Here is a 116,964-nt window from a genome sequence, read left to right on the forward strand (position 1 = left end):
AAAAGTGGTAAAAAAAAAAAAAACAACAACAAAAACCATACTCACCTCCTTTCAGCTGCCGGGGCACAGCCGCTTCTTCTCCCCGCTCGGCAATGCAGTTCTTTCAGCAGGCGGGGATTTTATCCCCGCTTGCTGAAAGAGCTGCTTGTTATTGGCTGAGGCCGGCAATTCATTCGGCAAGAGCTGCCTGTGATTGTAATTGGCTGGGGTGCTCAGCCAATCAGCTTTTTCAGCAGGCGGGGATTTTAAATCCCCGGCTGCTGATAGATCAGTACCACAGAGCCGGGGACAGCGCAGTGTCCCCGTTCTGTAGTACTGCTGATAGTGGAGGCTGCAGAAGACAAGCTGGGTGTCCCCGCTTGTCTTCTGCATACAGATGTTCCCCGCTCTAGTGCCTAGCTGTTATACAGCCGAGCGCTGTGAGCGGAGTATGCAGAAGACAAGCGGGGTGTCCCCGCTTGTCTTCTGCATACAGATGTTTGCTGAGCCTATCAGCAGTACTAAATCCCCGTCTGCTGAAAGATCTGCATTGCTGAGACGGGGACAGCGCGGAGAAAACGCGGCTGTGCCCCGGCAGCTGAAGGGAGGTGAGTATGTATTTTTTTTTTTTTACCAGTTTTCTTTGTTTTTGAGGGAACGGCTTATATTTAAAGCCCTTCCCTGAAAAACAATTACAGGGTGCCAGCAGCTGGATTGCCTACCGCAGCTGTCATGTGTGACAGCTGTGGTAGGGAATCCTTTATTCCCCGCAAGGATTTAGAATTCCTCTGCTGAATCTGTCACAGATGTGGCAGGTGCAGCAGGGAATTATTTTTCCTCACAGGGATGAAGGAAACATCTGCCGCATGTTTTTCATCCCCGGCGGGACACAGCAGCGGCGGAGGGTAAAACATGTGGGGAGGAGAGGGTGACATTTTTTCGAGCACCCAAGCAGCCCGTGGTACTCGTCTTGAGTAACGAGAATCTCAAGTAGGCTAATGCTCGAACGAGCTTCAAGCTCAGACGAGCATGCTCGCTCATCTCTACAACTTACCACACAGCAAAAAATGTGATGAATGATTTTAATAAATCTGGATGTGAACTGCTTCCATGGCCGGACAATAGCCTAGACATGTACACATTAGAGAATGTTTGGTGCACCCCTTTAAACAAAGTTAATGCATAAGGGCCTGTAACCAAAGTTTAACTATTTAAGAGATGACAAAGTCTGGTTCCATGGTCCCGGAATAAAGGACAGGATTGTAAAATCCATTAGAGTAATACAATACAGGGTGAAAGCACTACTAAAAGCCAAAGTGGGGCACACAAAGCATTAAAATGTCATTTGATGTTGCTTGTATACAGCATTTTGCTAAATAAAACTTTTTTTTCTTCTTATAATTCAATTCCAACTAAATGTTAATAAAATTACAGCAAAAAATGTACTTGTGTTATTAGTTTGGCCAATACTGTAATTCTCAGTCTTCCCTGAGCTGATTGGTGTATACTAGCTGCTACAATGGCTCCACACATTACACATAGCAAAGCAGGATATAATAATAATAATCTTTATTTGTATAGCGCCAACTTATTCCGCAGCGCCTATTATTTCTCTCACCCTCATAAGCAAGGGTCCTTTTACATGGGCCAATTCCCAGACTGATGAACGAGTGTGGATTGACAAAGCATGTTGATTGGTGTCTGTTTAGATTTCCTTTACACAGGCTGAAAATTGCTAGTATCGGGATGAACAATGGTTACTACTGTACAATGTTTCATCCCCATGGAGCAGTCATTGGTCAGCTGTCTCCTCAATCATATGAAGAGATGTAGATTGGACCAGCAAGTATTTATGCTTGCCAAAAAGCCACAATGAGCAACTACCTGATGATTGCCAATGGTCATTCCCCGATAATCAAGTCATGTAAATGGGCCTTAACAGAATCATGGAGGATGTTATACTATAGTACTGAGCAATGTAGATGTGATTACAGCAGCTGTGAGATAGTAAACTTTTACTATTACCTGCAGCAGTGTCTGTAGGTGTCTCTATCCTTCTGCCTCTCTCCAGGAGCTCCCCCTTCATAGACTTCTATGGGCAGCATTAGACACCAGCAGTAACATTTAATCAGTCTTGGTGTCTATTTACTATTGATGCAGTTCACATGACAACAAGCAGTGGTCAGCAAATTAAAAAGAAATTTAGGGAGATATGACATGGGCGTGCGCAGCTGAATTAAAGCATGTGGGTTTGTTTTGTGGACCTTTTGGTAGGGAAACAAAATTGCAGTATGCTCCATTTTGCTGCCGTCCTGGCACGGAGGCTTCAGTTGAAGTCAATGGAAGCCTTCCAATCCGCGGCCCATCCGCAGTTGAATTGCGGACAGGCCGCGGATTCCGCGGGAAATCAGATTTTAAAAAATCGTGCCAGCCGGTCCTTCCGCACACATCCGCAGTGAAGATCCAAAACAGGTAAGCATTGTTCTCGGCTGCCGGCGGGGTCGGATTTCGCTGCGGCCTCCCGCATGTGGAATCTGACCTGCCCGTGGACATGAGGCCTTAGTAGTCAGCACTGATATTTCAGCCCAAGAATGTCATTTTAAGTACAAGTTTGTTGAAAACGAAAAAGTTAGTTACCATTTAACTATGGATGACCTATCCGTAAGATAGTTGCAATTTGAAAAAAACCCGGCACTCATCAATATTGCAGAAGTGTTTTTATTTTATGTATGCAATCCACAAAAAATTATTTGATACTTCATTCAATTCAAGACCTTCATCAGGTATCTGTCAAAGTATAAAAAAGGGGAAAAAAAGATCATACACAAAGTCCAACATAGCAAAGAAAGAAGAACTAATAGGCTATCCAGTACCTCATAAATAGTCAAAAAGTACATATATTAGTGCTATAATCTAAAACGTAGATATGTCCCACAGATACTAAATATATGCTAGAAAGCCGGCATGATACTGTTAACTGCACCAGTAAATTTGCTACTGCTGCAATGTGTAGACTTCTGAGAATTTATGGGCAATGCAGACACGTGGTACGCCAAGCGGAGACTGCCCTCCGTCTGACTGCGGTCTCATCACCTGAAAAAACACAAGGAGAGCTCCATAATGCAGAGGGGCTTCTATTTCTGGATAGGGAAAAAATTAAAATTTGGTACCTTCACGTTTGTTGGTAAATAAACAATACACTTACTTGAGTCGGGATGGGGGAAATATGGAAACCAATATTACCCCCTAAATCCAGGTTACTATAATATAGCAATGATCTAGTGAGGAATTCCACCAACCAAGAAGTCGGCTATAAACCACAGGATTGATAACTCCAAGACAAAACAGACAATACGTGCAGCACCAGAAGAACAAGGCAACGCATTTCGGTTCAGGGCTTGCACTTTCGAGCCGTAACAACCTGAAAAACAATGACATGGATCATGACATAAGGCAAAACATTTTACAAGGGTGGTTAATGGTTTAGTAGGGAAGACCTGGAGGGAATCTTTTTTCAAGAGAATGTATAATGCAATCTATGGTTTTACCCTACCGGCCACAAGTGCCTTCCCAGAACGTATTGCCCATTGCCCAAAGTGTAAAACCCCAGCAACAGACCTTGCACATGGGCTATGGTTCTGTAATCACTTACAAAAGTTTTTGGGACTCCAGAGGAACACCCAGACTCTGACATACCATTATGCTCCTGCAGAAGCTTTGGCATCCCAAAATACAAACATACCCCCATTTATACACATAGTGCTATATATAGCAAAAAGGGCACTTCTATTACACTGGATAAAAGATACAACCCCGGTAATGGGGGAATGATTACACATCTCAAAGGTTTGATGGGATTTGATCGCATAGAGGCAAAAAGACAAAGGAGGAGGAGCGAAAAAATTCTTCAGGAAATGGAAACCTTTCTTGATCTCCCACTTCACGGATTCAGATATAGCAAATATTGTGACGCCTTTCCAATACACGGCGTGGTATCTCAGGAAGGACTTGAGGGGGTCCCTGGGCAGGTTAAGACTCCCTACAATGGGCAATAGAGAAAGTAGTGGCAATGAGTAAAGAGTTAGGGTCTCCTGAAGGGATATCCTTTTCCTCTCCTTTCACTTTTTTCTTCCTTTCCCTCTATTACTTACATTTTCCAACTTTTGCACAAAAGATGAAGGAGGTTTCGTTCTGGTTAAGGAAGCTACAAGCATAAAGAAATTGTTCTTTTGTTTTCATAACTACCATATGACTATCGGTCCTGCGAGACTTGAATTCACATATGTTAGCAAAATACTGGCCCTGCCAGGCTTTCACCGAACTTCTAGTATCTCATTCAAATTTTGATATGCTGACAAAAAACTGTGAAGTAATAAAAAGAGGTTTTAAAAAAAAAATCTATGACATTACCCAAAAGCATGCGACACTCTAAAAGTTAGGGTAATAATGTAGAACACGTAATAAACTTGATTTGATGCATTTTAAAGCCTTGGCAGCATTCTTGCAATTCTCCCTCCCCCCGTTCTTCACTAGAATAAGGTTGTACTCCAACCAGTTCCCGCCTTTCTACCCAAAGTGGTATCGGCTTTCCATCTGAATAAGAACATTGTCTTGCTTTATTTCTGCCCATCTCCGTTCCACCCTTGAGAATGGCGTCTCCACAAGCTTGTCGTCGGCAGGGCACCGCAAATATATCTTACTCAGACATCCACATTTTGATCCCTCTTTTAGGTTTCAGGGAGTCATTGGCATGGCTTGGTGGCCTCCAAGTCCACCATTGCCCTCTGAATCAGATCCACTATTGGACAGGCCTACCATTTTAAGGGCTGGGACATGCCCTTTCAAGTTACAGCTCATTCCACGCAAACGGTTTGCACCTCATGGGCAATATACCCTAAGGCTTCTGCTTTGCAGGTATGTGAGGCTGTTACCTGGTCCTCTCTGCATATCTTCACAGGGTTCACACATTCAAATCCTGCTTTAATAGAATTTGGCAGGTGGCAGTACTGATTTGTTCTCCTACCCATGGGGACTGTTTTAGAACATCCCACGGTCTTGCTGGGTTGCCCAATGCAGCTGACAAGAAAATAAGATTTGTTACTTACCGTAAAATCCCTTACTCGTCTCGTTCACTGGGGGAGACCGCACCCGCCCATGTTTTGGTTTTCTTGTGTAGGGAGCATACATGGTTGCTGTTTTTGTCCATCTCCTCTAATTCTCATGCACTTAAACTTGTTATACATTCCCTTTTTTTTTAGTTCTATGGCTCCATGCCTCCTCTACTGCTAACATACAAACTGCTTTCACTTAGTGCCTACTGGAGGTATAGTTGGTAGGAAGAGCTACCCTAAAACTTATTTGCTTAGGGTTTGCCCCCTAGTGGCAGCAGTTATAACCAATGTTCTGCTGTGTCCCCTAATGAACAAGTTGAGTGAGTTTTTACAGTAAGTAGCAAATCTTATTATTCCACCTTTTTTTGTCAGTAGGGCATTTTTAATGAGCAGGTGTAAAGACTGCAGCTTAGATTAGTTGTTCAGTCGTTTCAGTCACACATGCACTGACCACTGTGTTGTCTTTGAATGGGAGGAATATACATTTTCAGGCAAGTACAAAATTCATCCATTTTTGTGTGTATCAGTTTTTCCTTTGAATGTGATTAGTTAGGCCCCATTTCAGGCGGCAGTATTTGGTCAGTATCTTATATGGGTATTTGGAAGCTAAAATCAGGAGTGGAACCTACAGAGAATATTATAGTAAAAAGATTCGCATCTCTTCTGTATTTTGGCCACATTCCTGCTTTTGACTTACAAATACTGATGCAAAATATTGAGCAAATACCGCCATCTGAATGGGACCTCAAGGCTGCATGCACACGGGCATATTTGCATAGCGGAATCCAGAGTGGGCATCCGCCAATGGGTTCTGCAGCACATACCTTCCATAGCATGCTATGGAACAGTGCTTTTTCCAGCACACGAGTGGAATCAATTGAAATTTTCCACTTGCAGAGGAAAAACATTGCAGCATGCCCTATTTTAGTACAGTGTTCGCACGGACGGCATCCACTGAAGCCAATGGACGTCGTCCAGCCCGCCTGCAATTAACGTTGCGGACAGGTCGCGGATTCTGCGTAATCGCCTAGCAACGGTGCGGGAAAATCTGTACTGCGCATTTCCAACAGCGAGCCATCCGGACCATACGCAGCATAGATGATGAAGACGGCTGACAGGTACGCAGGGTCACCAGCCGGACACAGGGTCAGATTCGGCTGCGGGATCCTGCATCCTGAACCAGACCCGGTCGTGTGCAGCCGAAATCCACAAAATAAAAAAAATTTATATTTATATAAAAACGGCACAAAACATTCAGGATAGAACTGTGAAATAAGCTTCATTCAAAAATCACTAGTAGTTTATTAAAAATGAACAGACTGTTCCAAAACAAAAAAACACATCACTTCTGTAATTCATTATCATCTTTGGACAAGATTTTTCTACAGCAGCAGTCCGATATTTTGTAATAACGTGAATTGGATTTCTTTAAATCCCTCACGACTAGAGATGAGCGAACGCACTCGTTTAGGGCGATTTCGCATTCGAGCACCGCTTTTTTCGAGTAACTGACTACTTGGGCGAAAAGATTCGGGGGGCGGCATGGTGGAGCGAGGGGTAGCAGTGGGGAGCTCTCTCTCTTCCCCCCCACTCCCCTCTGCAACCCCCCGGCGCCCCCCGAATGTTTTTGCCCGAGTAGTCAGTTACTCGGAAAAAGTGGTGCTCGAGTGCGAAATCGCCCTAAACGAGTACGTTCGCTCATCTCTACAGGCATACTTCTGTTTAAACCGCAGCATGTCCTCTGAGGCTATGCCATTTATAGGGAGGGAAAAAAAACAAAACAATGACAGTTACTATATACAATACAATTCCGGGATCCAAAGAAACAGCTTCAGGGTACATTCACACGTCGCTGATTTGCTGAGGATTTTGTAGCAGATTTTGCCCTTGCATTTGAATTTAAGGGGTGAAATCTGCTGCAGATCTGCATTAAAAGTCTTTCCTTTATACTTTTTCTCCTTTTAGGCATCCACTCCTAGCTTTGGCTATTGAAACCGTAATGCAAACTACACATATGTATCATTGTAATGTGCTTTGCTGCCCCACTTTTTTTTCATGTAGGCCATAGCTACACATTGACTTCTGACCACAACCAGGGTCGCCATGTAGCGCTATGACCGCGCACTCACATTGAGGTTAATGGAGTCATAGTGCCAATCCTAGTTTGCCTTGACCATGGATTGCAGAAATTTTAACCTTAGTGGATTTTTTGCAACCTGCGACCCTGCAGAAGTGTCAAGCTGCAACTCACAATGTGACCTCATTGACCTCAATGTTAGTGTAAGGTCACAAAGCTACACAGCAATCTTTGATTGCGCAATTCCTGCTCTATGCTTTTTCATAATCCGGAACCAGTGGACTTTGTGGGTATTATTGTATCTTGACGCCACCAGGAAGCCCTGGTGGTGTCAAGATTGATGGGGGGGGGCGCCCCCTGTACGTGATTGGCTGCACAGCGGACGTCCTGGCAGCCCAGTAACCTACTGCTGCAGCTGCAAGTCCTTCTAATGCATGGCGGGCTGCAGCTACGGTCTTCACGGCCTATGCTCCAGGCGAGGATTGGGCCAGGCGAAAAAAACCCTTCCCTGTCAGCGGACCAGAGGGCGGCACCCCGCTCTGTGTTGAAGCGCAAAGCGTGGTAGGCATGAGTGAGGATAGAGTGCAGTGAAGCGCCCCCCCCTCTAACTTATCTGTAACATTCCGTTCAACAGCAGCGAGGACACGGCGGCGGTCCTCCCGTAAGTGACAAACGCCGTCCACACACACAGTACCACAGATGCAGGGAGCCGCCAGCGTCGCGCTACACTCCTTTACATGCGTCCCCCCGCACACTGCATGAGGAGAGCAGGGAGGCTACAGCAGCGGCCAGCTGTCAGTTACAGGCTGAGGGCGCATAGAGCAGCAGGGGGAGGACAGCTGGGAGCCTACAGCGGCGGGGGAATGAGAGTTACAGCCTGCAGACGCATACAGCTGCAGGGGGAGCACAGCTGGGAGGCCACAGCAGCGGGGCCGGGGGACAGGCGTTTCTCTGCAGAGGGCTGCTCAGTCACATATCACATACTATGCCTCACATTTCAGCCGTTTACCACCTTCCAGGACCTTCAGCTCTTGACCCAATCAGGAGCTAGGGCCGTGGGAGGGGCGTTCCTCCTGTCAAACCCGTAGCTTCCGGTGGCGTCAAGATACAATAATACCCACTTTGTGTATAACACAACTGTTGTGTAACAGTCTATTTACAAGCATAACTTATTGTTATAGAAGTCTAGCACACATATACACACACACACACACGAGAAAAAGATTGCAGATTTATTAATACGGGTGCAGTGTGTATCACATTCATTATCAGGGTACATGCCCAGTTAGCAAATTTTCCTTAACCATAAAACAATGTCAAGCTGAACCAGGAATTGTTTTGTCACTTTTCTACTTTTAAAAATAGTGGAAAATGCTACTGAATGAGTCATGCCCAGCGCAACTCAAAGCTGTGCTTATTTGCAACATATTCATATGTGCACAAAAATAGTAGCACCGGGGCGTCATAAATATGGCATTTGTCCAGACAAAACACATTTAATTGCCCATTGTTTTGCTCCTTTCCTCTGCATTTTCTGTCAGTATGCCACAGAATTAGTAAAAAAAAGTCAGACATTGACTTATAGGGATGCTATAGGGGGTGGACAAAAATATGGAAACACCATCCGAAATGCATGTCCAAAATAGAGTGAAAAACACTCTTGCGCTCCAGAGAAGTTATTGATATCCTCAATGTTTAATAAACCCATCCATGGGGAATGAAACAAACAGACTGACACTGACAAAAATGAAATGCAATGCGTTTGTGCCTAAAGCGCCCTTATCATGGAGCGCAAGAGAGTTTTTTCACTCCATTTTGGACATCCAGTTTTAACCCCTTCACCTGTGAGTGTTGGGGAACACTCCCTGCTGCCGCCCTGGACCGCCGGTAAGGAGGACCTGGGATAACAAGTTTTTAATATCTACGAGCCCACTTGGACTTCAGGTGCCAAGCGGTGAGTCCCCCTAGGCACAAAGGGGCCACCGCTCGGTGCCAGGTGAGTCATCATTTAAGGAATTTCCTTTGTGCCCATTAACATCCATTTGGCGCTTTTCCACATCCATTGATTCATTCATACGAAATGCATGGGATTTTAATAATTAGCACTGAGTTGCCCTTTTGATCCTTGCTTGGCTGACAGCTTTCCCACCAAATTTGAGTTTACTGCACCTCTTGCCCTGCTCTGGGTGGTTTTGGGAGCCAGCTGCTAACAGCAGCTGAGTGGCTCAAGCCCCTGATCAATGGAACCTTGTTGCTCAGACAGATGTTCACTTCTTCATGACAGCATTTGTGGCATATTACTTCCACTTAAAATTGGTCTTTACATGTCTAATTGAAATAGGATTTGTAATCCCATGTAATTTAAGGCATGCATTTCGTACGGCGTTTCCATATTTTTGTCCACCCCCTGTACCTTCTTATACGTAGTACTACAAAGGCATTTTACCATCTTCCATTTTCATACAGAATTATTCACCAACACCAATAAGTTATGTACTGAGCAACAAACACAAAAGAAAAATGCCAGACAGACAGATTTCACAGTTAAAAATACTTTACAACCCAAGTAATCCAAAACAGACCAAGAACTTTGCAAAGAACTTCTGTATGCAGCAGTCTTAAGTGCTTCCTACGATTTAGTAGTTAAGATTTGTCCAGAGATTAGACAGCGCAGGTATCTGGAAGTGGTCCAGTTTAGTCTACTCATGCTCCAGCCGTCCGTCTGAAATGATGTAGAAGCCAATAAATTGTATTGGCAATGAAGGAGGCGTCCAGTGTGGTTACGCAACCAAATTCTCAATCATCATCAGTAATACAGCTTCAGACTCTACAAAGCAAAAAAGTACATGATGTCAAACTCTGCACAAGTTGTTCAAACCCAATCAACTCATACAATGGGTACAACCAGATATCAATATGTGTCTAACAAACAGATTGAGGCCTCATACTTAATAGTGTGTGTGTTGCTCTTAAAAAGGGATTTTCCCGATGTCACACTTCTCCAGGGGTTGTTTGTGGTATTTAAAAGGGAACTTGTCAGGGCTGGAAAACAGAAGCTCCTGTGCTCCAAACAGTAGCTCTCCCTGCTGAGCTATCCACCCTTATGGACAGCTCCCCTCCTGAACCTTAGCCTAGTCCTTGCTCCTGTTATTTTCAGTTCCTGACTTCCTACTTGGCTCCGCCCTACTCCCTTGATTGGACACTATATATAAACCTGGCCTCCCACTTCCTCCCCGCGAGTTTGAGCTCCCAACCTCTAATCAAGCTCCTCTTCTTGCTCCTCCATCTACTAATAGCTGCTCAGTGTACTGACCTCTGGCTTCCCCCAACTCCGCCTGCTTCTTTTGTACTGCGAACCGATACTACCCGTGGACCGACCTCTAGCTTCTACTGACTACGCTACCCGCCTGCTCCTCTTGTACTGTGAACAGATACTACCCGTGTACCAACCTCTGGCTTCCACTGACTATACTACCTACTTGCTCCTCTCGCACTACAACCGATATTACCCTTGTACTGACCTATGGCTTTTCCTGATCATGCTACCGATCAGCACCGCTTACAACAAAGAGACTCCAATCCTGAACCGGATCGTTACAGAGCTAATCACCTCCTTACAGCACCGTAAATGAGGTTATGACGCTGTTAGGGAAAGTGACAGAGTTGGGCGAAGGATTTTTTTTATACTCACCTGCCCCTTTGTTCCAGCGCTGTTCCCTCCTAAAGATCTTATGGCGCATCGGAAATCCGACTCTCTTTGTATTGCCGTGCACACACACTCCCATACAACCATCGTCAATCTGAAGAGTCAGATTTCTGTTCATTGCACAATCTTCGGGGGGGGGGGACAGCATTGGAACCAGGGACCGGTTGAGTATAAAAAAAATTCCATCACCTGGCTCCCTGTCACCAAAACTTACTTTATGGTGCTGTAGAGAGGCAACCAGTTCCCTTTAAGCTCTAATAGCTAGGATAGATGTAAGTGGAAATATTCTGGGTATACCGTGGACCATGACTATATAAATTGTTCCACACAGATTTAACACAACGTTCATATTTCCCTAGTAAACTTCTGAGCTCCAGGCACTAAGGCCCAATGTCCACTTGCACGCACGGATACCACTGCTGAATCCCGCAACGGAATCCCTACATGCTTGCGGACATTGGAAGGAAAATAGGTTTTCTTACCATTCCTGCTCCCTCTTGTCTGTGCTGGCCGGATGTTCTTTTTTCAGCACGGCGGATGCGTCCTGATGTGCCGGACGCATGCGCAGTGCTTTTTCTTTTTTAATCTCCTGCTCTCCTGTGGCATCCGCGCACAGCCAAAATGGCAGCTGTGGCTGTGCCGCGGATATGACGGCTTCCATTGACTTCAATTGATGCCGTCCCGCGGAATCTGCGGCCAAAATGGAGCATGCTGCGATTATCTCCCGCAGCGTGCAACGCTGCACACCGGGAGAAAATTGCATCCACATGCTTTTAAATAGTTTGCGGATGCTAATGCATCCCTATGAGCGGCTTTGATTTGTGGATCTCTCGCGTGGGTTCCGTAAATCAAAGACACAAGTGGACATTCAGCCTAGGAAGGATGAGCACCCTGATGATGTGCAGGGGGATGCACAGAGTCCGGAGCCCTCCAAGTAAGTGAAGCACTCACCTACCTGCCCCTTGACTGTACAGAATGCAAAGAGGTCAAAAGGGAAAGGGTTGTGGAGGCGTGATAAAAACTTAAAATCAACATTAAAAATATATAGCAAAACATAGTGTATATGGTGTTTTTCCATAGGTGAAGGGGTGCGACACATGTTTGTATGCTTAAAGTTGATTTGTAAAGCACTGCGACATATGATGGCAATATTTAAATAATACTAATTATTGATTTTGTATTTTGGTTGTGGATTGTACTTGTCATGGTGGGTGTGTAGATGGCCTTGGGAGAGATAGTTAAAGGGGATGTGGGACCTGAGCGTGTATGTCCACTCTGGCTCAAAAGCTGGGATGGGATAGGACAGCAACCTGTACCATAGCAAGTTAATCATTAGGGCTGTCTATTAGTACTGATTGAATTATGCTAATAAAACCCACCTCGTCCTTTCCCGCAATTAATATGGTATTGGGTGTTATTGTGGAGGGATGGGCATTTGTTTTTGGGACCATAGGAGCTATAAGAATCGTGTCTGCAACCATCATAATTTACCCTTTCCAATCCAGTGTCTGACCTCGTCTGACATTCAGATTTCCCTGCAAAGCTCTGACATCGGGCAAGGTTCAAAACCCATCTATAACACTATGCAGGAGAGCTCTCCGATGTCGGAGGACGTTTTGTATATGTATGTTACAGTATGCAGGACAGCTCTCCGATGGAGCATAATATACTGTAACCTACATATGGAGAACAGCCTCTGACATCAAAGCGCTGTCCTGCATACTGTAACATACATACAGAACAGCCTCCGACATCGGAGAGCTGTTCTGCATAGTGTTAGAAACATGTACTATACACACTGTATGCAGTTATAGGATGGCTTTGTATGGCACTATATTACAGAGATAGAGAAATTGATAGATGTTATATGAATATATGTATATTTACAGGATTATTAAAAAGAATCTTCCTGATGTGAAACTCTCAGAGCTAATTTTTAATTTGCAAAAAATTGCTAATAAAATCATCATGACGTCATTTTTATGTCTCTTGAGTAATTTCAAGGAATCCACATATTTGCTTTCCTAGTCACGGTGGCAGAAAGAGGCCTTCTAGAATTATGCAATATCACTGAAAAGAACTAAAGTTATTTTCAGTGATATTGCATAATTTGCTTTTCCATCCAAAATATATAAGAGCTGGATGGTGTGCGGTGGCAGGGAAATGGGATTGGAAAGGGTTAATTTTAAATGTAAAGTCTATTTAATTTTCTGATGTTTGGAACCATGATACTTTGTAGCAACCGATTTCAGTCTTCTGGTCTGCACACATTTTCTACTCCATGCCCGTGATTATGTTAACCCTTTCCAATCCAATTCATATTCTGGTTTTCCTTGGGGGCTTACTCTTTCTGCCATTATACAACGGCGCTATCTGCTGGCTAAAGCCAGTACTGCATGAGGTGACACATTAGATAGGCTCTGACAGCAGAGAGGCTGGCAATATACAGTAAGAGAACCCCTGACGGACTTCTTTCAACTTCGGAGCTATTCAGCCTTAAATCATAATGTCTTTAGAGGTCAGACAGTGGATTGGAAAGGGTTAAAGGGTTTTTTTTTAACTTAAAATATTTTTATGGCCTTGGAACTGTGTAAAATAAAGAAATAAGCAATGCTGGACAGGAAGCCGCTGAAGGAAGAGAGTAATGCTTATTTCTTTATTTTACATGGTTCCACAGTCTTAGGGTATGTTTACACGGCAGAATTTACCATGGAAAAATCCCACCTCTAAAATTTGTGTCAAAAATCTGTGTTTTTCTGACACAGATTTTCACACAGATGTGCATGCAGAATTTGCCCCATCAATGGGCGAAATCTGCAAATGGAAATCTGATGCGGATAATCACCTTTCCATGCGTTTCTGCATCAAGAAATGTAAATAAGCAAGATGGAACAATACCTCTGCAGCACCATCTATTGGATGACAGCATTCCTGCAAATCAATGTACGACTTTTTAAGAAGTCTGCAAAACAATGATTGGAAATAGGAAACCAAGCCAGAAATCCATGCACAGACAGCTGTTTCGGGGTGTTTGCCCCTCATCAGTGTGCAGTAGGTTTCTGGCTTGGCTGGTGAGAGGCTGAGCCGACACCCCTCTTGACCCATCTGCATCAAGAAGTGACGTTATTTCCTGATTCAGAAACATGATTTTCCGTGTATGAATTCCGCATGTGGATCTGCGTGGAAATCAAAAAGATGCGGATTTTGGTGATAATTTTTCCACCGTGTGAACATGCCCTTAGAATTCTTTTTCCTCAAGTCAGAAAACCCATTTATAAAAGGAGGAGATTACCGCTCGGAGCTCCATTTTGAATTGGTATTTATTTTTTTTCGATTGACTTTTATGGTTGTTTGCTCATGAGATCATTCACTATGACAAAGCCTGATTGCAGAAGATGTCATTATACGAGAAGCCAAGTAGATTACGTCGGGTACAATATAGTTTGCACATATTTTCCCATTATGTCTTTCAGCAAAAGTGAAAGAACACCTAGTTGTGCAAAAGCAAGAATTGTGTTGTTTGTATCATGCAAGTCATAATGCCATAGAATATTATATCATACCTTCTTCTTCCCTTGTTCTGGAGCATGCTCTGAAAGAAAAAAAATATTTAGAAAAGAAACCAATGGATCCCCATGCATTAAGTACTATGGGAACACCTAGAAGGGTTTCCTAGTACCCAAGAAACAACAAGTTAAAGGCCCATTCTTTCTGACACATCAAATGAAAGCTAAGTTCTGTTTACGAGTTCAATATGTAAGTTAACAGGCCCTATAGTGGCATCTATCGCATCATAACTGTGTAAAGGGAATTTGGAGCTCAATAGAGGAAACCACAGTTCCAACATCTATGAAGTTGGGCCTATTAAGGTTAACCGCTTAAGGATGCAACTCTTGTGCCTTAAAAGGGGTGTTCCCATCTTTTCACGGCTGAGATAGAAAAACCAGCGCAATATCCTGACCACCTATCGAAAAAAGGAGAGGGCTTCAGCCAAGTGCTGCTTCCGTAGTTCTCATTGACGCGTGCTACACAGTTTCCGTAACTCCCATTCATTTCATTGAGAGCTACAGAAACAGAACTCAGATGAAGTCCTCTGCTTTTTTCTGTAGGCTCCGGCTGGGTGGCCAGTAATCATAGCTTCAGTTTCTCATCACAGTTCTGAAAAGCAGATAGGTACACCCCTTTAAGGACATAGCAAATTTTTTGTCTGTTTCTTCATCGTCTCATTCCAAAGTTTATTTATAAGTCAATGTATACATATGGGGCCTTTTTTTTTCTTCAAAGCGGGATGAGTTGTACTTTTCAATCCCACCATTTTGGTAGCTTTTAATTAATTATTCTGGTAGCAAAAGCGGGATAAAAGAAAAAAAAAACAAACGAATTTTTCTCAATTTTAAAATTTGGATGGAAGAGCCAGGAGCAGGAACTGAGCCCCCGCCCCCCACTAAGTGCCCCCCCCCCCGCCGCTTAGCTCCACCCCAGTTCCTCCCCTCCCATTTCAAATTGTGGCGAGGGGCGGGAGCTCAGTTCCTGCTCCTGGCTCTTCCATCCCCCCCCCCCCCCTTCAGACAAGGACATCGTATATCGGCTCAGCGTGAAAACGCAGCCGATATACGGTCATCTGAATAAGCCCTTAAAGTGAGCTTCAGTCTCAAAACCATTTGCAAACTGCAATATGGATCCTATCTATGGTGAAGGGACGCCACAGATAAGATCCAGATTGCAGAATTTCCTGTCTAACTCCTAATAACATTTGTTAAAATAAAAAAAAAAAATTATCACAGTGCTCACTAACAGATAAAAATTTGACGAGAGAAAAAAAAAACCCAAATAGCTGGTGGATATCTGGGCAGTGTGACATTGTTTCCACTATCTAATAGTTCCAAAACAGAAGCAAGGAGCAGAAGTGTTTTAGTTATCTGAAACCAATCAAAATGTTTAGGCTTTTTTCAATATGGCATCATTGTAGCGTCTGCTACCACATGCGGATAAAGTTATAAACACATGGGGACTGTTAACAGCACAAAACCCAACAAACAGATAGTGGAAAACGAGAAACTAAAGTAAACGGGAAATCTCCCTATAGGACTGTAAAAGGTGAAATAACCCCTGCCTTAATAATGAGTGGATCGCCCTGATAAGGACGCACTCCTGCCGGAATCTGGGGTACTCGCTCACCCTGACCTGGCGATACCAAAAACCGTATCCCAATGCACATGATCTACCATAAAACAAAACATAGAAGTTATCTTAAATGCTTGTAGAAAACCCAGGAAGCAAAAGCAGCGTATGAGTGACAGCACACCGCTATGCTCTCCAGCAAGTCCAGAAGGAGACTGAGTAGAACAATTGATTAACACAGCTCTAAGTGTGAGGATGGATTAAGAACCACTTAACCAGCAACCTAGACAAAACCCATTCCATCAGTAATCCAGAACACAAGTGCACAGAGAACTCAGACCCCTAGCAAAGTAGCTCACACTGACCTAACAACAATTTTGCAGTGTATTCAGTGCTGAAATCTGTACAATTTTATCATTCTGTTGGATGTAATGGAAGTCTGGACTGTAATCTCTGAAACGCACTACCAAACGTTATACGGGGAATCCCTGACACACTAAACTTCAGGCGTGCTCTAAAAACGCACCTCTTCAGGGAGTCATACTGTATCCCCTCAACCAAAGGCCTCTGTTCTCTGCATAACAACATGCTCCCTGTCCCACCGATTGAAATCTCTGCGAGCCGAAATCAACCGGCACCTGCAGTCATACCGATTCCGCCACTATACGGCCTGACCATTGTCTGTGTATAGCATCCCACACTCCCCACCTCACCATACCGTGCACATCTCCAGCCCTTTACCTTCTGTATCACCCCACCATTTGTAGTATGTAAGCTCGTTGGAGCAGGACCCTTACTGTTTCCATCAATTGATTACTACATGTAACCGTGGTTTTGTTTTTATTTGCGTAATTTATTTATGTAAGCGCTGCGGAATATGTTGGCGCTATATAAATAAAGATGATTATTTTTAAGTCTGCACCGTAGTTCATACAATGCAGATTTTAAAGTCTTTGTCGCACAAGAAAATAATTGACATGTGAAATTTTCTTTACGCAGAATCCCTGTTAGAAGGCCGCACAAGGATCTTCCCCCATTGACGGAAGCAGAACACACACTAAACTATGGATTAATGCAGCAGATTAAGTGTCAGCCCCACATCAAAAAATCCGTTGCGGATCTGATACTGACTGTTATGTGAACAAGACCTTAGGCTTTACTTGTAGCATGTTCGTCTCTCTGGGATGCATTAGTATTTCATCAGTATTCGGAAATAATACCAATAAATTCAAATTGGCAAAAACTAACCACATTTTTTGCCCAACGGAAAATTTAAACCAATGGATCCAAATACTGAATACTATACTGATGCATCCATATTCACCCTTTATATACTTCAATGGGCGACTTACATTTGTAAAACCGATGAAACTAGCGCATGCTGCGCTTTTCAAATGCCTATGTATTTTATACACTCATAAGAAAGGATTTTCATTAGTTCTGTATTACTTATTGCAAAATACAGACATGAAATATGCTTGTCTGAAAGGGGCCTTAGGCTTATCCTACCCCCCAAAAAAGCCAACATTTTTACAATGTTACATGTGTTCGTAAGGCCTCTTTCACACAGGCAACAGCATTATGGATGCGAGAAAATGCAATGGCTATGATTGGTTCATCGAGCGGCGGGTGATTGGCTGAGCCGCTGAGCTAGAAAACCAATCAGAGCCGCTGAACTAGAGAACCAATCAGAGCCAGCGCTACCCGGAGGCGGGATTTTTGACCCCCCTCACCTGGAAACGCTGGCTGAAGACTACAGACAAGTGTGCTGGAGCTTCGGGAGGAGAAGTGTGCTGGAGCGGACAGCGCCCGTTAGGTAGTGAGTGCTTATTTTAGGGACAAATAGTTGGACTTCCTACAGTAAAAGTTGCACCACACGAAAACTACATTTTCATGTGATGCAACAGAAAAGAAAACTCCATAGGGAAACATGGGCTACAAAACATTGCATATCGCGGCTGTAAAGAGCAGGCCGGGATTTTTTCTTCTCGCAATGTTGCAGCCTACAAAACATCACTAATATGAAGGAACCCATTGGAAAGCGTGGGCTTCACATACATGCGATTTGTAGCACTGTCGCATCGCAAGAAAATCGTGTGATTTTGTTGCCCGTGTGAAAGCGGCCTTATACGTGTTTTTGGTTGGCATTTTTTTTAAATTTACACATTAACATGCATTTTTTTCTAGTAGCTCTTTTGTCCTATGTAGAACCTATGTAAAGATACCAGAAACAAACAAACAAAAAAAAAAAAAACACAAAAAAAACTGACAGCCTGCTGCAATTGCAAAAGAAGAACACTGACCCAGAAAAGTGTAACAAGTGAAAAAACAGCCACAAAAACCCCGCGCTGTTGGTGTAGCGTTTAATAATTCCCCGCTGACTTTCAGATAAAACATCTGGCCGCTGTGCTTTTCGCCAAAACCAACATAAGAAAAACACCACTAATATAATTAATTATAGTGTGTGATTTCTTGAGCAGTAAGTAAAACCCGGAGCCAGAAATACTTCTTCAAGCTTCACATATGAGGGTGGCAAGCACCGACCCATCTACAAGGAGAATATCCGTCATGCAGCAACACAATGTTTAAAGAAAATGTAACAAAAGTTAGATATAAGGCCACGCTTATCCACAGCACTTTTTAGGCCCAATGTCCACGTGCACGTACGGATTGCCCTGCTGAATCCCGCAGCAGAATTTGTCCGTGCCCGCGGGCATAAAAAAGGTTTCTAACTAGAGATGAGCGAACGTACTCGGTAAGGGCGATTTCGCAATCGAGCACCGCGATTTTCGAGTACTTCACTACTCGGGTGAAAAGTACTCGGGTGCGCTGTGGGAGTGGGGGGGGGGGGGGAGGGAGAGAGAGAGGGCTCCCCGCTGTTCCTCGCTGCTACCCCCCACTCCCCTCTGCAACCCCCCGCCCCACAGCGCACCCGAGTACTTTTCACCCGAGTAGTGAAGTACTTGAAAATCGCGGTGCTCGATTGCGAAATCGCCCTTACCGAGTACATTCGCTCATCTCTATTTCTAACCTCACCGAATCCAGTCAGGGACTTCTCTGTCGCGCCCGAACGTTCTTTCTTCAGCCCGGCGAATGCCCTGTGTTTTTTTTTTTTTTGTATATCCTGCTTTCCCACGAATCCGCGGCATGTCCACAGTGTCAGCTGTGGCTGTGCCACTGATCGGACGGCTTCCATTGACTTCAATGGAAACTGTCCCTGCGAGATCCGCAGGAAAATGGAGCATGCTGCGATTTCTTCCCACGCGTGCGATCCTCACGCCGGGGGAAAAAAATGAAACCACATCCACGTGCTTTTAGCTGCTTTGCGGACGCTGATGCATCCCTATGTCCGGTTTGATTTGAGGATCTTCCGCAAATCAAATCCGCCTGTGGACATTGGGCCTTACAGCGTTTACCGCAGCGTTTCAAACACCTCTGTTAGGCTGGGGTCACACGGACTTTCCACCTGCTTTATATACCAGGATAGCCAGCAAAATGGCCGAGATTTGCAAAAATCTCGTTCACATGCTGCGTTGTGGCCAAGCCGTGTTGAAATTGACATGCATATGGAATTTAAAGCCGCAGCATGTCAATTCTTTCCCCGTTTCTGTGTGGCTTCTCTCCTCTCTATGGGAAGAGACGGCTGTAGCGTAGTGCAGGCGGCGAAGCCGCTCCAAAATCCGTGAAGAAAGGCCGCAGGTTTTGAAGCTGATTTCTCCAGCGGAAAGCTCGCTGTATTTCCGTGCGGTCATTCTGCAAGATTTCGGTCCTGTGTGATCCCAGCCTAAAACTTGTACAGTGCCTCCATTGATTTCAATGAGGCTTCACAAAATACCGTTCTAACGCCATGATTTTGGAGCGCAGTCTGCTATATTTTCTTGCATTTAAGCACTTCATCGCCCGTTACAATGATGGAGTGCGGTAAAAAATGCTGTTGAATGCTGTACAATGCATTTGAAAACGTTGGCGAAATGCGGAGCTATACAGACTGTGTGTGTGAGAGCGACCGTAGACTGCTTTCACACCTGTGTTAGGGCTCGTTTCAGGGTTTCCATCTCAGTTTTTGGAGGAGAGAAACTAAAGGGAAAAAAAACACCATTTTTTTTTCTCCCATTGGGAGTTTCAAAAAAACAAACAAACAAAAAAAAACAGACATGCTTCCATTTGCTTCCACTCAGTCAGGTTTCCGTTTCTTTGGACAGAAAAATAGCGCAGTCTGCAGCATTAGCTTTCCAAACAAAAAAAAAAAAAAAAAACTAAGCGTGGAAGCCTTGCGTTTTTTTGTTTTTTTAAACCTTATTGAAATCAATGGTAAGGAAAAAAAAAAAAGTTTTTTATTTTTCATTTTTCTCCCCAGTTTCTCTCCTCCAAAAAAAGAGCAGAGAGACAGAAACCCTGAACGGATCTCTAACTCAGGTGTGGAAGCAGCTTAAGGCCGCTTTCACATCTATGTTGGGGGTTTTGCTTCTTTACTCTTCTAGAAGCAGGAAAGGGGGATCCCCTGGCCGAATGAATCCGTCTTATGACAGAACCGAACAGCACTGAACGGACCCGTTGACTATAATGGGGTCCATTTGGTTTCCACTCAACTGTTTGGCATTTTGTGGCGGATTCTGATTGGTATTTTGTGCCGGATCCGCTACGGAACCTCCAAACTGAGGATCCAGCGCAGATGTGAAAGCAGCCTAACACACCCAATTATATATCTCATCACATTCCTTCCACCCTACTTACCTCTGCACGAAAAATGCCCAAATTATGTGAACAAGAGCCAGAACATCTGCTACTATCCAGATGATTAAATAGCTGTCAGGATCCTATAAAGGAAGGTAAAGATGCAAGTTGTTCTAGAGTGATAGAGTTTAAACAGTCAACAAAACGGGATCACAAACACTTCCTAACATGTTTAGGATACCGACTAGAGATGAGCGAACGTACTCGGATAAGCACTACTCGCTCGAGTAATTGGCTTTATCCGAGTATCGCTGTGCTCGGGTCTAAAGATTCGGGTGCCAGCACGGAGCGGGGAGCTGCAGGGGAGAGCGGGGAGGAACGGACGGAAGATCTTTCTCTCCTTCTCTCCCGCCCGCTCTCCCCTGCTCCCCGCTGCGACTCACCTGTCAGCCGCAGCGGCACCCGAATCATTAGACCCGAGCACAGCGATACTCGGATAAAGCCAATTACTCGAGCGAGTAGTGCTTATCCGAGTACGCTCGCTCATCTCTAATACCGACACCTGCAGCAGAGTTTACCGCACAGCAAAAGACATACGTGGTTACAGCAAAGTGCTGCGGCCCGACAATGCAAGCTCTGCTTGGACAAGTGATGCATTGCAGAACCAAGATAGGACCTTTTTACGGTACAACAAAGTGTCAAGAAAATGTTTCCGTCTTTACAATTCACCCCACTTAGAAATTCTTTAATGTTTTTCAATACCTTACATGGTATATGACACCATTACACAATGTAGCTGGTCCCACTAAGAACAAGCCCTTATATGGCTCTGTCAACAGAATAGTAAAAAAAAAAAAAAAAGTTATAGCGCTTGGAACATAGGAGTGAGAAAATCAGAACGAAACCCCAAAAGTGGCTGGTCTTTAAAGGGTTAATTAGTGCTCCCTCTATGTGAGCGCCGGTCGCAACGGAAAAGTGTGCAGCCAAGCCACTCCAAAACCTGCGGCTAAGTGACGCAGGTTTTGAAGCAGCGGTTTCCCGGCGAAAATCTTGCGGTCTTTTGCTGCGGCCAAACCGCTAGATTTCCACCGGGAATACGCTGTGTGGGAACCCAGCCTTATGGTGCCGTTAGGAGACGTGACATGGAGTTGGGTGAGGTATTTAATTTATACTTACCAGATCCAGCGCCATCATCCTCTGAAAAAGACGAGTGGCAAGAAATCTGACTCTTTTAAAAGCCCCCTGGGTGCACCATACGTCACCCGGCTCCCTGTCACCTCCCCTAACAGCGCCATAACTTATTTTATGGTGCTTTGGGGACATGACAGGTTCCCTAAATAAAAAACAAATGACCCCTTTAAAGTCTGATGCCAATAGGAATAAGTCAGCTTAGCGGATGGATATCTTATAAGGTTGTGACAGCGGTACATGGACTCACCATCAGCCATATTGGTTGCGTCAGATCCTTGAGGAGATGGCATGCATTAGTGGTGACAGACGTGGCTCCGGCACACCAGACGTATGAGAACAACCAGGGCTTGTTAACCACAAATAGATTCACCGATATATTATCTCCACGATACCACCTGGGTGAGAGGAGAAAAGTACAGACAGCTTACAATTACATGTGAATGGTTTCACAAGCAAAAGCCAGAAAATGCATCTCCTTCCATGAGTGCCAATACTGGGTCGAGAGGAACCCAAAACAAAAAGGCACGGAAGGAATCTGCGAAAAACAGACAGATTTTACTTGAGCGCTTTACGTTTCTTACCTGATTTCGCTCAAACTTATATTTGTATACGATAGATTCACATCATACAAAATGTTAGTGTCATTTTTTTCCCTCCGTCTACCATAAATCTGTTTGAAACCTGGCGCAGTTTTAATAACGTCCTCCCGCTCATCATCTGGTAGCCAGAGTATCTGGAGAAAGCAAATGACAAGACAATTAATTTAATAAAATCTGAATCTAGATTTTAATTAATGCTGGCAAAATGGCAACTAGGAACTGTAAGGCCTCAGGTCCATGGGTAATCCCGCACGGAATCCGCCCGTGCCCACGGCCTGCGACCCTACGTACCTGTCCTCTTTTTTCTGTACTGCGGATGTGCCCGCTGGCGCACATGTGCAGTATAGACTGTTTTTGCTGCTCTTCCTGCGGAATCCGCAGCTCGTCCGCAATGTCAATTGCGGACTGGCTGTGGGTCAGATGGCCTCCATTGACTTCAACGGAAGCAGTCCATGAAGGAACCGCAGTGAAATGGAGCATGCTGTGATTTTTCATCCACAAGCAGGAGCCACAATTGGTTTCCACTCGTGTCCATGAAGAATCGTTTTTCCATAGCATGCTGTGGAGGTTTATTGCTGCGGTATCCGGAGGTGGACGCCCGCTCCCGATTCCACAGCAAAAATCCACCCGTGGACATAAAGCCCTAAGCAGGATTCAATTTAAACGCGGACTAATATCCTTATCATTCCCAATACATTACACAAAGCAACTCACCAGATCATGGCGGATAGAAGTGTTCAGAATTGTATTAACAGTGACATTCACAAAGCTCTCATAATATGGGTGACCCGGAGGTGGCTGACGCAGGTCAAACATTATAGAGATGTTGTGCTTCTCGCACGCAATCAAAACTTCCTCAAGTGAAGGAATTTTCTGCTGCATAGCCTCCTTTAACTGATCTTCTGTCAGTGAACCGGCTGTTCCAAAAGGGTTTTTCTAAAAACAAGCAACAATAGGTTAACAAAAGAGAAAAGTAATGTACATTAAAGACGCAAAAATGTAACCATCAGCAAAATCTTTGATTACCTGCAGAAACCATTCACTAGTGTTCAGCTCCTGCAGTTCAGACCAGGTGAAGTTTGAGCAACTTTTTCTTGAATGGTCCGGAAAAACTTCCTTCACATTGGTGGTCCTCAGTAGAGTTTCATCGTGCATTAGGAAGGGGATTCCATCCCAACTAAATGTTTGGGAAAAAAAAGATGACTATTGCATCTGCAGCTCTTGGTTTGTTTTTTTCTTCCCTTTAAAAACCACATGTTCTCCTACCTCACCATGACATCCGTCTCAAACACCTTTCCTCCAGAATTCACCATCTTGTCAAATGAGGACATTGTATTTTCTGGAGCAAGCTGGAAAAGAAAATCAGATCATTGATTTATGATTGGAGCGCTTGCGGATAGCAATCTTATACCAAACCACCCAGAGAGTGTACCATTGGTGCCCCACGATGACCCATGAACCATGGTTTTGGAGGAAGTTCTGATGCCTTTATGATACAGGGTGAGGAAATGAAGACAGGACTCACAAACAGAGCACAAACCAGAATGATGTATACCAATGGAAGAAGATATTTTAACACTGCAGAGATAAAAAAAAAGATGATAATTACACACCTATCTACATAAACAGGGTAATACAGAAACCTCTCTCAGGACCTCATATCTGAACTTAAATGTTTTTAATATGGAAATGGTGAAGGAAAGACAACTGGTCACCTTTATTCTTCGTTTCCCAAAAATAACCAGCAAGCACCCAGGCCAGAGCAGACACACCGATCACAGCACCAATATGCAGAAAGGGACTGGTTGCCTGAAATAAAAGAATACAAATATATTAAAAAACTAAAAATAAGCAGGACTCGTTCAAGGCTTCATGTGGAGAAATGCGGCCTGGACGTCCATGCAAGCGGACATACAAGCAGACTAGTTCTGTGGCTTGCATGGATGTCCAGGCACATGCCTCATTTCTCCATATTTAATGCATCTTTGTCACTAATTAATAGGTCTCGACCCTCGTTCTAATCGGGACCAGACGCAAAAACAGACTCCAAAAACACCCCGATGCTCCTACACCGGCTCGGTGACATACAATCGGGTCATACAGTGCCCATAAGGAGGCCTCCAATATGGCTTGTTCGTGCCCTGCAAGACCAGTCTGCTCTTGACCTCGAGGATGCCTCTCCTCTGCCAGCGCACACAAGCCGTCCCGTGCGGCTCCAACCTCCTCCTGACAAGTCAGCTCTGCAAGGGAGTTCCCCAAAATTTACTAAAATACTGTCACTTAATTTCATTTTGGGGACTGCATCTTTTAAGCGATTACTTTACCATTGGACATGTGCTAGGTCGGCTTCACGCGGGCAAGAAGATGTGCGAGACGCACAAATCTTGCACGCATATGAACCCTATTCTTCTGAATGGGGTCATACACATGAGCAATTTCTTTTTCACATTGCATCGCACTGTGATGCGGGAAAAAAAATCTCGGCATGTTCTAACTTTGGGTGTGCCCTTGCATCACATCGCCCATCGTTGAGTGATGCAAGGTCTCCCCACTAACAATGGGAGACACTCCGTAATACTCCACCACGGCAGAGGATCGCTACTTCCCTGAAGTGATGCGAGGCGGTTTTGAGATAACACAAAATCACATCCATGGGGAAATCGCATGTTGGCAAGCACAATTTTGGACCGTGATTCACAGCCAGATATCGCGCTCGCCCCTGAGAAGTTAGCCTTATTTACATAGTGCACTTTTGTTTATTGAATAGATTCCCGGCGCTAACACCCACCCCCGACTTTAGCAGTGCATGGCCCTACAAACTAACAATTTTGCGCTGCACCGTACCTCTTAAATTACAGACTGCGGGGGTGGGATGAGATTGTGGGGAAGCTGCATCACAATGGACAGATCCGATGCAAGCAAAGGTGAAAAAAAAGTAAGAAATGAACAAAACTTTCGGATCTAGAGAGCTGAAGGGTGAAGCAAAGTACCGGCCAGAAAGACAAGTCTGCATTCAGCTATAGCAAGACTTTAAAAAGTCAGATATAGCATGTAGTAACATCAACATGTACTCCAGAGCTTGTGAAATAACCCCTTTATAAGCTGCTCTCCAGGCTGTAAGGTTTGTGTTGAGCACTCAGTCTGGTCCCGTATGATGGAACAGAGCACCGCTGTTTTGGGAGAGGTGAACAGGAAAAGGCTGCAGGGATTTCCCATACACTGCTAGATAAACGGCCCTTGTATATCAGGCAGAGGAGGGCGTGAGGCGTCCATCTACACATATAGGTGTAAAACCCCTCAGCATGGCAGAAAAAGCCAGTAACACGACATATATACACACTGAATAACTGGCTTATAAGGCTAATTTCACACAGCCAATCGAGTTATTGCGGTGAGAAAATTGCGGCCAAACCGCAACTTTTTTTCCCGTGATATTTGAGCGTCAGCGGTTTTTCTCTTACAAAAACATCGCTGCCGCTTATGATTTCCTAACGCATTTTTTTAGTGCGAAAGTCAATAGGACTTTCTAATGTTAAAAAGGTATCGCATGAAAATCGCAAGTTCGTGCTTTGCGTTGCGATAAAAAGGAGGCTCCATAGGGGAACATGGGAGATGTCGCAATTTTTTCCCCTCGCAACATCGCATGAGTAAAAACATCGCGAATGTGAAGGAAACCACTGAAAATCATTGGTTTCATAATTCTGCGTTTTTCCTCATTCTCGCATTGCGCAATTTTATTGCCCATGTGAAACCACCTTAACAGATGCCGGTCCTTCCATATGAGCTTTCCTATATGGGAATTAGACCTGTGACCCCCGGAGTGCAGCATAAAAATCAAGGGACAAGTTTTCAGTGGATCAGTTTTAGGCCTTAGTCAGACGGGCGTTTTTTCGCGCGATTTGCGGATCGCATGACGGATGCGCATCCGCAAATCGCGTGACCGGTGCCCGAAAATCGCCCGAAAATCTGCTCTTAGCCGCGTTTCATTAGAAACGGGCCGGAGCTGTCCAGCGCATTGCATTCAATGGAGCCGGCAATACAGCCCGCTCCATTGAAAGCAATGCGCTGCAGGCGAGTGTGGGATGAATTGTCGGGTGCGATCTGCGATTTCTGTTCTATAATTTATCGGACGAGCGCATAAAAAGCGCTCATGTGTCCGATACCATTGCAAAGCAATGGTTTTAAAAAAATCGCCGGACGCATGCGCATGCGCAAATCGCGCAAAAAAACGCCCGTCTGACTAAGGCCTTAGAGTAAATCCACATTAGAATGGGAAGATCAAGTGACTTCAAACAAGGTCTGGCCCTGGGTGCTAGACTAGCCAGGGATAGGTTCTCAAAAACTACCAACCTTCTGGAGTTTTCTCATCCAGCATTATGGAGAATACAGAAAATGGTGTGATCGGATAAAAAAAACATCCAGAAAAGGGGATTCTATAGATGTAAAAAAACGCATTAGCAAAGGGGGTCAGAGGAGAAGCTCAAGAATCACTCTAGCGAACAGGCAGTGCAGGGTCATCATTGCTTAGCATGGATGGGCTGTAACATATAACTCTCTATAGAGAGATCATCTAGGTAGCCTGTAGGACAACACACTCCTAATACCAGTGTCAGATATTTTTTCCGATATTTACTGCATTAGATTATCTTTCCTGTAGGCAAAACCAGATAGAAGTGACTACAATTTCATATTCTCAAGGCCTGAAAGGTGCTGTCAGCATCAGAGGCTGCAAAACCTACCTGCAAAGAGATGGCAACTGCGGTCCACTCGATATCCCACTTCAAATCAAGGCCAATAATTCCAAGGGAAACCAAAACAATACAGAAACAGACGAAGATCTAATGTGTGCGAGAAAAGTAATGGTCATGTTAGGGAAGGGATGTGAGGATGCAAGACAGGTAAATGAGTAGAGAGCGAGAGCTCACCTGATGCAGCCAGTGTAGGTCCAGGGGTTGGCCACTGACTACCAGGCACATGGAGATTAACTGCAGGAACACAAAAGGAGACATGGATAAATACTCAGTACAACCTTCCAATCTCCAGTATGACCAGCAGATCACAGTGGGACGGCATAGATGTCAGGGATGGCAGGAGAGTTGTTACTTATAGGATAAGTTTTAGATGTCAGATTCACTTTTATAGAGGCAGGATTTATGAATTGGCCAATCAATGCCACGGCTCAGCCAATTCATAAATCCCACCTTCACAACATGATTGGTTCTTCAAACTCTATTCAGCGAATCAATGTAGAGCTGGATGAACCAATCACAGTCCTCACATTGGTTCGTCGAGTGCTGCATTGATTCGCTGAGTAGCAGTGGATGAACCAATCAGAGCCATTGCTTCCTGAAGGTGGGGATTTTTAAATGAGCTATTGTGGGTGAACGAGGACTGCAGGATGTCTGACGGAGTTCCGGAGAGCAGCGGGAGGACCTGGACTGAGCCTGCTGGGTAAGTATTCCTTTTTCTTTTTCGCCTTCTCGTGATAAAATCGTGCGATTTTATTGGTGCCAACAGCGAAGCGATGCACAATTTTTCACAGGAAAAACGCATCACTGACGCTAGAAAATCGCGGGAACACAGCTGCAATATGGCCACGATTTTGTAGCGGCGATATCGCTGTCGCCCGTGTGAAAGAGGCGTGAACATTTTTTCTGCTCAATACTTTGCAGGGAGTTTGATAGTCTTGAGATACTTTTTGAGCACCTTTCTGAAGCATTCAACACTCCATGCTGGAATTGCTGATAGGGAAATTATTAATGACTGCAGTACTGCCCTCTCCTAAATAGGCACTGTACCTTAAACAAATGTTACATATATCAAGCAATTATAATAAAAACCTTGTAATACATCTTTTAGAGAAAAATGTCTCTTTCTTAAATTGTATTGAGATACTTCTCTTTGCCTCCTGCATGGGTTATTCACTTTAAATTTACTGCAATACCAAGATGATTTAGTATGATCAGCTCACTGAGGGATCAGCTCACAAGCTACTCATAGAAGAGTAGGAAGCAGCTGCAAAGTGAAAAAGAGGCAGTGACACACAGAGGTTACTGAAGGCTCTGGTAAGAGCTTCATCTCACCCCAGTGCTGAATTCACAACTACACTGCTCAGTACTGCTAACGTCCAAAATGCTGTTGCTTCTAAAGGTGTGCTACATAGAAACAGAGCAGCAGTGTCTCAGAAATTGCCAAGTCCTTTGACTCTACTATTTCTCTAACTCCTTTGCATGGTCGGCTCTCTCCTGGCAAACAGAACTAAAAAGCATCCGTGTGACAATGTCTTCCTCCCGAGTGCTCTGCAAGCTGATGATCACCACCTGAATACCCATTTTGCAGTAATCGATGCTGGCTATTATTGACTTTATACTGATCTGGTGAATATACTATATTGCATTTGAAGTAGATACTGACTTCTGAAGATTTGCCACACTATACCATCGATGTCCTGATATATGCAATGTGGATATTGTGCTTATATGGATCCACAAACCAATGTTGAAGGTCCATGCCAATTGATCCCATTATAGGAAAGCCAGTCCCAGCCTGTGTTTCAGTTTCTTATACACTTACACGGTGAGCACTGGTAGGGGACACCATAATTTGCACAGAATTGGGTGGACTAAACCTGTTGCGCCTTTACATATTAAAAACCTTTGTGGTGAGAAATGAACTTGTGTATGCCTCGGTGACATACAAGCGGTTGTACTCGTGTTAGAAATAACAAATCTTACGTACGAGGAGGACAACGCTGTATGAGGCCAGCACAGCAGCCACTGTAATCAAGACGACAGACCAATCTTGCCATATACCTTTGAGCCGAAAGATTTCCCTATAGAAAAAAAAAATGGTCAAAAGTTTTGTATAGACAAAAAAAACAAAACACTAACACAACTTTTTTGTGTGCATAATTGAAGTCTATGAAATAAAGAGAATGCTACTTACTCATTGAGGTTGTGTATATCATTTTTCAAGATCAAGGTGACATACAACCATATCAAGGTAAACAGGAACACGCAGAGAACCAGGAGAGCCCAGACACAACCACACTGTGAAGCAAAAGCCAAAACTTCAGCCATAGTCATCATTACCTACAGAAAAAAATAACTAGCAGATGGGGTAAGACCCAATAGACCCAAACTGTGTATATTGAAAGAAGAAAAAAAAAACTCCTTTTTGGAATGTGAAGGTGAAATATACAGTACTTTGTATGCTACAGCCCAGAACATAAACAATGGATCTAAACATAACTAATACTTTATCAATTCAGGCCAGATATGAGTTCCTCAAATCATAGAAGCCTATGGAGAGGAAGAAGCAGCTGCAAAGTGAGAAAGAGGCAGAGACACACACAGAAACTATTGAAGGCTCTGGTAAGTGTTTCATCTCGCCCCAGTGCTGAATTCACAACTACACTGCTCAGTGTTGCTGAATTATGTCAGACATGCTGTTGCTTCTGAAGGTGTGCTACAGAGAGGCAGGGTAGCTTTCAAGAAGCTACCCATGTCCACGGGGAAAATCAGGCCCGCTACGGATTCTCCATGGAGAATCTGCAGCGGGTCCCTCCTGCCCCGCGGACATGAGCACTTAAAATAGGAATTTAAAAGAATTAACTCACCAGCAGCGGGCCGGGAGGGTCTTCTCTTCCTCACGGCCGGATCTTCTTTTTCGGCCGGCGGATGAACTCGGCAGGCCGGCGGCACGTCGCCGGGCACATCCGCCGAGCCGAAGCAAGAAAGATCTGGCCGTGAGGAAGAGAAGACCCTCCCGGCCCGCTGCGGGTGAGTTAATTCTTATTTTAGGTCTCCCACGGATCTGGACGGCTTCCATAGGCTTCAATAGAAGCCTGCGGGAGCCGTCCCCGCGGGAGACCCGCACGAAAATGGAGCATGGTCCAGATTTTTTCATGCTCCATTTTTTTTTAAATCACTTTTATTGACCATCCACGGGTATTTATCTACCCACGGGTGGTCAATGCATCCCTATGGGATGCGGATCCGCGTGCGGGAGAAGAGTTAAAATCCGCTACGGATTTTAATTCTTCTTTTGCCCGTGGACATGAGGCCTAAGGTTTCCTCTGTCAGGTGATCGGTACCTTTTTTTAGGCTTTAGAGAAAAAACAAATTGTGAATCTCACAGCAGTTTTCATTTGAAATGCAATTCAGTGAATCTGGTCAATCTGCCAACTTTATGTAACAGTAGGGATTAAAGTAAATATGCCAGTAAAATTAATTCTGATCCCCTCATTTGAAGTTATTAAGATTACGCAGTCACTTTTTCCATTTGGAAAAGCAGCACAGGTCAAGAACCGCACGGGTTCGTAAATGGAATAGGTTTGATTTGTATCCTTTAGTATACAGGCTGCTAAATGTCCATTTAGCCCCCCAGTCACCACCTTAAAGGGGTTGTCCCGCGCCGAAACGGTTTTTTAAAAAAATTCAATAGGCCCCCCGTTCGGCGCGAGACAAACCCAATGCATGGGTTAAAAAAAAACAACCGTTTAGTACTTACCCGAATCCCCGCGCTGCAGCGACTTCTTACTTACCTTACCAAGATGGCCGCCGGGATCTTCACCCACGATGCACTGCGGGTCTTCTCCCATGGTGCACCGTGGGCTCTGTGCGGTCCATTGCCGATTCCAGCCTCCTGATTGGAGAAGACCGGACTGCGCAAGCGCGTCTAATCGGGCGATTAGACGCTGAAATTAGACGGCACCATGGAGACGAGGACGCCAGCAACGGAACAGGTAAGTGAATAACTTCTGTATGGCTCATATTTAATGCACGATGTACATTACAAAGTGCATTAATATGGCCATACAGAAGTGCTGAACCCCACTTGCTATCGCGGGACAACCCCTTTAAGGGTCACTCCATGACAAATCATCGCCAAAAAAAGGACCACTTTTCGACCCAACCGTCTCAGATGTTCATGACGTTTGGTAGAATTGTAGAGGGCATTAAGTACCTTTCCTGTGTAAAACTTTACCCCTCACCGTTAGTGATACACGGTGATCATACAGCAGGGTTGCAAACATGCGGAAAATGTGTGAAGTTCATGTTTTCAAATTCAGCAAAAAAACGATAAAACTTTGCTTCGTAATATGGCAGAATTTTCATCCTGTTTTATTCTAAAATGTTTAGTTCTTAATTACAAGGTCCCATGATGTGAATTTGGTCCTTGTATATACAATTTTTTGGAAGTATGTTATTATAGATAAATGCAATCTTTCCTCGGTATAACTGTTGCTTTGGGAAGATGTTGGAAACAGAAGTAAAAAAAGGGGTTGTCCAACCACTTAAAATTGCTTCATAACTATAGACATTCTGTGGCACTCTGGTTGAAGCTCTAAATTAAGAAACAGTGCATACTATTAAAATTGGCCACAAGAGGGAGCTCCAACATTGCTAATAGAATTCAATTGATCTATTACAAACTTTATTGGTGAATTCAGGGAAGGGGGGGGGGGGGTGTATGGCCGTGTAGGGAAGCAGAAGGACAGAGCTCTGAGTCCACACACCAGAAAACCAGGCAGGACACACAAAAGGAAAACTACAGAGGCATGGCTAAAGGTGGGAGAAAGAAGGGGAGCGTTCCACCGGCCGCTCCGATGTACCGCTACCTCTGCAGCACAGCTGCCCCATCTTCTCACCGCTCACCTAACATGGTGCTGGGGGACAACGAGGCTTCACCCACTGAGAGGGTATTGCATCCTCCCTCTCAGCACTCACAGTGGGGAGCTTGGTAGTCACTCCTGTCTTACAAGAGGAACGATCTGTACTTACCGCCGAAGATACGAGTTGGACCAGGGGCGTAGCTATAGGGAATGCAGAGGTAGCAGTTGCTACTGGGCCCTGGAGCCTTAGGGGGTCCAAAGGCCCCTCCATCATTTAAGAAGACACCAGTATTATAAACAGTACATGGTAGGTAGGGTGACCTGTTACAGATTTTGCATCGGGACCCTAGAGCTTAGAGTTACGCCTCTGGCGAGTCCCTTCCAGGTGCCGGCAGAAGAGCCGATGCAGCGTCCGGCGCTCTCCTTGGCCAAGGGGTGAGCAATTCCCCTGCTCCGGCGGCACAGCGTAGTACCATCAAGCCATTACCTTCCCCAGCATCCAGCCCTCTGGAAGCGCCGAGAAGTGAAGGGACAATGGAGAGGGCCATAATTGAAACGGCTTCCTCGTCACCACCTCAGCCAGATGGCAGGGAGATTTCCCCACCACGTTCTTCTTCCATCATGGCGTCAGAGGACCATGTGCTCTCTACCCCAGTGGGTCTTCTCCATGCTGCTATACCTCCTTCACAGCAAAGTAATACCAAACCCACATCACTGAACATGGGAATGCCTGAAGCTGTGGGACCACAGGTCCCAGCAACTCCTCTCTCCATACAGCTGTGCTTCCCCGCCAGGCAGGAGTTTTGTGTCGAACAGCAGACAAGACCGCGTAACTCCCTCACCCAGCTACTCATCTCGGAGCGCACTCTCCAAAGACAGGAGCGCTTTTACCCCAGTCATAAACCTCTCACAGAGAACGGAGATCACGTCTCTCTGCAGAACAGCTTCCCTCCTCCAGCCCGGGCTACAGATTTCAGACAGTCCATCTCCCAGCATCCCATCAGGCTTAACCCATACTTTCCAGGAGCTCTGGAAGATGGTCAACGCCTCGCCAACTTGGACAGATTTGGAGCACCAGATTCGGCGTATCCAAGAAAAAAGCCACAGCGATTCAAGCAGTGAACCACTCTGTCCAATCCCTTACAGCCCGCGACCTGACTGTGGAGCGAACATCTACTCATTCATCAGTGGGTACTGGGGGCCTCTCATTACCTAGTAGCTGATTAGGTGGACCCAGTCTTTGTTGTTATTATTCAGCTTCTGATACTGCTTTCTTGGGAAGTGTCCTGCCGTTCTACGTGACCTACTTAAGGCACTTGGTTCATGCCTCCGACCTTCGTTAGGCAGAGTCACGCACCTCGTTCAAGAATTTACAAAATTAAGAAAATTTAACTTGCACCTATTACCCAGGATGGACAGTTTGTGTTTCAGTGCTGGCCAACAGGCAGTGCTTGTCACCTGCTGCTCTTCGGTGTTTTCTCCCCTTCCTCTATTCACCTGAACCCCCGTCTGTCCCTCCCCCTCACATTCTGTCGTGTACTCTTTCCCTCCCCCTCCCACTATAAATATTTTTTTTTCTTCTCCTCCTTCTTTCTTGTTGGAGCATGCCCCTTTCCCCCTCTCTCCATCAGACTTGATTTTTTTGTCCAGTATAGATACTCAGTCCTTCCAAATTATGTCATCTGGCAGATCTAATCTTAACATTGTTCCCATTAACACACAGGGCCTAAACATACCTGAGAAAAGGTCATCTCTCCTCCACCTCTGTGACAAAAAGAGCTCATGTCGCCTTTGTTCAAGAAACCCATTTCAGAGCGGTCGCTATTCCCAGGGTGAGTGATGCTCATTTCTCAGATGTCTACGACAGAGCTTGCCCTGTCTCCAAAACCAAAAGGAGTCTCCATTATTGTCGCCGGCTCCATCCCCTGAGAGCACCTGGGCACACGGAAGGACGGTGCAGGTAGATACTTTTTCATCAAGGTTAAGTTGGAAGACACCTCAGTCACCCTGGCATCACTATATCTTCCCAACTCCTCCAGTTCTCCTTCCTAGAAGGGGCCTTGGAGTATCTGGAGGAACTCCAAGAGGGCAACCTGATACAAGAGGGCAACCTTAACATCCCATTTAACCTATCCACAGATACTTCCAGAGGGGTTTGTAGTTTGCCTGGGTCCACACACCATAGGTTCTGCAAGACATTGTATGATTACCAACTGGTGGACGCTTGGAGAATCATTCACCCCTCCACTAAAGATTATACTTTCTTTTCTCGCCCTCACAACTCCTTCTGTAGAATAGACTTCCTGTTCCGGCAGGAGAGTCTTCCTCTCATCACATCGGCACACAGACAACATATCCTTCTCAGACCCTGCTCTTATATCTCTCACTCACCCATGCTGTTTCCCCTCGCTACACTGTAGGACTTGGCAGCGTCGCCTTAACAAATCCCTCATACAAGACCCATTGATTAGAAATGAGATTCAAAAACGCCATAGAGGACAACTTTACAATAACTCATCCCCAGAGATTTCCCCGTTTTCAGTGTGGGAGGCCCATAAATGTGTTATTTGTGGTACCTCATCAGTATTGGTTCTAAAATTAAAAAAGAATGTAGCTCCCAACTCAGGAACCTTTAGAATTAGCGCATAAACAAACTCTAGACGCTGAGGCTGGATGCGAGCTAGCACAATTAAGAGATCGGGTACGCTCAATGTACAGGTCGTGCACCAAGGGCTTTCTAACAAAATGCAGGAGACACTTCTACGAGTTCAGCAGTAAACCCAGCCGAACTCTGGCCTGCGCTTTACGGAAGAGCAGTGAGACTGTGGAACTCTGCCTGAGGACGTGGTAATGGCAAAAAATCCATAGAGGAGTTAGAGGGGACTAGGTGTCTTTCTAGAACGCTATGATATTACAGGATATAGACATTAGGTGACCCGCGGGGTTGATGGTCTCAAATGTTGATCCAGGGATTACTCTGGATGCCATTATGGAGTCAGGAAGGAATTTTTTTCCGCTAAATGGCTGCTTGGGGTTGTTGCCTTCCTCTGGATCAACCAGGCGGGGGGGTTGGAAACAGGCTAAATTAGATGGACATTGTCTTCATTCAACCTAACATACTATGTTACTATGTAGAGGACTTGCTCTTATATCCCACACATTTCTTCCCCATCAGGACGCAGCCTCCATCTGCCACAACAGATCGCTGAGACATTCTGTGATTACCATCAGTCCCTATACAACCTGTCCCCACCTGATTGCACCTCTCACAAATCATTAATCCATTCGTATTTCCTAAAGTCGGGCATGCCCCATCTTTCACAACAGGCAATTCAATCTGTAGAATCCCCTATTTCACAAGAAGAACTCACAACAGGCAATTCAGTCTTTAGAATCCCCTATTTCACAAGAACTCGCTCTCACACTAAAAGAATCCTGCACAGGAAAAGCACCCGGCCCCAATGGATTCACTCTTGCATTCTATAAGACATTTTCAGATATCATGCCCCTTCATTTCTTTAAAGGGGTTTTGTCATTAGAAAAAAAAAATCAATTCTTACCGATTCCTCCCCAGGCAGACTCCTTACCACATCTTCTCTTGGCTCCTCCAGTTCCCCGGGTCACTTCACCTCCAGCCGTCCGGATCCTCTTCTTGTTTTGTAGCATACATTCACAGGCAATCTGCTTCCTGCTAGTGTTCACTGCCTAGCAGGGAATGCCAAACCCTATGCAGGGCTACCGCTGAAACTGCGCATGCGCGCTGTCTCGTGGCAATACTATATATGAACATTCCCAGTGAGACAATCTCAGCAATAGCCCAGCATCAAATTTGGCATAAACTGACCTGCAGGAACGCCATAGGAAGAAGAGGATCCGGCTGGGTGTAGGTGAGGTGAAGTGGGGGGACTGGAGTAGCCAAGCTGAGAAGATGCGGTAAGAAGACTTCCTGGGGAGGAATCGGTAGGTATGGATTTTTTTTTTCTAGTGACAGAACCCCTTTAAAGGCTTTCAAATCCCTCAATTCAGGTGCCAGCCCACCAAAAAATACCCTGAAAGTGTTCATGACAGTAATCCTGAAAGAGGGGAAAGATCCTTCCGAGTGCCAGAGTTACCATTCCAGATCCCTCCTAAATGTAGATTTAAAACGCTTTTCTAAAATCCTTGCCAAATTTAGTTCACTGGTTCTAATTTTTTCTCAACTTCTGCAACAATACGACTTATAACCTGGCCCAGTTCTCGGCTGGTGTCGGGGACAAGCATATGAAAATATGTAAACATGGATTTGTTGTTGCATTTGGACAATGTTAAATAGTATATTTTACTTTGAAAGACAAAAATAAAGAATTTGAAAAAAAAAAAAAAAACTATACCGAGAAGCTTCCAGAAAAGGGCTCAAGCTCATTAAGAAGGATAGCAAACACAAGTTCATCTTCAGGGAGAAAGAGAGCAGCACTGGAGCCCGACAGTAGAAGTGGCCAAGGCAGTTTGTAAAGTGCGGAAAAGCAGTGCGGGCCTCAAGTGTAGACATATCCACATACTAGGGCATGAGACTGTTTAAGAGCTTGAGGGTGGCACCAGCTGCGAGTGCGAATGGACCCCAGTGACCAGAGGCTTAGGGAGAACCATACAGCCCTGATTACCTGGTGGCCAAAGATAATCCACTGTGTGGAAGGGGGGGGCTCCTTTCCCCCACGGGACTCGGTCATAGAATATGCCGACGACGCTATGGACCCGGGGTGACAACAGGGCTGCTAGACATGAGAGACTGGTCCAACAAGATGCTAGTGTGCGCACACTGTAGGGACTAAACAAATACGTGGCATGCCCCATTTTGGTCAGTATTGTGCACTGCAATAGGCCATTAAAGTAAATGGTTCGGCGCAAATACGCAGCCAATACGGAGGAAACCTGAACGACTTCAAATGCTGTATGAATATAGTGCATCATTGAGGGCTAAAGACGTGGGCTGAAAGTAAGGCCCCATTCACACCTGCTTTTGGGCTCTGTTAGGGTTTTTGAAACAGAGAAACTGAAGCGAAACCGAATTTAAATGGATGGAAAAAAAAAAACTCAAAAACTTTTTGTTTGAATCCGTTCAACTTCATTTTTTTACAGGATCAATAACGCAGCAGACTTCTCTTTTAGGTCCTGTAGAAAAGTAACGGATTCAAACGGAAACGTTTCAGGTTCCCGGCCATGACCCTGCGTATGGCTGCGTTATGTATGGCGTATGATCACGTATTCACGGAGACGGTCAGGTCGTGGATTCTGTGTCATCGCCTAGCGACGGCACAGAAAAAGTAAACTTTTTTTTTTTTTATATCTGTACTGTGCATACCCGACAGCGAGCCATCCGGATAATTGGAAATACAGATTTAAACATTTCTGTGCGGACGGCGGCTGCAGTCGGAGCCGGATTCCGCTGCGGGCTCCCGCATGTGGAATCTGACCTGTTCACGTGCCGCTGGCCTTGATAGCTGTCTACAAATATCTGAAGGGCTGTCACACTGCAGAGGGATCAGCCCTATTCTCATTTGTACAAGGAAAGACTAGAAGCAATGGGATGAAATAGAAAGGGAGAAGACACAGGTTAGATATTACAAAACACTTTCTGACAGAGTGATCAATAAGTGGAACATGTTGCCACGGAAGGTGGTGAGTTCTCCTTCAATGGAACTGTTCAAACAGAGGCTGGACAAATATCTGTCCGGGATGACTTAGTGAATCCTGCACTGAGCAGGGGGTTGGACCCGATGACCCTGGAGGTCACTTCCAACTCTACCATTCTAAATTCTTAATACCGGGTTTCCCCACAAATTACAGGTAATCTCTAGAAACTCCCACAGTTTATTTACAGGATCCTTATAACAAAAAAAGTCCAAAGTGAACAAACTCCTTGAATCCTACTACTACAGTAGTATTCAAATACTTCAAAGTCACCAAAGTCAGTTCAAGTTCCACATTTGTGAATCCTTAAAAGAATGACTTGTATAAAGATACTTTAAAGTTGTGAAGTTAGGAAATATTCCAAATAGTTTAGTATTGCTCAACACTAAGCATGCACAGGACATGATTCAGTTCTTTGTCCTCCACACTGCATCTATAGCAGTCCTTCACTGCAGCAGCTATTCTATCATTATCAAGAATATGAAAATGCCTAGTTTGCATTCAGCAATGGGCATTATCACCTCAACTGTCCGTCCCAGTCATGTGCCATTCATCGTTCTTGTGACCACTGGAGTTAATCACTGGCAAGACATGTGGCAATGCACAGGAGTAGCATAGGATATTAGTATTAGAGCATTTAACAATACTTAAAGGGGTTGTCCCGCGGCAGCAAGTGGGTCTATACACTTCTGTATGGCCATATTAATGCACTTTGTAATGTACATTGTGCATTAATTATGAGCCATACAGAAGTTATAAAAAGTTTTTTACTTACCTGCTCCGTTGCTGGCGTCCTCGTCTCCATGGTGCCGACTAATTTTCGCCCTCCGATGGCCAAATTAGCCGCGCTTGCGCAGTCCGGGTCTTCTGCAGTCTTCTATGGGGCCGCTCGTGTAGAATGGCGGCTCCGTGTAGCTCCGCCCCGTCACGTGCCGATTCCAGCCAATCAGGAGGCTGGAATCGGCAATGGACCGCACAGAAGCCCTGCGGTCCACGGAGACAGAGGATCCCGGCGGCCATCTTCAGCAGGTAAGTATGAAGACGCCGGACCGCCGGGATTCAGGTAAGCGCTGTGCGGGTTGTTTTTTTAACCCCTGCATCGGGGTTGTCTCGTGCCGAACCGGGGGGGGGGGGGGGGTTAAAAAAAAAAAAATTCGTTTCGGCGCGGGACAACCCCTTTAAGGCCCATTTAGACAACGAATATTGCTCAAAAGCCGTGTTTTAAGCGATAATCGTGTGTAACTGCACTGACCTTGTGCAGTTTTCGTTATGCCGTCGCTCATTGTTGTCTTTCAGCATGCTGAAAACGACAATGAGCCTTATCAGAGATTCACAACGGGATACAGCTGATACAATTGTTTCAGCTGTATCCTGCTCCCTGATGACAGGCTAGGTATGAAGAACAGAGCGGTCCAGCTCTATTCTCCATACCCCGCTCGGAGCGCTCGGCTGTTGAGAGCCGGGCGCTTCCAGCGGGGAAAAGCTGGATGCAGTTAACAAGTGCCCCCCCCCCGCTTGTCTTTTGTATCCTCCGGAGTGCAAGGCGATTGCTCAAAGTTTGAGCGATTATCTTGCGCTGTAAATGACAACGATTACTGCTCAAAAGACATCTTTAGAGCGATAATCGTTGTGTCTAAATGGACCTTTATTCAGAAAAGGAAGTAACAAATTGACACTGAATTGTGCAAAGAGTTAAAAGGAAATTCTGTTAAGTTGTATAGCGGTTTAAATCTAGCGGTGGGTATTTAGAGGAAGAAAATGGAGATGGGTGGAACATAAGTAATGGAACCCACATGCATTCCAAAAGCAGAATTGCAGCCCCAGAGGGGGCGTATATTAGGGGATAAAGGACAAAAATTGATTGCGGTTTTTAAAAATCTTTTATCATTTACATTGTGTCTTCTACTTTACTTTGTGCTCGGTTCTGTCACTTTCAGTGTATTGCAGTACCAGTACTGTTGTACCTTGTCTCCACCGGAACTATGGGTGGAGACAAGGGTTTGTCTTGGTGGAGTTCAAGGGAATGTCCGCAGCTGCCGATGGGTTAACTTGCCAACAGTGGCCTACACGTGGAGAGCAAGAGCTGGGCTGTTAACGTTGACAGCTGCAGAAGACGGGCTGACAGCTGTCGAGAGACGGGGACACAGACAGCAGGGCTAGCGGGCTAGCTGCAGCGGCTGGCCACCCGGATAGAAGCTAATATAGCAGAACTGATGATAACAGCGCAGCCGGCAAGATTCACAGCGGGGTACGAACAGCTCCGGAACAGGGAGGGAAGAATGCAGAGCGTCGGGTAAAGTCACAGCTAACTGGCTAATAGAACGCCAAAGATGGGGGAAAGTGACAGCCCCAGAGACACTTCATCACTGATGGGAGGCCAGCGGGAGAATCATAGTGGGGGACAGACAGCGCTGGAGCAGGGAGGGGAGAAGGCAGAGCGCAGGGGAATGTGACAGCTGACGAGCTGTTACACCGCTGGTGATGGTGGGAGACTGACAGGACCGGAGAGAGTGCATCGCTAACTGGAAGCTGGCATGGAGAGTGCCGGAGGGGAAGGCAGCGCCCGAGGCAGGATGCCAATCCCGCCAGAAGGCAGAGTGGCAGGAACACTGACAGAAGGCGGGAGGGGATATTATGTTAGACCAGGGAAGGAATGTGAGTTTGCCAATCGGCAGCTGTGGGCATTCCATTACACTCCCCCTGGACAAATCCTTGTCTCCACCCATAGTTTTGGTGGAGACAAGATACAAAAGTACCTGCAGTACCTACCCTAGTGCGACTGATAAAAAGCCTCACCCCAAAACGCGTTTTATTGCTGTTTTTTAACTGAATAAAACAGAAGCTGGATTTCATTGTGACCTTGGAGGTTTGTGCCGTGTCACTAGCGCTTTCAGTTACATTCTGTCATGCTACGCTCACATAGTCAAGTGGTTTCCTGTACCTCCAACAATAGTTTTATCCCCACATTAACCCTTTCCAATCCAATTTGCATCCTGGTTTTCCTGGGGGCTTACTCTTTTTCTGCCATTATAAAACAGCGCTGTATGCTGGCTAAAGCCAGTACTGCATGAGGTGAAACGTTGGATAGGCTCTGACAGCAGAGAGGCTCGCAATATACAATAAGAGAACCCTGACGGACATCTTACAACATCGGAGCTGTACAGCCTTAGGCCTTAGTCACACGGGCGTTTTTTCACGCGATTTGCGCATCGCATGACGGATGCGCATGCGCAAATCGCGTGACCGGCGCCGAAAAATCGGCCCAAAAATCGCCCGAAAATCTGCTCCTAGCCGCGTTTCATTAGAAACGGGCCGGAGCTGTCCAGCGCATTGCATTCAATGGAGCCGGCAATACAGCGGCTCCATTGAATGCAAGCGCTGCGGGCGTGCGCGGGGTTAATTGTCGGGAAGGGGTTAAATATATAACCCCTTACCTGCAATGCATCCTTAAATGTGAAAAAATAAAAAAAAAAGGATGTACTCACCTGCTCCCGGCAGCTGGAGATCCCGGCGGTCGGCCTGCAGTGGGTGTGAAGGAGGTGTGACTCAGGCTTGCCCCTGATTGACTCAGCGCTGAGCCAATCAGAAGCAAGTCTCAGTCACACCCATTCATGAATTCATGAATGGGTGTGACTGAGCTCAGCCTCTGATTGGCTCAGGCTGAGCCAATCAGGGGCAAGCCTGAGTCACACCTCCTTCACACCCACTGCAGGCCGACCGCCGGGATCTCCAGCTGCCGGGAGCAGGTGAGAACATCCTTTTTTTTTATTTTTTCACATTTAAGGATGCATTGCAGGTAAGGGGTTATATATTTAACCCCTTCCCGACAATTAACCCCGCGCACGCCGGCAGCCCATTGCTTTCAATGGAGCGGCTGTATTGCCGCTCCATTGAATTCAATGGGCAAACATCGTTCTTCTCTGCCACAGCTGTTCCAGCTGTGGCAGAGAAGAATGATTTGTCTTCTATATGTTCTCAATGGGGTCGGCGCTGCTGCCGCCGGCCCCGTTGAGCGCATATAGAGAAGAGAACAGGAATCGCAGATCGCAGATAGGTGCGATCTGCGATTTCTGTTCTCTAATTTATCGGACGAGCGCATAAAAAGCGCTCATGTGTCCGATACCATTGCAAAGCAATGGTTTTAAAAAGTCGCCGGACGCATGCGCATGCGCAAATCGCGGCAATAAACGCCCGTGTGACTAAGCCCTTAAGTCATAATGTCTTAAGACGTCAGACAGTGGATTGGAAAGGGTTAAGGTCTTTACCCTTGGCTAATGCCCGATACCTAAGTCATTCTGAATTTTGGCTTTTCTCCACCGCCCTTTTTTCTGCCTATCCACGTCTATTGTAAAAATATATGGCATGGGCTTAGGAGCTGCTTCACATTGGCGAGGGTGATATGGGGCCGTGATTCACAGCCCGATATTGCCCTCGCAATCCATTTTTCATGTGAAACAGCCTTGCATTACTTCAGGAAATCCCTTCACCCCCACCAAAGCTGAAGGGATTTCCCCACGGGGCTGAAGGAATCCCCTGCCGCAGCTGTCACAGCCGTGGCAGAGGATTGCGGAGTTCTCCCATTTATTTTAAATGGGGCCGGCGCTGCTGCTGACAGCCCCATTGAAAACAATGGGCGATATCGCAAAAAGATACAACATGCCACTATTTTTTTTTTTTCACGCAACATCGCAGGAGTGAAGACATCGCAAATGGGAATGAAACCATTGATAATTAAAAAAACAAAACAAAAACAACAAATTAGGAAAAACACACATAATTCACAAAACTCGATAAGACTTTAACGACCCAAACAATCTCACAAAGTGAACAACATATAAATCAAGGTCAGAATTATGTCTGTTTTCCTTATTAACCCCTTAGTGACCAAGCCTGTTTGCGCCTTAATGACCAGGCCAAATTTTGGAAATCTGACATGTGTCACTTTAACATAGAATAGCTCCGTAAAGGTTTTGCATATCCAAGTGATTCTGACATTGTTTTTTCGCCACGTTGTACTTCATTTAGGTGGTAAAAATAGTCAGATATAATTTGTGTATATTTATTAAAAGTACCAATATTGGGAAAATTTTGAAAAAATTATCGTTTTTTTCACATTTTCAATTGTAATATATCAAATATGTGCAAACATACCGTACAAACTTTTGCTAAGATATATATTTCCATCAGTTTACTTTATTCTGGATGCACATTTGAAAAACTTTTATGTTTTTTTTAACCATTTAAGAGACGTACAAATTTAACATTACTTTCCAGCATTTTGAAGAACACTTTGTTTTCCTACACCAAGCCAAGATTGCAAAGGCTCATAGGTGTCAGAATGATAGATACCCCTACAAATGACCCCATTTTAAAAACTACACCCCTTAATGTATTCACTGAGAGGGGTCAGGAGTATTTTGACCCCACAGTTTTTTTTCAGGAATTAATTCAATTTAGAGGAGAAAAAGTAAAATTTCATATTTTTGCAAATATGTAATTTTAAAGACATATTTTTTTCCTATAGTTTACATGAAAATGAGGATTTACACCTCAAAATGGATCCCCGTTTGTCCTGTGTTCAGAAATATACCCATTGTGGCCCTAATCTTATATCTGGATGCACAACGGGGCCCAAAATGAAAGGAGTAGTCGGTGGCTTTCAGAACAGAAATTTTGCTTGAAGGCGTTTTAGGCCCCATTGCACACTTGTAGAGTTTTTGAGCGCCCAAAACCATAGAAAACCCCCACAAATGACCCCATTTTAAAGCTAGACCCCTTAACGAATTTATCTAGGGGTGTACTGTGTATTTTGACGCCCCAGTTTTTGAATGAATTCAAGCAAAGCAAAAGGAAAAAATTGTGATTTTCATTTTTTTGGCAATTGTCATTTTAAAAACAGTTTTTTTGTACAGCGTGCATAGGAATGAAGACGTTCACCCCAAAATGGATACCCCTGTTTGTCCCGTGTACAGAAACATTCCCATTGTGGCCCTAATCTACTTACAGGACCCATGGCAAGGCCTATAATGGACGGAACACCCGTTGGATTGCAGGGCACAACTGAATAAATTCCAGGCCCCATTGCTCACTTGTATGGTGTAAAAACTGAATCCCTAAAAATATCCCCCCCCCCCCCCCCAGGCCCTTTTTGGCGTTCCCCAAATCTTAAATAAAAGTAATAATGTGAACTGTGTGGCATTTCCGAAGACAGGGGTAATTACAGAGGCTGGTTGGGATGAGTACATGGGGCAATAAAACCGGGTATCCCCCCTCCTCTCATCCTTTTTGGGGAGTATTTTTTGACCTCAGTGGCGGGTATGGGGTGTAAAAAGTGGTGCTCTGTGAGTCTTCGTAAGATTGCTGAGGTGCGGCGGTCTCACACAGAAGGCGCTCAACAAACGGCTCCTGGAACTGCAGGAAGGCGAGCGTTCCCGGGGCTTCTTGTAAATTACGTATTACAGGTAGCGGTCTAAATAACGCCAGGCTCACGCAGCCATAGGTGAAATCCGCTTGTGGAGGCCCGCAGCAGATCCCAGCTGTGAGCCCGGCAGTGACACTGCGTACTGCCGCATAATGTTCTGCGCATAACTGCCTACTCACACAGGCGGTCATGCACAGTACACCTTTGTTTGTATGTCCCGCACAGTCGCTTAGCGATGACGCGGGTACCCGCAGCCCGTAATGTAGTTGCGTATGGGCTATGGGTATATCCGCGACCACGGAGCACAATGGGCTCTATGTTGCCGATATCCGCGGTAAAATAGAACCTGCTGCGTTCTCTTTTCTGCGAGTGGATTATGTCATTCTGACCCGCCAATGTGAGCGGAATTGTGTAATCCAATGCGATTGATTACCGCGGATCAGACGCATGCGGAATTTGTAATTCCTATCCAGTCATGTGAGACCGGCCTAAGGTAGATCGTTACCTTTTTATCACGTGACTGGGGACCACTCAATGAGGTCACTGCTCCAGGCTCACGGCGACCGTTGGTCACTGGGAGCAAGGAGATTTTAAGTTTCCTAGGCTCCCCGACTCCTGTGCATGTGTCCAGCATTTTGCCGGCGGCTGCATGTGCAGAATCCGGAAAGGCTCTCAGAGGAGGATCGTGTCGGGGGTTCAAATACAGAGGCCTTCGGTAGAAAGTTTCATCTCCTCTCACCGATCGCATCGCTAAGGGGAGATGAACTTTTTGAAAGAATTCTTTTACTTTTACGTGATCGCCATTATCCATTGGATAACGGCGAACACGTGACCAGGAACCGTTCACCGCGGCCACCGCGGCCCCCCCCCCCCCGTGAAATCTCCAGGCTCTTGGCTCTGTTTTGTAGTTAGGAGCAGGGAGAATTTAAATTATGCTGGCAATCCACAGCTTTTGCGCATGCGTCCGCCATTGTGGCGACGGGCATATGCGCAGAAGCTGGGGTAAGGTCCGCGGATAAATCCGGGGGCCTTATGTACGTACGATATGATCCGTGAGGGGAGATGAAACGTAAGCTTTTTAAACCTTTTTTTTTTTTAACTTTTTTACACTCTTTTTTTACTTTAAATGATCACTGTTCTCCATTGGATAACAGTGATCAACTCTGCAGTGACATCTCTCTGCTCCTGGGTACACATGGTAGCCAGGAGCAGAGGGATTTTGAATTTCCCGGGTCCTGAGCTCCTCTGTGAATCATCCGGTGCGTGCACATCGGGCGCGATGCGCAGAAGGGGACTTCAGGTCCCGGAACACCGGGACATCGCAGAGGACCCGAGGTGAGTATTTTCACCTCCCCTCAATGATCCGATCCATGAGGGGAGGTGAAACTTGTACTTTTTTTCACTTTTTAAAACTTTTTCGTGATTGCTGCTATCAATTGGATAGCGGTGATCACGGGCCCGGGGACCGCTCACCGTGGTCACCGGTGACATCTCCTGGTTCCCGGCTACCTTCAGGAGCCAGAAGCCAGGAGATTTTAAATTTGCAGGAGCTCCCGGCCTTCTGTGCATGCGCGTTACGTCATTCGTCCGGCGCGCATGCGCAGAAGAGCGGCAGCGGGTCCGGGAGGACCAGATCAGCGGGGGACACCTCGGTGAAGGCGGGTGAGTAATTTCAGCTGCCCTGATGGATCAGATCCATCAGGGCAGCTGAATCTAACTTTTTTAAACTTATTTTTCAATTTATTGCGATCGGCGCTATCCATTGGATAGCGCCGATCGCATTGCTGGGGGGGGGAATGCCTGCATCCCAGGATGATAGCTCTATGCTGTCGGCTACCTGCGGGCACCGACAGCATGAAGCTGTCACGTCCAGAGCCCACGTGGCTTTATTACCTGCAGGACACATGTTTTTACGTCCTCAGTAACACTATGGGCTGGTCACTAAGGGGTTAAAAAAAAAAAAAGAAAATATGATAAAAAGCTTGCATGCGTAATTGGGAATCCTTTGTTTGCAAACTGTAATATATCACTTCATAAATTTATATTGTTTTTAGAAACATCTGTTTGCATTTAATGTTTAGAATAGAGCATTGAAGCTGCACTTGTTTGTACAAGTTAAATGCTATTCTTCAATAAAACAAGTATAAAAAACCTTGCATGTACCCAAAAATGGTATCAATGAAAACTACAACTCTTCCCACAAAAAACAAAGCCTCGCATAGCTCACATGGTGGAAAATTAGAAAAAAACGTTATGGGTCTTGGAATGTGGAAAAGAAAATTCAATTTCTTTTTTTTAAAGAAGTGTTTTCATAAATTTGGTATCCCTGTAATAGCATTGTCTCACAGAATTGGGACCCAATTCTTGTCCCTCAAAAAAATAAGTCCTTATACACCTGAAAAAATAAAAATGTTCTGGGTCTTATAATGCAGAGACAGAGCAACTTTGATTATAGCAATAAAATCAGAGGTGACAGAAACAAATGTACAAAGACACAACTCACAGAAAAAGAAGCCAAATATGCATCACCTGATACTGCAGGGCAGCTCAATAACCCCATCCCCTGGTAGCATGCAGACAGCCAGATTACAATATGAGGGAGCTAAATGTTCATGTGTAGACTAATATGTAACCCAGATTGGGGGAAGAGGCGACTGCAGACAACATAGTCTGCACATGTGAACAGATACCAAGGATACCAGCCATAGATAAATGCGCCAAACCATACAGGAATACAACCGCTACTGGCAAGGCAGTGGATTGCACTGTATCACCACAGTGCACACTTATTTATGGCTGGCATCCTCGGTAACAGTTTATATATGCTGACTATCTTGTTGGCAGTGACTCTTCCCCCAATCCTGGGTTGAGGTGAGTGGCTTTATATTAGTCAGCACATAAACATTTAGCTCCCTCATATTGCAATCTGGCTTTCTGCATGCTACTAGGGGATGTGGTAATTAAACCTGCCTTCAGTATCAGGTGATGCATATTTGGCTTATTTTTCTGTGAGCTTTATTATAGCAATACTTTTATCATGTTAATCCAAAGAATAATGTCTTTTTACCACCACATGGTGAACACCAATAAAACAACCCCCCCCCCCCCCCCTACCCACCCCAAGAAGAAAAAAAAAATTATCAATGGTGGAATTTCTGTTTATTTTTACATTTTAACATCCTACCTGAAAATAAATTAGAAATTTAAAGACACATTATACATATCCCAAAGGGGGGGGGGGGGGGGTGTCATTAAAACATGCAACTTGACCTGCAAAAATCCATGCCCTCATTTGGCCATGTCGACAGAAAAATAAAAACAATGGCACTTTCAGCACGACGATGAAAAAACTAAGAAAATAGCTTGGAAGGGCTTGTATCAGAATTTCAAGTTATCCCCCATCCAACTTTTCAGGTTAAGCGCTAGTGTGTGTACATGAAGAATAACACTATTTTAGGCCAAGATGCGACTTACAGCCCGCATTTTTCCCCATTTTAACTGTAGGGTGTACGTTTAATTCCCAGTTCTCTCAGAACAAAGAACTTCAGCCACTTGGATTCTGCTCGCTGGCTAAAGACCCTTCCGACTCTCCAGCAGCCAAAACTACAACACTTATCTACGGGGTTCTAAGGGGTCTGTATAGAGCTCAAGGACTCAAAATTTCACAGATTGGCTGTCTCTCTCTCCGCTTCCAGTGGCAGCACCTAGGTCACAGTGGCACACGGTCCCTCGGAAACAACAAAGGGAACAACGAGGCCCGCGCAGTCAGTAGTCCTAATTGATAGCATCCGTGGCAGCGTTTGTTCCTATGCCACTGATACTGGATTAAATTTTCTGAATGGAAGATTACAAGTTATTTGTTTGATGCTACAAGCCATTCATCGGAATGATTTAGAGTCTAATAATGTGCGTTGCCTACTTTATATTTTCATATTTTCTACTTAATGTTTTCAATGCCCATTCTAGGTGTTTGATCAGTTAATTTCACCAACTGAAATTGCCTGGTAATCATAGTCTAACCCTTAAGGGTTTCAGTTACTTTTCTGCAAGCCGGTTATGGAGGTCCTCCGTTATCCCCCCCCCACCACCACCACACTTAGGGTTCTCTTAACACCGACTGTAAGCTAGTGTATTTTCTAGCTTTGTTGGGCATCTTCCCAACTGTATATAACCTGCACTCTCTTTCTTCCCTCCCCTGTTCTCCTTCCCCACCCCCTTGACTTGCCCAGCGGCAGGGAATCCAGCTGCGACCCCGATATCATGATTAACATAACATTCTGCTCTGCCACCACCAAGGGATTAAACAGACCAACGAAATGGGGTCAGATTATGACCCATCTTCACAAAAAAGGGGTGAGGGTGGCTGTCTCATAAGAGACACATTTCCAACTGCCCAAGGTTTCCAGGTGTGCTACACAACTTGGCACCATAGCCCTCACCCAACTAAAGCCATGCAGTATCTCCATAGCAATCCACAAACATTTTTCTTACCAACTCCTTGCTTTTGAAATAAACCTTGAGGGACGTTACTTGTTTATTAAAATTGCTGTAGGTACTAACTTAATAACTCTAGCTAACATTTACCTTGCTAATCAAGTACAGGTTCTCTTTGGTTCGCGGATGCTGGAGGCGCCTCACACGATTTGCTGCAGGCACAAGCATAATCCTTGGGGGGAGACTTCAATCTGGGCTTTGATCTGCAACTGGAATCATCTGGGGATAAAGGCCTATTTACACAAGACGAATGTTGGGCAAACGATGCCCGACACTCGTCCGTGTGTGTCCTCGCTCCCGTGCTATTGCACGGGAGCTAGTAGGGCTGGCTCGCTTACAGAGCAGCCAGCAGAGGGAGGGAGGCTGCAGGAGATTTCTCTCCTCACACTCCCCCGCACCTCTCCATTTACTTAACATAGCAGCCATTCAGTACTGAACGGCTGCTATGTACGCTGAGCGATAAGCGATCAGCTCATCGCCCAAACGATGGAGAATGAGCTGATCGCTTATCGTTTAGTGTAAATAGCAGCCATTCAGTACTGAACAGCTGCTATGTTAAGTCAATGGAGAGGGGCGGGGGAGTGCGAGGAGAGAAATCTCCTCCAGCCTCCCTGCTGTGAGCCAGCGATACTAGCTCCTGTGCAGCAGTACGGGAGCTAGTTATGCGGGGACGAGTATCAGGCATCGTTTGCCCGACATTCGTCCCGTTTAAAGGGGCGTTAAGTGTGGCGTTTCCTCTGCTGCCCTACATAAACTGAAGAGAGATTTAGCTGCCCTAAAACTCCTAGATCTTTGGAGAAGGTTATACCCCAGAGTCAAGGATTTTAGCTACCACTCTCTAGCCCACAACAGTTATGGCCGCTTAGACTAGTCTACCCATTCATATACCACAACCTCCTAGACCTTTTCCCTAGATGCTCCATAGAGGTTTTCTTATTGTCAGGCCATGTTCCAATTTGCGGAGCCCTCCAACATTTCTCAGAAGGGAGAACAAAGCATATCTGGCGTCTATATGACAACCTTCTAAATGATGCAATATGCCTACAAGACGTACGAACTGCAACCCAAAAATCTCCACACTGATCATAAGGCGGACCCCACACCAGCTCCCATTCAATGGGAAGCTCTAAAATGTGTAATCAGGAGTATCTTTATTTCAGACAACTCCAGATTAAAGAAAGAGCAGTCCCACAAATTAGAGGCTCTTCTTAAGAGCCTACATTTTCTAGAAACCCGTAATAGGTCCACCTCCTCAGACCAGTTAAGAGCTGAGATATTCGCCCTTCGTCAGCAGGTCCTTTCGATACTAGACCAAGCCTCATTATGCTACAGGAATAGAGCGCGTAGAGGGTTTCATAAATACGGAAACAAGTGTGGTCAGTGGTTGGCTATGGCCATTCATCCTAAAATATCCCCATGTTATGTATTGCTATTAATTCCCATAACAAGGGTTGTGTTCATTCAACATCTGACATCTTAGAGAACTTCCAGTCTTATTAGTAATCCTTTTACAAACTTTAAAAGCAATATAGGGCCACCCCTTACTCTACCTGGCAGTAATGTTGAAGCATATCTGCATATTTATGCCCCTGACCCTATCTAGAATGAAGAGTCAAATGCACTATATTGTGACTTCAGAGTCTGCAATTCCTGAGGTAATCCAAAACCTAAAGATAGAAAAAAGTCCTGGCCCGGATGGCTATACACCTCGATTCTTTAAAATGTGTGGTGATCTGCTGACTTCCCTACTACTCAAATCCTTTAATGCCATTTACAAAACCTGCCCTTTTTCCCCTCAGGTTCTACAAGCCATAATAAGAGTATTACCTAAGGCGGGAAAAGACCCATTGGCCTGCAGTAACTACCATCCCATTTTCCTTCTCAACATAGATACAAAATTGTTCCCTAGGATCTTAGCCTCCCGTCTTCAGCCACTTATTCCTTCCCTAAAAAAAGGAATTCATAAAGAACAGGTTGGGTTTGTCTCTGGATGAGAAGCAAGGGACAATACTATAAGAACGTTGTCTCTTCTATCGTGGGTGCACAACTCAAGGAGTCCCTTTGGTCTCCGGTCAGTTGACATAGATAAAGCGTTCAATAGGGTCCACTGGGGGTTCCTGGAGGAGATTCTGCAGAGAGTGGGCCATGGCCCCTGGCTCCGAAATTGGATCATGGCTCTATACACTCACGCAATGGCTTGGGTATGAGTGAATGGGACAAACCCTAGGATAACCTTGCCAACTACACTAAGGGAATTTGGCAGAATTAGCAACTTTAAAATTAACGTCCATAAATCCAAGATTCTTAACATAACCCTCCAGGCAGAAGAGGTAACTCACTTAAAATGCACATTCCCACTCCAATGGCAGGATTATTTTATTAAATATCTGGGAATCTCTTTAAGAGCTGGCCCATATCAGCTTTTTGCCCTAAACTAGAAGCCCATGCTTTCTTCCTTGGAGGTGGACTTAGGTGGTGTCCTCTTACACTTTTATGGTTTGGTAGGATTAACATTCTTAAAATGGATTCTATCCCCAAGGTCCTCTATTTATTTCAAACCCTACCCATCAGTCTACCCAGGACATATGTGAATCATATTCACAAGAAATTCGGATGGGGAGGCACCAGACCACGCATGAAATCTGAGACACTTAAACATCGCAAAGAGACGGGAGGAGTGGGTTTACCTAATTTTTCTATTCCTCATATAGCTGCTATATGTAAGTGTACATTAGATATCTTTCACAAATGCTCCTCTAAATCATGGTTAGAATTGCAGGACTCCATTCCCCATCGGGCTCAGCGTGTTTTCTGGCTCCCCCACCGTACACAGAGACAAATTCCTGAATTACTGCCATTTATCTGACAGTTCCTTGACATCTGGAATAACTTTGTGACACGTTTAAACTTGGTATCTATCCCGGGTCCACTTACTCCCCTTACAGGCATTGTTCAAAGGTTCTCCCTTACTTACCAGATTACAATCTTCCCTACCTCAAATATGAGATTTGGTGTCAAGAGCAGGTGTGAAGCCTCTACACGAGTTGTTGGGTTGGGCAAGGTTCTAATACCTGCAACTTCATAATCATATACATTCCCTAGGCCCAATTTCATGACTACTAGTTCCATTGTCACAATTTGAAAAACTTTATCATCCATAACACAAACAGTTGAAATCTCTTTTGTCGAATTTTGATGGCAGAGGAAACGCAAGATAATGTAATGTAGTGGTCTTTAGACGGGGATGGGGGAAGGAATTTGGTAGATCCTTCAGTGAAGAGTTTTGGCCCAAGTCTTTTGTATTGATACATAAATTCTCTATCGCCTGTAAATTCCAAGAGCTTAACTACAAGCTTTTATCCCAGTGGTAGAGAACTCCAACTCGGGTGGCCAAGATGTTTCCCCAGACTTCAGATAAGTGCTTGAAGTGTTCCCTGGACAGAGGTACCTTTAGTCATATTTGGTGGACCTTTCCATTAATTTCCCCCTTATGGCATGGGCTCAGGAATACTTCCACAATCATTGTCTGTGAACACAATTTACCATACAATCCACAAATGCAAGTCAAAGCAGTATCATGCAAAGAAGCCACCATATATCAATACAATTCAGAAACACCAGCATCTTCTAAGGGCCAAAGACCATTTACAAAGTCAAAATGGAAAACTGTTCTGTTTCAGATGAATCAAAATTTGAAATTCTTTTTGGAAAGCATGGACACTGTGTCCTAGGGATGCAAGAGGAGAGGGACTATTCAGCTTGTTATCAACGCACAGTTCAAAAGCCTGCATTTTTGATGGCATGGGGTTGCATTAGTGCCCATGGCATTGGCAGCTTACACATTTTGAAAGGCACTACCAATGCTGAGCAGTATATAGGGGGTTTAGTACAACATATGCTCCCATCCAGATGGTGTGTCTTTCAGGGACAGCCTTGCATATTTCAGCAAGATAATGCTAAACCACATACAGCATCCATCACAACAGCATGGCTTCGCAGAAGAAGAGTCCGGGGGCTGAACCGGCCGCCTGCAGTCCAGACCTCTCACCAATAGAAAACATTTGGTGCATTATGAAACAAAAAATCTGGCAAAGACGACCCAGGAGTGTTGAGAATCTAGAACCCTACATCAGACAAGAATGGAACTTGTGCAAGAATTATACGACGCGCTGCTGCCATGAATTACTAAATAAGTTAGTTTTCTAAAGTGAAATGGAAAAAGGTCTTTCTTTTACCATCTGATATGGGTCCTATGTTCTACTGTCAATACAATACGCTGATGTGAGATTTCCAAGTCATTGCATTCTTTTTTTTTTTTTCATTTGTTTACATTGTACACAGTGTCACAACTTTTTGGAATTGGGATAGTACATCCTACTTCCTTAGCCGTGACCTTTTAAGTTTGTATGGTTTTCAAACCAGGCTATAAGCATGTATAGCATCATACATAGAACAGTTAAGAACAGAGGCGTAACTTGAAGCTCCTGGGGCCCAATGCAAAACCTGTAACAGCGCCCCCAACTATAATGCTTTATTCATAGTACTGGGCTTCCTATATGGAGAAGAGAGGCCTTATGGGCCCCCCAAGGCTCCTGGGCCCGGGTGCAACCGCATCCCCTGTACCCTCTATAGTTATGCCTCTTGTTAAGAATAACAATCTAAAAATAATGAAAAGAAAATTTTTCTTGCAGAAGTATCTAAGAAAAATGCATGATAACCAACCTATACATGCCCGCATCACAAAGTCTTCTTAGGGTGCAGTCACACATGCATGTTTAGTTGAGGCTTTTTGATGCAGTTTTTCATTGGGCATGGATCATAATAGTTGAGAAAGTATTAAAAAAAACAGATACTATAAACACATTCACTCCTGGTTTTGGATTCAAAAACTGCATAAAAAAACCTAACTGTCATAGGAACAACATTCAGATACAAATCAAAAAGTTTTCAAAAATTAAAAACGAAAAAAAACCCCAAAAAAACAAAATCAACATATTATGTACAGAATAGATTCTTTCTGATTGGCTTACCGTGCTTGGAATTTCCCTCTTGACTCTTGTACACGAACAACTATAAAAGCACCTTAAGCAAAGCTTGTAAGAAGAGTAGCAACTGTGCCGAGGCATCTTTTTGCTGTGAAAAGATAAAAGAATAAAAGGTAATAAGTTTTCTAACAGATAGAAGAAAAAAAAAGGAACAGAACAATAGACTTACAAGTATCTCACTCCCACTCGGCACAATATCATTGCTAGCACCCTCACAGCAGGAACTAGGACAAGCTTTCTGCTTTTGCAGATTCAAAAAAAAATAAAAATTAAAAAAATGTTTAGAACAAGTTAAACCAGACTGGGTGGATCACAGGAGAAAGTATGACAATAGTCCAAGGAAGCCCCTCTCCTGTGTGGGAGACTCGTGTTTGCTTCATCAAGTGTTTTTCATAGGATGTTACTAACAAGGAGAATACAAAATAGCCCAAAGCAGACTGGAATAGCTCGGGGAGGGTTAGGAATACACGTTTTAATGGGACTAGAATAGTTCAATAGTTCTATACGTCATTATGGCCTGAAAACATTTCTATACTGAAATAAAGATCACAAGACGTTTCCTGGAAAACAATTAAGGATTTTAATGTGACAGAACCATAAAATATTTCATTAGAAATTGAAAGCTACCCCCCACCCCACCCCCATAGCTCGCAAACCCCCGTCAATGGACACAAAGTACCAGCTATGTCAGTCATCCTTTATTGCATTTAGTTAAAAAGGGTTTTGTTGCTACTTATTAAATTCCTAAACACGCCTTGTAAAAATCTGAAGTTATCTAGTTATTTGTATTCGGACCTTAAGGCTACGCTGGGGAAAACACATTTTCGCATCCCTGCCCCCACACCCGATTGCCCGTCACACTCTGGAGGTCTCTTATGTAGACTGCAGTCACTTCCCTTTCCTGCAGCCTCCTGTCTGACACTCATATATAATCTTGATGCTAAACTTTGCTTTCACGGTCACAATTTTGTGCCATCAATCTCACACACCATAATATGAGCAGCTATAGCCTGTACCATCTCTGCTACTGGGAAAACACTACCATTATAATCCTGTATTCACATACATAAGCCGCAGACCATACGTATACAGTCAGGAGTATCTCCTTTAGTATAGCTGTGTGACAGGAGCGGTGTGTCCCTCCCCCGTGGCAGAATCCACATAATAGCATCACACAGGAATTATCCTGACTCAGAAATTGACTAGTTTGACAACACATAACCCAAGCAGATCTGAACTGGTCAAAACTGAGATCAGATGACCACTTGAGGAAAAAAAATAGGCCAGGGGTTGAGATAGAAAAGAATAACTAAAAAAGGTAATACTAGCCAACTTATGTATACTGAGCAGCTAGTTACATAATGAAAAAAAAAATAAGAAAACACCTGACTGGCACTTTAACCCCTTAAGGACATGGCCTATTTTGGGCTTAGGGACGCAACGATTTTTGGCGGATTTTCATCTGCATTTTTCAAAAGCCATAGTTTTTTATTTTTCCGTCGACACGGCCGTATAAGGGCTTGTTTTTTGCGTGGCAAGCTGTATTTTTATCTGTGCCACTTTTGAGTACATACACTATATCATAAAACTTTTATTATTTTTTTTATGATAACAAGGAGAGAAAATGCATCGATTATGCCATAGATTTTTTTTTACAGGGTTAATCATGCAGCATAAATGACAATACATTTTTTCTGCAGGTCGGTACGATTAAAACGATACCAAAATTCTTATATTTTTTTTAGGTTTTTACACTTCTTTGCAATAAAAACACCTTTTTTTGGAAATCCTTTTTTTTTCTCTATCGCTGCATTCAAAGTCCTGTAACTTTTTTATTTTTCTATGTATGGAGCTCTATGAGGGCTTATTTTTTGCGAGACGAGCTGTAGGTTTTATTGGTACCATTTTGGGGAATATACGGCTTTTTTGATTACTTTTATTGCATTTTTTGGGAGGCAAAATGCTAAAAATTAGCATTTTGTCTCTGTTTTTAGCGTTCAACTTTTTGTACACGTCATTACGGATGCGTCAATACCAAATATGTGCCATTTTAATATTTTTTACCTTTTCTTATGCTAATATTAGAAAAAGCACAAAAAAAAGGGGGTTTTTCTGGGGGTTTTTTTTTTACACACACCATTTGGGTCCCCCTGAGGGACTTGCAGCACAGCACTTATGATCGCTGGGATGAGGCATAGCAGGGCTACTGCCCTGCCATGCCTTATCGCTTATACAGCGATCATAGGCATTGGCACTACAGGACGCCAGTGTCTGGCCTCCTGTTGCCATGGTGACAGCGCGGTGTGAACTCTTTCCCTGCCGCGATCTACTTAGATCGCGGCAGGGATGGGGTTAACAGCGGGGTGCGCATCTCCATGATCTCGCGCTATCCCGATGACGTAAGGGTACGTCATTTTGCGGGAAGTACCAGCCTGCCATGACATCATGGAGTGGGAAGGGGTTAAGGACGTACATTCTGCCTTCATTCTTCAGTCATCAAAAACAAGAATGTATTCCCACAGTTTTCATCTAGTATGGGTTTCATTTATTTCCCTATGTGTTTTATTTTAATTGGGTGACTAAACCCCCAAAGAAACACAGTTACATTGAAGCTTGTATAAACAGATATTTAACCATCAACGCCCACTGATCATTAGGGACACTATTGAAATATGCCATCCTGGAATACCTCAAGGAAAACCCCTCATCAGCATGGGTTTAGGGGCAGGAAGGGAGGGGGAGGGGGGGAGTCGATCATGTCAGACCATTGAAGTAAGTTCTAGGAGAGTCTATTGATTTCGTATATCTGGATTTTTCAAAACCATTTGACACTGTGATGCATAATAGGCTGATATATAAAATGAGACAGCTCTCTGGACGAGAACGTATGTATCTGGGTAAGGAACTGGCTCAGAGATAGAAAGCAGAGGGTGGTAATAGACGGTTTGTACTCTGATTGGGCCATTGTTGCAAGTGGGGTGCCACAGGGTTCAGTATTAGGCTCCATTCCATTGAATATATATATTAATGACCTGATAGAGGGACTGCACAGCAAAATATTGATATTGCAGACGATATGAAATTATACAAGATAATTAATACAACGGAGGACAATGTGCGGCTACAAACGGACCTAGATAAACTGGGGGCTTGGGTAGAAAAATGGAAAATGAAGTTCAACATTGATAAATGCAAGGTTATGTACATGGGCAGGAGAAACGGATGTCACCAATATACACTAAATGGCGTACAGCTAGGGAAAAAAAAGACCTGGAGGTACTAGTTGACTGTAGACTTAACTGAAGCAATCAATGCCAGTCAGCCGCTGCAAAAGCAAATAAAGTCTTGGGGTGCATTAAAAGAGGTATAGGGGTGAGGTATGAGAACATTATTCATCCACTACATAAAACACTTGTCAGGCCCCACATGGAATACTGTGTACAGTTCTGGATATCGCTGCTCAGGAAAGATGTTGCAGTGCTTGAGGGGGTTCAAAGAAGGGCAACTAAATTAATAAATGGAATGGGAGGACTGGAATACCCAGAGAGGCTATCAAAATTGGGATTATTACCCTGGAAAAAAGACAGCTAAGGGGCGACCAAATAACTATGTATAAATACATTAGGGGACAATACAAGGATCTCTCCCATGATCTGTTTATACCCAGGACTGCGACGGTAACAAGAGGGCATCCTCTACGTCTAGAAGAAAGCAGGTTTCATCACCAACATAGATGGGGGTTCTTTACTGTAAGAGCAGTGAGACTGTGGAATTTTCTGCCTGAGGGATGATGGCAAAAATTGATAGAGAAGTTTAAGAGGGGACTAGATGTCTTTCTAGAGCGCTATGATATTACAGAATATAGACATTAAATAACCAGATTAGTATGGAACCACAAGAAAGGGATTACTACTTTTGGGAAGATACTATCACAAAGTAGCTACAAAAGGAGGCGTTAAGAGATTAAGGATTACTAAGAAGGGGGCACTATTACTATGTAGCCAGAGTGGGGGATTGACAAACTTTGCAAAATCTCCATAGCTGAAAAATGCTGTAATTAATGTTGATTCCGAGGAAGTAATTGTACCATGTTCAAAGGGATTCTTCTTCCTTACACCAAAATTGAAAAAGATGATTCTTGTTGAAAAAAAATTATGCTCTTGTGGTATAACAAAAAATAAATTTTGGTCTGTCCCACATTGAGATATTTGTCTTTGAAATCAGGTTAGATTTGGCTTTTAAGCATTTTGCACCATGTTTGTGTGTTAATATCTCCACAAATAGGTGAGCCTTTGTTCTGACTTTGTAGCCATATATTGTCATGCAGGTGGTTAGTGGACTGGGAAATGCAGAACTCACCAACTCTTTTTGTTTTTAAGTTATATAGTGTCAAAATTTTGCTTGCGCAGTACGCAATATAATTTTGAAGCCACTTTGAGATTAAATTGCAAGTCACATATTGTTGTGTGAGTGTTCATAGTAAAATTTTTCATTTTCACAGGCACAAGTTGAGCTAGTATATTGAATTTAAGCATCACAGCTACCATGGTTCTGCAATGGCCACATGTCAAACTTTGCAAAATCTTTGCTGTTGATGCTGTGTGGTTGGTGGGACCTCCACGCAAAGGGCTATGATATCTGGAGCTAACTTTTACAGAATCTCGTTCCAAACATATATGTACATCCATGTAAATTTTCAGCAAAACTGGAGATGGTCGAGTGGGGACCCCTGGTCCAGTTGACATGGAAAGACCCTTCTATAACAGAATCACCGACTGGGTTGATAAAGCAAATGCGGTGGATATAGTATATCTTGACTTTAGTAAAGCATTTGACAAAGTATCTCATACCATATGTATTACAAAAAAAAAAATGACCAAATATGGGATTGACAAGGCAACTGTTAGGTGGATTCACAGCTGTCTGAGTGATTGTACATAGAGTGGTCATAAACGGCTGCACATCCAAGTGGAAGAATGTATCAAGTGGGCTACCACAAGGCTCTGTCCTGGGCCCAGTGTTGTTCAACATTTTTATAAATGATCTGGCGAAGGGAATAGATGGGAAACTGATCAAATTTGCTAATGACACAAAGCTAGAAGGGATAGATAACACTAAGGGAGAGAGAGTATTCAAAAAGATCTACAAAAGCTTGCACAGTGGGCAGTGACTAACAGAAATGGTATTTAACAAGGAGAAATGCAAAGTTCTACATCTGGACATGAAAAATGAAAAAAAGCACATACAGAATGGGAGGAATTGGGCTAAGCAGCAGCACATGCGAAAGACTTGGGTATACTAATAGATCATAGACTGAACATGAGTCAACAATGTGATGCAGCAGCCAAATAGGCAAACACAATTCTGGGATGTATTAAGAGAAGCATAGAGTCTAGATCACGCAAAGTAATTATCTCCCTCTACTCTTCCTTTTATTTTTTTGGGGAAAAAAATTGTTTTGCAACAATTTTTTCCACTTCAGCCTAAAATGTTTACACAGTACTGTCTGCATAATAAATCCTATGATCGTGACTTCCAGGAGGATGTTATGAAGAAAATATCACTTCCAGCTAGTTCAATTAATATGACCCTACCCAGTACTTGACTGGTTAACATCATAAAGTAGCCACGCGGCATATAAGCAGAAAAACTGCAACCTAGCATTACATTAAGACATTCATTTTATTTTCAACTGCCTTTTGAGGGCATTATTTAGAGGGTGTACGTGCTGTGACGGACTTTTTAATCATCAATAAATCAGATTTCCTGTAATTAGTTACATTGGTGCAGGTGTCACATTCTTTATGTTTTAACTTTTGAAATACGAAGAGCTTCAGAAGTATCTCTAGCCAAATAAAGGAACGGGCATGTATCTACAACTACTGTTCTAGGACTTAAGAACTAAAAGTTATTCTTCAAGTCTGAAAAGCCCTTAAGATATTTTGTTAAGTAACGCAGTTTGGTAGGAAGATGTGATTTTTACTTACATGAATTCTCACCTTCTAGTCCTGTCAGAAGTATAACATACAGCATGGAGCCTACTTTCAGAAATACTGCAGTAAGGAGGATTGGTTAATTAACGATTTAATTAACCTCAGAGCATGTTTACACGTGCCTTGCAGGTTGGGTTCTCACGCAGCAGGAGTAAGCTGTCTGAAAAATTACCACAAGGCAAAACCACATACAGAACTGCCAAGGTTTTGCAATGTTATTTTTGGCTACTGTCATGGTGCGCTGCCATTCCTCTGGCTCACCTGTCACTGGATGCCATCATCCTTTACACGGTGTGCACGGTGCTGTGTCCACAGCTACTCGTAGGGTGCATGTATGCTACCTAATCCTGTTCTTGCACCTCCTATATTGGGCATCCACACCCTAGGGTGGATGCCTAAGCAATTGTTCTACTGACATTTGCGACAAAGCCCCCATTTTTTGTTCTGACCCTTGCCTGACTAACCATTCTGACTTTTGTGCTCCCTGATTTAGGCTCTGTATTCTGAACTTTGCTATTGCTTGTTGCCTGCCCTGAATTTCTGCTTGAACTAGGAAAGATGACTAGGAAGGCAATGGCAAACCACCCTGCAAAAAACAGTCCGCCAAGAAAATGTCACGATGAGACGTCACCCAAGGAGTCAGTCATGACTCGGTGTTTGCACCAGGGGACTTTACCTTTACCTCACTACTCCCTAAATGATGAGGTTGAGCTCCTTAAAAGCAAACTAGCGGATCTTGAAGATCGAAGTAGGAGAAATAATGTGAAATTTAGTAGTATCCATGATCTTTGAAAGGAATACCCCAGCAGAACTGAAGAACTGCCTGCTTCAGCTAATGAGAACCTTACTACTGCCTGCATCATCACTCCACGAGCTCACCAACGAAAGGGCTCACAGACTGCTGAAGCCTAAATATCTTTCACACAACATGCCACGTGATGTCATTCCCAAGCTATATTTCTCTCACTCAAAAGTAGCTTTAACCCTTTGCAATCCAATTTTGGATTCAGGGTTTCCTAGGGGGCTTTCTCTTTCTGCCATTATACAATGGCGCCATCTGCTGGCTAGAGCCAGTACTGCAGTATGGGATATGCTGGAGAGGCCCCCGACAACCGAACGGCCAGTAATATAAAGAATACCCTGCCGGACATCTTATAACATTGGAGCTGTACAGCCTTCAATCAGAATGTCTTCAGACGTCAGACAGTGGATTGGAAAGGGTTAATGTTAGCGGCACATGTGGCTTCCAGTCTTCCGACTTCCTTTACAGGCATTCTCCTTTTCTCTGATCGTTCTGCGGCAATGATTCGGGCCAAGAGATCCTTTTCCAATGTTACGGGAATCTAAGATCTCCTACAAATGCGCTTTCCCCACAAAGCTTCAGGTGCAAAGGACAGCTCTACACATATGATCAACAAATCTGAAGATGGCAACAAGCTCCTGTCCTTCTGATCAACAATCCACCTGTTTATCTAAAAGAGTTGCTAAATCACCACAGCAATGGTCTCAGAAGTCCTCTGCCCATTGAGGTTTAGACTTTCATCAACAGAACAAGAATATTTTCTTCCATGTGAACTTTCGATCCCCCAAGAATAAGCAGGTTACCTGCTATTTTTTCCCCACTTCTCCATTTTTATATGTTCTAATTGCTCTCTTTTCTGAGTTTTCTTTTGTTCATTTTATGCTTAGTAAATTACATGCTAAGAAGGGTCTTTCCATATGCTTCTTGTTATTTGTGTTCTATGTCACAAAGTTCGCTTACTTAATTTGAAAGGGCTTAATTCCTCATTTAAAAGATCTCTTTTATAGGAAGAGGCTATAGACAACAGGACTGATATTCTCGGCAATCAAGAGACACACTTTTCCTCTCTAGACTCCTTTAACTCTTCACACACAAAAAAATTACCCAAAGATTTTTTTAAAGCTTGTTCTGACAAGAGGGCAGAAGTTCTGATTGCTATTCACTAACGTGTTGATTTCAATCTTTCCGAGTCAGCGATTCACCCCAGAGGCAGATTTGTTATTTTGACAGGAGCTATAAACAATAGTGAACGTCTATGTACCTAATTCTTCCCAGATTTGCTTTAACACATTATTTGTGGAGACTAACATTGTTCCTGTTAGAAAGTTAGACTCAACAAGTCATAGGTTAGGACATCTTAAATGATACCTTCCACTGCCTAAATGCCTCTTCTAGAGAATATACGTTTTATTCCACTTGTTAGAAATCTTTTTCAAGAATAGACTTATTGTGATGGACAGGCGGACACTCCCATCGATCACCTTCTCCTCAACTGGCACCTCTACCTGGTCTGATCATTCCCCTATTTTACTGACTATCTTCAGACTCTCTACTAAATAGGGTTAGGTCCTGAAGAAATAATGTCCTCCCAATCAAAATTACCCACTATAATAAACCGATAACCTTAAAGAATATTTTCTATTCAATGACCTGTCCAAGACCGACCCCTTTTCGATTCGGAATGCGCACAAAGCTTTCATATGTGGAATCTTGATCAAAATTAGCCCTTAGCATAAGAAACAAATACAAGCCTGTATTAACGGCCTCCTTGTACAAACTAATAACGTCAATTGCAGGTCTTTCCCTCCAACTCTTGCCATAATCAACTTCTTGGGCTACATTATGAGCTGAGAAAGTTGCTTTTAGAAGATTACAGAAGAGATTTAAAGAATTTTCGGGCCTCATTCTATTTCCCTTATAAAAAGCCCTCAAAAAAAAAAAAAAAAAAAAGAGTCAAACGTAGATCACCTACAGTGAAAATTCCATATCTCTAGAAAATCAAGAGATTACAAGTATTAAGACCACTCACCCCCAACATATTGCGGATGAATTTAGCGACTTCTACTTTAAACTGTATAATACGAAAGATAACCTCACTCCTCTTCAACCTACACATGACCTGATTAACAAATTCCTCGAAAATAAAAATCTAACTCTCCACTATTACCCCAGACCAGCTTAAACAATTAAATGCCACCATTTGCCCATAGTTTCAAAAATAATTGGTTTCAGGACCAGAGGGATTCACTAACGAGTACTACAAATTATTTGACCCTTTTGTTTCCCTGCATCTTTCTAAAACTCTTAACCCTTTCCAACCCACTGTCTGATGTCTGAAGACATTCTGATTGAAGGCTATACAGCTCCGATGTCGGAAGACGTCCGGCAGGGTATTCTTAAGGTATATTACTGGTCACTTTGTTGTCAGGGGCCTCTCCAGCATGTCCCATACCGCAATACTGGCTCTAGCCATCAGATGGTGCCATTGTATAATAGCAGAAAGAGAAAGCCCCCTAGGAAACACTGAATCCAAAATTGGATTGCAAAGGGTTCATAATGGTTGTCTGTAACACTGAATGCTCCATGCAGACATAGTTACAATCCTCACACTGGGTAAATGACTACAGCTATCTGGGAAAATTAGACCAATATCCCTGCTTGACTGCGATACTAAAATGTATTCTTATTTGTTAGCACAAAGACTTCTAGTGGTACTTCCTGCTTTAATTCACAATGACCAGGTGGGGTTTATGAAGGGCAGGCAGGCTCAGCTTGCTACCAGGAGAACAATAAATTCAATTTTAGAGGCTGGACGCTCTCACGTGCCTGCCCGGCTTTTTGCCTGGGACGCACAGCAGACATTTGACAGAATCTATTAGGGCTTCACTTTTGCTACTCTCCAAAATTTTGGCTTTCACGGCAACATTTTTAAGACTATCGAAACCCTTCACTGCGCCCCCCTCGACCAAGGTATTGGTGGATGGAATTTTCTCCAAATCCTATCTAATTACCTTTGGTACGCAGCAAGGATGTCCCCGGTCTCCTTAATAATAGAGCTTCTTGCAGAAATGATCTGATCAAGCTCCAGCATTACACAGGATTGTGGCAGGTCTTAGACAGCACACGATGTGCTACTGATTCTCATAGATCCCCTTCCGTGTTTAAGAGATGCTTAGAACTCCCTCTTTCACAATAGCTAAATTTCTTATTATAAAACGTAATGTTAGTAAATCATTAATTTTTGGCATTAATATTCCAGAAGAACTTAAAAGAATTCACCCGCCATAAAATTTCCTTTGGAAACATGATAATATATCTTACTTGGGAATTGACCCTTTCCAATCCAGTTTCCCTGTCGCCCGCACACTCCCCAGTTCTCATTTATTTTGGGTGGGAAAGCTCGTTGTGGATTCTTTGGAATTATTCAACAGAAACACATAAAAATGACCCGTCATGATGATTTTATTAGCAATCATTTGAAAACTAAATGTGAGTTATGAGTGTTTCACATCGGGAAGATCATTTGTAATAATCCTGTAAATATATGAATATTGATATAACATACATTTATAAAATAAGACTTAATTTCTTAGATAGATCGATAGCTTTGTAATACAGTGTCATACAAAGCCATCCAATCACTGCATACAATATGAATAGCACGTTTCCAACACTATGTAGGACAGCTCTCCGACATCAGAGTGCCGTCCCACCTACTGTAGCCTATATGTGCAGAAAAGATCTGACATCGGAGCGCCGTCCCACCTACTGTAACCCACATATGCAGAACAGCCTCCAGCATGAGAGCGTCGGCCCGCCTACTGTAACCCACATATGCAGAACAGCCTCCAGCATGAGAGCGTCGGCCCGCCTACTGTAACCTGATTATGCAGAACAGCCTCCAACATCGGAGCGCCGTCCCACCTACTGTAACCGACATATGCAGAACAGCCGCCGACATCGGAGCGCCGTCCCGCCCACTGTAACCTGCATACGCAGAACAGTCTCCAGCATCAGAGCGCCGTCCCATCTACTGTAACCTACATATGCAGAACAGCCTCCGACATCAGAGCGCTGTCCCACCTACTGTAACCTGCATATGCAGAACAGCCTCCGACATCAGAGCGCCGTCCCGAATACTGTAACCTGCATATGCAGAACAGCCTCCGACATCAGAGCGCTGTCCCGAATACTGTAGCCTAGATATGCAGAACAGCCTCTGACATTGGAGAGCTCTCTGGCATATTGTTAGAAACATGTGTCGGACCTCGCCCAACATTGGAGCTATGCAGGGAAATCTGAATGTAGGACGTGGTCAGACACTGAATTGGAAAGCATTAAGCTGTGCGTTCCTTTAGCAAATATTATTTCAATAAATTTTGCGCCTCTATAGTCCACGATTCAAATATAATTAAATAACCTCTCAGGCCTCGAAATCTCTTATTTAAATCCTGTTGTATTGTTGTTTATTCGTTCAGTCGCTTCCGACTCTTCGTGACCTCGTGGACCAGCCCACGTCAGAGCTTCCAGTTGGCTGTCGCTACCCCCAACTTCCCCAAAGTCCAGTTCGTCACCTGGAGGATATCATCCATCCATCTTGCCCTTGGTCGGCCCCTCTTCTTTTTGCCTTCCACTTTCCCCAACATCAGCATCTTCTCCAAGGTATCCTGTCTTCTCATTATGTGGCCAGAGTACTTCACTTTAGCCTTTAATATCCTTCCCTCCAGTGAGCAGTCTGGCTTTATTTCCTGGAGTATGGACTGGTTTGATCTTCTTGTGGTCCAAGGGACTCTCAGCATTTTCCTCCAACACCACAGTTCCAAAGTGTCTATTTTCCTTCGCTCAGCCGTCCTTATGGTCCAGCTCTCACATCCACAGGTTACTATGGGGAATACCATTGCTTTAACTATGCGGACCTTCGTTGTCAGTGTGATGTCTCTGCTCCTAACTATTTTATTAAGATTGGTCATTGCTCTCCTCCCAAGAAGTAAACGTCTTCTGATTTCCTGGCTGCAGTCCGCGTCTGCAGTAATCTTTGGGCCTAGAAATATGAAGTCTGTCACTGCCTCCACGTTTTCTCCCTCTACTTGCCAGTTGTCGATCTGGTTGCCATAATCTTGTTTTTTTATGTCTAACTGCAACCCAGGTTTTGCACTTTCATCTTTCACCTTGGTAATAAGGCTCCTCAGCTCCTCCTCACTTTCAGCCAAAGTTGCCTCATTTGCTTATCTAAGATTGTTAATTAGTCTTCTAGAGATTTTAACTCCAGCCTTGGATTCATCAAGCCCCGCTCGTCGCAGGATGTGTTCTGCATACAAGTTTGAATAGGTCAGTTAGAGCATATACACCCCTGCCATACTCCTTTCCCAATCTTAAATCAATCTGTTGTATTGTACAAGATGTTAATTCTTCCTAAGATTCTATTACTTCCGCAGAATCACCATTCCTATTCCTCATTCCATAGTAAGAAAATTCCAAATTCAACTTTGAAACTTTATTTGGAATAATAAAAAAAAACAAGGGTTGTTTCATCCATTATTTACATTCACCGCAAGCAGGGTGGGGGGGCTGGGAGTACCAAATATATGTTCCTACTATTATACTACAGTTTTATTCAGCTCAAATACTGGGACTCCTGTCCCGCAGATTCCATCTGGCCTGCTATAGAATAATTGGCCTTTAAAACCTCTTCTATTCGCACATGCAGAGGCCTCCTCAAATATAAAGGTTCGCATTCTACACTCTCCAGAAAAATCCCCCTCCCCCACTTATACTGGCAACTATTCAAACCTGTAATTTTTGTCTTATGTGGAAAATCTCGAAGCAAGGAAGGAACTGCCATAAAATTCTCCTGGAGACGTACTAATACTTCATCCCTGACTTGAAGGTGTCCAGTTAGGCTAAGGAAGGAGTCCTTTCTATTTCAGATCTTGTTGATAACGACAAAATTAAGAAAACTCTGAGTTTAGGTTGGAATTTTAAGTTTCAGGTTTTCTTAAATTCTTCCAGATTTAGAGTTTTAAAAAATGCTTAAAATTTTTGAAGTCATCATCCCTCAAAAACTACTCTGTATACGATCTGATAACTCTTCAGGCATCACTGATTTGTATGTCTGATATATAGTATGTTGTCGGGAGACATGGGCGAATCTAAAAAGGCTCATTTTCTAAAGTGGGAAAGAGATGCATCTACAAAATTTTCTTTAAGCCAGTTGTTTTCGGCATTGGATTGTAGATTCCCCCTTAGCTCCTCACGTATAAAGGTGCACTACAAGCTCCTAACTAGGTGGTACTTTACTCCAGTCAAAGCTGCTAGAGGTTTCTATGGCTTCAATAATTTGTGCCAGAGTAACTGCGGTCACCCAGGCTCCATAATTCATATTTTTTTGAGCAGTCAGGTTTTGACCTAATTTTGGGAAGAAGCAGTAATATTCTTAATAAGGAATACAACTGGAGTGACAATTCCTAATAACCCCACTATGGTAATCCTCTTGCTTGATTCCAGATGGATTCCTTCTCCATTCAGGAAACGGATTTGTCACAATATCCTTTCTGCAGAAACTAGAAGTCCCCCATTATCCCCCTCTATTAAGGTCCTGATGTCCCTTATATCTAAACAACCTTCTAGAAGAAACTGCTTTTTTACTGGTTGCGACACTGGAGAAAAAGTCTTGATACCAAGAATACTAATTATCCCTACACATACTCCCTCCCAGTTTAAATGGTTGCAATTCCCAGTAAAGCTTTGTTTTGCAATAATTTCAAGTACACGGACAAACATTGAGAACGGCAGGTGCGGATTTGCTCACTCTGTGTTTTTCACGTGGTCAGGTTTGTGTGTGGCATGCTCATGGGTAAGCTCTAAAAGTAACCTTTATCTCCTAACCCCAGATAATATATATAAAGAAACTCAATATAAGCAAAACTGTGAGCACAGCGGTATTATTGTATCTTGTCACCAAGATACCCGAGTGCCCGAGCAGGGGGAGGCAGCCCTGTAGCCAATTACAAACTAGGGGTATGCCCAGGCTGTCAAGCAGCCTGTATCTTGTCACCACCCACACTTCCGGTGGTGACAAGATACAATACTACCTAGCACAGCTACTGTCCAGTACATTTAATTTTAATGTGAGCAGAGCAGTGGGCACAACTAATATTATATATAACTATATACATACAAACTATACTCTTGGCATATGTGCATCTACCCAACAGAAATATACAAATACTATATAGTATACAGCTGTTTGAATCTAAGAGTGTCACGTCCAAACTGGACGCACTGGATCCGTAACCCTGAAATACTCATGGGCCGTGAATAAACAGACAGCAACTGCGCACAAAACAGTGGTAAATGATAAAGAAAACAGACACCAGGTGAACACTGTCCCTATAAACCCTTCACTCAGGAAAGGGACCTGCCTATATGCAGATAACCTGCCCTAACAAGGGCGAACCTGACCACGTACCTACGCCACTAGAAGACCCTACATGGGAGAGGAGAAAAACAAAGAAAAAAAATATATAAAATAATAGTAAATTGCAGTACTTCGCTTTGGAAAAATCAGGCAAACAGGAGATCCAGCACCAAACTAACTTCTACCACAGTCAGAGGGAGACTGGATTAAACAGCAATGAGCTAAGCACAAGGCCAAGTTAAGTAGTCCTCCCAAATTACCCACAGATGAGACCAAGCAAGTCTCACCTAAAAACACTCCCACCAGAGCCAGAAGATGAAGAAACCAATACCAGATTACTAGAAAGGAACATTAATGGTACCTCGGGTGGTTGTGCATAACATGGCACAGAGCCTGTCATGCAAGCAGCTGCCTCCATTGTCAGGTTAAAGGATACTACATCTGTAGGGGCGTTTTGTTTTGTTTTTTAATTATTCCAATTAAAAAATTATTTTACACCTAATCTAATAGAGAAATGTAATAGTTAACTGTGGGAGAACCCCTTCAACAGCTGAGGTTTCTGCACATTGATGTCTCTGGCAACCAGTCAAACCTCTTATTGACAGCATTTTAGAATCCCATTACTATATGACCATTTATAGAAGACGGCATTCCAGGCTTTATATATAAATGGGACTGACTTGTGTAAAACAATGTTGTGCTCCTAAATTATTTACTTGTAACAAATTGTTACCTCCTTCCTCCGCACATCATGCTCATTGGGGTCGTGTCATTTATATTCTTGAATTGTAGAACTTTGTGTAACAAAAAGAATAAAAACTATTAAACATCAATCAAAGTCCAAATAGCAATCAAGAAAAGTCAACAGCTGACCCCACTCTACCCTACGCAGCGAACAAAACCTCAATGTATGCATGTATCTCGTAAGAACCTGCTTGAACCATACAATGTCATGCTGTAGATGAGCAAAGCGCACATAGGTGATGTTGTTTGCTATGTAAAAGAAACATTTTCAATAAAAAGCGAATTAACAAAAAAACATTAATCAAAGACTAGTGAATATGAAGATTATATATATATATACTTTATTCATTGCTTGGGCATTTCTCAAGGACTAAAGCAAACAGCGGCAAGTTTTTACTTTTGGGTGCCATATTGCCTTTGTAACACCCCGTGATAGCAATACGGTTAAATATTCCAGTTATTGGCACAAACTTGTAAGTTCAGTGCGCCAAGTATTGATGAATGGCGAGTGCTAGAGGCGAATACTTAACCTGCTGGGTTTCCTTGAGGGACGAAGCTGAGAAATATTAGGATAGTTAAGAAACAATTACTAGAACAGGGACTCTTCTTCCTGACTTAGGCGTCCCGCTCACAAGCGGATATTAGCTGCGGAATCCGCGGCAGGCGTCCGCATCACGAATCTGCAGCAAATACCACCCACAGCATGCTATGGGAAATCGATTCTTCCTGCACACTTGCGGAAACCAATTGCGTATTCCACAAGCGGAGGGAAAAAAATTTTTTTTTTAAATCGCAGCATGTTCCATTTTTGCGCAGATTCCACGTGGATGGAATCAATGAAAGACTTCTGTTCTGCAGCAATCCGGAATCCGTAGTCCGCGACCTTTCCACAATGTCAGTCCACAACATCACTAGGCGATGATGCGGGAAAAGCAGAAGTTAAAAAAAAAAATCTGTATTGCGCATGTCCGACGGCGAGCTGTGTGGACTATCTGGAGTACGGATGAAAACGAAAGTAACTAGGTAAGAGCGGACGCCGCTGCTCCCAGGGCCGGACTCCAAAGTGGGATTCTACATGTGGAATCCGGCTCTGCCGTGTGCAGGCGGCCTTACTGAAACTCAGCCAGCCGCCATATTATACAGTGTATTAGTTCATGAGAGTTCGGGGCCCTGCTAAAGGCTGATTTACAGGGGCCCATGATTTACACGCACTTTGAGCGATCATTTTGCATCAAAATTAGTTGGTATTTAAGTAGCTACTCAGCTACTTAAATACCAATTATGTATGATAATGAAGCCTTCCCTGAATGCAGCTAATAGCCTGAGGCTATTATCTGCACTCCGATCCTTTGTTCTCCATGGGGAAACAATGCTATCAGCACTCCCGGTGGAGAACTGCTGATAAGAGTGAGAGATGATTTTTAGGTTAGCTTGATTTTAAGGATCAGCTAACAGTGCCCGAAAAGCGGATGCCCATTTACACGCACCAATTATCGCTAAAACGATTGCCGACTAGCGATTTTTTAGCGATAATTGTCCAGTGTAAATGGGCCTCAATAGATTAAAGGCAAACAGAAAAGCTCTACTGAAATGAATGGCGGCAACAGTCGGATGTCTCTGCATTGTTCTCTTTAGGCCAGTTCCATATGAGTGTATTATGGGTGCATCAATGTGCCGTAAAATAGGAGGGCGAGGGGGGGGAGCTACTGTAGAGAACTAAGGGTATCAAAGACCCCCAATACACATGTGTGAAACCAAACAAAAGAAAAAAAGCGAAAGTGCAAATGAACGCGGTCCGTGGCCCAATGATATATAAATATGATGTCATTAATTCATCTGCTGCAGGCTGCTCGTTACAGGAATCTGGGATTATTGAGGAACGTCCTACAGGTTTATGTTCTATTAGTCTATAATAAACATTAGTAACGAGGATGTGTTGGGATGATCTTATAGTGATGAAGAGCCTGAAGTTACCGTCTTAATACAGTAACTTATCACTTAAGAAACAGGAGTCATATATGCAGGAGTCGGAGTCTGGGGAAACCAAGGAGCTGGAGGTTTGGCTTAGGCCTCCTGTCCACAGGCGATATTTCACTGCGTTACCCCATGGCAATAATTCGCATGTGCGTAACGCAATGAACGCTTTCCATTGCATAACTATGGAAAGCGTAGCCCGATGTACACTGTATAAAAATCACGGAAAATCGAGGTAACATAATGCTCCCCTGCAGCGGCTCCCGTGGCGGTATGTCGCACCGCCCGTGGACAGACAGCCTTACTGACTCCACAGCCCTATTATTTACAGGTTGCGAGATAGAAAAATCACGACATGTCTTATTTTTCTGCAATTTCGCACAAAACTCGCCCATTATTTCGTACGGGTGAGTTCAAAAAATTGCACTGCACTCATGTATACATGCAAGCGTAATGCGATATTTACATTTTTCCAAGGACGTGAAAATGCATCGCAGTCAAAACCATGGGTTTAAGAGGCAATATCCGCCCACGTTTCTTGGACCAATATTGCGCTCGCACGTATACATACAGCCTTCATGAAGCCGTCTTCACACAGGTGTATTTGTGCACACCAAATTTGCACATTTCGGTCATGGGAAAAAAAAAACGCAACATGCTCTATTTTTATTTTCCTGCCATTTGTGCACCAAAAGTCCCAATAGAAGTTAATAGAGATGCGCAAATGTGCGCGAAATACGCAAGAAGATGCGTGAAACACAGGTTAATTGCGCAGGGGAAAAAAAACACATCTTAAGCTCATTAGACTAATTATGCATATTAAATGCTGTCCATATGTAATACATTGTGTATCAGCAGTGCTTTCATACACAACCCTGCTATGAAGCAGATATGCGGCATGCACAGTGCATACGCAGCGATACGCAGTCTCTGCCGCAGAGTCGGGGTTCCCAAATATCGGTAAACCGCTGTGGGGAAACCGATATATTTGTGGGCATGGGCCCTAAAAGGAAGCTGCCCCCATTTTTGCACCTATTAAACCCCCTATACCATGTCATAGGTGATAAAATGGACATGAACCCCGTAGGTCCGAGCGACCCTGTAAAATCAGAGGTGTAAGTGTTCCGGCGCCGCATCAAAGGATGGTTGATCCAGTCTGGTGGGCGTTCGGGACAGTCAGCGTTGGTCTGGCTTAACCGTCTCGAAGGGACTGCATGGGGGGGCTGTCCTGCGGTCATGTGAACGGTCCCTGTGTGCGCAAAAATGTACAGTAAGATGCGCAGATACGCACGCAAATCAACCGCAAATACATTGTGCTGATGAATGCACATTTGCGCATATGTGAACATATCTCACGCCCGCGTTCACGTCTGACTTGTTTCTTTTTTGTTTTAAATCTTCACTCTGTTGTTTAGTGACGTTGCGTATAAACGCCGCACATACAATGTGATTATGTACGTACAGCGTTTATTACACGCCCGTAGAAAACAATAGGGCTCGGACATGCTGCATTCTTTTTCACGTGCGCATTATACACAATGTACTTACACTGACTCCATTCGCCGCGTGTTATGTGTGCGTACGCTGCGCACGTAATGCGATATTACGTTACGCTTGTGCGAGCCTGGCCTTAGCCTGAACGATTATCATTCACTTTCACTTGTTTGAATGAATCATTCCGTCTAACCACGCCATTAGAGCTCCTGCCCACGGGCGTACGTGAGAACCACCGCAGCGTTCTACCATTGTGTAAACACCGGATCTGCCGCCAGAGATTGCATATGGCTACGGTCTGCAGTGTATCACGCACACGGTCATGCGCAGTAACAACGCGGTCGCTGACATAAGCCCGAAGTCTTGAGCCAGTACCGTGAGCAACGTGATCGGCCCATGCGCAAATGATTTCATGACGCTGCCCAGAACAGGAGACAGATTTTACAGGGATGTTCAGTCCCGGATGGGGAGCGAGCTATGTACGTTATAAAGTATAGCGGGGGTTAATAGGTGCACACATCGCCTATAGTGACGCAGAATGCGCCAATGTTGTAGAAACGCTGACATACAACAAGGTGCAAAAAAACGTAAAGTAAAACAAATCGCCGATTACGCTGCAAACTTTTCATTTCCAAACAAGGGGCTGAAACTTACGAAAAAGTTGAACTATTTGGTGAGGATTCGCTACAGACCCGCACACTTACCCCCTTCCAGGTGAGTACATCCCACCCAGGACTTCGGGGCAGGAGGGCAGATATGATTGCCAGCTCCTGTGTTACACCCAGAGGTGCAATTTCATTCATTCTTATTCATTCATTCCTTCCTCCCAGCCGCACTTGTGTGTGAGTCCCCGGAGCTTCTGCAGCATCCTGGCTCTCAGGGAGGTCAGCCTGGAGCAGCTCACACACAGGAAGGTCATCCATGTACCTGCAGACATCAGGCCGGAGTCATGGAGAGTCCGGCAGCTCCTCACCTGCGGCGCCTCAGCTACTTCTTCACAGTCTTTCCGCTCATCAATGCGACCACGAGGGAGAGCGACACCTAGTGGAGAAAGGGAGTAGGACAGCAGGGTGTCTGAGAAGCTGGCCGGACTGGATCTCACCAGCAGCGTTCACACGGGGCGACAGTAGTCAGACTAATGTGATTCCGACGGGACTTGAATTCTGTACTTCTTGAAGCCTGCGCGTCTTTACTTCAAACCGCCACAGTGTATCATACTATACGTTTTCCACTTAGGTGTTCATTTGCGCGCAGGAAAAAAGTGCACCAATTGAAATGGCTAAAGGCTTATGTCCATGGGTGTATGCGTAAAACACGAGACCGCAGATGGGTTAAATATGCGCTGCGCATGTCCGCGAATCTGGCGTCATGAACATGGGACAGCAGTTCATCCGGAGCCCATAGAAGCTTACGATACGCGGAGAGATGGCCATTTATTTCTCTTCCGTATGTATAAGCAGAGTCCACACGCCGGAGTGCACGGAAGACGGAAAGTCCATTGACTTTCATTGCCTCCATTCACTGCGCATAACTTACGCCTTTAGACATTAGCCCTAATCAGTCTAATGAGTTCCAGATGTGTTCTTTTTCCGGTTCAATTACGCAGCATTACAGGCATCTCCTAGTATGTTTTGCGCACATTTGCGCAGCCCCATTGGCTTCTATGGGGGATTTTCGTGCAAGAAATTAGAGCTTGCTGAGGTTTTTTTTTTTTTTTTTGCAAGAGCGAAATGAAAAGGAAAAATAAGCGTATGTGAACGAAGCCATTGAAATCAGCGGGTTGAGTTCTTTGTGTATCGTGAACGCAAATACGCTTGTGTGAATCCGGCCTTACTGTATATATTTTTATGAGCGTATATGTCATGCAAATTTGCGGACACGTAAAAAAAAAACACACACAAGTGCTCCCATTGATTTCAACGGGCGGTAAATGAGTTTAGTATGTTGTATGTTCATGAGCACGAAAACAGAACATGCTGCATACTTTTTTGTGCGCTCCTGTGAACGAACCCATTCAGTTTCTATTCACTGCGTATTGCTCATGCAATACACTGCGCAAATGTATTCGTGTGAATAAGCCTTAATTGCCTAAATCGGCATCTGCGCTGCGTCCTGCTGACAATTCCATCACGTGTGAGAGGTCCCTTAAAGACAAAGGAGGAGCAGCGAATACGTAAAGATGCGTCACTTCCCGGACGTCTCGCCATGCACAAATCTCATGGGATTTTCGCGGCCGTGTTCACACGTGGTACTTGTTAACTACAGTTTTTAACTGTAATTAAAAACTGCATCAAAAAAGCCACATGCTTTTTTAAAAAACCCTATGCATTTTTTTAATGCAGTTTTTAATTGCAGTTGAAAACGGCAAGGGCTCCTTAACACGAGCATCTGCGCATTTCTGTGCGCCTCAGTGCAACTTTTTTGCGCACTGGACGAGGATTAGTTGCGTGCGTAGCATCGCATTCTACTGTACATTTTCTGCCCGCAGGGCATGTTCATTTGCACGCATAAGGGTCCCCATTTCAGCCATATTGTATGGGAATACAACCATACATCTGTGCTCCTCCTAAAAAGTTGGTCAAAACAGTGTACAGTTGTATATGAGGGGTCAATCGTAGCACTGGGGTGTCACTGAAAACAAAAGAAGGCCCTCATAGATCAAAGATCACGCTAAGGCTGCCTTCACACTGGCATGAAAATGTCACACAAATATGAACCCCATTCTTTTCAATGGGTTCATTCACATCAGCGATGTTTTCCTGCATGGCACCAATATGATAGCATGTGGGAAACACATCTCAGCATGTTCTATCTTTCTGTGGGATCACCCCTTGTTTTCAATGGGGCCGGCGGCAGCAGCACCGACCCATTGAAAGCAATGGGAGAACTCTGCAACCCTCTGCCGTGGCTGTGACAGCTGCGGTGGGGTTTCCTTCATCCCCACAGTGATGCAAGGCTGTTTTCACATGAAAAGACCTCGCATCCATGGGCCCTTCACATGGTGGGGAGCATGTGATTCACGGCCCGATATCGCACTCGCCAGTGTGAAGGAGCCCTGAGGGAGACAACAGGTATATTGTTTGTTTTAAAAGCAATGTCCTAAAGTTTGCAAAGGACAAATTCTTCCAGATGAACTGAACAGCCAAGCACGGACCTTCTCCAAGGAAAAGCTGTAGAGCTACAATTGGTTCTTGTGCTACAGAAAATTTTCGTTTTTGGGAGGTGGAGAAGGAAACATGGTGGAAGCAAGAGAGCAGCAGTTCCACCACCAGCAGTAACATTACCTTGAGGGAAGAGTGCGCTCCTCGTGGAAACGAGAGTTGTAGCTCTGTATTTCCATAGTGACATATTTTTCATTTGGTAGGGACGTAGGAGGAGGAATCATGGTGGAAACAGGAGAGCAGCAGTTCCACCAGCAGCAACAACACCTTGAGGGCACAGTCTGGTCTTTAATATAAACCTAAGCTCAGTCATATGTGAGTACAAATTGCCAGCATACTAACTAATCAGTGGAATCTACCAGCGGGGTGCAGAAGTCAGGTGAAATCCACGCCTGATTCATTTTTGTAAGTATCAGGTGATCCACATTGTCTGTGGACAGGCGGATGTGTCCATCAGTTATCGGATCCCCGGCTGTGCTGAACACCCTTTCTGATATCGCACAGGTAGCGGAACAGGAATGAACCTCTAAGGCATGTTTCGCAAGCTCTGGCCACTCATCCAGCTAAGACACCCAGAAGTCAAAGGAGCTAACACCATGTGTGAGTACATTCATGCAGGAGGTGACATACTCTTGGACCATCATAGATAAGTGCTGCTTATGACTGTCAGTCCTACCCTGTGCTTTTGCTGCAGGCTGCAATAGGCTGAAAAACTATGCCACACATCTATTAGTGGTTGTGCTTCTGCGGTGGCTTCCTACTTGCCCTCCATGAGCTACTATCCATTGCAGATACATCCCTGTGTCCATAGGGGAATGTTGTGCTCAAGCTGCTTAACAGTGTGTCCTGATAGTGCTACATTTTGAAGTCCCTCTCCATGGCTGGAGATTTCTCCTTTTAGCCTAGTAGCGGAGCTCAAGAAGGTTGGCCTTTGATGTTTTGATGTGGTCCTTCTGCAAGCTCTACAGCATAAAACCGCTTATATGCCTCAAAGTGCCTAAAGGTGATGGCTCACATTCCTCCGACTGGTCCCGCGATGCACTAAGAATAGCTGGTGTTAGTTATGGATGGAAGGAATGTTGCGTAGCCCCCAACCCTGTCTGTGGACCTATAGTATCCCCTTCCTCTTAACATTTTTCATGGGTGGAGAAATGTATTGAAGAAGACTTCCCCGCTTTCTTTCTTGCCCAAAGCCAGAAACATGCTGAAGAAGACACAGGTTCAGGGAAGAATTCTGGAGCACCAGGAGCGTAGTGAACCAATCATTTTATTAAACGAAGACAGGAAGAAACATGTTTCTGTGCCGTCCAGCACCTTTGTTTGGCCATTTACAGAGCAATGCAAAATACAGGCAAATTTTAAAACTCCGTACGTAGTTCCAGGCAGTAGGTAACGTCAGAGGTTCACATGATGATTAACAGAAACCACAAACAGAAACAATGCCAATTATTACTATCATTAAAGGAAAAAGATATATATGATAACCCTGGAAAAAAGAGATGTTACCACTACATAAAAAATAGACAGGCTAAAGGTATTTTTAAGGACTGAGCGGTAATACCACTGGAGGCCAATATACAGTTAAGAAGTTATTAAGAACATGAGGGAACAATAGTGAAATAGTTAATTAGTAGAGATGAGTGAACGTACTCGGTTCGGGTGTTTTTGCACTCGAGCACCGCTTTTTCTGAGTAACTGACTACTCGGGCGAAAAGATTCAGGGGGCGCCGGGGGTGAGCGGGGGGTTGCAGAGGGGAGTGGGAGGGGGGAGAGAGAGCTCCCCCTGTTCCCCACTGCTACCCCCCGCTCCACCATGCCGCCCCCCGGCGCCCCCCGAATCTTTTCGTCCGAGTAGTCAGTTACTCGGAAAAAGCAGTGCTCGAGTTCAAAAACACCCGAACCGAGTGCGCTCGCTCATCTCTATTAATTAGTAATGATTTAATTATCAGATAATGCAGTACAGTGTGCACGGGAGAGTTGCTCGCGGCTATTTCAAAACACTGGTCAGCGCTTTCTATAACAGTGCTGATCGCTGGAAGCCAATTTGCAATATAGAAGTGATTAGGGGGATAGTAATGAAATAGTTAATAGTTGGCACCTACTGTAGTTACACCCCTGAATCTACCATAATGCTCAAATATGTACAAAAAATTATACTTGAAAAAAAATCACATGGGAGAAATATACAAACTTTTTGCAATGCATTGACATATTTTCTGCATGCAAATTTTTTGGCAAAAATGTATCCCTCAGCTGTATGCCCCAAACGTGGAGTAGAGACTGCTGCAAATGAAAATCATTTTCATTCATGTCGCAATAGAAAAAATTTTTAAAATTGCATCGCGCTGACATGAAAATCACGTCTACATGTGAGTGCAATGCGATTTTTTTTTTTTTTTGCTTGCCATGGAAAACAATGGGAAATTCTGAAACAGTCTTTATGTAAGATCCTGTTTAAGGGGGCATTCACACGAACGTATATCGACTCGGTTTTCACGCCGAGCCGATATACGTTGTCTCTCTCTGCAGGGGGGGGGGAGGATGGAAGAGCCAGGAGCAGGAACTGAGCTCCCGCCTCCTCTCTGCCTCCTCTCCGCCCCTCTGCACTATTTGCAATGAAAGGAGGTGGGATGGGGGCAGGGCTAAGTTTAGAGAATTAGCCCCGCCCCGTCCCGCCTCTCCCCATTGCAAATAGTGCAGAGGGGCGGAGAAGAGGTAGAGAGGGGCCGGGAGCTCAGAGCACTGCTCCCGGCTCTTCCATCCTCCTCCCCCTGAACACGAGGACAACGTATATCGGCTCGGCGTGAAAACCGAGCCAATATACGTTCGTGGGAATGCACCCTTAAGGTGATGTTACTGCTGGTGGTGGTGGTGGAACTGCTGCTCTTGTTTCCACCATGTTTCCTTCTCCACCTCCCAAAGACGAAAATTTTCTGCAGCACAAGAACCAATTGTAGTTCTACAGCTTTTCCTTGGAGCAGGGCTGTGCTTGGCTGTTCTGTTCACCTGGAAGAATTTGTCCTTTGCAAACTTTAGGATATTTCTTTTAAAATAAACCACACACCTGTTGTCTCCCTCAGGGCTCCTTCACACTGACGAGTGCGATATCGGGCCGTGAATCACATGCTCCCCACCATGTGAAGGGCCCATGGATGCGAGGTCTTTTCATGTGAAAACGGCCTTGCATCACTGCGGGGATGAAGGGAAACCCTGCGGCGGCTGTCACAGCCACGGCAGAGGATTGCAGAGTTCTCCCATTGCTTTCAATTGGTCGGTGCTGCTGCCGCCGGCCCCATTGAAAACAAGGGGTGATCCCGCAGAAAGATAGGACATGCTGAGATGTGTTTCCCACATGCTATCATATTGGTGCCATGCAGGAAAACATCGCTGGGTGTGAAAACCCAGCCAATATACGTTCGTCTGAATCCCGCCTAAAGGCCACACTGCATGAAGATATATGTGAAAGAGATGAACATGTGGAGTCTCTATGGGTAGAAATAAATGGAGAGAAAAACAATAATACAATCCTCATAGGGGTTTTCTATAGACCATCAAATATAACAGAAGCCACCAGAAATCTATTACTGAGGCAAATAGCAAATCACAATGAAGTAATTATTATGGGGGACTTTAACTATTCGGATATAAACTGGGAAAATGAAACCTGCAGATTTTGAAAAGATAACAAGTTTCCGTGAATAACTAAACTTGAACAGGACCAGACTGGGGGGGGGCATTTAGGACTTAATATTAACCAACAGACCTGTCAAAATAAAAGGGATGCAGGTCGGGAAGAGCACCTAGGAAATAGTGATCCTAATATTATACATTTCCACTTGTCTTTCAAAACTGAGTTTTATCGGAGAACTACAAAATTACTAAACCTTAGGCTTCTTTCACACGACCGCATATTAGCCGGTGTTTTCACGGGCGGCCAATATACGCTTCCATCTGGGGCATAGAAACTTGTGAATGGGTGCACACACGGCATGGGGCACGGTGCATATGCACTGAGCTCACCATGCCGTCGCCCATTTCCCCTCCCTCCCCATCGCAGGCTCACCTCTCGTCTCCTCCCTGCTTGGTCTTTGCAATGGTAGGGGCGGAGCTAATTGGCAGCCCAGCCTGCCTCCTTTCTATTGATGGTTATGGACAAGGGACAGGGAGAGGGTGGTAGCTTAGCTCCACCCATGCCCCACCCCTTGTCCATAGCCATCAATGGGAGGAGGCGGGACGGGCTGGCGCTTAGCTCTGCTCCCACCCTGCCCCCTTCCATTGTACAGAGCAAGCGGGGAGAAGATGAGAGGTGAGCCTGCATGGGGGGGAGGAGAGCAGAGGGAGGGAGTTTAGCAGCCACGTTGGTAAACTACCTCTCACCTATGGCCGCTGCTATGGGCTCCCATAAGAGCCCATGCAGCAGCAGACGTATTCCGGCCGAAAAGATAGTTCCAGGACTATCTTTTGGGCCTGACTTAAAACCGCCTGGCGCTGTATTGGCCTTGCCAGGTGCTTTTATGTCTCAGTAATATGCACATGTGATCTGATGCATTGGAATGTAATGCATCAGATCACAGCGCATATTGACCGGCCGTGTAAAAGGCCGGCCGATATGTGCTTGTGTGAAAGAAGCTTTAGAAAGGCAATGTTCGATCAGCTCAGAGATGTCCTAAATGTATTGACTGAGACAATGTCCTCAAAAATAAAAGTACAGACAATAAATGGGAAATGTTTAAAAACATCCTAAATATTAAATGTAAGCGGTTCATGTCAGGAGTCAATACAGCCATCTTTACCATCATCAGTTTATACCCAGGACTGTGACTGTAACAAGTAGGCGCCCTCTACGTCTAGAGGAAAGAAGGTTTCTTGAGCAATACAATATTACAGATTATAGTCACTTATTACTTCAGAAAGGTCGGTGACCCGGGGATTATTCCAATTGCCAGATTCGAGTAGGGAAGGGGTTTTTTTTACCTTTAATGAGGAAATTGGCTTCTACCTCATTAGGGATTTTGCCCCTCTGGATTAACATTGGGTGGGGAAGGGGGGGGGGGGGGGGATTGACTGAACTGGATAGACATATGTCTTTTTTCAGCCTAACTTGCTATATGCTATGTTACTGCTCAATTGGAGTCTTTATTGGCCACCATTTCAGTAATGGAAGCCTACGATTCCATCCATAGTTCCATTGAACTCGCGCTTTTAGGGCTTTAGTCAGAACCCCAGGATGGATCCCAGGGAGACATACCAAAATGTTGTTTGCATGGTCCTTTAGCCATGTGTATGAGCCCTTGGACTACACTTAGGCTGTTTTATTTATCTACTTCTAAACCGCAATAAAACAGTTCTTTTTTGTTTATAAAGACATAATATAATTCCAAAGAATAATATGGAAATCACTCAGACATGTTTTAATTACTCTGTGGACTCTATGTACAGAGATAAGGTTTTATGATGTGCCAATTATATGATGCACATAGAAGGCTGCTGGGCAGCCAGCCTGATCTAATAGCATGGGTGTGACTAATAGGCTGGTGGCCAACATGGTATACCATGTGTAACTTAGTTGCTGACACCAGAAGCCTTAGCTGTGTGCAGTTCTAATACCAGACAACCACCCCCTCTTGACTTTTGCATTGTAGGTGTGTAAGTGGCTGTTCATTAGTATTTTGCTACCTACCCAGTATAGCAGTGTGGTTGATTTGTATTCAATTGGACCCTGGTATTTTAACATGCCCTCTATCAGTAGGGAGAGGTTCTGTTTCTCCTTGTAGAAAGCGCCAAGTAGGCGTGAGGAGACTTATAGGTCTTGATATGGTAATGGGAGATGGTATAATGCCTCTGCAGCGCCACCTATTGGAAAGCAACTTCACTATAAGTCAAAGTCCAACTTTCTATCATGTCCTTTTGAGGAAAACTCTGGTTTTGGCTTATATCCCTAATTATGTTACAAGGCCTGTTAGAAGATTTAGACATTGACTTATAGAGAAGATGCCTTCCAATAGGTGGCGCTGCAGAGGCATTGTATGATCTCATGTATCAATAACTATGGTTTCTTTCATTCAGTGATATGAAGTAATTTTGATCCCACTTTTTCACTTTATGCCAGGCAAGGTTCACTTTAGATCTATTGCTGACAGTTTTGTGTCTGCAGTAATATTCAGTAACAGTAAGACATGCAATGTTAGTGAATGAGCATTCATGAAATTTGCGAACATAAAATTGCAATAAAAGTAAGTGAATCCTTTGGAATTACCTGGATTTCTGTATTATTTGCTAATAAAATATTTTCTGTTATCCAAGTCAGAATTATAGACAAACTCAATCTATACTAACACACAAACAGTTGTACCCTTCATATCTTTTATTGGGCATATTCAGTGAACATCCACAGTGCAGAGAGAAAAAGTAAGTGAACTTGTCATGTCTGTCTCCTTGGATCTGTGATACTACAGATGATCTGCACCTTTCCTTCTCAGGTGTGGGGGATTGCGCTGGCTGGGCATGTGTGTGTCTCCAGTCAGCCAATCACTCTAGGTCAGTACAGATAAGAGCTGTCTTCCCAGGTGTGGGTGTGGTCGTCTTTCTCTGTTCTCATTCTCTCTCTGTTTGTGGTGTGAGCAGGTTCTATGTGTGGTGGCTGCAAGAATGATTTGCGTTTTGGTTTTGTTTGGTTGTGTTGCTGGACTCCTGGTTAGTGTAGGGAGTAGCGGTATAGCCAGGAACTAATACCTGGCATTTATAGCGTTAACATCTGCTACTAGTGTTTGCATTTTGGCTGCTGTGTAGTGTGATTATGGCTCTGTATGTCTTCTTACTCTGTCCAGTTTACACTGTCGGTGGTGACATGTGTATGTGTCCTATCCAGGATGTGTGGGTTCTTAGGAGCAGCTAAGGCCCAGTTCCAAAGACTGCTTGGCTGCCCTTTATTAGGGTGATGTCCCCGCTCAGGTAGGTCTGTATCACTAACCCTAGTAGAAGATAGCGAGAGGTGCTAATCTGTGGTAGTTCACCTGGTGTTCCCTATCCCTCCGGCTCACGTTCGTGTGATCCCGGTGCGCACTTGCCCGCACGAACATAACAGAACTTCTGTGTCAATGACTTCTCGAAGAGTTAATTGACAAAAGGCATTTCAGTTAAGGAGATGAGATTGAAATTGTGTGTTTCATACATGCTTTGCCCATTAAATGAAGGCACACAAAGCCTGGTTACTGACAAATTTGTTCTTCTCAATAAAGATTGGTTAGTGTGAACCAGCCCTGAATGCAAACAATTTTCAGAAGAAATCTGGAAAAGGCTACAAAACATCAAAACATATCAGAAAACAATGTAAGGGCAACAGTTCATGACCTCATTGGGTGTTACAGCAAGACAATAATCCAAAGCAATTAAAGAATGGTTGAAAAGGATTTATATTTTAGAATTAATACATTTAGTGCATTTCACTCAAACACACTTCAATGTAAGACTGATGTATAAAATGCCAGTCTTGCTAAATCACCCCCATAGTCACAAAAATATAAGGTAAGAGAAAATGGCACTTCATATGTTATATAGGGTTGCACTAAAGTTAACACCCATTATAAGCAGGCGTAGATTTGTGCTATAATTTGCGCCACTTTCTGCCTTTAGCGATGGTAAATGTGTCAGAAAGATGCCAGCACTAGATAGGGCTCTAACTGTTAAATTACATATAGTAATAATGTTAGAACAGTTATCTGTAGTCCTAAGATATGGAAACGGTGCAGCCCTTCAAACTGTGCTTAGAGAGACCATTGTGCTATCCCTATTCACAAAGTGGGGCCTGGAGGGGATTGAAGGAAGCTTTTCTAGAGCAGCTATAGAAATTAGTGACACTAAGAAGGTTTCATTATTTCAAATCCCAAATCAAGCAAAGATTCTAAATGTGATAGCAATATCTCTATGGGAACAGCAATTGCCAGGGTCAGACAAGAAGAAGAATAATGCCAGGGTCAGACAAGAAAAAAAAAAAAGAATGCCAGGGTCAGACAAGCGTACAGACTCCTTTAACCCCTTCAATACCAAGCCTGTTTGTGCCTTCATAACCGAGCCAAATTTTGAAAATCTGGTATGTTTCACTTTAGCAGGGAACACATCTGTTAAGGTCTTACACATATTACACAATAATCCTGACAGTATATCTTACATCACAAATTGCATTTTATTTAGGTGGTAAAGTAGACTGTTACATTTTGCATATATTTATTAAAACACCAAAATTGAGAATTTTTTTTTAAATTGTCATTTTTTTCATACTTTCAACTGCAGTATATCACGTGTGCATACATGCTGTACAAACGTTTAAATCACATATACATTTCCATTTCTGTACTTTATTTTGCACATTTGAAAGATTTTACATGTTTTTAGAGCAATTTAGGACAATGTTTTTCAACTCCAGTCTTCACGGACCCGCCAACTGGATTTCTTCAGTATTACACATATGATGTAATTATCGTCAGTGTCTCAGACATTGCCACATGTGTTCTTACTATAGGATATCCTGAAAACATGACCTGTTGGGGGTCCCTGAGGACTGAAGTTGAGAAGCACTGATTTAGGAGACTTATTAATTTTACATTCATTTTTAAAAAATTGAAGTATATTGTTTTTAATTTATAATTATTCATATAAATGATATTGATAATTAAAATAATTACATACCGTAGTAACACAGCATGTAAGACCAAAAAAGGACATATCAGAGCTTAATAAAAGCAAACGGGATTAACCCAATTTCTTCTTTATTAATAAAATTATAGCCATTACAAATAACGTGTTTCAGAGACGCAGCCCCTTCTTCAGAAATGGCAGGAAAGAATACAGGGATGTTACTGGATATTCATGTCCTGTACTCCCAGGAAGGAAGAAATGCCGTGTTTTGCCCAGTGGTTTCCCATTTAGTGTGTGATGGTGACATGTATTTCCCTGTAAATGTGTATAACCTTACATTTATCAGTGTTAAACCTCATTTTCTACTTTTCTAACCAAGCCCCAAACTTATCCAGATCCTCTTGCAACTGTATACTGCCCTCTCTTGTGTTAATTTCTTTACATAGTTTTGTTTCATCAGCAAATATTGATATTGTGCAATCCTTCATTATTAAATATATTACAAAGAATAGGGTCCAAAACCAACCCCTGTGATACACCACTAGTAACAGTGGCTAATCAGAGTATGTACTATTTATAACCACCCTAATAACTAATTCATGTAATAAATTAATGTAAGGGTACTTTCACATCTACAGGAATTAGTGCAGATTTTTCGTTATTTTCTACCATAACACCATTGCTTTGGATTTTCATGCAGATTTTGACACCGATTCGCAGTAGATTTCACCCCTTTAATTAAAAGGGTGAAAGCAGCTGCAGATCCATGTCAAAATCCATACCAAGTGGTACAAGTTTTGATATAGCTTTTGGTGCAAATTGGCACCAACATCCGCTACATGTGAACATACCCTTATAAATTTTTAATTATTTCTAAATGAATTTAAAGCATGAACCCTACACTATAATATCACCTATACTAACTAAATATAAATATATTAATTGGGGATAATTAATGTACAGCATTACATGATAATGCAATCTGAGAGTTTATCAAGCTACCCCACAGCCATGACAGCCCTGGGGCCTTTCAGAAGGATCCCGGCTGCCATGACACCCACAGGGCTCCCTGCGAACTCATCGTGGGGGGGCGTACGGGACCAACGAACAGCGTTCGGGGAATTTAAAGGGTTAACAGCCCCGGTGAGCCGCACAGCTGATCGGGGCTCTTGCCGCGGGTGTCAGCTGTAAGAAACAGCAGGCACCCAGGATGTATGGAGGGGGATCATCCCGCGATCTCCCTCCATACATGTCCTGCAGCGGTAGGAAGTATAGGGCTATCATTCGTCAGGCTTGTATGGATACAATGGTGTTTAAAAACAGAGTTTCGGGTTAAAAGTGTAAAAAGGTCACATTTTGTAACATTATGTAACAGGTAAAACATAGGTAGATGGTTATGTTGCGTCACCTGGATGGTCAAGTTCTCGTAATTAGACAGTATAACAAAAACAAAAATCACACCTAAAAACATTCAAATGGGAAAAATATAAAAAACAAGGAACAATAATAAAATGTTTTAAAATTAAAAAGAAAAAAAAAAAACACAAACTTTTTTCTAATTATAAATGCTTTATCTTAAAAAAACAACAATTTATGTGCCCATAATATGGGCCAGAATGTTGGCCCGACTGCAGGTCTACTAACCTAAGGTCATAGTATAACAAGAATCTGTAGTATGAAGCTGTAACGTCAGGTCAACATTCTGCGGTCATGGCAGGACACTTGTCTGTATTACATGTGCAATACACTCGTGTGAAGTTGGCCCAAAGCTAAAGCACTATTTATACTGCACTGAGAACAGTAAAACTTTGAAATCCAAAATAAGTGGCAGAATTTTTTGGTTATTCCATATCCTCCAGCCATGGAGGTAAGTCATCCCTATATACCAGTCCCAAGCCAGGATAAATGGGAAAGGTTAGGGAAAGGCCTGGCAACCTACCCTGTAAAAACTTTGCCTTGGAAACCCTATGAAAGAGCTCTCAAATGATTCAGATATGGTATCCGATGGTAGGTTTTCCAGGTCAAAGGATTCCCTAAATGCGACTGGGGAAGAGCAAGTTCTGAGTACAAGTAGTCAGGGTTTTCCTCGTGGCGCAACTGGGGATAAGCCCTGGGACTGCCTAGCTACTTATGTACCTCATGTTTAAAGGAAAGGACTGTGCTGTACCAAAGCTCAGATACTACCAACATGGAATGTGCGTGGCATGAGTCTAGGGAAATTAGGTATTGTGAAACGTGAAATGACAAGACTTAACATTGATACTCACAGGTAATGGATATTTTCAGTCCCATGACTTCACATTGCACCATGCTGGGCATGAGGAAATCAAGGGGAAGGGAGTAGCCTTTATTACAAACAAGCAAATCTCAAAGGCAATAGAAAGTTTTAGAACAATCAGCGACCGTTTCATTTCTATGTGGATACGTGGTAAGTCAGTGAACATCTCAATCTTACAGGTCTATGCCCCAACAAATACCGAGGAGGAAACCATTGAAGATTTTTATGCTGACGTCCAGAAAACTCTAAATGAAGTGCCAAAGAAGGACATCATTTACATTATGGGCGACTTCAATTTTAAAGTCAGCAGCCAACCAGAAGCAACCATCACAGGAAGATTTGGGCTTGGTGAAAGAAATGAAGCCGGTGATTGCCTGGTACAGTTCTGACAAGAAAATTGGCTCAGGATAGCAAACATTTAGTTTATGGAACCTAAACACCAACTGTACACATGGACATCTGCCAATGCCCTCCATCAAAATCAGATTGATTACATCCTGTGTACTCATCGTTGTCAAAGTTCATTTGTTGCAATAAAAACCTTTCCTGGTAGCTAACAGATTCGAACTGCTTGACACATCAGAAAAGCATCCAAAGGAACTATGCCACGATATACAGTCCACAGTTATGGAAACAGCCAGTAAGCATTTCACCTATAGGAATCAGGAAAAACAACATTATTGGTTGTCCGAGCAAACCCTCAGAATAGCTGATAAAAGAAGAGCAGCAAAAATGATGTTCGGCAACTGAATGCCGATTTTTCAGCGAGCGGCAATGAAAGACAAGGAAATGGACTGGAATGAGTGTTGCCAAGAACTCGAAGCAGAAGCCATGAAAGGCCATATGCGAGGTCTATTCTCACAGGTCAAGGTGGTCCGAAAACCTTTCATGGCACACAACTGCACAATCAAAGGCAAAAATGGGAAGGAACTGAATGACCAACAGGGTATCAAGGATAGGAGGAGGGAATACTCAGAGGAACTATCTGCCTGCAACGACATACCCGGGCCATTGCATGAGGTAGAACCTGTGGACTTGGAGACCTCCATTATGGAGTCAGAAGTGGTTATGGCAATGAAGCAATTAGCCAAAATTAAAGCACCAGGCATACATCACATAACGGCAGAGCTATGCTGCCAGTACCAGTGAATACCATCACAGAGCTGTGCCAGGTAATATGGGCATCCACACAATGGCCACAGGACTGGAAAAGATCTTGCCAACGTTGTGCATCTGGGACCTGTGGCTCTACAGGTTTCCTTGTGCACACCTTCACAGTTAGGGGTTAATTGAGCTGGCTGGGTGTGGGTTTCTCCCTATCCCTTGGTAAGTGCGATATTCAGACATCTGATGTCCGATGTGTGTATCAGATGGGTGATGCCTGACACTGTTCCCTATATCGGCATGCTGGCTGACTCTGTATTCCCCTGGTGTGAGTACACTTGGACTGGCTATGGTTTACCATATGTATGCATGCGAGCTCTGGGTGGGGTTCCTGTTATATGTTGTATGCATAACCTAGTATGCTGGTGTGAAAAGTGACATGTGTTATATGTCTGTGCAAGTGGCCAGACGTGCTCTATGTGTAGTCTTGTTCTATGTGGTTTGCATAACATTGTGTGTTAGTGTGAATAGTGACATGTTTTGTATGTCTGTGCAAGTGTGTGAACAGTGTCATGTCCTGTGTGTTTTGTACTTATCTCCAGGTTCCTGATCAGGGATAGCCAGGTCCCAGATGAAGACAGTGGGGCCAACCTTATCGGGACAATCACCCCGCTTTTAGGCAAGGGTACCCCACTTTCCCTGATTAGTAAGCGACAGGGGTCCTACCATCATTGCCTGGAGAGTTGCAAGTTGTGAGTGCAAATGCTGTGTGAGTGTTTGCGGTTTTAAATGGACACAATCCTGCATCTGTTCAGAGGTGTGGCGCTTTAGCGCACCCGGCGAACGCAACAGATCTGTCTTCATCCCTCTACCAAAGAAAGGCGACTTCCAGAATTGCTCCAACTATTGAACAATAGCTCTCATTTCTCATACACACAAGATCCTTCTCAAATTTATATAGGAAAGACTGAGATCAGTAGTCAAAGCAGTACTCTCTGATGCGCAGGTAGGATTGTTGCGAGGACACGGCATCCGAGACCATACTACAAACCTGCAATGGACCATGGAAAAAGCTTAAGACTACCAAAAGAATGTCTACATTTGCTTCAACGACTACATCAAGGCCTTTGACTGCATTGACCATGACAAGCTGTGGCACGACCTAAAAGAGCTGGGCGTATCTGCACATCTAGTCAAGATGATAAAATCCCTTTATACCAATCAAGAAGCCACTGTGAGAACACAGTACGGGGACGCAGATTGATTTTGAATAGGCAAAGGTGTTCCGACAGGGCTGCATCCTCTCACCCTTCTTGTTTAACCTTTATGCGGAAGTGATCATGTGGAAAATAGACCTAGATGAATTGGAAATTGTGGTAAAAATAGGTGACAGAAACATCAACAATCTCCGTTATGCAGATGACACAACTCTGCTTACAGAAACAGAAGCTGGTCAGAAGCAGTTGATATGTAAGATTAAAACTGAAATTGAAAAAATGGGCCTCTACCTGACTTTAAAGAAGACTAAAATTATGACAATTGCAAAAAATGTCCAAATTCAAATCAAGTTCGACAATGAGACCGTAGAATGCGTGTGAGACGTCATCTTCCTTGATTCAAAAATTGATCAGGCTGGAGAATCTATGCCAGAGATAAAACGTAGGATGGCATTGGGGCAAAGTGCGATGCTAAACATGGCCAAAATATGGAAAAGTGGGGATATCAGCATAGCAACTCAATGTACGATAGTGCAAACCACAGTTTTCCCCATAGCCATGTATGGATGTGAAAGCTGGACTGTGAAAAAAGCTGATAGGAGGATTGATGTGTTTGAGCTGTGGTGCTGGCGAAAGCTGCTGCGTATGACTGGGGCGGCAAGAGTAACAAACAGAGAAGTCCTGAATCATATAAGACCCAATATATCACTGGAGGACAAGATGACCAGACTCAGACCCACAGGTTTTGACCATGTAAGACGAGCAGAGTCACTAGAAAAATCTATAATGTTTGGACAGATCAGTGGCAAAAAAAAAGACCTGGCTGCCAAAGCACACTATGGCTGATACTGGCATGGATATCACACAGGAACTGAAGGAAGCAGTGCAAAACCGAGTAAGAATTAAGAGACAGGTGGAAGAGAGTTTGGCTGCAGGATCAGACTACACAGGGCATGTTTGTAGTCTGTTACCATGGAAACACTTAGCTCTGTATAGAATTTAGACTATCTGTTAAGTTGCTTCTTTAGGCCAGGCTCACACAAGTGTATGGTTACAGCGTATTACGCATGCAAAACCTTCAATGCACCAATCTCCCATAGGCAGCCATGTTGCCGCTCCCATAAATCATGCAAAATATGCAAACAAGAAAAATCGCAGTATGTTCTATCTTGGCTCAAATTACACGCACATACATGCCAAGATGTTGTGTGGCGCCAATCGCCATGCATCAAGTATGCAATGTCTCGTGTGGGTGGCACGCAGCGAACTGCAGCCATCTGAGTCCGGCCTTATCCTGGATGTGATGAAAAAAAATTGGTTGCAGAAAGCTGCAGATGTGGCAGCACTATTCTGATGCTGAGTCACGTGTCTTGTTCGTTACCATATACAGTGTATTACATTGACTATGTTATTTACTGGCTAATCGGCTGTTATTGCATAGTGTGGTATTTCAGATCTTTAGTGCACCCTGTTTGTTTACTTTGAAGATTGTAGCTTAATTTTTAGGAAACTATAACACCTTTAACACAAAGGAAGAAAACCTACGATGTGCCAAATTAAACAGCTCAGGTTCTGGAACTGCACCAGTTTGTGTGAAAGCAACTTCCTCAACAGCAGACTGTAAATAAATATTTTTACATGAGTAACCTGGCAGAGGAAGAAGAGCCAGGCAGCCGTCCCAAGAGAAATGCAATATCTTCGTGATGTGGGCTATTCAATGATAGAACCACACTGTAAATACAATAAATGGTATAAAGCATGGTGAGGAAAATAAAGGCAATGTAGAATCCAAAAATAAAGCATGTCTTCTGAAACCAGGATATCCATTGCTCTTGCAGCATATCTTTAATATAACTTAAGATAATTGAAATTGCTTTCAATCAGCGGGTATACCTTCCTTAATATAACAGTGGATCCCACCGATGACTGTGAGGCGGCTTTCAAATAAATCAATGGTAAAAATGCAAAATTGTAAAGACTTATTGTGGGAAAAAATGTTGAATACATGTTTGACAGATTAAAGAGGAAAATAAAAAATGGTTACATGTTGAGAGAAAAGGAATTTATGAGATAGCTGCAGAAATCTTATCTTAGAGGGATGTTTTATTAGAAAATCATCATATTTTAGTATTAAACATATTTTTAAATATGGTAATTTTTCGTTTTAATTTCCGGTCACAATCTATATTAACAAAAAAAAAAAAAAAGTAAAATCCTGCATTTTTCACACTGACCATAGAGCCTAGTACTATAGTGTGTCACTTCATGTTCTCTGCAGAAAACTTTGCAGCAGGCATCTCACTGACATCACAGGCAGGATTACATTGAAAGGTAAAGCCCCATTTAAACGGGTTGACTGTCGGGCAAACGATGCCCGACACTCGTCTCCGCATGTACTCGCTCCTGTGCTGTTGCATAAAATCCTAAACGATGATCATTCAGTGTAAACAGCAGCCATTCAGTAGTGAACGGCCGGCTGTGTTAAGTGAATGGAGAGGGGAGGGGGAGAGCGAGGAGAGAAATCTCCTCCAGCTACCCCAGACCCCTGCTGGCCACTCTGTCAGAGAGCCAGCGATACAGCAGCACGGGAGCCAGTACACACAGGGCCGAGTGTCGGGCATCGTCTGCCCAACATTCATCCCGTGTAAAAGGGTCTTAACTAGAGATGAGCGAGTATACTCGCTAAAGGCAATTGCTCGAGCGCGCATTGCCTTTAGTGTGTACCTGCCCGCTCGAGACCAAAGGTTCGGGTGCCAGCGGCGGGCAGGGAGCTGCGGGGGAGAGCGGGGTGGAACGGAGGGGAGATCTCTCTCTTTCTCTCTCCCCCCCGCTCCCTCCTGCTGACTGCCGCTGCTCACCGCTCCCCCGTGCCGGCACCCGAACCTTTGGTCTCGAGCGGGCAGGTACTCGATAAAGGCAATGCTCACTCGAGCAATTGCCTTTAGCGAGTATACTCGCTCATCTCTAGTCTTAACACCTGTATGTAGATAACACAGGAGAAACAGTTGATAAGCTGTGACTATCGACTCCTCTTCCCTGCAAAATGACCTCTGCACAGGTCGCAGATCATGTCTAGTACAGTCTCCCATACCAGTCAATGAGTCCCCTCCTGTCCATTGTGTGAATGGCCCATGAAGCTGCTGTAAAGCATATCTTCTAAATGCTCTTTATGCTATTTAATGCAGCTTAGGCAAGATAGCAGCCTCCATAGTCATGTATAGACCACAGAATAAAAAATATACAATCAGGAATTAAAAGCAGATTAGAAAAGAAAGGAAAATGTTTCTCTATCTGGTTTTAATTAGTAAAAAAATAAAAGGTGATGTATTCCCTTTAAAATCCAACCACAAAATATCATCAGGTGCAGATGGAAAAAGTACTGCAATAGAAAATCACAATTTACAGAATTTATAACATGAAAACATTGGATATTGGCAGCGTTCATAAAAGTCAGATCTTTAAAATAATGTATAATTTACACAGTCTGGAAAAGATACACAATGTCAGAATTTCACTTTTTTGGTCACTCCAACTTAAAACAAAAAATTTTATAAAACGTGATAATGTTGTATGTACCCCAAAATGGTACCAATTGTTTTTTGTGTGAGGGCTTCAAAAAACAAGCCCTCACACAACCCCATCGACAAAAAAGGAAATACATTATGGGGTTCTAGTTTATTTTTTAAAAGTACTACAATAAGAAAATTCTATAAAATTCAGTATTGCCATAATTAAACGAAACCACAGAATTAAGTTAACATTTTTTTTTGCCATGTTGCGTAGGAATTTATGAAAGTTTTCATCACATTATATGGTAACATTAAAAATTACAACTTGTCCTGCAAAAAAATGAAGCCCCCCCCTCCCCCCCCCCCCCCCCCCCCATAAAAAAGTTATGATTTTTGAAATCAGGGAGGGAAAAAAAGCAAAAAAGAAAACAAAATAGCTTGATCCTTAAGGCTGGGCTCACACAAGCGGGTCAGATTCCGGCTATGAGCCCGGACGGTGACCCTGTGTATAGCACTTTACTGTATTGCGTTTGACCGCAGAGGTTCGCAGGCGGTCATGCGCAGTACAGGTTTTTGCTTGTATTTCCCATGCCGTCGCTTAGTGGTGATGCTGGTATCCACTGCCCATATGCAATATTGATTACATATGGGCTGTGGGTTTCACGCCTCTACGGACATCAATGAAGGCTGACCACGCGAAATCAGTGGTGAAATAGAATATGCTGTGATTTGTTTCCGCTCTTGGAGTATGCAATTTATATCTGCGAGTGTGAAAGAAAATTCGAAAATGAATGTCTTTCAATGCCCACATGGACACCGATTGTGGAATCCACAATTCAAATCCAGCCATACATGTACGAAAATGCCGTAGGCTGGTTTCTGACTAAAACATTTGACACTGTGTCGCATAATAGGTTAATATATAAAATGAGACAGCTCGGATTGGGTGAAAACGTATGTATCTGGGTAAAGAACTGGCTCAGAAATAGAAAACAGAGGGCGGTAATAAATGGTTTGTCCTTTGATTGGGCCACCATCACTAGTGGAGTGCCACAGGGCTCAGTATTAGGCCCCATTCTGTTCAATATATTTTTTAATGACCTGATAGAGGGACGGCACAGTAAATTATCAATATTTGCAGGCTATATGAAATTATACAAGGTAATTAATACAAAGGAGGACAATGTGCGGCTGCAAATAGACCTAGCTAAGCTGGGGGCTTGGGCAGAAAAATGGCAAATGAAGTTCAATATTAATAAATGTAAGGTTTAGAGATGAGCGAGTATACTCGCTGAAGGCAATTGTTCGAGCGAGCATTGCCTTTAGCGAGTATCTCCCTGCTCGAGACGGAAGGTTCGGGTGCCAGCAGCGGGCAAGGAGCTGCGGGGGAAAACTCTCTCTCCCTCTCTCCCCCCTACTCCCTCCTGCTGACTGCCGCTACTCACCGCTCCCCCGCGCCGGCACCCGAACCTGCCGTCTCGAGCGGGGGGATACTCGCTAAAGGCAATGCTCGCTCGAGTATACTCGCTAATCTCTAGTAAGGTTATGCACATGCGTAGAAAAAACAGGTGTCACCAATATACACCAAATGGGGTAGTGCTAGGGAAAAGTGAGATGGAAAAAATATACTAGTCCACTAGTATGGGGGTACTAGTGGACTATAGACTTAACTGGAGCAATCAATGCCCTTCAGCTGCTGCAAAGGCAAATAAAGTCTTGGGGTGCATTAAAAGTGGTATAGGGGTGAGGGATGAGAACATTATTCTTCCACTATAGAAGGCACTTGTCAGGCCTCACATGGAATACTGTGTACAGTTCTGGTCACCGGTGCTCAGGAAAGATGTTGCAGTGCTTGAGGGGGTTCAAAGAAGGGCAACTAAATTAATAAACGGAATGGGAGGACTAGAATACCCAGAGGGGCTATCAAAATTGGGATTACTCTGAAAAAAAGACTATTATGAGGGATCAAATAACTAAATACATTAGGGGACAATACAAGGATCTTTCCCATGATCTGTTTATACCCAGGACTGTGGCGGTAACAAGAGGGCATCCGCTATGTCTAGAAGAAAGCAGGTTTCATCACCAACACAGAAGGGGGTTCTTTACTGTAAGAGCAGTGAGACTGTGGAACTCTCTGCCCCAGGAAGTGGTGATGGCAAAATCCATAGAGGAGTTTAAGAGAGGACTTGGAATCAGAAAGGAATTTTCTCTTATGAGTATTGATCCAGAGATTATTCTGACTGCCATTATGGAGTCGGGAAAGAAGTTTTCTCTCCCAAAATGGGGTTAATAGGCTTCTACCTCATTGGGGTTTTTCTTTTTGCCTGGATGGTCAGCCTAGCATACTATGCTATATGTCAGCAGTATTTCATGAGTATATGCTTTGTTTTTACCTCCATATATTTTATTTTCTAGTAAGCAAAAACTGATCCGTATTTGCCCAATTGAAACGAATATCAAAATGGAGGCAAAAATACATGTCGTGTTTTTATTTCAAAATATATTTTATTGAGATTTTTTGCAGTACAAACATTATGCGGAACCTTTTCATGTTTGACAAAGTCGCAGTTAAAGGGGTTGTCCCGCGCCGAAACAGGTTTTTTTTTTTTCAACAGCCCCCCCGTTCGGCGCGAGACAAACCTGATGCAGGGACCTAAAAAAAAATCCGCACAGCGCTTACCTGAATCCCCGCGCTCCGGTGACTTCTTACTTACCGGTTGAAGATGGCCGCCGGGATCTTCTCCCTTGGTGGACCGCAGCTCTTCTGTGCGGTCCATTGCCGATTCCAGCCTCCTGATTGGCTGGAATCGGCACGTGACGGGGTGAAGCTACACGGAGCCGCTCTCCGGCACGAGCGGCCCCATTCAGAAAAGAAGAAGACCGGACTGCGCAAGCGCGTCTAATCGGGCGATTAGACGCTGAAAATTAGACGGCACCATGGAGACGAGGATGCCAGCAACGGAACTGGTAAGTGAATAACTTCTAATAACTTCTGTATGGCTCATAATTAATGCACGATGTACATTACAATGTGCATTAATATGGCCATACAGAAGTGTATAGACCCACTTGCTTTCGCGGGACAACCCCTTTAACTCCTTGCTTAGGCCTGGAGGAATCGCCAGGCCTATCCCTTATGGCTGTTTGCTGTATCGCGACATAACCCTTGCTAGTAACCTTTGCTTAAAAAAAAACATTTTACCCGTAAAGCCCTCCCACCCACCCATCCCCATCAATTACTATGAATAAAGACTTAATATAAACTTTGAATGGTGCTATAACTTGTAGCTCATATAACATTGTAAGGTTTAAGTAGAGAAAGAGAAGAAGAGGAGAGAAGGAAAGCATGAGAGGTATATGTCGTGTTTTTAAATATGTCAGTGAAATAGATATATATATATATATATATATATATATATATATATATATATATATATATATATATATATATATATATATATATATTACATTAACTCCATATTACAGTGGCCTTAGGGTGAGGTTGCACGGTATAGCTGAGATTGGGACATGTGCATCTGTACTGTGGCTGAAGGATGAACAACCTGCTTTTTCACTGTAAGTTGGTGAGGTTTCACCATGCTCGTCCTGTTTTTCCAGCTGCTAGGTGGGGTTGACAATCTGTCTTTACTGGGAGCACTTTTTTTGCATTTTAATCTTTTTTAACCTTGGCACAGACACATGAGCTGCTGAGCTTCAACTTTAGATTCAGTCTGACTTGATTATATTGTTACATGTTTAATCTAGTAGCAGTCAGAAGATACTACAAAGCACTTATATAAGTTGCTCAATTACAAGTGCAGTTTGTTAGTACATGCTCCTAATAATTGCTTTAGCTCACACACCCACACTCCACTCCCTGGAAGTTTATAATCAAATGTTTTATACCTGCAATTTAATGTAGTATAAAAAAAATCAATGTAAGAAAAATCTGCACAATGAAAAAGGGATGTGTAACCTACATCATGTAGCTTGTACCAAAAGATCAATGCTTTGTATATATAAAGGAGCTTAAAGAGGACTTATCACATCCTCAGGTCTTTGGGGCCGGCAGCATAGTTTTGCCACTATGGCCTAGCTGACTCCAACCATGTCTTTCTTTTCTTCGCACTCATCCCCATTCCCCAATACAAGCTTTAGGATTTGGCTCCCAGAGCTGTGAATGTCTCAGCTGGGCAATCCCAGTGCTCACTGTCAGACTTGAATGACTGCAAAGCTATGCAGCCGGCCTCGCTAACAGGTCCTCTTTAAATTAATAGATACAATGCAGAGCCTATCTATATATATATAAACGAATGCATGTCTGTCTGTCTGTCCTTTATGCATTACTACACCATTCATCCGATCGCCATGAGACTTTGGGAAGTTGTTTGGTACACTCCTGCGAAGGTTTCTGGCATAGTACATCTATCCTACGATAAATGGCGCGCGTGCGAGCATCATTGACATTTATGCGCCCCAAATGTAGATCGACCAATCAATTTCCATCTCAAGCAGGAAAGAAAAAGGCATTACGAGCTTCAGAAACAGACGAGCAATGGGATGCGTGTTCAACTACAACATGATGCATCCGCCGAACGTTTCGCAAAACAGTTGCTGGATATTGAGAATGGGAAGATGGCAATCGACAGATCTGCACAATGTATCACATTGCCCACAAACTTTGGTAAGATGACATCGACCAAAGACGAATTGATTCAAAAGGTTTTCCCAAATATCACGCGGAATTACAACAATCATCAGTGGCTCAGTGCAGCTGCTATATTACATGAATTACACCAATCAGTGGCTCAGCGCACTGCTATATTACATGAATTACACAAATCATCGGTGGCTCAGTGCAGGTGCTATATTACATGAATTACACCAATCATCAGTGGCTCAGTGCATGTGCTATATTACATGAATTACCACAATCATCAGTGGCTCAGGGCACTGCTATATTACATGAATTACACCAATCAGTGGCTCAGGGCATGTGCTATATTACATGAATTACCACAATCATCAGTGGCTCAGTGCACTGTTATATTACATGAATTACAACAATCATCAGTGGCTCAGGGCATATGCTATATTACATGAATTACCACAATCATCAGGGGCTCAGTGCACTGCTATAATACATGAATTACAACAATCATCAGTGGCTCAGGGCACTGCTATATTACATGAATTACACCAATCATCAGTGGCTCAGGGCACTGCTATAATACATGAATTACCACAATCATCAGTGGCTCAGGGCACTACTATATTACATGAATTACCACAATCATCAGTGGCTCAGTGCACCGCTATATTACATGAATTACCACAATCATCAGTGGCTCAGTGCACCGCTATATTACATGAATTACACCAATCATCAGTGGCTCGGTGCACTGCTATATTACATGAATTACACCAATCATCAGTGGCTCAGTGCACTGCTATATTACATGAATTACACCAATCATCAGTGGCTCAGTGCACTGTTATATTACATGAATTACAACAATCATCAGTGGCTCAGTGCACTGCTATATTACATGAATTACAAAAATCATCAGTGGCTCAGTGCATGTGCTATATTACATGAATTACACAAATCATCAGTGGCTCAGCGCACTGCTATATTACATGAATTACACAAATCATCAGTGGCTCAGTGTACTGCTATATTACATGAATTACAACAATCATCAGTGGCTCAGGGGCACTGCTATATTACATGAATTACAAAAATCATCATGTAATATAGCAGTGCCCCTGAGCCACTGATGATTGTTGTAATTCATGTAATATAACAGTGCACTGAGCCACTGATGATTGGTGTAATTCATGTAATATAGCAGTGCACTGAGCCACTGATGATTGGTGTAATTCATGTAATATAGCAGTGCACCGAGCCACTGATGATTGGTGTAATTCATGTAATATAGCACCTGCACTGAGCCACTGATGATTTGTGTAATTCATGTAATATAGCACCTGCACTGAGCCACTGATGATTGGTGTAATTCATGTAATATAGCACCTGCACTGAGCCACTGATGATTTGTGTATTTCATGTAATATAGCAGTGCCCTGAGCCACTGATGATTGGTGTAATTCATGTAATATAGCACCTGCACTGAGGCACTGATGATTGGTGTAATTCATGTAATATAGCACCTGCACTGAGGCACTGATGATTGGTGTAATTCATGTAATATAGCACATGCCCTGAGCCACTGATGATTGGTGTAATTCATGTAATATAGCAGTGCGCTGAGCCACTGATGATTGGTGTAATTCATGTAATATAGCAGTGCGCTGAGCCACTGATGATTTGTGTAATTCATGTAATATAGCAGTGCACTGAGCCACTGATGATTGTTGTAATTCATGTAATATAGCAGTGCCCTGAGCCACTGATGATTGTTGTAATTCATGTAATATAGCAGTGCACTGAGCCACTGATGATTTGTGTAATTCATGTAATATAGCAGTGCGCTGAGCCACTGATGATTTGTGTAATTCATGTAATATAGCACATGCACTGAGCCACTGATGATTTTTGTAATTCATGTAATATAGCAGTGCCCCTGAGCCACTGATGATTGTTGTAATTCATGTAATATAACAGTGCACTGAGCCACTGATGATTGGTGTAATTCATGTAATATAGCAGTGCACTGAGCCACTGATGATTGGTGTAATTCATGTAATATAGCAGTGCCCTGAGCCACTGATGATTGGTGTAATTCATGTAATATAGCAGTGCACCGAGCCACTGATGATTGGTGTAATTCATGTAATATAGCGGTGCACTGAGCCACTGATGATTGTGGTAATTCATGTAATATAGCGGTGCACTGAGCCACTGATGATTGTGGTAATTCATGTAATATAGCGGTGCACTGAGCCACTGATGATTGTGGTAATTCATGTAATATAGCGGTGCACTGAGCCACTGATGATTGTGGTAATTCATGTATTATAGCAGTGCCCTGAGCCACTGATGATTGGTGTAATTCATGTAATATAGCATATGCCCTGAGCCACTGATGATTGTTGTAATTCATGTATTATAGCAGTGCCCTGAGCCACTGATGATTGTGGTAATTCATGTAATATAGCAGTGCACTGAGCCACTGATGATTGGTGTAATTCATGTAATATAGCAGTGCCCTGAGCCACTGATGATTGGTGTAATTCATGTAATATAGCAGTGCACCGAGCCACTGATGATTGGTGTAATTCATGTAATATAGCGGTGCACTGAGCCACTGATGATTGTGGTAATTCATGTAATATAGCGGTGCACTGAGCCACTGATGATTGTGGTAATTCATGTAATATAGTAGTGCCCTGAGCCACTGATGATTGTGGTAATTCATGTATTATAGCAGTGCCCTGAGCCACTGATGATTGGTGTAATTCATGTAATATAGCAGTGCCCTGAGCCACTGATGATTGTTGTAATTCATGTAATATAGCACCTGCACTGAGCCCCTGATGATTGTGGTAATTCATGTAATATAGCATATGCCCTGAGCCACTGATGATTGTGGTAATTCATGTAATATAGCACATGCCCTGAGCCACTGATGATTGTTCTAATAACTTGAGTCCAGCTGGGAGATTAAACATATTCCAAATCTCTGTGAAAGCTTCCCTACTAGAGATGAGCGAACGTACTCGTTACGAGTACTTACGCACCCGAGCACCGCCATTTTTGAGTACAGCAGTACTCGCGCGTAAAGATTCGGGGGGCGCCGTGGTGGCACGGGGGGTAGCAGTGGGGAGTGGGGGGGAGAGGGAGAGAGAGAGGGCTCCCCCCTGTTCCCCCCCGCACCGCCGCGCCTCTCCCCGCCCCCCGGCGCCCCCCAAATCTTTACGCCCGAGTACTGAAGTACTCGAAAATGGCGGTACTCGGGTGCGTAAGTACTCATTACGAGTACGTTCGCTCATCTCTATTCCCTACCCCATAGTGGAGTTCTCCAAGAACAATACATATAACTTTAGATAGCACTTTACTTCTTTCTGTCTCTTAGTACCAAGAAACTCTCTAATGTGATTTTAAACTATGTATTTTTTTACACATACTCATAAATTGCATGTTTTAACCTGCCCTTAATCTTCTCTCTATACTTCTTTTAGTCCATACCAAGAAATATACACTACTAGCATGCGATCTCTGAAGAAAGGCAATTCAAGGAAACTCGTTCTGATAACATTGAATTTTCATTGTGTCATTTTTATTGAAACTTCTTCATTTTCATATGGAAAACATTTGAAAGTGTCGTTTTAATTCTATTTATTTGAGTAGTTGTGGATCGACAATATTTTTTGTTCTTCCGTCTGGTGCGTACTGGAATACATCTGACGCTTTTCCGAGGCATGAGCTGGCCACATACAGTTGTCCAGGTGAGAAGCATGGATTCCCCAAATCTAGCCCACACACTTGCAGCGATTGTCCTTGTGCTCTGTTGATGGTTATTGCAAAAGCGAGTCGCAGCGGAAACTGTAAACGTTTGAATTCAAATGGCATATCTGTTGGGATAATTGGAATACGTGACAACAGGACATCTTCCCCCTAGAATTTCCCATTCTGAATTGCAGCTTCAATAACATTGTTCATCATCTTTATCACCGAAAGTCTTGTACCATTGCAGTCGTGGTGGATTGATGTTTCGGAGAATTTCACCAATTTTCAATGTTAAAATGTGTGGTGGCATACCTGGAAAATTGAGTGAATTCAAGAATGCTGTTGGGTAATTGACCACTTCGTCTTGATTCATCACAGTATCGATGGACTTATACGTTGTCGCTTCGCCTGGTATTCCGTTTTGAATGCTGAAATTGATGGCATTGACATAGTTGTCGGTAGCTGGTAATATAGCAGTGCCCTCAGCCACTGATGATTGGTGTAATTCATGTAATATAGCAGTGCCCTGAGCCACTGATGATTGGTGTAATTCATGTAATATAGCAGTGCCCTGAGCCACTGATGATTGTGGTAATTCATGTATTATAGCAGTGCCCTGAGCCACTGATGATTGTGGTAATTCATGTATTATAGCAGTGCCCTGAGCCACTGATGATTGTTGTAATTCATGTAATATAGCAGTGCGCTGAGCCACTGATGATTGTGGTAATTCATGTATTATAGCACATGCCCTGAGCCACTGATGATTGGTGTAATTCATGTAATATAGCAGTGCCCTGAGCCACTGATGATTGGTGTAATTCATGTAATATAGCAGTGCGCTGAGCCACTGATGATTGGTGTAATTCATGTAATATAGCAGTGCACTGAGCCACTGATGATTGGTGTAATTCATGTAATATAGCAGTGCACTGAGTCACTGATGATTGTGGTAATTCATGCAATATAGCACATGCCCTGAGCCACTGATTGGTGTAATTCATGTAATATAGCAGTGCCCTGAGCCACTGATGATTGGTGTAATTCATGTATTATAGCAGTGCGCTGAGCCACTGATGATTGTGGTAATTCATGTATTATAGCACATGCCCTGAGCCACTGATGATTTGTGTAATTCATGTAATATAGCAGTGCACTGAGCCACTGATGATTGTTGTAATTCATGTAATATAGCAGTGCACTGAGCCACTGATGATTGTGGTAATTCATGTAATATAGCAGTGCGCTGAGCCACTGATGATTTGTGTAATTCATGTAATATAGCAGTGCGCTGAGCCACTGATGATTGGTGTAATTCATGTAATATAGCAGTGCACTGAGCCACTGATGATTGTGGTAATTCATGTAATATAGCACATGCCCTGAGCCACTGATTGGTGTAATTCATGTAATATAGCAGTGCGCTGAGCCACTGATGATTGTGGTAATTCATGTAATATAGCAGTGCGCTGAGCCACTGATGATTGTGGTAATTCATGTATTATAGCACATGCACTGAGCCACTGATGATTGGTGTAATTCATGTAATATAGCAGTGCCCTGAGCCACTGATGATTGTTGTAATTCATGTAATATAGCATGTGCGCTGAGCCACTGATGATTGGTGTAATTCATGTAATATAGCAGTGCGCTGAGCCACTGATGATTGGTGTAATTCATGTAATATAGCAGTGCACTGAGCCACTGATGATTGGTGTAATTCATGTAATATAGCAGTGCACTGAGTCACTGATGATTGTGGTAATTCATGCAATATAGCACATGCCCTGAGCCACTGATTGGTGTAATTCATGTAATATAGCAGTGCCCTGAGCCACTGATGATTGGTGTAATTCATGTATTATAGCAGTGCGCTGAGCCACTGATGATTGTGGTAATTCATGTATTATAGCACATGCCCTGAGCCACTGATGATTTGTGTAATTCATGTAATATAGCAGTGCACTGAGCCACTGATGATTGTTGTAATTCATGTAATATAGCAGTGCACTGAGCCACTGATGATTGTGGTAATTCATGTAATATAGCAGTGCGCTGAGCCACTGATGATTGGTGTAATTCATGTAATATAACAGTGCACTGAGCCACTGATGATTGGTGTAATTCATGTAATATAGCAGTGCACTGAGCCACTGATGATTGTGGTAATTCATGTAATATAGCACATGCCCTGAGCCACTGATTGGTGTAATTCATGTAATATAGCAGTGCGCTGAGCCACTGATGATTGTGGTAATTCATGTAATATAGCAGTGCGCTGAGCCACTGATGATTGTGGTAATTCATGTATTATAGCACATGCACTGAGCCACTGATGATTGGTGTAATTCATGTAATATAGCAGTGCCCTGAGCCACTGATGATTGTTGTAATTCATGTAATATAGCATGTGCGCTGAGCCACTGATGATTGGTGTAATTCATGTAATATAGCAGTGCGCTGAGCCACTGATGATTGGTGTAATTCATGTAATATAGCAGTGCACTGAGCCACTGATGATTGGTGTAATTCATGTAAATTAGCAGTGCGCTGAGCCACTGATGATTGTTGTAATTCATGTAATATAGCAGTGCGCTGAGCCACTGATTGGTGTAATTCACGTAATATAGCAGTGCACTGAGCCACTGATGATTGTTGTAATTCATGTAATATAATAGTGCACTGAGCCACTGATGATTGGTGTAGTTCATGTAATATAGCAGTGCACTGAGCCACTGATGATTGGTGTAATTCATGTACCACAATCATCAGTGGCTCAGCGCACATGCTATATTACATGAATTACACCAATCAGTGGCTCAGGGCATGTGCTATATTACATGAATTACCACAATCATCAGTGGCTCAGTGCACTGCTATATTACATGAATTACACCAATCATCAGTGGCTCAGGGCATGTGCTATAATACATGAATTACCACAATCATCAGTGGCTCAGCGCACTGCTATATTACATGAATTACAACAATCATCAGTGGCTCAGCGCACTGCTATATTACATGAATTACACAAATCATCAGTGGCTCAGTGCAGGTGCTATATTACATGAATTACAACAATCATCAGTGGCTCAGCGCACTGCTATATTACATGAATTACAACAATCATCAGTGGCTCAGGGCATGTGCTATAATACATGAATTACCACAATCATCAGTGGCTCAGGGCACTGCTATATTACATGAATTACACCAATCAGTGCCTCAGGGCATGTGCTATATTGCATGAATTACCACAATCATCAGTGACTCAGTGCACTGCTATATTACATGAATTACACCAATCATCAGTGGCTCAGGGCACTGCTATAATACATGAATTACCACAATCATCAGTGGCTCAGGGGCACTGCTATATTACATGAATTACACCAATCATCAGTGGCTCAGGGCACTGCTATATTACATGAATTACACCAATCATCAGTGGCTCAGGGCACTGCTATATTACATGAATTACACCAATCATCAGTGGCTCAGGGCATGTGCTATAATACATGAATTACCACAATCATCAGTGGCTCAGGGGCACTGCTATATTACATGAATTACACCAATCATCAGTGGCTCAGGGCACTGCTATATTACATGAATTACACCAATCATCAGTGGCTCAGGGCACTGCTATATTACATGAATTACACCAATCATCAGTGGCTCAGTGCACTGCTATATTACATGAATTACCACAATCATCAGGAGCTCAGGGCACTGCTATATTACATGAATTACAACAATCATCAGTGGCTCAGGGCACTGCTATATTACATGAATTACACCAATCATCAGTGGCTCAGGGCATGTGCTATAATACATGAATTACACCAATCATCAGTGGCTCAGGGCACTGCTATAATACATGAATTACCACAATCATCAGTGGCTCAGGGCACTGCTATAATACATGAATTACCACAATCATCAGTGGCTCAGGGCACTGCTATATTACATGAATTACACCAATCATCAGTGGCTCAGGGCACTGCTATATTACATGAATTACACCAATCATCAGTGGCTGAGGGCACTGCTATATTACCAGCTACCGACAACTATGTCAATGCCATCAATTTCAGCATTCAAAACGGAATACCAGGCGAAGCGACAATGTATAAGTCCATCGATACTGTGATGAATCAAGACGAAGTGGTCAATTACCCAACAGCATTCTTGAATTCACTCAATTTTCCAGGTATGCCACCACACATTTTAACATTGAAAATTGGTGAAATTCTCCGAAACATCAATCCACCACGACTGCAATGGTACAAGACTTTCAGTGATAAAGATGATGAACAATGTTATTGAAGCTGCAATTCAGAATGAGAAATTCTAGGGGGAAGATGTCCTGTTGTCACGTATTCCAATTATCCCAACAGATATGCCATTTGGATTCAAACGTTTACAGTTTCCGCTGCGACTCGCTTTTGCAATAACCATCAACAGAGCACAAGGACAATCGCTGCAAGTGTGTGGGCTAGATTTGGGGAATCCGTGCTTCTCACCTGGACAACTGTATGTGGCCAGCTCATGCCTCGGAAAAGCGTCAGATGTATTCCAGTACGCACCAGACGGAAGAACAAAAAATATTGTCGATCCACAAGCACTCAAATAAATAGAATTAGAACGACACTTTCAAATGTTTTCCATATGAAAATGAAGAAGTTTCAATAAAAATGACACAATGAAAATTCAATGTTATCAGAACGAGTTTCCTTGAATTGCCTTTCTTCAGAGATCGCATGCTAGTAGTGTATATTTCTTGGTATGGACTAAAAGAAGTATAGAGAGAAGATTAAGGGCAGGCTAAAACATGCAATTTATGAGTATGTGTAAAAAAATACATAGTTTAAAATCACATTAGAGAGTTTCTTGGTACTAAGAGACAGAAAGAAGTAAAGTGCTATCTAAAGTTATATGTATTGTTCTTGGAGAACTCCACTATGGGGTAGGGAATAGAGATGAGCGAACGTACTCGTAATGAGTACTTACGCACCCGAGTACCGCCATTTTCGAGTACTTCAGTACTCGGGCGTAAAGATTTGGGGGGCGCCGGGGGGCGGGGAGAGGCGCGGCGGTGCGGGGGGGAGCAGCGGGGAACAGGTGCTCGGGTGCGTAAGTACTCGTAACGAGTACGTTCGCTCATCTCTAGTAGGGAAGCTTTCACAGAGATTTGGAATATGTTTAATCTCCCAGCTGGACTCAAGTTATTAAAATATTTATTACTATTTCAACTGTCTCCCAGAATGTAACCTAATATTTACTTTATGCTCTTTTCACATTTCTGCATAATAGAAGGAAACCAGAGACAAAGTAGGCGCTAGAGCAGAGTCATAGGCACGGAATCCAGGATGTAACGCAGCACTTTTCTATCTAGTTTAAAAGACTCACAGGGACAGAAACCATGTGAAATGCTGGAGGCCATCATCCAACCCATTGATGCCTATGGTTCTGTCCTGGTTTCTGTCTCCATTTGCAGTTCTTCGCATAGAAGATGAAAGCCCAAGATGAATCCAGAGCTGGAGATAAGAAAGCGTTGTGTGAAAAAAAAAGAGTCTTACTTAGAACATAAAATAGCCAGGTTCTAATATTTTATCTAAATTTGGTAAATGAAGCTGAAGTGATCCATCTACTTTCAGGTACACCTTTTTTTCCTCATATCGTGTGCTTAAAATGACAGCAGAACCAACCCAAGTGCTCTATTTGTAGTTAAAAATTGTACATCTCAACGTGTCCATAAACATGCAGTAATCCCGTAGTGGTGACAGAATGTTAACGTTTAACACTGTGGCTATATGGAGCTCCGTAGCAAAAAAACAGCTACAAAAGCTATAAAGATATATTAAGACATTTACAGGCACAGAATTTTGGATTTTACGATTTAAAGATTATATTAGAGAAAAAAATGTGTTAAAGGGAAGACCTTAGCTTTAAGAAGTTTATTTACACAGCAATATTTTTGGTTCCTGTATCTCCCATAAGGTTCTTAATTTAGAAAAAAAAGGTGTTCTAATGGGTGAAAAATGAATGTATGTATCTTAAGGGTTTAGCAAATGTTCTAGTACACATCCTCCAACTAAATCAATATTGGTGGCACAGTACTTGATTTTCTATGTTCCTCTGTCTAATTTTATTTATAAAGGTATACTGATTTAAGAATTCTTCTCAGCCTCTTTAATGCAACTAATGACATACGTTTATATACGTTATTCTATTTAAAAAGTGTGCACATGAGTGATATATACCAATCACCCATAACAACTGAATCTTCTACAGGTACCCCTCTTACTATGAAAACAGCTCTGACTCATTGAGGCATGGACCCCACAAGACCCCTGAAGCAGGGGGGTAAGTAAAGGCTCAGGGGCCCTGATGCAAAAGATGAGCTGGCCCCCCCCCCCCCCCCTCTATCTGTATATGTACCCATACCCATACCTAAACCATGATAAACAGAGACATAACTTGAAGCTTCAGGGCCCCAATGCAAAACCTGTAACAGGGGCCCCAATTATAATGCTTTATTCATAGTACTGGGCTCCCTATATGGAGAAGAGAGGCTTTATGGGCCCCCTAAGGCTCCTGGGCCCGGGTGCAACCGCATCCCCTGCACCCTCTATAGTTACGCCTCTGCCCTGAACGTTTCTTGTAGTATCTGACACAAAGACATTGTTAGCAGCAGATCCATTAAGTCCTGTACGTTGTGAGGTGGACACTCCATGGATTGGACTTGTTTTTCCAGCGTGTCCCATAGATGCTCAACAGATTGAGATATGGGCAATTTTGAGTCCAAATCAAAACCTTGAACTGTTTGTCATGTTTTTCAAACCACTCCTGAACAGTTTTAGAGTGCAGCAGGGTGCATTAACCCTCTGAAAGAGTCCATGGCCATTAGTCAATACCTTTGTCATGAAGGGGTGGACTTGGTCTAAAACAATGATACATAGGTGGTAAGTTTCAGTGTAACATTCACATACATGCCAAGACCCAAGGTTCCCCTACAGAGCCTTTTTAGAGCATCACACTGCCTCCACTGACTTCACACAGTGCATTCTGGTGCCACGTCTTCTCCAGGTTAGTGCCACTAATACACCCTGCCATCCACATGATGCAAAAGAAACGAGAATCATCAGACTAGGATGCCTTCTTCTATTGCTCTGTTGTCTTGATGCTCATTTCCCATTGTAATTATTTTCGACATACCATGTTTCACCTAAAATAGAACATCCCCTGAAAATAAGACCTAGTAGAGGTTTTGCTGAAGTGCTAAATATAAGGCCTCCCCCGAAAGTAAGACCTAGCTCTGTCCCTGCTGTGCGAGTCTGCTATGATGAGCTCCCCCTAGTGGCCGGAAGCTGCAATACAGGCCCTGCTGTACAAGTGGTCCAGGAACTGCTGTGGGTGATCGTTACAGTCTCCAGACAGTGTGTGGGAGCCAGGTACATTACAGCCCTTATTTTTTGTGACCCTGTGTGAGTCAGGCAACCAGTGTGTCACTTTGATTCTTTAGGGGTTTGTCACAGTTTGTCTGGTTATGCTGGTTTGTGATGACAACTACTGTACAGTATATAATGAATTTTCATTCTTCTTCTTCTTCAACAATAAATGTGAATTCTTCTTCATGGGAAAATAAGACATCCCCTGAAAATAAGACCTAGCACATCTTTAGGCACAAAAATTAGTATAAGACACAGTCTTATTTTTGGGGAATCAGGGTAGAACAGCGGTTACCTGGCCAATCTGACCAGTTTATGGCTATACAGCAAGCTATAATGCATTGTTGTTGGCCATCTTTCTATCATTGCCAGCATTAACTTTAACAATTTATGTTAAGATAGCTCTTCTCTCAGGTCAGAATACAAGAGCTGGCCTTTTCTCCCCAGGCACATCAATGAGTCTTGGATACTCATGACCCTGTCCTGGTTCACCAATTGTCCCTGGACTGATTTTGGTAGGTGCTAGCCAGTGCACACAGGCAATAACCTACAAAACCTGCTGCTTTGGAGATACTCTGACCAAGTCATCTAGCCTAGAACTGACTGTTCACTTACTGCCTAATTTCTTGCCAGCCGTGACAGGTGTCATTTTTTCACAAGATCAATGTTATTCACTTCACCCATTAGTGGTTTTAATATTATTTCTGATCAATGTATGTCAAACACTAAGTAGCCTACCATTAGGCAAGAAGTGAGCACAGGTAGGCTTTGGGGGATACATGAGGCATGCAAGGTATAGAGGCATGTGATTGTATAATCCTTATTTGATTAATGAAGATTCCACTTAAAGGGGTTGTCTCGTGGGAGCAAGTGGGGTTATACACTTCTGTATGGCCATATTAATGCACTTTGTAATATACATCGTGCATTAAATATTGGCCATACAGAAGTTATACACTTACCCCCTCCGGTGTTGGCGTCCCCGTCTCCATGGCGCCGACCAAAGCCTTCTTCTGCCTGGATTAGACGTGCTTGCGCAGTCTGCCCTCTTCTGTCCGGCTCCGGCGTGCTCGCGCTGAAGAGGTCTTCTGCACATGCGCAGAAGACCTGTGCGGCGTGAGCACGCCGGAGTGGCCCCTTCAGTGCAAGCGCGTCTAATCCAGGCAGAAGAAGGCTTCGGTCGGCGCCATGGAGACGGGGACGCCAGCACCGGAGGGGGTAATTGTATAACTTCTGTATGGCTCATATTTAATGCACGATGTACATTACAAAGTGCATTAATATGGCCATACAGAAGTGTATAACCCCATTTGCTTTCGCGGGGAAACCCCCCCTTTAAGATATAGAAATATATTTACATTAGTAAATTTGAAGTTACAGCAGTAGTAATTATCTTTATTTCGAAAGCAACTGACTTATTTCTATTCAGTTGTGATAATCATATGTTGCAATTGTGGTAGGCAATAGCAATGCATATCATAGAACAAATTAAAGATGGTACCTCTCTTTTATAAACGTGGCACACATTCTGCTATTGCGCAGCATTTTGCTTGCTAATGTTTATTTCAGATGGAATGGAATACTCTGCAACAATGTACCGTTCTGGAATTCCGCACCAAAATCCGAAAGTGTCAACGCCCCCCTAAGGCTGGGTGCACACGGGGTGTTATTGCTGCTGAATTTCTGTGCAGACTTTCTACACAGAAATCCTCCCCGCGGCTTTTTATCCTGGGATTAGCCAGCAAAGTGGACCAGATTTGCAAAAATCTTATCCACACAATGCGGCCAATTCGTTGCGGCCAAGCCGTGCTGAAATCGACATGCCGCACGGAATTCAAAAATGCAGCATGTCAATTCTTTCCCCTTGGCCACTCTGCTCTCTATGGGGAGAGATGGCTGCAGCGGAATGCAGGCGGTGAAGCCACTCCAAAATCCATGGCGTAAGACCGCGGGTTTGGAAGCTGCATTTCCCCAGTGGAAATCTCATGGTATTTCCATGCGGTCATTCCGCGGGGTTTCGGTCCCGTGTGACCCCAGCTTAAATGCGCATCCGTATGTTTTATAGGATTGTGATTTTGTGTTTTTATTTGGGGCAGATATCTAATGTGTAATAGTTGACAAGAGCAGTAAGTTAGTTTGTATGCTCTCTGTGCTATACAATCCAGTTACCATGTTTGCTTGAAAAGAAAAAACTAAGGACTCATGCCCACGGCCGTGACAGGCTCCGTAAGTGGAATACCGCAGCAGAGTCCGTCACAGTGCCCCCCCAAAGACCCCATACTCACCTTTGGATTTGCTGCGTAGCTCCCGCGTGACACTGCCATTGCACATGCGCAGTACAGCGCACGACGGCCGGCGGTGTCACATGAAGCGCTGGCAGCGTCTTATGACGTGGCCGGTGGGGCGCGTAATCACGCTATACTTCCGCTATGCTACAGCGGAAGTATAGCATGATGGGTGGCTTCCATTGACTGCAATGGAAGCCATCTGCGTGTATTCTCGCGACAAATAGGACATGCTGCGGGTAATTTCACACTGCAGAATTCCGCAGTGTGTACATTGAGCTATTAGGTTCAATAGAACGTAATAGCTGTGGTGAACCGCCGCGGAAATCCGGCAGTGGGCATTAGCCCTAAGGCTGCCTGCAGACGGCCGGGACGGATCCCCTGCGAGAATTCTCCAGTGCGGTTCTCACCTGCTCCCATGGCTCCGGCTCTGTGGTGTGCCGGCTGCCGCCCAGCCGGCGCAGAGCGGAGCTGGTAAGCCAGGAGTGACATCGCACAGAAATAGAACATGCCACGATTTGTTTTCCGCGTGTATTTTCACGTGGACAAATTGCGGCCGTCTGCATAGGATTGCGTTTAGTTATGCAAACCTATGCAGGCGGGCACGGGCGGAAATTCTGTGGGAAATCCCGTTGCGGAATTTCCTCCCGTGTGCAGGGGGCCTATAGGAAACTTTTTTTTGTCTGTTTTTGCATTGCCTATTTAAGTAAATACAACAGAAGTAATCAGTTAAACATGTTTACGCATGAAAATTTACCAACACCCTGTACTCCGTTTGCAGGCTTTGGCATGAAAGCTGACACATATTATTAACATAGGATAGTCCGTTTCCTGTAACCATCACTGCAATAACACAGTTTAAAAAAAGCTCTACTAGCATTTACCTAAATATCTTTTATTAAGGCCTCCTGTATGCCGGCGGGTTGGACCCTGCATAGAGGATTCCCGTAGCGGAGTTCAACCCGGTTCCAGGCTGGTGACCCCTGCATCTTCTCCTCTGCTGCTGATGTGCCGGCCGATGCACATGCGCAGTACAGAAGACGCCGTGTCGTCGCTATGGCGATGACACGGCTGCAGCGACCATTCTGCAATGATGATTGCAGAATGGCCGCGGGACAGACGTCTTCCATTGACTTCAATGGAAGCCAACTGTGCGTAGTCCGCACAAAATCGCAGCATGCTGCGATTTCTCCCCCGCGAGCGTAAAATCGCAATGGATTTCCGCTCGTGGGAAGGAAATCGTGTTTTGCCATAGCATGTCTTGGGCTGGATTTGCTGCAGAATCGGGAGTGGAGTCCCGCTTCCGGATTTCGGAATGCAAATCCGACCATTTGCTGGAAGCCTAAATGAAGCAATTACATTTATAGCAAAGAGCATGCAATAAATTGTGCCTGAGCGCTCAGTAATGTCCGCATGAGTAAAGGAAAACATCGTCACATAGTAAAAGTGTTGTCTTATTTTTGCATTGCAAGAAATGAAAACCATTAAAGCAGATGAAAAAACACTGGATCAAAGATTTATGTCCAAATTACTTTTATTAAACTTTTATATGCAAATTACAATTAGATTTTAAATCTGGAATATCAAACATTGAACTGTATGCAAAAACAGAAAAGCCTTTTCCCACAGGCATACTTCACATTATTTGCTTTGGTTTCTTCTTCTGTTATAGCAAATATTTCACTTTCCTGTGTATATATATATAAAATAAACATTTCCACGTTATTCTGTGTTCCACCCTATTGGACTCCCATCCAGCGGGCCCCCCAGGTCGCCAAGCTGGGGTAACCCAGCAAGCACAATACTGTCCTGTCCTATTGCCTATTCAGTCTAAGAATATACGAAAGAATATGTATAAGAAAACTGAAGAAAGTGAGAGAGGAACAAGAAAAAAAGAAAAAAGGTCAGAATGCAGGGTGCTCTCCCTCCATACATCACGGGTGTCGGCTGTTTCTTACAGCTGACCCCAGGCAGCAACAGCACCAATAAGCTGCGCAGCTCATCGGGGCTGTTAACTCTTTAAATGCATTTAAATGCCCCAAATGATATTCGGGGGTCCCATACAGCCCGCCACGATGAGTTGGCAGGGAGTTGTGAGGGTGTCATGGCAGCCGGAGGCCTTCTGAAAGGCCCCAGGGCTGTCATGACAGAATGCCCATCAAGCCATCCTCGTAGGGTGGCTTGACAGACTGTCAGAAAAATAAGAACAATCAAGTTTTGCTAATTATTAAAAAAAAAAGGAATAAAAGCTTACAAAACCCTCCTTTTGCTATATTTGTTATAAAAGAATCTAAATAATAAATCAAAATTACATATTTGGTATCACTGCATCTGTAAAAGTCTGATCTATCAAAGTAACGCATTATTTACCACGCACGATGAAGGTCGTCAGAAAAAAAAAAAAATTACAAATGCACTTTATTTGGTCTCCCTGTTTCCAAGAGAAAAAAGCAATACAAAGTGATCAAAAAGGTCTATGTACTTCAAAATTGTACCAAAACAAACTACAAGACGACCTAAAACAAATTAGCCCTCGCACAACTATGCTGACGGAAGAATAAAAAAGCCATTGCGTGGAGAAGATGGCGGAGGAAAATAATTTTAAAAAATGAAATATCTTTGAAAAAAAATACAAGTAGTACAGCAAAAAAATATATAAGTCTAAGAATAAAGTTATCTCATTTTGTTGCTGTTTGTGCGCTGTAGAAACACCGAAAGATGATAGAATTAAATTTTTTTCTATTTCTCTCCACTTAGATTTTTTTTTTAAGTTGTTCAGTACATTATATGGTACATGAAATAGTAAAAACACATTTTGGGCTACAGATAACTTTTTATTCAGCCTTTAGGGAGGTAGGAGTAGCAAAAAAAATAAATTGCAATTCTAGAATAGTTTTTTTTTTTTTTTGGAGGGGGGCGTTCACTGTACGGCATAAATGATCTTTTAACGTCAATACAATTACAGCAATACCAAATCCATGTAGTTTTTTTTTACATTTGTTACTACTTTTACACATAAAACCCCCTTTTTTTTTAACACCTTAGTGACGAAGCCAAATTTTGAAAATCTGACATGCGTCGTTCAACATAGCATAACTCCGTAAAGGCTTTACATATCCAAGTAATTCTGACATTGTTTTTTCGCCACATATTGTGCTTCATTTTGGTTGTAAAAAGAGACCGATATAATTTGTGTATATTTATTAAAAGTACCAATATTGGAAACATTTTGAAAAAATTGTCATTTTTTCACATTTTCAACCATAATATCTTAAATATGTTTAAACATACTGTACAAATTTTTGCTAAGATATGTATTTCCATCTGTTTACTTTATTCTGAATGCACGCTTGAAAAACTTGGTTTTTTTAACCATTTAGAGGACGTACAAATTCAACATTACTTTTCAGCATTTTGAGGAGCACTTTGTTTTCCTGCACCAAGCCAAGTTTGCAAAATCTCAAACTACACCCCTTAGTGTATTCACTGAGGGGTGTCATGAGTATTTTGACCCCACCAGTTTTTTTCAGGAATTAATTCAATTTAGAGGAGAAAAAATAAAATTTCATATTTTTGCAAATATGTCATTTTAAAGACATATTTTTTTCCTATAGTGCCCATGAAAATGAGGATTTACACCCCAAAATGGATACCCCCGTTTCTCCCGTGTTCAGAAATATGCCCATTGTGACCCTAATCTTCTGTCTGGATGCACAACGGGACCCAAAATGAAAGGAGTAGTCGGTGTCTTTCAGAACATAAATTTTGCTTGAAGGCGTTTTAGGCCCCATAGCACATTTGTAGAGCTCTTGAGCGGCCAAAACCAAAGAGAACCCCCACAAATGACCCCATTTTGAAAACTAGACCCCTTAACGAATTTATCTAGGGGTGTACTACCCATTTTGACCCGACAGTTTTTGAATGAATTCAAGCAAAGCAAAAGGAAAAAAATTGTGATTTTCGTTTTTTTATCAATTCTGTCATTTTAAAAACAGCTTTTTTTTGTACAGCACACACATGAATAAAGCCTTGCACCCAAAATGGATACCCCTGTTTGTCCCGTGCTCAGAGACATACCCATTGTAGCCCTAGTCTTATGTCTGAATAATAGAGGTGAAGCAGCATCCACGGAAATTATTTCAAACGCTTTAATTCCTCCAGCATAAAACAACGTTTCAACCAACTTGTGGTCTTCACAAGTCGGTTGAAACGTTGTTTTATGCTGGAGGAATTAAAGCGTTTGAAATAATTTCCGTGGATGCTGCTTCACCTCTATTATTCATTGATTCCTGTTAAATTCGGTCCAGTGGATCCAGGACCGATTAAGAAACATGTAACGTCTTGCCCAGTGGGTTCCTCCCTCAGATAGAGGTTTGGCGTGTGCTGTCGTCGATTGTCTCTTGGACTAGTCTTATGTCTGGATGCACAACGGGGCCCAAAACGAAAGGAGTAGTCGGTGGTTTTTAGAGCATAAATTTTCCTTGAAGGCGTTTTAGGCCCCATAGCACATTTGTAGAGCTTTTGAGCGGCCAAAACCAAAGAACCCCCACAAGTGACCCCATTTTGAAAACTAGACCCCTTAACGAATTTATCTAGGGGTGTACTGCCCATTTTGACCCCACAGTTTTTGAATGAATTCAAGCAAAGCAAAAGGAAAAAAATGTGATTTTCGTTTTTTTGGCAATTCTGTCATTTTAAAAACTGCTTTTTTTGTACAGCACACACATGAATGAAGACTTGCACCCCAAAATAGATACCCTGCTTGTCAGTGTTTAGAGACATACCCATTGTGGCCCTAATCTTTTGACTGGATTCACAATGGGGCCAAAATGAAAGGAGTAGTCGGTGGCTTTCAGAACAGAAATTTAGCATGAAGGTGATTTATGCCCCATTGCCCACTTGTAGAGCCCTTGAGCGGCCAAAACGACAGAGAACCCCCACAAATGACCCCATTTTGAAAACTAGACCCCCTAACGAATTTATGTAGGGTTGTACTGTGTATTTTTACACTACAATTTTTGAATAAATCTAAGCAAAGCAGTAGGAAAAAAATTCTATCAATTTAAAAACTCTTTTTTTTTGTACATCACACATTAGGGATGAAGACTTTCACCCCAAAATGGATACCCCTGTTTGTCCCTTAACGAATTCATCTAGCGGTGTACTGCGTATTTTGACCCCACAGTATTTGAATAAATCTAAGCAAAGCAGAAGGAAAAAATTACGATTTTAATTTTTTTGGCAATTTCGTCAATTTAAAAACTGGTTTTTTTGTACAGCGTACATAGGAATGAAGACTTTCACCCCAAAATGGATACCCCGTTTGTCCCGTGTTCAAAAACATACCCATTGTGGCCCTAATCTACTTACAGGAAACATGGCAAGGCCTATAATGGAGGGAACACCTGTTGGATTGCAGGGTACAACTGAATAAATTCCAGGCCCCATTGCTCATTTGTACGGAATAAAAATTGACACCTTAAAAAAATTTTCCCCCCCCGCCCCTCCCACACACACTCTACGCCCTTTTCGGCATTCCCCAAATCTTAGATAAAAGTAATAATGTGAACTGTGTAGTATTGATGGGTACATGGGGCAATAAAACCGGGTATCCCCCCTCCTCTCATGCTTTTTGGGGGTCATGTCTTGACCTCAGTAGCGGGTATGGGGTGTAAAAAGTGGTGCTCTGAGTCTCCGTAAGCTTGATGAGGTGTGGCGGTCTCACACAAAAGGAGCTCAACAAGCTGCTCCTGGAACTGCAGGAAGGCGAGCGTTCCCGGGGCTTCTTGTAAATTACGGATTACAGGTAGCGGTCTGAATAACGCCGGGCTCACGCAGCCGTAGGAAGATCGTGTCTGGGTGCAAATAGAGGCCTCCGGTAAAAAGTTTCATCTCATCTCACCGATCGCATCGGTGAGGGGAGATGAACCTTCACCTTTTTTTTACTTTTATGTGATTGCCATTATCCATTGGATAACGGCGAACAAGTGATCAGGAACCGCTCACTGCGGCTCTCCGTGAAATCTCCAGGCTCTCGGCTAAGTTTTGTAGCCAGGAGCAGGGAGATTTTAAGTTACCACAGCTTTTGCGCATGCGCCTGCCATTTTGGCGACAGGCACGTGCGCAGAAGCTGAGGTAAGGTCCGCGGATAAATCCACGGGCCTTAGGTACGTCATTTCATCCTCCCTCACAGATATGATCCGTGGGAGGAGATGAAACGCAAGGTTTTGAAACTTTTTTTTTTTTTCACACTTTTATTTTACTTTACATGATCACTGCTATCCATTGGATGAAACTCTTAATGCTCGAAGGTCTAGAACCAATATTTACAAAGTTCTCGCTGATTTTTAGATGCTGGATCAAAAAAAAATTTCAGTAGTTATGTGTAAATAATTTTTTGGGAAATCCCACGATTTTATAAGAGTTCTGGGTAGCACCTCAATAGCTCTGAAGAAAACTTATTGCTCAAAGCTCTAGAAGCCATATTTACAAAGTTCTCGCTCATTTAGTAATATCATTTTTGGAAGTTAGCACCGCAGAGATACATTTGTTGATTTGGCTTAATTCGCTAGAACTATTTTTAAAATCAATTGGGAACTCTAGAACTCTTTGGGGTGCATCCAGAACTTATGAAAAAAATTAACTTTTTTGAAAGATGGGGTGCTGCCTTCAGAGTTCTCTTTTCATGTTTCAGCTCTGTTAAAAGATGCTATGGACAGAAAAGCAGATACTGTGTATAGAAGAAAACAAACTTGTTACACAGACTGCAGCATCAAAAGTG

The 116,964-nt window shown here is 43.5% G+C and overlaps 1 protein-coding gene across 7 annotated transcripts; it reads right to left on the bottom strand.

Annotated features, from left to right (window-relative positions):
• Positions 1 to 8,385: 8,385 nt before the first annotated feature.
• On the bottom strand, positions 8,386 to 73,141 carry GDPD2 (glycerophosphodiester phosphodiesterase domain containing 2). 7 transcript variants are annotated; one of them, XM_066580912.1, is made up of 17 exons: positions 73,053 to 73,077; positions 68,647 to 68,707; positions 53,687 to 53,789; positions 29,404 to 29,507; positions 29,197 to 29,290; positions 27,384 to 27,443; positions 27,198 to 27,296; positions 24,174 to 24,267; positions 23,891 to 24,036; positions 23,725 to 23,807; positions 23,485 to 23,635; positions 23,173 to 23,394; positions 22,441 to 22,592; positions 22,107 to 22,254; positions 20,729 to 20,811; positions 14,437 to 14,465; positions 8,386 to 9,994 (listed from the first exon to the last, which is right to left on the bottom strand). In XM_066580912.1, the coding sequence occupies exons 1-17, from the start codon at positions 73,060 to 73,062 to the stop codon at positions 9,948 to 9,950; spliced, it is 1,686 nt and encodes a 561-aa protein (XP_066437009.1). In that variant the 5' UTR covers positions 73,063 to 73,077; the 3' UTR covers positions 8,386 to 9,947. The 7 variants fall into 7 exon arrangements, with proteins under 7 accessions (XP_066437009.1, XP_066437015.1, XP_066437013.1 ...); XM_066580918.1 differs by lacking the exons at positions 68,647 to 68,707; positions 73,053 to 73,077 and adding an exon at positions 73,099 to 73,141; XM_066580916.1 differs by lacking the exon at positions 68,647 to 68,707 and having other exon boundaries at positions 73,053 to 73,134.
• Between the last annotated feature and the right edge of the window lie 43,823 nt (positions 73,142 to 116,964).

Source organism: Eleutherodactylus coqui, chromosome 10 (assembly GCF_035609145.1).
Source record: "Eleutherodactylus coqui strain aEleCoq1 chromosome 10, aEleCoq1.hap1, whole genome shotgun sequence".
In the NCBI taxonomy this organism is placed as follows: Eukaryota; Metazoa; Chordata; class Amphibia; order Anura; family Eleutherodactylidae; genus Eleutherodactylus; species Eleutherodactylus coqui.

Excerpts from the sequence above, each read along its gene's own strand:
- GDPD2 (XM_066580912.1), bottom strand. Across the intron at positions 23,636-23,724 it reads GAGACGGATGTCATGGTGAG|TTGGGATGGAATCCCCTTCC; the intron begins GTAGGAGAACAT and ends CCAAACATTTAG. Across the intron at positions 22,255-22,440 it reads ATAAGTTTGAGCGAAATCAG|GTGGTATCGTGGAGATAATA; the intron begins GTAAGAAACGTA and ends CCTCTCACCCAG.